The 144179-nt window shown below is 37.2% G+C and overlaps 5 protein-coding genes across 9 annotated transcripts in view; all 5 read right to left on the bottom strand.

The window, feature by feature from the left end:
• Positions 1–6327: 6327 nt before the first annotated feature.
• On the bottom strand, positions 6328–12210 carry LOC137010557 (immunoglobulin-like and fibronectin type III domain-containing protein 1). The gene is made up of 17 exons (XM_067372627.1): positions 12182–12210; positions 11898–12087; positions 11542–11655; positions 11277–11445; positions 10932–11204; positions 10424–10822; positions 10177–10301; positions 9957–10098; positions 9551–9844; positions 9167–9466; positions 8900–9079; positions 8593–8721; positions 8437–8516; positions 8161–8353; positions 7482–7775; positions 7071–7391; positions 6328–6332 (listed from the first exon to the last, which is right to left on the bottom strand). Exons 1-17 carry the CDS (start codon positions 12196–12198, stop codon positions 6328–6330), a joined length of 3225 nt encoding a protein of 1074 aa, XP_067228728.1. The 5' UTR covers positions 12199–12210.
• A 749-nt stretch (positions 12211–12959) lies between these two features.
• Positions 12960–36005, bottom strand: LOC137010559 (immunoglobulin-like and fibronectin type III domain-containing protein 1). The gene is made up of 23 exons (XM_067372628.1): positions 35960–36005; positions 35548–35670; positions 35252–35391; positions 35061–35160; positions 34952–34987; positions 34812–34857; positions 34330–34516; positions 34142–34255; positions 33871–34039; positions 33517–33789; positions 31597–31977; positions 29147–29259; positions 29025–29053; positions 27185–27522; positions 26759–27058; positions 26433–26612; positions 22522–22650; positions 22330–22409; positions 21700–21892; positions 19833–20126; positions 18843–19163; positions 13072–13194; positions 12960–12967 (listed from the first exon to the last, which is right to left on the bottom strand). The coding sequence occupies exons 1-23, from the start codon at positions 36003–36005 to the stop codon at positions 12960–12962; spliced, it is 3723 nt and encodes a 1240-aa protein (XP_067228729.1).
• A 15439-nt stretch (positions 36006–51444) lies between these two features.
• igfn1.3 (immunoglobulin like and fibronectin type III domain containing 1, tandem duplicate 3) lies at positions 51445–61664 on the bottom strand. Its single transcript, XM_067372629.1, is given in 22 exon segments — positions 51445–51449; positions 51851–52177; positions 52287–52583; positions 52899–53091; positions 53186–53271; positions 54130–54438; positions 54609–54737; positions 54861–55040; positions 55682–55978; positions 56523–56816; positions 56931–57072; positions 57216–57340; positions 58105–58536; positions 59035–59307; positions 59648–59810; positions 59892–60005; positions 60253–60435; positions 60641–60729; positions 60826–60925; positions 61163–61302; positions 61401–61523; positions 61616–61664. Coding segments are annotated over 22 exon segments (4050 nt in total).
• A 4551-nt stretch (positions 61665–66215) lies between these two features.
• Positions 66216–105606, bottom strand: LOC137011566 (immunoglobulin-like and fibronectin type III domain-containing protein 1). 5 transcript variants are annotated; one of them, XM_067374500.1, is made up of 27 exons: positions 105508–105606; positions 97099–97186; positions 95200–95229; positions 93936–94055; positions 92928–93067; positions 92468–92567; positions 89957–89998; positions 89758–89803; positions 89379–89559; positions 89143–89256; positions 87899–88067; positions 87099–87371; positions 85443–86408; positions 84674–84793; positions 82407–82763; positions 79967–80091; positions 77773–77917; positions 77389–77682; positions 76942–77238; positions 76662–76841; positions 76452–76580; positions 75896–76204; positions 75702–75787; positions 73687–73879; positions 72420–72716; positions 68976–69302; positions 66216–66764 (listed from the first exon to the last, which is right to left on the bottom strand). In XM_067374500.1, exons 2-27 carry the CDS (start codon positions 97145–97147, stop codon positions 66760–66762), a joined length of 5094 nt encoding a protein of 1697 aa, XP_067230601.1. In that variant the 5' UTR covers positions 97148–97186; positions 105508–105606; the 3' UTR covers positions 66216–66759. The 5 variants fall into 5 exon arrangements, with proteins under 5 accessions (XP_067230601.1, XP_067230602.1, XP_067230603.1 ...); XM_067374501.1 differs by lacking the exon at positions 95200–95229; XM_067374502.1 differs by lacking the exon at positions 82407–82763 and having other exon boundaries at positions 66217–66764.
• Positions 105607–129996: 24390 nt separating this feature from the next.
• Positions 129997–144179, bottom strand: part of grm4 (glutamate receptor, metabotropic 4) — a 142808-nt gene continuing 128625 nt past the window's right edge. The window contains exon 10 of the mRNA XM_067373053.1: positions 129997–130160. Coding sequence (XP_067229154.1) covers positions 130111–130160 — 50 coding nt within the window. The 3' untranslated portion in view covers positions 129997–130110. The remainder of the gene's footprint in view (positions 130161–144179) is intronic.

A 144179-nucleotide genomic window follows, 5' to 3' on the forward strand; every position in this document is an offset into this window, starting at 1 on the left:
GGTGTGGAACGGCATGAGGGTAAGCAATAAATGACATAATTTTCATTTATGCTTCCTTTAACAGAAGAAAGAAACACATAGCCTACAGGTTTGAAACAACTTGAAACAACTTTAAATTGTATTATCAATTCAAATGCTCCATGCTAAAAGTAAAAGAAAAGTAAAGAAAACTATTACCTTCTTGTATCGTTAAGGCTATGGGTTTTCTGATGAAATCAGGAGTAGTGAATCCAGGTGGCAGTTCCTCAACATACTGTGTGATCATAACACCAGGCACTCTGGATCTCTTCCTAATTGCCACTGAAATATCAGAACAGTATTTTCAAAAACAATTCCTTGATGTTTAATTTGGTAAAACAGTGGAACATGTTTTCTTGGAACTATACAGAGTTAAGGTCATCAAACTTGAAATTGCATAGCTATTTATGTGAATGAATTCAGGAAAGTGTTGGAGGATCTTTGAAGCTGCGGATTTGTTGTTGACCACATGATGGCGATGTTTTATCACAGCTTTAATGATGAATACTTCCTGACATCTACTAAAACTGCTCGATTAACAATAAGGTCATGGGTGATGGAACAAAGCAAATCTACCATAAATGATTTAGATGGTTCAAATAATTTTGTCATTTGGCATGTCTCATATCATGATTTTTACTTACCGCCCGTTCCTCCTGCTGGCTTTGACATCTTCAAAATGCAAGATTTGCCTTTAAAATCAGAATTCGGTACAGTAATGGTTGCAGTGTCTCATAAAAAGAGAAAACAGAGGGCAAAAAACATTAAATTGCACATGTAGCCCTAATCATTACTATTATTGTCATTACAACAATTTATAGGGTAAATAAAGGTTGATGTAGGACACTTAAGCTTAATTATCTTTATTCTTCCATCACTAAAATCAGAATTAGATTAATCCTGAACTAAAATGCGATGACACAAAAGGGCTTCTTTGTTCTGACATCATTTCAGGGGGCATGTCATACAATATTTGGACAGAAGTGAGTAACTGAAGCTCTGTTCCAGTTTGCCAATAGCATATTAGAAAAGTTTGTAAAATTTAATTGTATATGTCAACTGAAAATGATTAGAAATTATCCCACTTTATATTCTCCCTAGCAAATAGATATTAATAATTCTACCAGCAGCTCTTATTTTACTGAGGGACTGTTATTGTCATTAAGAACCCTATTATAAGGTCTTAGTACTGATGAAGGCCTGATTTGTGTTAATAAGTAATATGAAACACTATCTGACAGCTATATGTCTCTAAGTACCTTGTGGATGTCAGTCTGTGTGCCATGAATGCACCCTTTACAAGATAGTAAAATTGAAGCCATATGCCCTCTGTAAAAAACATTATTGAACTTTTTGTAAACCATACATATATGTTTCATAGCCCCATGGGAATGCTATATATATATATATATATATATATATATATATATATATATATATATATATATATATATATGTATATATATATGTATATATATATATATATATATATATATATATATATATATGTAAATAATAACTTTTTACTGTTTTGATGCATGCTGTCTTGCCAAAACCCCAAAACTAGGCCATTAACTGAACCAGTGAAACAATAAAGATATATTAGGAAGTGATATTAAACATTTTGCATGTAAAAGTAACACAAGACATGTTAAGGTTGACAGGATCCTTTCCAATGATTTCATGAGCACAGGGCTAGTCTTTACCCCTTAGCTTTTGATAGGTCACATACCTATTAAACTTATCTGAGATGTGTACAAGAGCAATTAGCTTTAGCTTATTTATTGTATTTAAAATACTAATAAAATAATACAATTATATAATATTAACTCCCCAAAGTGTTCAAGAATATGAGGAGAGCTATGTAACTATGTACAAGGTAATGAGTTTTTATTCACTGAATACCCACTTTACATAACTACTATGGCTTTAGTAAAGCGATACAGACCCTTTGCTACATTAAACTCTTATGAGACCATTTTATTCAGTCTGACTTTTGCAATTATGTATATGTAAGAAAGCACTTTAACATTGTTCGCTGGCTTCTAAAACACTTTAGAGCATTCTAGGCATCACAACATGAGTACCATCTGGAATCTGATGTATTTACTATGCATCACTACTTCGGATCAGATCTGTTGTAGGGTATCTTCCCATTTATAAGTTAAACCTGAAACCTGAGATTTTTTAAAAATGCTTTATTTTGCATATTATTTATTAATACATAATGATGTTTAATATTGAATATTTTCATGTTCTCATCTGGAAAAAAGAAAGTAAAAGAAGAAAGAAAGAGAAGCAACTCACCTTCATGTGTTGCTAACTTGCTCTGTCAACACAACCCTGTTCGACTCCCACAATTTATTGCAGTCTCTCTATTTTGTTCTGCAATAAAACAGTAGTGGGCCAAATTGAAACCTCTCAAGCACTGCAGTCATATTAGCTGTCACATTAAATCTGTTATTTGAGTGAGGTTTACAACAGCAAAGGGATGGAGGTCCTGTCTGTAGTTCATGGTCATACTTATTCTGTAAATAGTGAGGGTGACATTCAAGTTGCTTTTGTGGTGACTGTTCTTTTGCCATTGCCAGGGACAAGATGTAACCTCATCTTTGCCTGAAAACATAAGGATCTCATTTACACCTTATCACACTGTTTGATCTAGTAGTTAGTTAAACCATCTAACACCATCTCTATGTAATGACTATTTAAAAGAAATAAGCTAAGTGATGTTGGAAGGCACCACAATAACAGCACTCATCTCAGTAATTCAACATTTTTTTCAATAGCAATGTCCTTTCAGATATGAGAGACTATGTTAAATTCTTGTGTTAATGGGACATGCTATTTATAGTACAATGATGCAATAAATAAATTGATATTATGTCTTATGTGTTGGGTATGTAGCCTCAAAAGGCATGTGCCATTTCACATGCACAGGAGCTGGCCGCACTTTACATGCCCAGACAGCTTAGCAGCTCTCGCAAGCTACTGGTCACATTATTTGGGCACAATAAAACACATAATAACCTTATGACTTGAAACTTTGTCCTGATACGAATAGAGTGCAGCAGGGATGACATATGTTGGCCAAATTCTGGAAATTAGTTAGCACTTTAGGCTTCTATCGAACTTAAGTTAAATGCCTGAAATAATTTAACGTTTTATTCTAAAACAAAAATACATCAGCTCTACCCACATTTATGATTTCTGAAGCTTTTACTTGTCTTGAAAAATGTGATTGCTAAATCATAAAATCAAAATTCACTTTTTTTTTTTTTTTTGATGAAATATTGTATTTCTATAAATTATTTATTCATGGACATATTTTTCTTTTTAATTAATGTGCCCTTATAATATTTAAAAAAAACATCCATGTATATTCTGTGTTTGGTTTGGCTCTGTTTCTGTTCCCTATATGTATATGTTGACCTAGTTTCCTTGTGTGTGCCAGTTAATATCAAAACATTGCCCTCATTTTTTTTTTCGTTTTTCGAAAAGTTGTTTCAGTTGGATATATCACGATAGGGAAGAAAAGATTATCGCAACTTCCATCTCATACTTTAAACATCATCAGGCCGAACAGCAAAACTCATCTACTCAAAGCTATGCTTTCACAGCCGTGTTTTGTTTAAATAATGCAAACTATTCTAAGTCAAACTTTCAGGAAAAATGTTGTTCTTGTCATTTTTAAATCAAGACTGAAAGAGTTGTTGGAAGCTTAGTAATGTTGATGTTAAATGTTAAAGTACATTTAGCTTTTTTACCTCTGATGATTTATTTAGGGTTCAAAATTCATAAAAGTTGCATTCATTTGTGAAGATTATCAAGAACAAATAAGTTTCACAGGCAAGGCTTAATCCTAGTCCCAGACTAAAATGTTTTGAGCTGTTTTAACTGAAAGCAACTTGCACTGACATATCTTAAAATATGTCAGTGCCATTTTTTTTTTTTTTTTTGTATCAAGATGCACACCAGGAATGTTTTTTTTGTTTGTTGTTGTCCTAACTGAACTAAGCCCTAATCCTGACTGAAACCAGGCCATGAAGTATTGTCACAGAGCTTATTTCCTGCAACTTTCCAAAAGCCAGTGGAAAAAACTTATTGGGGTTTGTGAGGGAACCAGTGATGCTACTTCCAGGTTGGCCTACAAAAATCACTGCAGTGCTCTGACTCTATCAATATGAGTGAGCCAGTAGCTATAAAAGTTTATGATGAGGAGTGCAGCTAGTAGTAGCTGAATTAATTGTCATGGTAAAAAATGAGTGTTACATCTCTCTTTTGACAATTATCATTAATCTTCCACAGACATAAATTCTCCACCTTGCCTTTTTTATGTGTAGGCTACTGCTGACTATCTTTAGATGAGCAAAAATTTGCTCATTATTTTCTTTCTTTCTTTTCTTTATTATTATTCCAATTTCAGCATATATAAAGAAAAAGGAACATACAAACAATTCTTCCTATCTTACATTCGCCTCGTTTTCCTCAAGTTACCTCAGGTTAGAAAATGAGCGACCAAAGCGCAGCAGCAAATGCTCATGCGCGATACTTGAAATACCATTGGTGTGGTGGAAGGTCACAGAAGTGTGGTAAATCCAAAATTGCACGTGGGCGCTGGTCACTGGATTACAAGAACACTCCGTTTATGCATGAGGAATACCTGTAACTAGTAGGGAATATGTGACGTGTTGTTGCTTTTATTGGAGCGATGACATTTGTCACAAGCTGTCAGTAGCAACAGACATCTGTTCTAGACACATTTAATGACCATTCCTTAAAGTGACAGTTCACTCAAAATGAAAATCATCATACTAATTTATTTGCTCATGTTGTTCCAAACTAGTATGTCTTTCTTTTTTTCTGTGAAACAAGCAAAAAATTGATTTTTGAAGAATATTATGACCAATGTTATTAACGATAGGGAAGGAGTTCTGGCAAGTTCTAGGGCAGGGATGGACAACTCCGGTCCTGGAGGGCCAGTGTCCTGCAGAGTTTATCTCCATCCCTGATAAAAACTCACTTGCCTATAACTTTCTACTAATCCTAAAGACCTTGATTAGCTGGTTCAGGTGTGTTTGATTAGGGTTGTAGCTAAACTCTGCTGTACACTGGCCCTCCAGGACCGGAGTTGTCCATCCCTGTTCTAGGGTCTGGTTTGAGAGTATAACAGCCCCATTCCTCATTCACTTACTTTATGTTGAAAAGAGTCCAGATATTCTTCAAAATACTCCTAAAGAACACCAGTCCTTGAACAGTCATCTACAAATTTGAGTCATACAGTAGGCCTAAATATAAAACAGACTGTTGTGTTACTTATTGTACAAATATTGCAGTGTTTTTTTGTATTGATTGAATTATATTTGAAAAATCTCTGAAATTAAAAGGCTATATTTTTGATTTGGTTAAACTCATATTCTGGATTATGCACTACATACTTGCTTTTGATAGTGGTTTCAGTTTCAACTGCTAGGAAGTCAGGGATGCCTACTGACATTGGAGTTGTTTATGTAAGGAACCATGCTGAGACTGGAACTATTCATGTTGCAATTTGAAACAATTCTATCCATGTTCTCACTCTATCACATATTTGAATGTCACTGAGTGTTGGTTCATTCCGTTTCAACTCAACCAGAGGTCCCCGGCTCAAATTTTTAATTTTGTTAATATTTTTCTGGTGAAAGACATACATTAATGAAGAAAAAAGCCAACATAAATGTCATGGATGAATATTTATTAAGTAATCCACTATTTTGTACAGGGGGTTCAAAATAACAATTTCCACTTAAGATTTGGAGCCAAATTACAGGGGGCTAAAAATTACTTTAGTAAGATAGCAGCATCATTATTTTATTTTTACACAGAGATTGGTAGGTTTATTAGTAAAATCTGTTTACTTTCATTATTGTTGCATTATATGCCAAATTTGGTTGATTTGACACCTGAACGATAATGCTGGGTTAGGGGAAAGTGTGTGTGGAACTTTTTCCAACCATGTTCAAAATTAATGCCCGGTATAGTTCACTGGTTCATTCTGGACTTTATTGGAGATGATCACAATTTCAAATATGGTAGAAAGTATGCTTGTCAGAAAATGTATTTGCAAAAGTCTATACTTAAATACATTCAGATTGCTTATATTTTTAGTAGTACACATCACAGTATAGTTGCAAATTGTATGTGTTCTCAATTGCAATCCACTGCAGCTATGTTCATTTATATGCATGCACTGCCCTAGCTTAAAATGTATGCATGAAATTAGTTGTGGCAGAAGCATAGAAAAAATGGCCATGTCCAGCAGAGTGAAGATCAATCTGAAATAGAGAAGAGAAAAGGAGAAAATAAAACGAATGACTACCTATTCTATGCAAACAAGATTTGTTGATTTAAGATTTTTTGTTTTTGTGTTAAACCTTGATTTCTTTTGTAAAAGCTGAATAGAAAATTGCATCTGTAAAAGTAATTTGATTTACATGTGTAATGCATTGACCTGGGCTCTTCATATACTTTTTTCAGAGAGTCAAATTATCCAAAAGATTTTTTTAGATTTAATTTTTAGATTGGAGCACTCTCATTTTTGAAACATAGTTTATGCAAGTATAGTTACTCAAGCTTTTTTTTTTTTTTTTTTTTGCATTTCAAAATAAGTCATAACACAGCTTTCTCAGTTTTGTTCAAAGGGACAGTGTTTTGGACATTAGTGTAATCTGTCTTCTATGATTTTTTTTTTTTTTTAATTGCCGTCCACTGAGTGCTTCTGAACTCACCATAGAGATTTAAACAAAGCGTTCTAATGCATCAAGCAGTGCAGCTAATTTGTCTAAATCAATCTGTGACTGCATAAAAATGATTGACGGCCCATATTTGCCCCTCAGGTCACATTTTGATGGGCTCTGGCATAGGCTATAGACCAATCTGCCCATTTGCATTACGTAACCATGTTCTAAATGATTAGCAACGTGACTCATTCACAAAGGACAAACCAGTATGTAAATCAGGTGACTCTGGTAAACACTTCTCAAACCTCTAAATGACCACTGCAGCTGTCATACCTTTCACTTTTAATGTAGAAGAACATTCTGCCCTGCCAAATGAGTTGACTGCCACCACTTTGTACTCGCCACTATCTTCGGGCCGAACTCTGAGGATGGACATGGAGCAGACACCAAATGCATTTCTGATGTAGTAGTTTTTGTCAGAGTCGATGCAAATCCCGTTATGGTACCATGCAATATATGGGCTGGGGCAGCCGCGGACAGCGCAGGTCATGTAGCATTGGTATCCTGTTGGTGGAGTGTGGAGTTTCAGTGGAACCAGGATGGAAGGTGGCCTTTCTAAAGTGATTATGGGTGGCACAGTTGAGGCTGCCACAGCTAGTTGGTAGGAAGGAAAGAAAGAAAAGGTCCAAGTATTTAGCATTGTGAAATACAATAAGTTACATTGGTAGTGGTCCTGCTACCCACCTTTATTGCTGTTTACGCCCCATGTTGGTGAATCTGAAGGATCGGAAAGTCCCATATCATTTTTTGCATAGACTCTGAAGTGATATTCTCGACCTGGTTGAATACTGGTAGTGTAGGTAGTGCAGAGAAGGTGGTCGGCTATTGTACGCCAATTGCGTGTGTTGGAGTTATGTTCTTCCACCATGTAGTGCAGTCGGTCATCTCTCTTGTGGTCTGGAGACGGACCCCACATGATAATGACTTTACCATGAACCAATTGCTCTATCTCCACTGGGCCTGGAGCCTTGGGTTCATCTGTAGCCACATAAAGAAGGATAATTTTGTAGTGGGAAATTTATGCAATAATTATTTTCACTTATGAGTAACTTGGTAAGTTATTTTCGAGACTGAAGGTGTGGTCTCATCTAAGCATAAAGCATGCCAAATTTCTTTGGACCCTTGCAATGAATGCTTGCAACTGGAGACAAAGCTACACTATAGGACTTCTGTATTTGATGAATTATAACAAATAATATACATTTCAGTTCTCTTGCTGATTTTCTAGACTGTGAAGTTTAGATCCAACCCACAGAGTTCAACTTGAATTTGAACATATGAATGAAAGTGAATAAAGTAAAAAAAAAATATCTAGTGTGATCACACTTTTTTGTAATTTACATCAAATGTGGCATGACTTTACCTGTTACTCTGACCTCTATGTCAAAGCTGGCTTGCCCCATTGAGTTTTTAGCCACAATGGTGTAGACACCAGAATCGTCATACTTTGAGGAGGGTATGACAAGTGTGCACGTGCCATCAGAATGAATGATCTTGTTCCAGGGAGATACAGGTTCACCATTCTTAAGCCAGGTAATGTCTGGCGGTGGAGAAGCCTGTGTGTGAATATCAAATGATTATTTTGAAGAAGATGATTGACTACATAGAGGCAAGGAGTGTGTTAGATGTGCACTTTTACCTCATAATTAATTTTGATTCTGATTGAATTTCCTGATCTCACAACCATGAAGTCTTCAGGATCTTTGAAATGGGGCTTCACTGGAAATTGGTCAAAATCAGTAAACATGTTTGAAATTGTCTTAAATATTTTCCTGATAATGTGACTGTGACTTACTGTTGGGGTTTTTAGCACAGACCATTATAGAGGGAGCACTGGGTTCTCCAGCCCCAGACATGTTAATGGCTGTTACTCTGAACTCATACTCTGACCCCTCAGACACATCCTTCACTGCATACTTCAGACCTGTAAGAAGTGGAGACCACTTATTGTATTTTGTATTTTGAGGTCTTTGAACTTCATGTAAAGTGCTTGCTAATGGTTATTTATTGATTCACCCTAGCAATTGTTTTCCAGACTCAACATTTTTACAGTGTAGAACTGGAAGTCAGTGCTTTTCATTGAAGGTGGAACTTTGAAATACCTTGAATAGGTTGACTAACTGGGTTCAGAGTCACCCACATGTTTGTATCTTTCTTGCGTTTTTCTAGTTGGTAGCCCAAGATTTTAGTCCCTCCATCTTTCTCTGGTGGAGTCCATGTGAGATTAATACAGTTCTTGAATGCACTGACCACCGTCGGTGGGGCTAGAGGACCAGGGAACACTGCCAACACATAGTTAATATAAATATTAGATGATTTAAGTACTTCTCAATATGTAAAATACACCAGTAAAGACTTAAGGAGTATACTTAATGATCCAGCCATGATTTTTTCAGTCTCCATTGCCTCACTGATGCCTTCAAGATTCTCAGCATAGATGCGATAGATGTACCTCTTGCCAAGGGACACACTTTTATCTCTGAAGGTTAGATGGTTAGCTGAAATATCCCCAACCTTTTTCCAGGTACCCTGCCCAACCTGTTGACGTTCAATTATGTAGTTGGTCACTGCTGAGCCACCATCATCCTTCGGAGGATTCCATTTCAATTCAAGGCCTGAGGATATGCTTTCATTCACTTCCAGTGGTCCTCTTGGTGGACCTGGCTTGTCTGTCAGGGGCACAGATATGTGTTACTTAAAACATAGTAAGAGAATACCTTAAGTAACAGTTAAATTGCAAATATCGTTCTCACCTAGTACTATTAGACTTGATAAAGCCTCAATAGAACCAAAAGGGTTTTTTAGCTGGATTTTGATTTGACCAGTATCCGATCGCAGGCAGTCTTTCATTTGAAGACGACTGTGGTTTGATTCCTTCACTACTTTCACTGAACCACCATCAAGAAGCTCAGAGCCTTTTTTAAACCATTTAATCTCCAGTGAGGCTTGTGGAGGAAATGACATCTTAAAAGATGCACTCTGGCCTGCTTTCACGATCACGGTGTTTGAGAACTTTTGCAAAGCATCTTGGTCGAATTCTGGAAGATCTGGGAAATACAGAAGCAATATACAGCAGAAAACATTATTGTAATTTCCAACTGACAGTAACTTCTTAATGCTTTAGCCAAATGTAAAAAAAGAAAATTGAATTGTAATTACCTCCAACTTTCACAATGGCCTCTGTCTTGCAACCATTAACCTCAAAATGATATTGACCTGCATCAGAATCCTTGCAATTCTGTATAATGAGCTTATGTGTACAGCCATCTTTAGAGATGACTACTCCATCTTTGGAAGTCAGCTGATGAAAAAAGATTTACATGAATGTCAAACTCTGTAATGGACGTCACTGGTGTACTGCAACGATACACAAACTTACCTTCTTTCCATCTTTATACCACACACCATCAATTTTGTCAGTATTTAGTTTACACACTAGCTCTGCAGGTTTGCCGCGGAGGGCATTTTTGTCTGATAATCCGCTTGCGAAGTGCACTTTATCATCTGGAATGAATGCATTTGAATGAATTATAATAACTTGACTAAGACTAAGTGGTAATTTGTTAATGGAAATAGAAGAAAAAGCAATGTAAAAGAGTTTTTGGACATTTTTGCCATGAACATACCTGTACCATCTCCATCAGATCCAACCCCAGCTGATTGGCCTCCCAGTCCATCTGCTCCCAAACCCATTCCAGAACCCTTTCCACTTTTCCCACTTCCTTCTGTACCCTCTCTTCCTTGTCCGTACTTTCCTGTTGCATCTCTTCCACTTCCGTCTCCCAAGCCAAGTCCTCCACGGCCATCCGCTCCATCACCACGACCATCTGCTGCGTCACCACGGCCATCCGCTCCATCACCTCGGCCATCCGCTCCATCACTTCTCCCATCCGTACCCTTGCTTCTCCTAGCTGCTTCATCTTTTCCTCTCTGCAGTCTGGCCTGTTCTTCTGCCAGACGTCTTGCAATATCATCTGCTCCTTCACTTGCACCACCTCGACCTTTCCCCCTGGCGTTAGGATCCTCTGATGTGGCATAGAGCAATAATAGAACATTATCCTGATTGATATACATTGCAGTGCAGAGGTATACTGATGATGTTAGTTTGTTTCTTTTTTCCTCTTGAAGACTTACCATCAACAGCAAGGGTGGCCCTGGATGATTTAATCCCAGCAATAGCCGTGTACACGCCCTTGTCCTCTTTGTTACAGTTCTTTACTACTAATCTGTGTCTGAGCTTGTCTTCAGAGACTGTGATATTGTACTTGTCTCCATGCTCAAGAGAGATGTCATTGGCGCACCAGGTGATTTGTGTTACAGGACCAGAAAAAACACCCTCAAACACTGCGTCCTGCCCCTCAACCACTTTAGCATCTTTTAGCATGCCATTGAATTCCACATCAGGAACTGTGGGGAAATGATTAATGAAGCAGATGTACGCTGAACATGCTAAAATTTAAAAATTAAAAGCCTTCTTACTTGCTAAGGTGGTTGAGAAAATGTTGACATCTTCAACATCCACTTGGTATAGTCCACTATCATTTAAATCAAGATTGTTGATGCTAAATGAGTACTTATCACCAGTTTTCTTCATATTATGTTTAGAGGAATCATCAGTGCCATCACCATAATCAAGCATTTCACCGTTCTGGAAAGAGTAAAGAGTTTTTTTTTTTTTTTTTTTGGTTTTTTTTTTGTGATAGATGACATTGTTTGTTATCAAAGTAAAATCATTTGCACTTACTTTGTACAGAAAAATTTTACTGTTTGTGTCCTTAAGCTTCATATTAAATTCAAATTCAGCTCTACCACTTGTATTCACTTCAATCTGCTTTATGTTGTCAATGTTTTCAACCACCTGTAAGACATAAAAGAAATGAGATTTAAGAAGTAAATGTATGACTTGCTGCATATTGTTTTTTTTTTCTTCCTTTTTTTTAAGCAAACAAACTAGAAATTATTATAAAAATTGACTAAAGCACTGTTGCAATTACAGAAGTTTCTCAAAGCAAATTTTCACCAGCCAAATTGAAATGACCAAAAATTGACTGACAAATCAGCATCAGCATCTCATGATTAGCCTAAATTCCTGACCGATACCTTTGCTTGTTCATCTTCCTTCTCCTTTTTCTTCAGGTTGAGCTGTTTTAGCATCCAGCGAAAGTCAGTGACTCCAAATTCATGACAGATGCGCTCATAATCTGACTTTTTGGCACTTAGCATGACTTCCCAGAATTTTGGATCAATCTCTCCCTCTTTCTTGGGTTTTTCTTTTCTCTTCTTGACAATTCTGGATGGAAGATTGTTTCATTTTGATGAGAGAAAAATAATCAGCTGTGATATTAAAACAGACATTTCTGAAACACTTGAAGAAAAACATTTACTTGGTTTTCTTAAGCATTTTCCTGAAGTCCTCAGGATCATTGCTTTGTCCATCTTAAACAAAACAGAAGAAAATATCAAACATTATCAATACATGTAAATAAAACACCCTCTTTACATTAATTTATCATTTTTTGGATGATTATTTCCACCTTTGTTTGAGGATGTATCGGTTTGCTTTTTCTTGAGTCCAACTAAATGGCAGAAAGCAATTATGCACATTAAATGTGGTAATATTCTTGAATATAGTCTTCTGTTAAATTAAAACGTTACCTACCTGAAAATACACTCAATGTAGCTGTGCACACTGCTTTTCCAAAAGGATTTGTAGCTAAACATTTGTACGTATCTCCTTGGTCTACTTGCACATTTAGTATCTGTTATTTTCAACAGAACAAATTAAACAAGAATTTGCTTTAGAAGGTCTATATGATAATCTCTGTATGATGTGTAATTTCACATCCAAATTTTTGGTGTTTGGTACAATATGTTACCTCTAGAGAATGTTCTCTAGTCCTTTCATCATATCTTGTTTTATATTTGTCTGGATCGGAAGTGTCACCCTTGTTGCGAGTCCATGTTACAGTTGGTACTGGATCTCCACTCACCATTGCTTTGAAAATGGCCACTTTGCCTGCAGTTGAAAAATGGCATCCCATTAATCATTTCTGAGTTTTATGCTTATGAAGGATCTACTACCCGAAGCTACTACTTTTTCATTATAGCTAAATGACTGCTCAAATAACACATAAATGTTTAATCTAATTCACAGAATATAGTCTATTGGACTATATAAAAATGATAGCAGAGAGAAGGAGTATTAAAAATCTGTGTGCTTTTTAACAATAGTTGTGATGATGATGATGATAATAATTGTAATTATTATTGATACCTTCTTGAACTGTCAAGGCGATTGGTTTCCTGTTGAAATCAGGTAGAGTTTTTCCGCGTGGTAGTTCCTTGACGTACTGGGTGATCATAACACCAGGCACTCTAGATCTCTTCTTGATCTCCACTTGAAAGATGTGGGCATTAATCATTAAATTATATGCTTTATTAAACACTGAATATTTTGTATTTGTAAATAAGCCACCCACATATAAATATGCACATGTCATTCAAAATAGAACTGCCATGCCATACACTGCCTTAACAATCACAATTGATATTCATTTAACCACATGAGGGCAATGTTTCCTTTAAAGTCTGGACTAAAAATGAATAAAAGGGCATCAAAATGCAGGATAAGCTAACAGTTTGAACCTACCATAAATGTTTTAGACTTGAGGGTGCATTTATTATATGTGTGTAAAAAGTCAAATTCAGAGTGTTCTCTTGGCAATTGACTTGAAACTGCTACTAAAATTGGTTGTTAACTTGCAGTAGCAGCTGTTGAGGTTTTGTAGTACTAAAAACTTTCAGACACATGCAATGTAGGCCTAGGGCAACAATTTTCATTATTAACAATCATTCCATGTAAATAATTGCAATGTTTTGATTCAAATATATCTTACCCTGACCAACAGGAATCTCTTCTGGAGGCTGTGACATCTCCAGAATGTTTTACCCTTGTTCCAGTATTGTTCCAGTAGTCACTCTATGGATTTAGGCTATATATGAAAAACAAATATTTTATACATTCATGGCATTACAAAAAAGGTTGGCTTTTATTTTGTAAAATAGCTAAGTTAAAAATGCAGCCAGGGATTGTCCTTTAATCACCGTGATACAGAGTCTAGAACAAAGTAACATCAAAGTGACATGGCCGAGAACAGCAAATGTTAATGTTTGTTTCTTCTGAATAAATTAAATTCTAGAGTTCAGGTAGTAATAATTATGTGCTGATGCACCAAATGACTTCTTTGTTTGGTAAATTCTGTATCATTTAAATACATTCTCCAATCATTTTTCATTTAATTATTATTATCATTATTATTTCGCTAGTTTCCTCAGCGACCTATTCCTGTTGTGATCATAACAGTAATATTATGATTTTGTTTATTTCTAAATTGGCTTATTTTTACTCTCATAACTTTATGACTTTGTTCTCAAAATCTTACTTAAATTTTTATTTGGTATTAAAATACTGTCAAAAATATCAGTATTTTCTTGCTGTTAGTGACTATTATTGATAAAACTGTACACGTGCCTTCCATTATTTAGTAATAAAATGTACTACATTTCTCAAATAATCATGTGTTTTAATTAGGATAGATTAAGTATTGAAACTGCCAAGTCTTAAACCCCAGACTGAGAGTTTGCACCTTACTGAAGATTTTTTCCTGTACTCTATCCTTTTTTTTCTTTTTTCTTTTTTTCTTTTTTTTTTTGCTTCTAATGGCCCTCAAGAAGATGCTTCATGCTGTGACCTTAAAAAAGTTAACCAATAAAGATATATTAAGAATTTGATTTGATGCATATCATGTTGCGTAATTCTAGACTGGTAGTAAAAAACTTATTGGCATTCCAAGATTCACAGGATCCCCTGCAATTCTTTTACAAGGCCAAAGGGGAAAGAAACAGTTATCCGACATTTGACAGATCACACATGAACAAAACAGAATTATGTGAGTGAGCCTTAAAACTAGTCTGTCTGCCTAGCTCAAAACCAAAAAATCTGACACAATCTTCCTGTGCTTGGTGAGGGAAAATAAGTACATTTGAAATGACTTTCTTCAGCAGCTGAAGCAATGGCCCTCCACCATAAGGCTGGGATGAAGAGAATCTGGGGTCCTAACCTTAACCCTTCATTCAGATTGCTCATCTTTTCTGAACATTTGTCAGTCGTTCTTGAGAGTTCTGTCGTCAAGCTGTACAGTCTATCCAAAAGCCTTGCCTTTTCACTTTATCTGTCTCATTTTTTTCTTTCCAGTACACAAACACATCCAAACAAGATAAACAATTTTGCCTCTTAAGTGCATCTAAGATAATATGTCTATATTTTTTTAAGAGATTTTTTTTTTTTTTGAATAAAGCACCATTGGCAAATTGCAAAACGACAGCCTCATTCACCATTCCCTTTCATTGTATGTAAATTGTATGTTATGTAAATTGTATGTTCTGCCTAATTTATGTCTTCCACAGAAGAAAGTTAATCATAGAGGTTTGGAATGACATGAGGGTGAGTTTTTTTTTTTTTTTTTTTGGTTGAGCTATATGCAATATTGTTAGATGTATGTTTAAATCAAGAAAAACATTATTAAGATATATTCCTTGGAAACTATTCATTTCATCTTGATTTGCTTTACAAGTAGATGTGTTTTGCTTCCACGTTGTTAGGATATTTTGATAAAATATGAAAACATCTTTGACCAAAAATATTGATTATTACAATATGTTTAGTGCAAATGTGAATTTAAAAAAAGGGCATACATTTCAAAATAAAAAAGGGCATACATTTAATTTCTAATTAAAGGCACAGTATGTACGTTTTGCCGCTAGAGGTCACTTATTCAAAAAAATAACAAATGCATAGCTTGATGACGCCGTGAATGAGCGTGGAATCATGGGAGTTTTCGTCTTCACCTCCACAGGAAGGCAATCCAACAGGAATCAGGCAGAAATCAAGTTCATGGGGCATATGTATTAAAGTTTTATTAACGTTACTGTGGTATGAATCAGGGCGGGGCCAAAAGCCTGGGACATTATGCATATATACCGCAGTTGTATATACTGTCTGTACGTTTACATTTAAAGTTATGTTTAACATCCACCTCCTTTCCTTGGAATTGAGAATTGTTACAGTTACACTTAAATTCACATTATTTTATTTCATTCTAATGAAACAGCCACAAGTGCTGAATTACTACTCATACAGGTCACTTAATTTGACAGTAAAATTGTAGGGTAGCGCAGCGCTGTTTTACTGCATCAAAACAATCATGCTAAAAACTTTTGAGTGTGTTCAAACTTATATTAACGTTACTCCTTGTGTTCGATCGGTGCCTGGTATAGAGACACTTGTTGCACATTAAGCTAGATCTAGATCTAGATCTAGATATTAATAAATGCTTGATGACTTGTGTTGCTAAATGGCATGCAGACAGTTTATTTTAAAATATATTGTATGGTGGAGAAAATGTTTTTTTATTGTTACTATAAAGCTCTTTCTGATTATGCTATGTTAAGACACTTGACAAAATAGTGTTGTCTCTGAGGCATGGTACAAACATGTTACTCAAAGTAAATTAAGAAAATGTCTCGGTTACGTGTGTAACGCCGCTCCCTTTCAGTCGGAGATGTACGTCAGAAGTGAACCGACGAATTGGGATATCGCATGAGAGCCCAATTCGTTGGTTCACTTCTGACGTACGTCGAACGTGATCGGCTGAAAGGGAACAAGAGATTCAAACAATAGGACTAACTCGATAAAGGTATCCAAACAGTTGCTCACCTGTCTACACATAATATATTAAAGCGTCTTTGGCGTTTCCATGTTTTCTACTGAAGTAAAACTGGAAATCGAGGGGAAAAGCGGGATATGATATCATTGACAGCTGACTCAATGACACGGGCTGTTACACACTGGTTAAAATGGCTCTAGATTTAAATGATTGGAAACATTTGGGATTTTGTAAGTACACAAGTCAACAAAATATTTAACATTGTTCTAGTGGTTTTTGGATATTTTAATCCAAAAATCTTACATATTGTGCATTTAATTCTGTGTAACAGAGCCTCAAACATAATGATCTAAGTTCAGTCAAGAGGACGGGAGCAATTCTCATAGCAGTAATTAATGATGTATGCCAGTAGATGACGATTACATATTTGTCTATCCTAACTCTTGCTTTGTGTGATGTAGCAAATCGCCCTTAGAGGTTTTTCCTCTTTGTTAAATGTGCATCTGACTTCCCATTGTGGTAATAACATCATGTGCTCAAGTTTGCTCACACTGAATGAAAACCATTATTTATGGCCAAATTTGTTTCCATTATTTAAATAATAGTTCAATGACTGATGAAATTCATAACTATAAGTAAGCTGTGAATTTCTGTTAGGAATGGTTCATTATTCCTCATGGTTCCCTGTGTTGCATGTCAAAGAAAATGGAAACTCACCTTTAAAATCCCGCTGCTCCTTCAGCTTCTGCGTCAGTGGTGCTTGTTCAGTCAAGAACATTTGGTGGACCGAATGGAAGACTTCCATGCAGTTGAATCAATCAGCTGTCACATTAAAGCTTTTATTTGAGAAGTGGAGGTGGGGGGATGCCCAGCCCATGAAGCAGATAGTCATATTCATATATCATTCTATGATCCTGACAGAATGTAAAGCTAACTTTTATTGTTTTGTTGGATGTCATTCATTGCAAAAAGGTTGTTTACCATCTTATTTTGATGCTTATCTTTTGAATTGAAGCTTATCTCTAAGTCTTGCTGTAGAAAGTAAGACATACTGTCATTGTTTAATCAAACTGATAATTAACTCCATCCCAGCAACGCACTTGTTTTACATAGCTGATATTTTAGAAATATGATTTCAGTTGAAGAGCTACAGAGAGAGTATTTAGCATTAAAGTCATACATGTGTCCTAAATGTAGACGCTTGCCCTATACAGGCCTTGCCATTTACAGTGGATGATGATCTCTTGTAACATGACCGAACATATTGCATGTTTATTGGACAATTAAAGTGTATCTTAAATGGCTCTTAAACTTAAGGCATTAGTTGCTGGTTAAAGTGTTATTTGAACGCAGATATTACAAGTGATTTTCGACTACTTCATTGCGATATATCTAAATATAAAGATTTTACAGATATGATTAAAATATTCAGGGGCTGTACTGATATGAATGTTGGGTCTTGTAAAAAAATATATATTCATGTGGCAGCATATTTCCCTCACAGCCCCGAGGGAAGGTTTCATTTTACATTGACAGGGATTTACCAAGCTTGACGTGCCCAGACAGCTTGTCTCAAAGTCTGGAGCCAAGCAAATCGCAAGGACCTGTGCTTGAGTTAGCCTGGAGACATCTCTGGACTTCAGGAAACTGAGTAAACACAAAGGTCACCCTATGACCTGAAACCCCTCCCAATGACACACGATGTGCAGCAAAATGAGTTTATTCTTCAGCAAAGTCATTGATAACTTGCATCATTTTTGTACAAAATCTATTGCACTAGGCCCAGGGCAGGTGATCTTTGTGGCGGTATAGTAATGTACTTGAACCTTTTTTGGTATATAAAATGCATTGTGTTTCACATCTAAAAGCTTTTGTTAAATAAGGGAAAACTATAGTGACCTATGCTCAGATTATCTTTTTTGAAAATCACCATCCAGAGAAGTTGTCAGAAAGTGTTTTATTTGCATTTCATTAAACACAGTTCACATTTGAGTCTTATAGCTATCACAGCGCTAATATACTGTTAATAAATATATTCTGATTTTATCTAATAAAATATCACAAAGAGTGATAGATCTATATATCTTCCAGGCTGATACTGTATTGCTTTTCACAATGCATATTGCTTATTCAAAGTATCTTTACATAAAATAATTCACTATTGGTTTGCAGTACACAAGCTAGCTAGTTGTCAGCACTCTGAATTTCAATCTGTGAATAAATCGAAAAGAATGCAATCAGAACAAAATATAATTTATGATGGCACTTCATAGTTGCAAAAACATGTCAAATGTGGAAATAATCATTACATGTAACATACCTTTCACTCTTAGTTTGGTGGAACATTCTGCTCTGCCAAATGAATTGACCGCCACCACTCTGTACTCGCCACTATGTTCTGGCCCAACTCGGATGATGTACATACAGCAGACGCCATATGTATTTGTGATGTAGTAGGTGTTGTTGGTGTTGATGCAGTTGCCATTGAGGTACCATGTGACATGTGGTGTGGGGAAGCCACGGACAGCACAGGTCATGTACAGCTGATATCCCTGTGGTGGGCTGTGGACTTTAAGTGGAACCAAGATGGAAGGAGGCCTCTCAAGAGTTATCATAGCCGGTAAGCTTGTGACTAGTGGCACTAGAAATAAGCAAAATTGTACCGAAAATGTAATTGCTCTTATTGTTTGCTAATTCTCTTGTCGTCCCAAACCTGTAAGACTTTATTTTTGTAAAAAATAAATCAAATTGGAGAATTCTACTAGTCCACTGTACTGCTGCGACCAGTCAGTGGTGATTCATTCAGAGAAGTTTTAAAAATTGGGTCAACTGAATAATCTAAAAGATGTATAGTAACCCAGAAGAATGATTCATTCTTGAAGCAGACATTCTGCACCATGATTTTGTTAGTTATTTTGGTCTATTTCTCACTAAGTTATTGTATAGCTTCAGAAGACTTCAGAAGAATATCATGCATGTGTAATATGAACTACTTTATGTACTTCACATTTACTGTATATCCTTCTTTAAACGAGAGAGTTCACATTCATTGTAATTACATCAAAATGAGCAATGAGTACAAATCTTGAACAGTTTCTACTTTTGTGTTCCATGGAAGAAAGAAAATCATTCAGGTTTGGAATGACATGAGAGTGAGTCGATGACAATTTTCATTTTTGGTTAAATTGTTCCTTTCACGCAACAGATTATGATGATAGACTGAGATGATAAAAAAAATGATCAATATGACAATTGAATGAAATGAGTAATTTCATTCTTAGTAATTTGTTTGTGCTAACCAGCAACCCACCTCTCAGCTCGTTAATCCCCCACGTTGGCGATTTGGATGGATCAGAAAATCCCATATCATTTTTTGCATAGACTCTGAAGTGATATTCACGACCGGAGTGGACAGAGGCAGTGTAAGTGTTGCAAAACAGACGGTTGGCTATTGTGCGCCAAACACGTGTGTTGGAATTACGTTCTTCCACCAAGTAATGCAGCCGATCATCTTTCTCCTGCTCTGGAGATGGAGCCCAAGTGATAATGACTTTACCATAAACAACCTGCTCTAGCTCCACTGGGCCTGGAGGCTTTGGTTCATCTGTAGCCAGAAGAAAAGGAAGGGAAGTTTTCATGCTGCAGGGGTTGGCAAACTTGTGAGGCAATGAAAGTAATAAATTGACACATGAGTGATCAGATAAAAACTGTGTACCCCAAAGGACCTTGTAGCCTGTAGTGGTACATATTGGGCACATGTTTTATTTAGTCATTTAAACAGCCTTACAAAAAATAGACTAATATATACGAATTTACAGGGGTACTGTATTTACGGAATTTACTGGACTGCTTGTTGACACGAGGTCATTGGCCCCGCTTAGAGCTGCTTCTGGATGCAGCAAGGCCTAATTATTAGTGTGATAAACTTGACCGTGTATGCACTTTAGTCTGCTTTTTTGTTGCTTTTTGCTCTCAACATAATATATAAATGTCACTTAAGGGCAAGCAAGGTTTTGAACTGTGCATTGTGCATACCGTATATACAAGTGTGGTTGTTGATATGGCATGATTTAAAGGGATATTTCACTCAAAACTGAAAATTCTGTCATTAGTTACTCACCCTCATGTCATTCCAAACCTGTCAGAGTTTTGTTCATCTTTGCAACACAAATGACACATTTTTGAAGAAATCTGAGAGCTTTCTGTCCCTCCATAGACTGCCTTAACAGCTGAAATTATGACGCTTCAAAAGTTTATTGTTCATAATAGTATAAATCCAAATTTTCTGAAGAGACTTGATCGCTTTATATGGTGAAAAGATTTCATTTAGGCTTTTATTTACATATAAACATTGATCAGCGAACATAACAGAAGCTCAAACGAAACAGCTTGACGCACAAGAACAAACCTCTTCTGGAAGCTCAAACATGCTGCGTAACACAAGAATGAACCTCACTGTTCTCACACATCAAGCAAACATACTTGAGCTTCCGTTTACTACAACTGATGTGTGAGTTTATGAATGTAAATAAAAGCCTAAATTATATCTGTTCTTCATATAAAGCGATCATGTCTCTTCTGAAAGTTTGGACTAAACCTCTCAATTCATATGAACTAATCTTACAATCTCTTTATGACCTTTTTGAAGTGTCAAAGTTTCAGTTGCAAAGACAGTCTGATTTCATCTCAGATTTCATCAAAAAGATCTTCATTTGCATTCCAAAGATGAACAAAAGTCTTACGGGTTTGGATAGACATGAGGGTAAGTAATGACAGAATTATCATTTTTGGGTGAACTAACCCTGTAATGTGTAATGTGCTGTAAGGGATTTCTCCAGTGGATATGCATTTGACCTACTCAAGTCCATATCCTCCCTACATTCTTAAACTTCTTGTATATTTGTGGATATCTACATATCTTACAATAATGTTCAAATATATTGTATTATACTTAAAACCAATAACTCTAAATATTGTATATAATTAATACTTTTAATTTTTTTGTTGTTGTTTTAAATCAAAATTGAATTTAGAGCTGGTAGGTTTATTTCATGGTTTAGAGGTCTTTTTTTTTTCCCTTTTGTTTTTTAATTACTCTTAGGGACATTTTTAGAGGTGGCTGACCCATTCGTAAATGTAGTATGTATGTATGTCTAATATTCAGATAACTGACATACCTGCCACTCTGACTTCTATGTCAAAGCTGGACTGTCCACTAGAGTTCTTTGCCATGATGGTATAAACACCGGAGTCTGAATACTTTGACGAGGGGATGACGAGTGTGGATGCGTCCTCAACATTGATGATGTTGACCCAGGGGGACACAGATTCATTATTTTTCAGCCATGTGATATCTGGTTGTGGAGAGCCCTTAACATAAACACAGTTTGAAAGGAAATGATAGACTGAAAATCGTGACTGATTATAGACATTTAGCTGAACTGACCCTGTACTAAGCCTCGCATCTCTTGGCTATTGTTGCCTGCTTGGACAAGCTTTACAGAACATCCTGTAATGTGAATTTGCACATTTCTTTCAGTAAAACAGGCTCAGAGTGGTAAAAAAATGAATGGATATTACTTGTATGTGGGCTGGAATGTAGTTTGACATTGCAAAGCATTTTATCTGCTGTTAAATTATGCGATAGCATAATTAAATAAGGTAGAAACTGCAAACGTTTATCAAGTTATTAACATTAATTTGCATTGGAGCAAATGTACATGTTCTTACTTATGTTAGACATGTTCATTTGGGAATGAGGGCTGACACACAGTTTAATTCACAGAAAGCACAATAAATCAAAGTACCTCATAATCGACTTTGATTCTGATAGAATTTCCTGCTCTCACAACCATGAAGTCTATAGGATCTTTGAAGCGGGGCCTGGCTGAAAATGAATGATTGGAAAGTAGAAAGAAAGACCAAAATGTTCAATTCAGAATTCAAAGTTATACTGTACATTTATAATCTCTTAAGAAACTATTATGGACAGAACTTACTGTTGGGGTTTTTAGCGCAGACCATCACAGAGGGAGCGCTGGGTTCTCCAGCCCCAGACATATTAATGGCTGATACTCTGAACTCATACTCTGACCCCTCAGAGACATCCTTCACTGCATACTTCAGAGCTGTGCGAAGTAGATTAGTTAATTGTCATAGTAACACACCAAGTAAAGCCAGTGACTTGATAACCAACATATCTGGAGATTCATAATTAGTCTACTGTTATCTGCTGGTGGAGTCATGACACACCATTAGGACACGTTTGAATCTTGCCTTTATCGCATAGAGATTATTTTTAGGGGAAATTGTAGGTTTTTATAAAAATGGCATGAAGGATGTGTTAAAGGAGAGCAAAGAGGGTCCTTGAATTATAGGTGAAATTGTGTTCATTCTATTAGCAGACTTGAGCTTTGATATCAGTGTATTCCTGGAATGAATTAAGAGTCTGTACTGCATTTATGTGGTGTAGAAGTGATGAGATCATCAGAACAGGAAGTAATTTGCTTTAATTTAAGGAAAGATTTCATAGAGGTTTATTAGTAAAATGTGTTTGCAGTCGGTTTATGAGAGGTAACAGTTTGGTTTCTGTGGTGATCAAGCCGCTAGATATGATGTGAAGAAATAGAAAGGCTCTTTAAACTGTTTGGAGGATTCTATGAGAATTCATAATGAGATCCCTCAGGTAAAGTGCTAGGCTATTTAGACCCCTACCAGGGGTTATTATAGGATTTCAGTCTTGGGGGGTTAGAGCCTTCTACCTAAACATGAGCTCCTGTGGTTCAGAGAAATATTTCTTGCTTTAAAGGTGCTAAAGAGGATGTTTTGTTTTATACATTTTTGCAATATTACTTGAAACTGTCTTTACTAATTGATTAAAGACTATTTATTAGGTGCACTGAAAGGAATAATATTAATATACATCATCTGTGCACGAGGTAGGGCCTTAAAAACATCAGCCAATCGCGTAAACGATTGCCCCCTCTGGCTTGTCAATCACTGCCGTGACGTTCCTTGTGAGGGACGAGCGCGGCTGCGCACTCCAGTAACTCTCCACACTCCACAGGCGTCGCATGCAATGTTTTTGTACAGAGACAGGAGTAACAAATGCAGATTATGAGTTACCTGCGGTGAGTCCGACATAATGAATCCAAAAAACACAACACAGCGAATGCCGGTGGTAAACACTCGTGTTCCAATACTCGTGCACGAGTTTTGGGAGGCGTTCCTTTGAAGTGAGCTGTGAAGGAGGGGGGTTGTTCTTACGCATGCGCTCATTTCAAAAACTCACTAACAGTCTTTGGATTCTCAGTCGACGAAAAAATCCTCTCTATCACCTTTAAGAGTTGCAAGTTTGAATCTTGATCCATTTTTTATTTTTGTTTTGGATACACAAAGTAAATTAAAGGGTTAGTTCACCCAAAAATGAAAATACTGTAACCATTTACTCATCCTCATGAGGGTTCCAAACCCGTGAGACTTCATCCCTCTATTGACAGAGATCGTAAAATTCTGTCCCTCAATAAAGAGATTGTAAAACTAATCCAAATGAATTGAGCGGTTTAGCCCAAATTTTCTGAAGACTCAATTGCTTTATATGCTGAACAGATTGATATAAACATTGATCAGCGAACATGAACAGAAGCTCAACCGAACTTGCTTGATGCGTGAGAACAAACCTCATTGGTTCCTGGGGAAGCTCAGTCGTGATGCGCAACACACGAGAATGAACCTTATTGGTTCTCGCACGTCAAGTGAACATGCTTGAGCTTCCGTTTACAACAACTGATTTCAAAATATTTGCATTTATGTTCCGAAGATGAACGAAAGTCTTACGGGTTTGGAACAACATGAGGGTGAGTAAATGATGACAGAATTTTTATTTTTGGCTGAACTAACCCTTTAAGGCCCCGTTTATCATATAGTGCATTTTCGTTTTAAAATGCATAACTTTTGCTACTGTTATACCCAGGGTATTTGACCCTTGAAAACTGAGACTTTCGAAAACACTGAACGGCTTGTTTTAGTTTGAAAACGCCGGGGTTGCGTTTCGGTGTAAACGGACCAAAATTTAGAATTTTGAAAACGATGGCGTGGCTGCCCACATTCACTCTGCGTATCCTTGACAACCATGTAAACAATAACATGGAGACTGAACTGCATGCTTTGCTGGCTTTGTTGTCATTTTTAACAGCCATTGTGGAGTTAAACTGCTTTTTTTTTTTTATACAGCAGCTACCTACATGCACAACAGGCAACTGTTTACACTTGTACAGGCATGCCCAGTGTGCATGAATGGTCATGTGACATGCGTTTTTAGACGTGTAGAGTGGAGATGGAGATGGAGAGCCAGTGTAGACAAGGATAGTTTTCATTTTAAAACGCCATTTTAAAACAAAAATGCGCTAGTGTATTAATAACAGTCACATTAGTTTTATTTTTTACTGTGAGGGTGAGTGAGCTGGAGAGATGAAGTGCATGTCTGAGAGCCTTGTGCTTGTGTCTCTCTGTGACAAATGTTGCTATTGGATAGGCCTAATACTTAATGTAAGGTTGTTTTTTTTTTTTTGTTTTTTTTATCTGTGTCTATAATGAGGATTCAGAGTGAAATAACCTCAGATAGTTTACTGCAGCTGCTGTTTTCAGCAAATGTGAAGAGGAATCATAATAATCACATTTTTATGGAGGATTTCATGTCAACTTTCACCTGTGTACAAACGTAATGATGACAAGGTGCAGCTTGGTGTGCTGAAGTGTTTTGGTTAGAAAGTACTCAGGAAACACGTTACGAAATATTGCATATTTATGAGGCCCAGAAGAATATGTAAATCATTAGAATAGTCCAACCTCATGATTATAAACACTGTAAAACTTTTTGTCAGTTAAAATTGATCCTTGGAAAACTTCTAAATGAACTAGTTTCATTTAAATCATAAATATTATTTTATATATTTGTATTACTTTTGGTTGATTTTGGTTTTGTCTAAATTTAGAGGTCATTTAATCATAAAACTATTGTTTTCTAATTACATAGTTTAAAGGTACAGAAAAATCATTTCCATTTACTTTGGAATTTGCATCGGTCTTCAAATGAATGTATTATTTATGGGATTCAAACCCTATAATTCTTGTTTAATTGTAACTTAAAGATAGACAGTAATTACAATCAAGGTTTTCCAGTTCACTTGCTATGCATTCATTGGGTTTATTAGCTGGAAAGTTCATGGCATTTATGTCACTGTAGCTATGTCCACTCTTGATTTTTTTTTTCTTTTCTTTTTTCTTTTTACTTCAACTATATAAAGCTGAATTATAGGGTTTGGGAAGTGACAATTAGCCTGTTATAACCTGTAGTTACACAAAAACCCTTTGAAAATTATATTGCGTTGATTGCTTCTTGCATGTTCTGCAACTCTTCCAAACTGAAATGTCTAGTGAGTAGCACTAAAAAGCGTGTTCAGTTTTATCCAGAACAGATGAACATGAATCTGGCAACACTATTTTGTTGTTTGTTGTACATATCGCAGGCTAACTGTCTGAATTGTCTGAACTGTGCTAAAAGGTTCATGCTCTATCAAATTGGATAACATCCCACCTACAGTAAACCCTACCCTAAACTTGACCAACAGCAAACTTGAGATAAAATACATGTGATTTTAGCTTGCTCCTACAAGTTGTTGAGCTCTTTTATCAAGTGTTGTGATTGTGTTATTGAGCAAGGATGGTATTGTGCAAGGAACTGTGCAGAAAGCCTTTCAAATCGATTATCTGCCCCTCTGATCATTTTATGTGACATTTATTGTTGGTGTTTTACTGTCACTAGTGTTCATATCATCTGAAAACTGAAGTGGTTTGTATGCATCGGTATTGCAGAAATGCTTTTGGCTAGCCAATGTATTCAAAAAGGTACCTTGAATAGGGTCATTAACTTGGTTCAGAGTCACCCACTGGTTTGTATCTTTCTTGCATTTCTCCAGCTGGTAGCCCAGTATTTTGGTTCCTCCATCTTTCTCTGGTGGAGCCCATGTTAGGTTGATACAGTTTTTGAACACACCGACCACCTTAGGAGGGGCAGGTTGACCAGGGAAAACTGTAACATAGAAGTTGCTTGAGAAGTTAAAAAAAATGTTTTCTAATCACAGAACATTTAGAGGTCAATTTTATTTATGTATTTTGTTTATTTATAATATGTATATTTTTTGTCCCTTAATGATAAGCACTCATGCAGTCTCTTACTCAGAGTTTCAGTCATGATGCTTTCCGTCTCCAGAGGATCACTGGTACCCTCAGAGTTCCTGGCGTAGATTCGGTATATGTATTTCTCGCCATGGGACACATTTCTGTCTCGAAAGGACAGGCGGTCGGCTGAACTATCCCACACCTTCTTCCACACACTCTGCCCTACCTGCTGACGCGCAACAAGGTAGTTTGTCACTTCAGAGCCACCGGTGTCACCTGGTGGATTCCATTTAAGTTCAATGACAGAAGATGAGCTGTCAATCACTTCTATTGGCCCTTGTGGTGGACCTGGTTTGTCTGCAGGGGGTACAGAGTTATTTGAAATACTTAATGTGTCAGTTTAATGTCAATGTATGAGTCTGTATGTAAAAGGCGGAATGCTTATAAATATTTATTACAGAATACATTCAATATAAAACTTACCGACCACAATAAGCCTAGAGAAGGCCTCTGCGGTACCAAAAGGGTTTTTAAGCTGGATATTAATTTCCCCAGAGTCAGATCGCAGGCATTCCTTTATCTGAAGGCGGCTCTGGTTTAGTTCCTTTACTACTTTTATTCTGCCTCCATCAAAAAGCTCTGTGCCATCCTTAAACCAGTTGATCTCTGATGAGTCTTGAGGTGGGAATGGCATTTTAAAGGAAGCAGTTTGGCCCACTTTAACCACCACGTTTTTGGAGAATTTGTGCAGGTCATCAGGGTCAAATTTAGGAAAATCTGTAATATTTAGAGATGTTTTCAACACAGATTCAACATAATTACTCATAGATTTTATTTATTAAAGGAACACTCCACTTTTTTTGAAAATAGGCTCATTTTCCAACTCCCCTAGAGTTAAACAGTTGAGATTTACCGTTTTCGAATCCATTCAGCCGAGCTCCGGTTCTGGCGGTACCACTTTTAGCATAACTTAGCATAGTTCATTGAATCTGATTACACCGTTAGCACCGTTAAAAATGACCAAAGAGTTTCGATATTTTTCCTATTTAAAACTTGACTCTTCTGTAGTTAAATCGTGTACTAAGACCGACAGAAAAAAAAAAGTTGTGATTTTCTAGGCCTCTATGGCTAGGAATTATATCAGCCTAGAAAATCGCAACTTTTCATTTTCCGTCGGTCTTAGTACACGATTTAACTACAGAAGAGTCAAGTTGTAAATAGGAAAAATATCGAAACTCTTTGGTGATTTTTAAGCGCGATGCTAAAGGTCTAATCAGATTCAATGAACTATGCTAAGCTATGCTAAAAGTGGTACCGCCAGAACCAGAGATCGGCTGAATGGATTCGAAAACGGTAAAACTCAACTGTTTAACTCTAGGGGAGTTGGAAAATGAGCCTATTTTCAAAAAAAGTGGAGTGTTCCTTTAACATTAAACTACACTGTGAAACCCAATAAGTTCAGAATACTCAAAACATTTGAGGAAATGTATTACCTCAAAACACTGAGGTAAACTTACAAATTTTGTAAAAAAGTTGGTAGAACTTAAAATTTTTGTGACAAGTGGGGTGGGGCTGAGAGCCATGGAAGCGGATCAAGGCCAGTGTGGTGCACAGGTGTCTCTCACTAACAATCCCGTCACCAGCATCCCTTTCCCAACTCATCACAATGTGAATTATACATACAGTTAATTTACATAAACATCACATTCAGATCTTGGTTAAATGTTACATAGCAAATAACACTATTATAACTATCAGAGAGACTGTTATTACATACTTGCATATATGTAATCAAACAACATATGTGGTCTTAAATGTTTTGCTCATCCTCAACCTAACCTAACCACAGGCTCTACTCTTCACCACAGTGGTAACCCTACAAAACTAACATAACAGAACCCCCCTGAATCCTAACATAACACAACATTAAACATTGACTTATATCTCCATATGTTAATCTTGTTCAAAAACACACAAAATAACACTTAATTTCAACAGTTATTTATATGGTCTGACGCAAAGCATGCTGGGAATTAGAAATCTGCTGCAGCTCAACTCAATCATATTAAGTTCAGCTTACTACAATGAAATTTTGAGTTCATGCTACTTTTTTCTATTAAGTTTCATTATTATTTGAGTGAAACATACTCATTTAATTTAATTAATTTCACTGTTCGGTTTTACAGTGTAGTAATATAACTTTGGGAAATAAAAAAGAGAAATAGCTATACCTCCAGCTCTTTCCATTGCGTCAGTCTTGCACTCAATCACTTCAGCCCGATTCTGTCCTGAGGATGAATCTTTGCAGTTTTGTATTACTAACTCTTGTCTATGTCCAACTTTAGAATACAACTATCAAAAGTGAAAGATTAAATATAAAGAGCAATTACAAAATACTTTTTTAGTACAATAATAAATGGATAGTGTGTAGTATCATTAAATCACCTTCTCCCCATCCCTGTTTGCTTTGCTGGTGCTCAGGTTACCAGCAAGTTCTGCTGGTTCGCCTCTGACAATAGGTACATTTGACTCTCCATTGGTGAAGTGTGTTCTATCATCTAGAAAAAAACTATATATTCAGGATATTATAAATAATAATAATAATAATTATATAATGCATATATTGGTTATTAAATGTTTTTCAGTGCCTTTCCCACACTTCATGTTTGCTTCACAAACAAATAGTGTGAACAAACCCAAATTGTAACTGGCATATATAAGAAAAATATTGAAGTACTGACTGCTGAGACTTGTAGAAGTTAACAGAACCTTGTAGTGAATAATTCCAATGCCGTTTCCGAAGTATAAGGGAGATGTGGGCAGATGGTTTGGTGTGGGTGACAACATTGCAATGTATCAGGGATTTTAGCAAGCACACCAATTAAGAACAGAAACAGTTAAGGAAAGAAGGTATGAAGGCATAGACATGAGATTTAATGTCTTGAGCTTAGATGTGGGAGGAGAAATGCAATATTGTGAAGGTGGAAGAACACATACACGTTTATCAAGTAAGTTAATGTGGTCTTGAAATGTTTATCTTGCATCAACAATAGTTATAGTGTTCATTATTGTATTAAAACAACATGCTGCAGCTGTACTTTCAGGCAAAAACTTAAAGGGATAGTTCACCTAAAATTAAAATGATCCCATGATTTACTCACCACATCTTATTTCAGATGAACACAATTGGAGTTATATTAAAATATTTCTTGGCTCTTACAAACTTGATAATGGTAATGAGCTATAGCTCATATAGCTTAATAAACTATAATAACTAGCTTCCGGCAGATGGCTGAACTCATTGATTCATGCCAAAAGAGTAACCTCTGATGCAATATAGGATCAGGATGTAGGAGTATCGTAAGCTTCAACAAGTAGGGCTGTGCAAGAAACTCAAGCTCCTCTTCTCTTATATCAAAATCCTCAGACATTTCTCTTTAAAAATTCTTATTTTAGACTTCTAACTCATGAACAGTGTTTTGTTTTGTTCTATCCTTTGTGTTTCCGCGTTCATCAATATGTCATGTGTCGGGTCAGGGGTTACTCTTTCGCTGTAAATCGATGCGTAGGCCGTCAGCCAGAAGCTAGTTATTATATTTCATAAAGTTTTAAATCTATTTTCTTTACAAAAACCCATCACTTCACTTTATGGACTTTTATGATGGATGGATGCACTTTTTTGGGCTTCAAAATCTCTTGGTAGAGCCAGGATATATTTTAATATAACTCTGATTATATATGACCATATTCTGAAAGATAGTCACAGTCACCCATTTTTGGGTGAACTAAATACATATTTCCTGATACCAGTATGTCATATCAGATCAAGTCAAGTAATTATGCCTCATTTATTTTATATGATCATTACTTTTTCAGCGACTGAAAAGTGATGCATTTTTAAAAGAAAAGTTGTTAGCAACATCAACAACACGTACTTACTCTAGGGTTAAGGATCTGGTTTAGGGATAGTTGCTTGTAATTATGCATAATTTACTTTGATCACTATAGTAATGTAAGTACATGTAAGAAGTGTAACAAGGGGACTGTAAAATAGTGTTACCGAAAAGGTGAGTCCTGTTGCTTTTATATGTGAAGTATTGTATAATAATGGATGTAAATGAATATACATGATTATACAATAAACAGAAAATGAAAAAAAAGCATATACAAAAGCTCTTTAAGAAAAACGAATAAAAAGAGAACAATAAAAAATATGCAAGTTTGCAGGATTACCAACCATAACCAAATGGAAACTTATTAATACAGTTGGATAGATCAATTATACTTGAGTTATAAATCACTTGCCTAAACTGCCTAAATTACATCCCTTCCCCAGTAAGGATCATTAATCTTGTCAGTTGAATGTGTAGTGAATAATTGCTTCAAACTGTTCGCCTCAGTCTGATCATGTGCTGATCATTCATACAGTGCCACACTGTGGCTAAGCGTGAATAAGGCACTGAAATAATGTCAGAGCTACACTTGCTCATATTAAATTATGTTAATGCATTAATGAGGACATTAATGACTTTTGTAGTTTAAAACATTTATAATATCTCATGTAGTATTAAGTACACCATTAAATCTGATACCGTTTGAGTCTCCAGACAGCAGGCCTTCATCAGAACCTGTACTCACTTCTCCACTTTTTGACAGTTTTTCACCTGAAAATTCTGACAGTCATTATAAAATAATCAGTGTGTCAGGGTTTCTTACAACTTTTATTTTTAAGAGTGTATGCACAAATGTGGATATTCACCTTGATGTTAATTCTGTTTTTTGACACTAAAAATGTATGAATGTCTGTATATGGTAAACAAATCAATGCAATTGTGGTGTCTTTGTGGCAAAAGACAAAATTTCCCTTATTGAAATTACTTGTGTGGTTCTCCTACCTTCTCCTTTGTCCTTTCCACTAGTGTCTGGTACACTCCTCACCAGCCCAGTGTCGACAGAGTCATTTCTCTTGACCTCTTTCTCAGCACTAGAACTATCTGTTGAAGAAGATGCAGAAGCTCTGCTGTCCACCACATCTGCTACCTCTTTCTCAGCACTAGAACTATCTGCAGAAGATGATGAAGAAGCACTGTTGTCCACCGCACCTGCTGCCTCTTTCTCAACACTGGCTGTTTTGACAGCCGCAATTCTCTCATCTCTTTCCTTCTGTAGTTTGACCTGCTGCTCTGCAGCGATCTTTGCCAAGTCAGCTCCTGCCCCTCCGGCTTGGGTTGTTTTTCGGGGTTTCTTTTTGCCCTTAGAATCCAGATTGTCATCGGCTGGTTCATGACATTAGACAAATGACAAATAGGATGTGACACAACAAAACAACACAACACAAGAAAGCAGAATAAAAAGAATATATAATAAGTCTTTTTAGATGCATTGCTGTCTTGTGAACAACAGTGTGTTGGGGAAACTGTAGCTCACTAAGTTTCAAGCTATATTTAAGACAGACAGAGAGGGGATGGTTTCTGTGGTTTTTGCCTTCTCTCAACTGGCCGTAATACTGTGCAATACTATATATGACATAAAAACTTTGTTAATTTTTGGAAAATAGCCTACTGGACATGCTATATCAGTGTTTCACAACCGGTGGGTCACAAAGAAACAACAACTAAAAACTTGATTCTCAATGTTTTTCTGATACGAGACTTTTATTTTGAAAGACATGTGCGAAAGCTGTTGACTCTTCTGTCAAACGCAGTTTATGTAAAGTAAAGTGTTATAGACGTAACAAAAGCCAAAGCCACTAGATGACAAGCCTGCAACCATTAGCCAAAAAAGCGTAATGGCTAATGCTAATGCTAATGCTGCGGTAAAGACAGGAGACCAGAGGCCATTACACGATAGGCTGAGAGGTGCGGCACGTGATTAAGTTAGCCGTTACACCATCTCCAATGGTAAGAGACACAGACCCTCTCATCTCCCTATAATATGCAATCTCTGGTAAAGCATGCCTGACTAGAGCATGTTGTCTTGATTCAGTATCTGCGTCAGGCTATATGTCAGTGTCATTTTTCTAACATTTTTTTCATAACTTGTTATGAAATAAAAAGTCTCTCTCTATGTGAAAAACAATGTAATAGTCTTGCCTATACTGTTTATTCATCAGTATTAGTCATATTCTTACAATTTATGTTAAAAGGGTTAGGGATATTTTTGATATTTTGATGAAATCCTAGAGCTTTCTGTCCTTCTGTTGACAGTCTACCACAAATAAAGATCTTTTTGATGAAATCTGAGAGCTTTCTATCACTCTATTGACAGCTACGCAACTACCACTTTGACGCTTCAAAAAGTTCATTAAGAGACCATAAAATTAATCCATACGAATTGAGTGGTTTAATCCAAATTTTCTGAAGAGACACGATCACTTTATACGATGAACAGAATTTAGTTTGCTTTATGTGCGAGAACCAATGAGGTTCATTCTCTTGTGTTATGCAGGTTTGAGCCTAAAAAATTTGGAATAAACCACTCAATCCAGAAAAATTAATCACAAAAGATGAATGAAAGTCTTATAGGTTTGGATCGACATGAGGGTGACATTTGCTTGGTTTAAATTCCTAAAAAATTGGGTCACAGCTTAATGACCAGGAAACTGAGGGTCCTAATGCCAAACCAGTTGAGAACTACCAAGCTATACCATCTTGAAAACATCTGGACCCTGTAACTTTACAGCTTTAAAAAATGTAGTTCAGTTAGCAATGTTGATGAATTTAACCAGTTACTCCTTAACACTGATCTTAGTCACTTACTGCAGTCACATCCGAAGATGATTTGAAAAAAAACAAATAAAAATGTTGAGCTCATACCTTCCACTATCAGCCAGGCGTTACAAGATTTGATTCCAACCACAGCCGCATAGATGCCTTTATCCACCTGCATACAGTCCTTCACCACCAGCCTGTGGATCAGTTTGTCTTCGGACACAGTGATGTCATATTTCTCTCCTTGTTCTAATCGATTGTTCTTTCCAACCCACATGATTTTAGATAAAGGTTTGGAGAGGACACACTCAAAAATAGCATCCTCCCTCTCCATGGCTTTCACATCCTTCAACTTGACCAGAAAGTCCACCATTGGAACTATGAGAAAGTACTCTTGGTTACTTAGTAATCCCTTAATTATTCTGCATTATAAACAAGGTAAGGTTAAATGTAACTCACTCTTAAATTCAGTGGAGAACACATTGACATCCTCTATGTCCAACTGGTAAAGGCCAGCATCATCTGGTACAAGGTCCCTAATTGTGAAGATGTATTTCTTGCCTACTTGATTCAGGTTGTGTTTCATTTCTATATCAATATCTTGAGAATATGGAATCATCTCACCATCCTGAGGGACAAACCAGAAGCTCACAGAGATGTCCAGCATCGCTTGTACTGAAACCTTGCGGAGATATGAGCTCAGATGTGTTATAATAACCAGTCAATTTACCTTGTAGATGAAAATCTTACTGCTGGGGTCTAGAAGGTTAAAATCAAGTTCAAAAGAAGCAGTTCCATCAGGATTCACATCAATGTGTTTGAGGGTGGAAATGCTTTTGATGAACTGTGAGTAGAAATATCATTACAATATAATTTAGCATAAAAATGTATCTCCAAAAAAACAAATTGAAAGCGCACCTCTGCTTGCTCTTGTTCTCTCTCCTTTTTCATCTCATTCAGTTTCTTCAACATCCAGCGGAAGTCAGTCACCCCATATTCTGCACAGATGCGCTCATAATCTTTCTTATCGGAGCTCAGCAAAATCTCCCAGAACTTTGGGTCAATTTCACCATCTTTCCTTACTTCGGTTTTTGGACGAACCTTACTGCAGGGTTAGAAGGTATTTCACAGTTGATTAAAGGAAAGGTATAGCTATATAGGATAGGGGATATATTTTAGGAAAGGGTCGAGAAGGATATCAAACTTTTAAACCTAATTTCTTACAATATTTTTTTTCAACCACTGAACTTTATTAAAGCTTTGGGGGACCATGTCTCCCTACCTCTCCACAGCAGTTCATATGTTAGAATGAAAACAAACATGCAGTATTGTTAATCCATTAGTCACAGAGATCGCCTAAAATAGCTTTCTCTGTAATAACATCATAAGATTTACAACACCTTTTCCTTTTCAGGACAGCCTTGAGCTCTTTCGGATCAGTTGCAACTGAAAAATGCATGAGTGAAAAAATCAAATCACTGATTTATGTTATAAAGTTTCTTACAGTACATAAGGTATCACACTTATTATTAATACTCACTGGACTCCTGGTTTGCTTTGTTTTTCTTGAAACCCACTAAACAGAAAATGACACACATTTGGGGTGATGAATTGCTGTGCTGAGAATAGAAAGTTCCCAATTTTCATACCTTCAATGACGTTCAGGATAACAGTGACCGTAGCCTTTCCAAATTCGTTAGTAGCAAAACATTTATAGGTGTCTGCTTGTTCTGGAGAAACGTTTGGCATCTAGAAAAAGCACATGGAGAAGAGTCTAACTAGGAATGCACATTTCGGAATATCCTTTTACATTGTGAGATGAAATGAAAACTTATCTCACCTCAATAGTGTGTTCACGAGAAGTTGGGTCAAATTTGGTTTGATATTTTTTTGGATCTGAAATATCACCATTGTTTCTTGCCCATGTTACAGTAGGAGTGGGATCACCTAGTACAATGGCCTTGAAAATAGCCAATTTACCTGCAAGTTTCCGAAAATACCTCAATTTTGAAAAAAATGTATGTGGCAGGTACTATATGCAAATAACTTGATTAATTAGTTGAGATCGCATGCTATTAATAATAATAAAAATGGTGTTTGTTGAAATATTTGTAAGCAAGGAAAAGAGTAGCATACCTTCTTGGATGGTGAGAGCAATAGGTTTGCGGATAAAATCTGGATGGCTCTGTCCCTCAGGAAGTTCTTCTATGAACTGTGTGATCATGACTCCCGGAACTTTGGATTTCTTTTTGATGCCGACTAATGTTATGGAATGTGTGTGTGTGTGTGTGTGTGTGTGTGTGTGTGTGTGTGTGTATGTATATGTATATGTATATGTATATATATATATATATATATATATATATATATATATATATATATATATATATATATATATATATATATATATATATGAGAGAGAGAGAGAGAAAATAAATTCAGCCTAAATCATTAACAAAATTTAAGTATCAACCTAAGACGAATTTATTAAAAAGGAAAAAAAAAAAAAAAAGAAAGAAAAAAAAGAATGGAAACATTGAAGCTTTACCTTGCCCAGTTGCGGTCTGATCAGATACTTTTGATTTCTTCCACATTTTGATTATGATATTTCCTCTGGATTTGGATTTAATGCAGTTTTGTCTACAAACAGAAATAGTAAAGCTGAAAGGTTTACTACAGAAATAATTACAATCTAGACATTAGACATTTAGGCTACTATAAATTTGATAGTTTGTTTGATTGTGTGAATAATCTGTAGTGGATGATGGTAATTTAAAGGACTGGTTCACTTCTGAATTAAAATTTCCTGATAATTTACTCGCCTCCATGTCATCCAAGATGTTCATGTCTTTCTTTCTTCAGTCAAAAAGAAATTAAGGTTTTTGATGAAAACATTCCAGGATTTTTCTCCATATAGTGGACTTCAGCGAGGTTCACCAGGTGGTAGGTACAAATATACTATATACTTTTTAACCATGAATGCTCAACTTGCACTAGCTCTGCGATCTGCCACGCATGACGTAATCACGTTAGTAAGGTCACGCGTGTCATAGGTATAGTACAGATTCAGTGTCTACAAAGCAAAAGTGCAGAGATTAAACCAAATGCCCTTTACAAAAAAAAGTAAAACAATGATATCGGACGATTTTGAAGTTGGAGGAGAAGATGAGATGTTGAGATGGAGTTTTCGGCCTACCGCGGTACTTTTGAATTACGTCATGCTTGGCGGATTGCAGAGCAGTGCAAGACGAGCAATTGTGGTTAAAAAGTATATGAATTGTATTTTTTTTTTTAGAAAATGACCAATCATTTTGCTAGATAAGACCCTTATTCCTCGTCTGGGATCATGTAGAGCACTTTGAAGCTGCATTGAAACTGCAATTTGGACCTTCAAACCGTTGTACCCCAATGAGTTCCATTATATGGAGAATATGTTTTCCTCGAAATTTTTTTCGACTGAAGAAAGAAAGACATGAACATCTTGGATGACATGGAGGTGAGTAAATTATCAGGAAATTTTAATTCTCAAGTGAACTAATACTTTAATGAGGAAAAAGGCAATTGAATCTTTTTAAATAAGTTCTGGTGTTAAAGCTTTTACATTTTTATCATGCTTGTAAAAATAGAACATTATAATAACCTGTTTGGGTGATCACCAGGGCTGGCACTGCTAATTGTAGGGTCATTTATCAAACTATAGAGCAGTGAAAGATTTGCACTATTGTTTATTTGCCAAGCAAATAAACCATTTCTGATGACAGATGATAAATTGTTTTTAAATTTGCATTTCCAAATAACCACCATATTCATACTGACCATTGATGGATAGGAATCTTCCTGGTGACAAGAAAAAAATTGGTCTCTACACTGAAAGTATGACCTGTAATTTCTGAAACAGTGCCACTGTCACACCAGAAATTGCCTTGCGGGATAATAGCAAGGCTTTGCTGAAGAAATTGTTGTGGAAGAGTCAACATAAAGGTTGATGGAAGGTTTTTTCGGAAGCCATCAGTTCACAGAATAAGACCATTTGTGGTTACAGGAAATATTATTATAAAACTTGTCATGTTGCACTCAGGCCTCAAGAATATGAATGCTTTATCTCCTTTTTGAATCCACAATATGATTTGATTAATTTGATAAACTTCCAGGTTGGACCTTTTATTCATTTATTTATGAGAGACTATTTAAAAGAATATTTTAAATACTTATTATAATTATAAATACATTATGAGTAGTTGCAATCCTTGATTTTATTTTTCTGTCCAGCAGTACTTGTGAAATCTATTAATGCAAAGTGCTCTCTGTAAGTGTTTTTATGCATTTCAAACGTGTCCATGTTCATCAAGCTGTTACGGGTGGCTGGTAGAGAGATGAGGCAGATACGGATTTCCACGATAATAGAGACTTTACTTCAAACAATGGCAATGAACAACAGACAGACACCTTAACAAAACAGAGAACGGACCAGGAGTGCAGGGAGTGAGTGCATTATATAGGAGTGCTAACAATAGAGTCCAGGTGCAGGTGATCTGTGATGATGAGGAGCTGACGAGGGAAGTGAGTGCAGGTGTGGAGAACAGGAGGAACATGGGAATTGAAGTCCAGGGAAACAAGGGTTCTGTGACATTACCCCCCCCTCCCGGTAGGCGCGTCCTCGCGCCGTAGATGTAACAACCGGGAGGGGGGCGGGCGCCCTGGAGACCTCAAGCTGGTGCAGGGGGAGGAGCAAACTGGAGTGGAGGTCTCCAGGGCAGGTTCAAAAGCCATGGCAGGTCAGGGGCTGAAGGCAGCCATGGCGGGTCAGGGGCTGAAGGCAGCCATGGCGGGTCAGGGGCTGAAGGCAGCCATGGCGGGTCAGGGGCTGAAGGCAGCCATGGCGGGTCAGGGGCTGAAGGCAGCCATGGCGGGTCAGGGGCTGAAGGCAGCCATGGCGGGTCAGGTGCAGCGGGCAGCCATGGCGGGTCAGGTGCAGCGGGCAGACATGCAGCAGGCATACATGGCGGGTCAGGTGCAGCGGGCAGCCATGGCGGGTCAGGTGCAGCGGGCAGCCATGGCGGGTCAGGAGCCGAAGCCTTCGAGGCGTTGAGCCCAGGCGTCGCTGAAGGACTGGCGGGTGATGGCGGAACCGAAGGCTCCGCCGACCGAAGCGCAGCCGGGGCTCCAGAAGGCCGCAGTGAAAGCAGAAGGACAGCCAACAAAACGAACACCGGGGGGAGTGAGGAGGCCAACTGAATCCGAGGGACGGAGTGACGGAGCGGAGACGGAGGAGTGAAGTCCAGAGGGGAGGGCAGGCTGATGAATGACCAAGGTGTGAGTGGAGGCAGGATGGAGACTGGTGAAGCTGGAGGACTGATGGGCAACGATGGAGCAGAGGGAGGTTGGAGCCGGGGTGTAGGTAATCGCCCAGAGGTCCGAGGTGGAGATCTGGGCGAGGGGGCTTGAGGTGGAGGTGCAGTATAGACATGACTTGGAGGAGGCGGGAGAGGGAGGCAGGGAGGGAAAACAGTCTTTGGACTGGAGAGTTCAATCACAGAGACCATACTAGGAGCGGCTGGCTCGGCGGCGGCGGCTGGAGCGGCAGGCTCGGCGGCGGCGGCTGGAGCGGCAGGCTCGGCGGCGGCGGCTGGAGCGGCTGGCTCGGCGGCGGCGGCTGGAGCGGCTGGCTCGGCGGCGGCGGCTGGAGCTGAGGGCTCGTAGGCGGCGGCTGGAGCTGAGGGCTCGTAGGCGGCGGCTGGCGCTGAGGGCTCGTAGGCGTCGGAGACTGGAGAACTTTGCTTGGCGGCGGAGACTGGAGAACTTTGCTCGGCGGCGGAGACTGGAGAACTTTGCTCGGCGGCGGAGACTGGAGAACTTTGCTCGGCGGCGGAGACTGGAGAACTTTGCTCGGCGGCGGAGACTGGAGAACTTTGCTCGGCGGCGGAGACTGGAGAACTTTGCTCGGCGGCGGAGACTGGAGAACTTTGCTCGGCGGCGGAGACTGGAGAACTTTGCTCGGCGGCGGAGACTGGAGAACTTTGCTCGGCGGCGGAGACTGGAGAACTTTGCTCGGCGGCGGAGACTGGAGAACTTGGCTCGGAGGAGACTGGAGAACTTGGCTCGGAGGAGACTGGGGTTGAGGGCCATTTCATCCCCTCAAATACAATTAAAATCCCCACAGGCACTGGAGCTGGCTCTGTGGGGACTGGAGCTGGCTCTGGAGATACTGGAGCTGGCTCTGGAGATACTGGAGCGGGCTCTGGAGATACTGGAGCGGGCTCTGGAGATACTGGAGCGGGCTCTGGAGATACTGGAGCGGGCTCTGGAGATACTGGAGCGGGCTCTGGAGACACTGGAGCGGGCTCTGGAGATACTGGAGCGGGCTCTGGAGATACTGGAGCGGGTTCTGGAGATACTGGAGCGGGCGCTGGAGATACTGGAGCGGGCTCTGGAGATACTGGAGCGGGCTCTGGAGATACTGGAGCGGGCTCTGGAGATACTGGAGCGGGCTCCGGAGATACTGGAGCGGGCTCTGGAGATACTGGAGCGGGCTCTGGAGATACTGGAGCGGGCTCTGGAGATACTGGAGCGGGCTCTGGAGATACTGGAGCGGGCTCTGGAGACATTGGGGCCGCTTTCTTCCTCCTCCTCCGCTTACTGGGCCCAGTAGCGGAATATGGGTCCAGCCTGGGGCAGGCAGGGAGTTCGCTGGAGCGGTATGCGGAGGAAGCCGGAGGTTGACTGACTGGCCCGGCCAACCGTGTTTCTGGATGGACCGGACGACAACACTGATCCTGAACCTCTTCTACTAAGAAATTGGAGCCATTCAACCACAAAATTAAATTGATAGTGTCGCTTAAGGAGAAACAAAAAACAGGTTCATCAAAACGGATAGTGTCGTCATCCAATCCATCCAAAAACAGGGAGATCAACTGAGCGTCGGGCCAGTTAGACAAGTAAGCAAGCTCAACGAACTCCTCCACATACCTCTCCAGCGAACGTCCTACCTGCAGGAGCCCGATAATGCGTTCGCTGGCTGTTAGGGTGAGAGGCGATGGAGGAGCTGGATCCAGGGAGCTGGGGAAAGTCTCCATTTTTTTTTTCGTGGAAAATCCGGTCGGTTTGGGTCCGTTCTTCTGTTACGGGTGGCTGGTAGAGAGATGAGGCAGATACGGATTTCCACGATAATAGAGACTTTACTTCAAACAATGGCAATGAACAACAGACAGACACCTTAACAAAACAGAGAACGGACCAGGAGTGCAGGGAGTGAGTGCATTATATAGGAGTGCTAACAATAGAGTCCAGGTGCAGGTGATCTGTGATGATGAGGAGCTGACGAGGGAAGTGAGTGCAGGTGTGGAGAACAGGAGGAACATGGGAATTGAAGTCCAGGGAAACAAGGGTTCTGTGACACAAGCAGGTAAACAGGGTGCTAATCTTAATCTCATAACCTCAAAACATGCCCACTGCCCTCTGTGACTCCGCTAATCAAACGTTCTCAGTCTGTAAATCATTCACCTTGCGTTTCTAGAGCCTCTTAAGATCACTTGATCACTAAGGCCCCAGAATTTACTTTGAAGAATTACAGCTGATGACAATGTTTTCCTGGCAACTTCAAAGTAGTTAAAACCCCTGCTGCGCAGATGATTCATTGAAATATCATTCGTCTCTTGAACAGGTTCCAAATGCTGTCCGACGGGGCCAATCTTAGAAAGACTCAAGTGCGGTCATAAGTTTGGTCAGACAGTGTATGGTATGTACTTTTAACAGTCTTCTCAAAGGGAATGTAAACTATGCTTGCTGGTGTCAGACCTTTTTTTTAAACAAGTGTTTTAGCCAGGTGACACAAAGTGACATTGAGTTAAAGAGGAGCCTTTTTTTCTGTCTCCAATCATTTGCCTTGTTGTGTATGATGGGAGAAGTCAGCAGGTGTCACTCATATTTTGGCCTCAAGCATTAAATGGACATCAACACATATCACTGCGGCATGCAATGCTGACATGTTCTGAGTGATCTCCGGACTCGGGTTCTTCCTCTGAAACATAGGTTAGGAGATGTTGCCAGTGGAACATTTTAAGCCAGGTGGAAATTTCATTTCAGTCCTGAGAAGTGTAATTTCCTCTCAGAAGAATGCAGTTGAAAAATTTATGAAAAAGCCATCATTTTTTTTGGCTTACGGGTTCCTGCGGTGATGGAAATGTATTTTGATGTGTTTCTGTATTATTGACTATGAGATATTGACTACAATTCTTCATATTGACTATAAGATATCTCTCAAAAATTATTTTTTGTTTTCTACACTTTAATTTTCTAAGTTGTAAATAAAGATTATTGGAGTATGTTCAAAGTTTTAAATTAAAACACATTGTCGGTTCTCTGTAAAAAATTGTGAAATTAACTACTAATTTCTGAGAGAAAAATGGTTCAAAGTAAATCCTAAACCACTTATTGTCAGTGTATGTAAGACATTGGCAAAAATAGTTACATAAAACATTGTTCTGCTGTATTTCAATATGTTGAACTGTCACATATACAGTCATGCAAACACGGTGTGCCTTTGACCTATCAGGAATATCTAATAAAGATATATTAGGATTTTGATTTATGCATCTGAAGTAATCTAAAATGGCCTGCTGTACATGTGTGTGACATTATAGAGCACCCCAGGCTGGCCTTTTTAGGCTTGTAGCAGGTTACACTTGTCACTTGATAGGTCACATGTCACATATAAACAAGATCACATCATCTTAAATGTCATGATGTTCTCATGAGTGACTAAGGACATTTTACATTTCCTCGACTGTTCAAAAAATAATTTACAGATGCCCTTCTTAAAAGAAAAGACATAGAAAGGCATTGGTGAGTCTCAAAAATCTGTCAATTCATCCCTGAAAAAATCAAAGTTGTAAATAAAAATATTTCTCTTGCTGATCTTGTTAATAAAGTGCTAATCTTTGGTTTGTCAAACATACATGGACAGACATTTAGCCCCTAAATCCACTGGGAGCTGCTCTTTTCTTGGCTCAGGAAGTGTGGCTGAAAATGAGCCTGCGGTTCACTGACAGAACACCATTGAGATCAGATGCCTGATGCAAAGTGGGGTTAGTTTTTATGGGCCACGTGGACTGCCAGGCACGCTAATGTTAAACCCGGACACCTGTCACGCATGTTCTTGGCTTTGACAGAATCATTAAATCATTTAAAGCAAAGCTCACTTTATAGAGACCAAAGCACCAAAGCTGCTAGAGCACGGCAATGGCTCCGTTCCAAAATGTTTCAAAGAATAGCTATGCTGTCTAAGATACTTTTGGATCCTTTTTGTTTGGCTAAATTCTAAGGCAGCATCACATGGGCAATCCCACTGTGCACTGCGCAAGAGTTAATTTAATAGCAAAGAGTATAAAAAATAGTCTAATAATTAAATATTGATTGTTTTACTTAATGTAGTGTATTTTTATGGTATTCAACAGTATTATGGTGTTCAATTGTGAGAGAGTCTCCCATGCAAATTGTAAAAAAATGCTATTTGTACACTACTGCCAATGTAAAGCTTTCCAAAATGGTCACTTTTGAGGTTCCATTTCAGTTAGGATGCTGCCTGAAGAGACAGGAAGATGGCTCACTGGGTTTGGGATCAGAGCCAACATGTCTCTGCTGATTTTGTGTGGATCAAATAGGACTAAGACTTTAAAATGCCTTGGAGGAGGGGACAAATATCTAACGACTTTGAACTCCAAAATGAGTCGGTTTGGATCCTCTTAGCAACTGAATCCCCTGTCCTATTTCTGGATAATACAGAAAGTTTTTTTTTTTTTTTTATTAAACACAAGTCATTTAGCAAGGACACCAAATAATCAATGTACAAACTGTAGCAAGTAGTTTTTTTTTTTTAAATGGGACACATGGAAATTTGTTAAAGGTATAACTTTTTTGTTTAAAATTAACAAAATTTTAATTAATAAGTCAATATATCATTAATACTTCATCCAAAACATGTTTTTGCTTGTCCCTGATTCACTATAATCCCTCTCTTTTTTTTAGTTCTGAGAAAGAACCATATTCATCCACAATCACACAGAAGCACAACAGAAAAATGTTCTTCTGCAAAATGCATGCAGTTTTGTTTTTTTAACTGCTAGAGGGACACAAATTACATTGTACCTTTAAAATTGTTATCATGAGGGCCAAAAATTACATAGTGTACCTTTTAAAATTGTTATCATGATAATTAGGGCTGTAAACTGAATTAATTTTAATCGAGCTGATTGCATAATTGCATGCTAATTAAGTATATAAGTATTTGACCCCAAACAGAGAATATTATTGTGGCAGATAAGTACATAAATAAATTATTAAATAACATTGCAAAAAGTGATATACTTCGAAATTATTCAAAATCATTGAGCCATCCATATGTTTAAAACAACACGCACAAGATGGATAGATCTTACCATTGCGATGCGTCACTTAGACAAGACACTGTTTGATTAAGGGTACGTTTTTTCACGACATCTATGTATTAAAAAACTGAAAAGTTTTTCCTTTGCATTTTTCCACAAAAATGATTAAAAACGCTGTATTATGCATGCCAGGCCAGTAGTTGGCGATATTACTTTGTAAAGAAACTACGTGCTTATAGACTGAACACGTTATACGCATACTCATGACGTCTTTCAAAAGCACTTTAAAACCCGTTTTCAAAAGTTTGCATTTTCAAAACGCCTATTTTTTTTATTTTATTTTTTTTTTAATTGAAAATGGTGTTGTGTAAATGGCACATAAAAAGCAGGCTTAAAAAGCAATTATGGGTCAGTGGGCATGAATTTTTTTTTAATAATTAACTTTACTAAATTAACATTAAAATGACAGTTCTAATAGTATTTATTTATTTTATTAAATGCATTGACCTTGGTGTTTTACATTGACTTCAGACATGAAACAACGGCCATTTGAAGAGTTTGTATTTAAAGGTGCCCTCGAATGAAAAATTGAATTTATCTTGGCATAGTTAAATAACAAGAGTTCAGTACATGGAAATGACATACAGTGAGTCTCAAACTCCATTGTTTCCTCCTTCTTATATAAATCTCATTTGTTTAAAAGACCTCCGAAGAACAGGCGAATCTCAACATAACACTGACTGTTACGTAACAGTCGGGATCATTAATATGTACGCCCCCAATATTTGCATATGCCAGCCCATGTTCAAGCCATTAAACAAGGGCAGGACGTCTGGATCTGTGCACAGCAGAATCATCAGACTAGGTAAGCAAGCAAGAACAACAGCGAAAAATGGCAGATGGAGCAATAATAACTGACATGATCCATGATAACACGATATTTTTAGTGATATTTGTAAACTGTCTTTCTAAATGTTTTTTTAGCATGTTGCTAATGTACTGTTAAATGTGCTCAAAGTTACCATCGTTTCTTACTGTATTCACGGAGACAAGAGCTGTCCCTATTTTCATTTTTAAACACTTGCAGTTTGTATAATTCATAAACACAACTTCATTCTTTACAAATCTCTTCAACAGTGTAGCATTAGCCACAGAGCACAGCCTCAAATTCATTCAGTATCAAATGTAAACAATATAACAGTATACAATACTCACATAATCCGACGCATGCATGACGAACACTTTGTAAAGATCCATTTGAGGGTTATATTAACCGTGTAAACTTTGTTTATGCACTTTTTAAGGCAAGCGCGAGCTCCGTGGGCGGGGAGCGTCAGCATTTAAAGGGGCCGCACAGCGTAAATCGGCTCATATTTAATGATGCCCCAAAATAGGCAGTTAAAAAAATTTATAAAAAAAAATCTATGGGGTATTTTGAGCTGAAACTTCACAGACACATTCAGGGGACACCTTAGACTTATATTACATGTTTTAAAAAAACGTTCGATGGCACCTTTAATGTTACAACAATCCTAACAATCCAAAATCGAAGAACGTACCAGAGTGTGTTGATGAAAATGTTTTAGAGCTTAGTAAAAGGTTAAATACACATAAAGGTGTCTCAGGAGGAAATATGTCTATGTTTTGTCTGAACAGTATAGTGTGAGTCATCTCTGAGCTAGCAAATCAAACATTAGTACCAACCAAATATTTGACACATAAACAGTTGATTAAAATAAACAAATCCAGCGTCTGCAAAATAAAATAAATCTACTACTGTGCAAATCCACTTCATACACAGAGGTGATACACTTTTACTCGATCATGTTTAGATTTAATGTTTTGTATTACTTTGTGATGAAGTTAAAAAGTTTACTTGTATGCTGTTGACTGAGAAGGCAAATGAAAAACAAACAAACTGTAATTTGACAGTAAAAACAAAGTTGTTTCTTGAGTCCAAAGACCAGAGCAGATTAAGATATTGACCAGATGTCAAAAACATAATTATTTTCCAATGTCCAGGGCAGCAGTAGATTGGTAATTAACTTACCAACAGCCAAATGAACTCCTCTCTCTAAGCTCTGCTTAACAGTGTGATAGTCCGTTACGGTGCCTCATAAAGCTAATAAAATCCTTAAAAGAATTTAATAGCAATGTCGCTCTATCACAATCTTAACTACCCAGTAACTGCCAGGGAGGGCCCTCACTCTTGGTGAGATGCTTCCCCCAGACAGTATGTCTGTCTGTCTGTATGTAGTATATGGTTTCACAATGCAGAAAATTCCTTCATATTAACACTGTATATTGTGCCGTATTTTTACAGACATGTTTTTAGAGTGTTACTGTTTGTACCATCACTTGATGTTACATAATTTATAACAGGTGTTTAAATGAAGTTATATCACTTGTCTGCTATAACACGGAATATTTATCACCTAAATTGAATTTTTTGCTCATTTGATACAATAAACAATGACTCAGCAATGAGTCAACAGTGATTAAAATAAAGTGTAAACTGTTTCCAGACATGGCAGGATGGCATAGATGTTTTTCTTCAAACAAGCTTCAGTCACATCCTTCAATCACACACGGCTCGATTTAACCAGTCGGTGGTTTCGTCACGGCAGGGTTGGCCGATGTTTTGTGCCCCTCAAGGTCATTGCCAACAGACTCTTGCTTTTAAGTTTGTTTTTAACTGCCACTTTGGAGTCTCTCGGTGCCGGCAATTATAATGGCTGACATCCAAAAGGTTCATTTTATAATTTCATGGGAAGGGAGAGATGCAATAAGTTCTTCTTAAAGTACCTGCAATAAATCAGATTTGCTGATGTCCAAGTTTCAGCAGAGTAGATTATGGTTTACATTTGGATGTAGCACATCAATCACTGAAGGAAATCCGATATATTAATTTCATTAAGCTGCCTGTAAGATGCCAAGCACAGGGTTCGCACGAGGACACGTGGGATTGGCTGGAAACTCTTCTTAGTGAAACTGAATTTATTTGATTCTTACCACAGGCTAGAGGCAATGAGAAGTAATGACAAGTGTTTTTAAGGTCCCTAGCAAGAACACCAATACATTCTGACCGCTGTCAGGCGGGGATGAACATCGCTTTTGATAAAGGACACCTTGGGGGCCAAAACTGAGTCCTCAGTAGGATCATAAGACATTTTTGCACATCTATATGTGGTGCGACACACAGCACAAGGGATGAGAATACAGAAACGACCAGGGAAATGGAAGTGTTAAGTATAAAGTATATACAAGGAAGGTTATTGTGACATTTTTACACTTAAAACAAGAAGAAAGTGGACTGCAGACCTGAATAATTGCAGAAATAAGTGGACAGGCTAGGGTGATTACAAAGTCTTGTGCCATTATGCGTTGATTAAAATGTCAAGCGTGTTTGCATAATATAAAATTCCCTAAATCCTCATGTAGAAGTAATAGATTTCTCTGGGACGGTGTTACAAGTTGGTGAGATGTACACTCATAAGGATACAAGGATAATGATGTTTCACTAAATATTAATGTCATCAACTCATCATATATTTTTATTTAGAGCTTAAAAAGAGGAGCTATCTCCTTAAAACCATGAACTCAAACTGGTTTATTAATAAATTATATTATGGCAGCCGTGGACACTGCTGAGGACAGTGTGACAACTATTATGTAAATTACAGCTGACCTCTCTATGATTAGGGGTCTAAATTAGTCATTTCCTAAATAAAGAGGCAAGCAGTCTGAGCCTCTGATGTTGTGTATTATTCAGTAATATGTTTTGGGAAATTATTCCTCGTCCTAGAAATAGAACTCAATGGATAAATTCAACTACGAGCCCAAAAAATGGAGCTGCAGTTAAACAGTATTATCACACTTAAAAATCTGGTCCTTCGCACTAAATCTGGAACCGGTTGAGATTCATAAGAGGTTCCTATCATATTTGAACTCTTGACCATGGCAGTTAACCCAGGTTGCCTCAAGAATTTCCCATTTAATATCATATTACCTCATTACAGCAAAGCTCAGAATGTATGTCATTGCTAAATTTTGTCCATAGGTTTTTTTTTTTTTTTTTTGATAGAACCTGGCTTTGGTAATAATACAGCAAAATTTGAGAGAATATTAGTGTTTAAACATTTTAGTTCGCAATGCATTATGGGTTAAACAACGTTTGAAAGTTGTTAACAGTATTTGGCAACTGTAATTCATGCGATCTGCCAAAAAAAGGGGGGGAAGAAGAAGAACTGTAATTCATTTACAAGAAGGAGGGTATTGGCATTACGGGATTGCGCGGGTTTCAATCAAATTTGAAATTCAGTTGACTGGAGCAGTCTGGTGTAGCAGGCATCTTTTGCACACTTGAATCTTTTTCAAAGGTAACATGCTTCACTTGAGTAATTTCATTTGTGATAAAGGTTACTTAAATAGTGGTAAATTTAAATGTGTATACTGTATGTTAGAACTATGTCATACATTAGTGCATCAAATTCTGATTTTATTGTATAAGTGGCATAGTTTCATTTAATTCTGAACATTATTCTAAAGCTTCTGCTTTTATTTTTGTGCAGATGTTGTCTATCTATCTATCTATCTATCTATCTATCTATCTATCTATCTATCAATTTTATTTGTTTTTGAAAAGTATTTTATTCTCATCAAGGCTGCGTTTATTTGATCAAAAATACAGTAAAAAGTGTGTTTACGCATGTGTGTGTGTGTGTGTGTGTGTATATATATATATATATATATATATATATATATATATATATATATATATATATATATATATATATATATATATATATATATATATATATATATATATATATATACAGTACAGTCCAAAAGTTTGGAACCACTAAGATTTTTAATGTTTTTAAAAGAAGTTTCGTCTGCTCACCAAGGCTACATTTATTTAATTAAAAATACAGTAAAAAACAGTAATATTGTGAAATATTATTACAATTTAAAATAACTGTGGACTATTTAAATATATTTGACAAAGTAATTTATTCCTGTGATGCAAAGCTGAATTTTCAGCATCGTTACTCCAGTCTTCAGTGTCACATGATCCTTCAAAAATCATTCTAATATGCTGATTTGCTGCTCAATAAACATTTATGATTATTTTCAATGTTGAAAACAGTTGTGTACTTTTTTTTTCAGGATTCCTTGATGAATAGAAAGTTCAAAAGAACAGCATTTATCTGAAATACAAAGCTTCTGTAGCATTATACACTACCGTTCAAAAGTTTGGGGTCAGTAAGAATTTTTATTTTTATTTTTTTGAAAAGAAATTAAAGAAATGAATACTTTTATTCAGCAAGGATGCATTAAATCAATCAAAAGTGGCAGTAAAGACATTTATAATGTTACAAAAGATTAGATTTCAGATAAACACTGTTCTTTTGAACTTTCTATTCATCAAATAATCCTGAAAAAAAAATTGTACACAAATATTTTGTACAATTGTACACATTAAATGTTTCTTGAGCAGCAGATCAGCATATTAGAATGATTTCTGAAGGATCATGTGACACTGAAGACTGGAGTAATGATGCTGAAAATTCAGCTTTGCATCACAGGAATAAATTACTTTGTGAAATATATTCAAATAGAAAACAGTTATTTTAAATTGTAATAATATTTCACAATATTACTGTTTTTACTGTATTTTTAATTAAATAAATGTAGCCTTGGTGAGCAGACGAAACTTATTTTAAAAACATTAAAAATCTTAGTGGTTCCAAACTTTTGGACTATACTGTATTGTGTATATATATATATATATATATATATATATATATATATATATATATATATATATATATATATATATATATATATATATATATATATATATATATATATACACACACACACAGTATAATTTTATATATTAAAAAAATTATATAAATATTTTTGACACTAACCTGTATAATTGTCCCTACATGACTGTGCTAGTTTCATGTCTTTCATATCACCGTGCAGTCTCTTGCTTCTCACATTAATAATTTCTTTCTCACATTAATGATTTAAACTCAAGTCAATATTTAATGTTGGTTTATTAATGTATTTAGTAAGTAGCCTTATAATTATTGGGATAATGTTCAGTCAGCCGATCATTATGCTACAATAAACACACAAACCCATGCACATTTTCCCTCATATGTTTTATAATCCAAATAATTTTAGTTCATACTCTTTGATTCTCCAATGCAGAATTAAACTTGATTTTTTTAATTTACAGTAGTTGCTTTTGTCAAAGCATTTAAAGCAAGTTAAAATTCATTTGTAAAATGTGTGTGCTTTTAATGTTTTACTTTGTAAATCAAGGCCATTTTAAGTTCATTATAAACGGCTCAACTTGTGTTAAAATATATGATGTACTTAACCAGGCAAACAACTCTAAGGGTCAATAAAGCACACTTTAGATTCAGTCTTCATTGCTTTGGTCAGTTCTCTGGCCCATTGTCTACAGTTCTTTGTTGTGTGTGGTTTATCCATATACAAATTATAGCTATGACGAAATGCATTTGTCCTGCGTTAAGTTTGAAGATTTATTTCCATTTGTTTTCGTTTTTATACGTACATACTGTGCATACGCAGTTGGAGGGACAGATATTTTAAGAAGGGTAGTATAAGTTTTAGTGCTTGGTCAGGCCTAGTATGCCATTGAAAGCATTTATTACCATGTCAAGCTCCAGATTCACTAGGAAATCATGTTTGGGGCAGGTAATACTGACATAATAGCACTAGATTGTGTCTACTTTCTTCTTGTTGTCTACTGACAGATTTTCAGATATGTTCACTTAGTGTTCTGCAAACTACTAGATGCCTCTCTATGTCTGCAGAGGCACTGCCAGCTGTCCACTTGACTTAGTCCCTCTCTGACCCCGCTACACGCTAACCCATCTGCCACCAGGTTTATATGCATTTCCCTATTTACTACTAGCATGCACTCTTGTCCCTGCAGGGGAAAGTTAATAATGGAAAGCTATAAAGCAAGAACCAAGGGCAGTTCTATGAAAAATAAAACACTTTTCTTCCATTTGGTGACATTTATTTGAAAATGCCTCAGAGTAAAATATTTTGCACTGATTTTGGAAATGCTTCTATCCATAGGGGAGACTTCAACATTCCTTACTGGTAGAAGGGATCTTTATGATGAGAGTTTATGGCCAACTTCAAATATTTACAAGGAGCGTTATTGCCCAACACTGACATTTGCAAGCAGGTTTACTAGCTATTAAGAGAAAATGTTACTTGTTTTCACTTTTAAGTGTTTATAACCTTTGCCCTAGTGGGGTCACGTAAAACTAAATAGTATAAGATCATTTTGGAGACTAATATGTCATAATTATGGCTTTATACAGTTTTGTCAAAAGTAAGTTTGAGGCACTACATATGTGTAATTCATTCCTTTTAATTATTGATGGAAGTAATTGATGGCAAATTACAGACACAGAAATACAATGATCAAATGGCAGAAACGTTGCAGTGAGATAAACAAAATATTATACTTGATTGGACTAATGAAACCAAACATTAGCATTTGACATTAATTCTCTAAATATTTGGATTTCAGTTATTTTTTAATTGAAAATTGAAGATGGGTCACCACAGTCTTTGAAGTGTCACAAATAGTTCACTCTGAAAAATAAAAAAGCAGAAATGATTACTTATAAGGACACAATACTTTCCCCAAAGTTTATAGTAATATACAATAAAGCATTATATATTCACACTATCGTTCAAAAAATTGTGGTCATATATCTTACTCTTGAATAAGTTAACTTTTATTTAGAATCAAAAGTGGCAGTAAAGATCTTTTGAACTTTCTATTCCTCAGAGTTTCCATAAAAATATTAGGCTAAGCAGCACAACTGCACAACTTTGATAATAAGAAATGTTACTTGAGCACCAAATCAGCATTTTGAACGGTAGTGTGTAAATACATTGAGCATGTGCGCAAATGTAAATGTAGCTCAAACACTTATATAAGACCGAGTCAAACTACAGCTGGTATTTTCACACAGATTCTGACAACATACCTAAGATCGTCAGCTGTGTGCTGCACTCAGCACGGCCTAAAGAGTTTTCTGCCACTACTTTGTATTCTCCGTTGTCTTTGGCACCAACTCTCAAGATAAGCATGGAACAGACGCCACAGGTGTTTGAAATGTAGTAGTTGGTGTTAGTGTTGAGGCTGACGTTGTTGCGGTACCAGGTAACGTGGGGTGTGGGGTCTCCTCTCACCGCACAGCTCATGTAGCACTCATACTTTTCCGGGGTAGTGTGCATCTTCAGTGGAACCGTGAAAATGGGAGCGGAGTCAAAGTTGCAAGGTTTGGATGGGGCTAAGTTGAGGATGAACTTTTCTGCAGGAGACAGGAAAGCATACTAAATAGAACAAAGAATCTGAAGGAGTAGTTTTAATATTCTTTTTCGAGAGCAGACCAGAAGAGCTAGAAGCACCAGCCAGCTCACCTTTCTTCCTTATAATGCCCCATGTCTGGGACTCAGATGGTTCTGAGAGGCCTATGTCATTTTTGGCGTACACACGGAAGTTATATTCCCTTCCTGGCATGATGTTAACTGCTGTGAAGTTGTTGTTGAACAAGCGGTCAGCGACTATCTGCCAGGTACGTTTGATGGAGTCCCGTTTCATCACCATATAGTGCAAGTGATTATCTCGTTTCTCATCAGGAGAAGGATCCCAAGAAACTGTCAATGTGCCAGGGACATTTTCTTCCAACTCCACTGGACCAGGAGGCTTGGGATCATCTGCAAACATGCCAGGTATCCACAAAATCCATAATATTCCTCATTATTATCTTACAAATTTTGCCAAGAAGAATGTGTTCCTTGATAAACATGTTTTTTGGATGTAGAATGTCTAATAACAATAATGTAAACAGTCAGAGATAAATTATTGATAAATTGTTGAATCCTGGGCACTAAATCTAACCCTAAATTCTGATTGGCTGATGTTGTTCCAGGATGAACAAGTACCGTATGTTTATCCATAGATGTGCATAATCACAGTAAGCAAATTAGATTTCAGTCCTGATGCACTTAGCTTTTCATATTATCTCTCACCCGTCACTCTGATCTCAACACTGAACGTCTCCTGACCCACTATGTTCTTGACAATGATGCTGTAGATCCCAGAATCAGAACGCTCAGCAGATGGAATCATGAGCTGGGATGACCCATCTGTATTGCTCACGGTTACACGTTTGGACACAGGCATTCCATCTTTCAACCAGATTATAGTTGGCATTGGGGATGCCTGCAAGTGAGATTTAATATTTAATTACATTAAGACATCTGAGGATAGGAAAATTTCTGCTTAGTAAGTACCACCATGTTGTTCTGTAGCATACCTCAAAGTTTATGTTGACCCGAACAGAATTTTCAGCTCTTACAACCATAAAGCTCTTCATTTTGCGATCTGTGAAATTTGGCCTTACTGAAAAAGAGATTTGGAGAGTATCAAATGAGAGAGTATCTAGGCAGGTGGAGGTTTTGAGAGAAACTCTGCAGGACTGTCTTACAGCAAACAAAGAACAAGAAGATTTTGCAAAGACTATTTAAATGTTGAGCAAGCAATCTCACTGGCTGCAGGATCAGCAGAGGCCAATTAGTTTGTGACATGCAGTAATGATGTGAATGCTTGCAGACTGCTTGTAGACCTATCAACCTGCACCCTCTAGAGTTTCATGACAGATTGTATTACTATTATTACTGTTTTTCAAATTTTAGATTAATAGTAAAGTCATCAAACCTATGAAACTCTGGGCATCCCTAAACCAACTTCCGGTCTATCCGGTCAAAATCATCCATTTATAAATAACTCATTAAATAAATATACAATTTTAGAAAATGCTGGCACAATTTCTACTTATTTTTAAGTGTTCTTTGAATTGCTTTGTAATTTACATTTTTAACAAGAACAAGAACTGTCAACCCGATCTCACGGCAATTCGTACGTATTTTACGAGGTGGCTAAATCGTATGAATTCATACGACCTCACTCGTACTAATTCATACGTTTTTTGCTAAATCGTATGTATTTTACGAGTTGACAAATTCGTATGAATTCATACGAATGACCTACCCCAAACCCCGCCCCTAAACCTAACCGTCACTGGGGTTTAGACAAATCGTACGAATTCGCACGAGTGAGGTCGTATGAATTTATACGAAATAACCACCTCGTAGAATAAGTACGAATTGGTCGTGAGATAGCGTTGGAACTGTAAATTCAGTGATAAGCATCCAACCTTTTTACTGTACACATTATAAAAATAAACTCATAATATTATACCAGGTGGGGGCATGGCAATGATGTAGTTGTCCAGATCTCGGGGTTCCCCGTCTCCTCCTTCATTGGTTGCAACCACTCTGACCCAGTACATAGCCATAGACTTGAGGCCAAGAATTGTATAGGAAGTTGAAATGAGTGGGTTGGAGTTGCAGCGACCCCACTCTGTGTTCTCAGCTGGCCTTAATTCCACAAAATAACCTTTAGCTTCATCCTGGACACCTTTCTCTTCCTTTGGTTTAGTCCAACTCAAAGACAAAGAGGTATAGGTGGAATCTGTGACCTTCAGGTCAATGACTTTACCAGGGGGTTCTGAAATCCCAAATTGAAGTACAAAAAGGTCATTGTAGGTCAGTTGTAGAATTATTTTTATTTTACGTGGTTTTTTGTGGTTTTATTCCAGCAGATTTTGAACATTTTATTTTGAACTATAGAAATACTTATAACGTGTTAATATGATAATTATTTGAGTGTCGACTTACTTTTAGGATCTCTGGCGATCACAAATTCAGAGGGTGTGCTTGGTTCTCCAGCACCAGAGAAGTTAATCGCTGACACACGGAATTCATATTCCATTCCTTCAACAACATCTTTCACATCGTACTGTTTGCCTTAGGGAGGAAAATGAGTGAAACAATTAAAAGTAAAAGTCTAGCATGTTTTATAGAACCTTATGGCAGCACAAAAATATATTAGAACTTTGAGAGCAAAAAAACAAACAAACAAAAAAAAACCTTTGATTGGCTGATCAGGGGGGTTCACTTGACCCCATAAGTTGCTGCCCCTTTTGCGTTTCTCCATATTGTAGCCAACAATATTGGTTCCACCAGTGTTGGTAGGAGGTGACCATGCCAAAGTGATGCAGTTCTTGAAAGCACTGACCACTTTGGGTGTAGATGGTGGTCCAGGATATGCTGTAACAAATGAGTCCTTTTAATATATAACAGTTCTGTAGAGCTGCATGATTTGGGGGAAAAATCAAATTGCGATTTTGTCTGATAAAAGTGTGATTGTGATTTAAAATGTGTTCTAAAAAAAATACAGGTTTGCTGTGCTTGTGTTTAGAGCTGAACAATTTGGACAGAAAGTTTGATTACATATCAATATGTCTTTAAAATACAACAATAATAATAATGATAATAATAATAATTATTAGTATTATAATTACCAATAAATAAAAATCTTAAACAATAAGAAATATTACTGTTTTAAAATATAACTGTAAAATAGAGTATTTAAGAAAAAATAATTTACCAGTATGTATTGCTACGTTTTATTTTGTCGAAAAAACACAAGAACTTCAACATCCTTTTTTTGCTTAAAAAAGTTATATATAAGCACTTCTCTTTACAAGTTTGGTAAGATGATTGGTGCATGTTATGTTCTTTGTAAGTGACCCAAACTCGATGGATCATGAGCTGCTTGTAAACAGCTTCACTCTGAAACACACAGCATATAAATATCATCGCCTTTGCGATTTCAGTTTTATTTTAAGTTTCTGTGATAATGGGTGATCTTAATGCTGTATTTAAGATACAAACATATGAAATCTCACCTTTTGTACCAGCCTGGATATCATTTGTCTCAAAAACATCACTGGTGCCATCTGCAGTCACGGCCCTGATGCGATAGCAGTACTTCCTTCCGTGGTCCACATCAGTGTCCTTGTAATGAGGCTCTCCGGGTATGTTTCCAATCTTCATCCAGGTGTTGCGTCCAATTTGGTTACGCTCCAAATAGTAGTTAATTATACGAGAACCACCATCGTCTTTTGGAGGCCTCCACTTGAAGTCCACACAGGATGCTGAGGCTTCTAATACTTCAACAGGTCCCATTGGGTTGGTGGGTTTATCTGAAGTACAGGAAAGAAAAACTGGGTTCCCTTTCGAGGAAACGTTCCCATAGTGCCCCCTTCGGGACACAGTGCCTTGTTCCCTCTCTTAGGAAACTATGGTTATAGTCATAACTTGAGACATTCCCTTTCGAGGGAACTCGCACTGCGTCCGGAAGGGGGCGCTATGGGAATGCCCCCTTCGGGACGCAGTGTCTCGTTCCCTCTCTCAGGGAACTATGGTTATAGTCATAACCTGAGACGTTCTTGTCTGTCTGTTTTTTAAAACAAATGTGTGAATTATGAATTGCTTTCTCTGAACATTCTGAAACAAGTAGTAACATTTAAAGTATGTTAGATGAACGTCCAGCTAAAACATATTAGAAAAAAATGTTCCATGAACTATGTACTTCTATTAACGTTACTTGAAGAATGTTTGTTCATAACTTTGAGAAAACTTTACCAGAATGTTAGCTTCATGAGAACGTTCCCTGTTAGCTGGGCAAACACAGCATTCTTCTTAATTACATTTTATATGATACTACACGGCCCTTCATTTACCAACCTAGAACGATGAGTCTTGAAAAGGCTTCAATGGTTCCAAACTCATTTTTGAGCTTCAGCTTTATTTCTCCACTGTCTTTGCGTTGACACTTCACAAGTAGAAGGCGACTGTGAATGGCTGATTTCTCAATCCTGATGTGATTATCCTCAAGCATCTCCTCACCCTCATTGTACCACTGCACTTTCATTGGCTCACGACCCACAAAGTCCAGTTTGAAAGTTGCATTTTGGCCAGCCTTGATTATCACAGGCTCTGAGAATTTAGCCAAATCATCTTGATTCATCCTTGGTGGATCTGAAACACAATATACAATAGATTTTTATTGTAAAGTTTCTGACTTGTTTATCAAAAAATGCACCTCCACAATTTACATTTATCAGTCAAGGATTAATAACAAATGTTAATTACCTTCCACGACCAATATGGCCTCAGTTTTCCGTCCATCTGCCTCAAAGCGGTACTTTCCATTGTCGTCCTCTGTGCAGTTCAATACAACTAATTTATGGACTGCTCCATCTTTGCTCATCTTCAGATCATCTGTGGCAGTTATCTATACAGATATTTCAAAAGAATTTTTGCTTACTGATAAAATCACTGCTCTAGATCATGTCTAAATGAATTAAATTGATTTGTGTATTGGTAAGGTAGATAACTATTACACTGGAACTTTGGGCATTATAAACCTGTTCTTACCTCTTTTCCATCCTTATACCAAATGCCATCACACTTCTCACTGCTGAGCTTGCACACCATTTCAGCCGACTGACCAATGATGGCATGAACATCTGACAGCCCACTGATGAAGTGAACTCCCGGGTCTGTTTGATGATAAATATTTCTGCTTATATTGTAAGAAAAATGGTGCATTTTCCAGATCTACAGAACACTAGCTTGGGACAATTAAAAAAATCTCATAACTAAATGAATTTTATTCCATTTGGTTGTTACATGTGCATTTTTCTGCTGATGCGCACAGAACACTATCCTAAAATACTCTGAAAGTGTTTCCAGCATTACTATTCATTTGTGAATCAAAAACATAATCAACGTCCAATTCCCGAGTTAATGACTCTTATGAGACGGCTCTTTTTAGTGAATCAAAAACATAAAGCCCAACCAGTGAAGTCTGATTCTTGAGTGAATGACTATTATGAGGAGCCTTTTCTATTTAGTGGATTAAAAACATACAGCATGGATAGAAGCCTGAATCCCGAGCTAATGATGATTCATTTGAGCTGTTTTTTTTAGTGAGTCATAAATATACAGTGCAACCCGTATGTCCAGGTCTCAAGTGAATAACTCTTTTGAGCTCTTTCTATTTAGTGAATTAAAAGCATACACCATGGTTATGTCCGAAAGTGCATAATCTCTTGAGTATAGGTACTTATTTTGAATAAGTAAAAGGGAAAGTGTGTAATCTTGGATGCAGCCTGTGACTATTAAAGCCCGAAACTTTAGAATCAACAACATTTTTGTATCGAAATGATTCAAGAATTTGGCAACAACATTTCTGTTTTTTGTAATACTTTCTTCCCCCAAATTCAAAAGAATCTGTATTGGAAATGGTAAATGAGTATCTTACCGATAATGGTGTCTTGGATTAAGGGCCCAGTCCTCACTCTCTTCCTTGGCTCTTCGCTGGGTGTCTCTCCCTCTGCTGGAGGTGGAGCAACTTCCTCTGGTTTTGGTTGTTTCTCCTCCACCTCTGGTTCAGGTTCTGGCTCAGGTTCTGGCTCTAGCTCTAGCTCTTCTGCTACACCTTCAGAGTCTGGCTTGGGTTCTGGTTTGGGTTTAGCCTTTGGTTTTGGCTCGTCCGGCACTGCTGGTTTCTCTTCCTCTTTGGCAGCGGCGGCCTCAGCTTGAATCTGTTTCAGCTGCTCCATCCTCTCCTCACGCTCCTTCTGCAGTTTCTCCTGCTGCTCCGCTGCAATCTTGATCAGGTCTGCGCCTCCGCCTCCTGCTTGAGTGGTTTTGCGTGCTGCCTTCTTGCCCCTCTGGTTTGGATCAGGGTCAGCTGTTCCAAGGACAGACCAACATAGCAAGAAGGTGTTAATATTCTGGTCATTGAGTGGAAAACTTGCTGGATGTCTACATGACAGTACACACGTCCAGCTCTCACTGATATAATGTACATAAATGGTCATTTGAACAATGCAAGCAATCAGGTTTGTTTTTTTGCTCATTATTAATTTAGATTTGAAACATTTTATTTAAATGATCAATTTTGCTTTTTCAGAATGAATTATTTATTAGTGCTTGTCAAGTCGGTCCAATCAATTAATAAACTATTGTGCAACTTAATCATTCACTCATTAGAATCTTTTGGCTATAATGTGAACAGAAGAACAATATCAAATCAATGAAGTTTATTTTAACTGGGAGTTAAATGTGCCAATTGCAAAGCATATTTCTAAAATAGCTCTTTATATATGCAAGGATCTGCACACGTTTTAACACATATATCAATTAATCTGATAAATGTAATACGGTTGATATCTGAATTTGATCTTACCATCCACTATCAGCCAGGCATTACAGGACTTCATTCCAGCCACAGCTGCATAGATACCTTTGTCCAATTGCATACAGTCCTTTACCACCAGTGTATGGATTAGCATGTCCTCAGAGACAGAGATGTCATACTTTTCACCATTTTCCAGTGGAACGTTCTTGCCTAACCAAGAGATCTTAGAGAGCGGAGCAGATAAGACACATTGAAACACGGCATCTTCTCTTTCCATAGCCTTCACTTCCTGAATCTTTACCAAGAAGTCCACCATTGGAACTGCAAAGGTAAAGACATAAAAACAAGTATTGGAAAAAGCAAATGAGATTTGAAAGCTACTGTGGTGATTTTAGTGTATAATGACTTAAATTTCAGGTTGTTTAGCATATAAATCATGTCTTTTGTCATGTTATATCACTAAGATTCACTTTCATTGTATATGAAAAAGAGCAGTTTAGGCATTCTTCAAAAATATTGTTTCACAGAAGAAATTCCTAAACATAATGAAAAAATATGAGGGTTAGTAAATGATGTCAGAATGTTAAACACATTAAAACATCTTTTTAATGTTAAACACTATATATCTATAGCTATATCTTTATAAATAATTAAAGCTCACTTTTAAAGTCAGTGGAGAAGACATTGACTCCCTCAATATCGACTTGATACAATCCAGAATCTTCTGGATTCAAACCATTTACACTAAAGATGAATTTTCTGCCGACTTGGCGCAGACTATGCTTCTCATCTGTTTCAGTGTTAAATGGAACCATAACACCATCCTGTGAAACAAAATGCAGATGTTTTTTTCTTTCTTTCTTTCTGAAAATCTGTAAAATGAACTAAGATGTGTGTTATTTAACCTTGAAGAGGAAGATTCTGGCATTGGGATCTTTGAGAGCCATCTCAAATTCAAATTCGGCACATCCAGGCGTCTTGATTTCAATATGTCTCAGGTTGCTCAGGTTTTCAATGTACTGTTGGAGGAAAAGCAAGTTAAAAATATACTTACAAAACTTTCAAAAGATAACTCAGAGGCTAGACTTACAGAGGCATTTAGCACATGCACTTCTTGGGCAAAAATAGTCATAGAGACCGGTGAGGTATTTCACAAGACGCGTTCATTTTTATGCGATTTGTGAAAATTTGTTATCTTTTTTAAAGAGGTGTGTGAGAATACTTTAACGATACATAATGAAATTTCACTGTCCATTTGTAATGCACCTGCGACTGCTGCTCCTCTATTTCCCTTTTCTTCTCATTCAGTTTCCTCAACATCCAGCGGAAGTCAGTCACCCCATATTCAGCGCAGATGCGCTCGTAGTCTTTCTTATCAGCGCTCAACAACAGCTCCCAAAATTTCTCGTCTACTTCTCCATCTTTTCTCTTCTCCATTTTTTCAGCTCTGTGGAAAAAAACCCCCAGACCATTGAAAAAAACAAACAAAAAATAAAACAAAAGTTGTGCTAGAATCATCATTGGTATTATCAGCGAGAACTTACCGAGTCCTCAGGGTCTTTTTTAAATCAGCTGCTGCTTTTTGTTGTTGTTCTGAAAATAAATAGTTGCACAATTCATCTTTATTCTTTAGGAGAGGTTATATTTAAAATATTTGTATTTTGCTTCAGGGATTCACTCAAGATTTGAATGCAAACATACCTATGCGTTGTTCCTGCATTGCTTTGCTCTTCTTGAACCCAACTGAAAAAAAAAAAAAAAAAAAAAAAAGATTCACTTGTTTTATTTGTGCTTTCCACGAATTTCTCAGGTACAATTGGAAAATGTTTTTCTACTGACCTTCAATCACATTGAGTGTGACTGTGACCACAGCACGTCCATACTCATTATTTGCGAAACATTTGTATGTGTCTGCTTGATCAACTCCGACATTGGGCATCTATTAGACACAATTTTTTTATTAATAATACTGCATTTCTATTGGGTTTGATTAACAATGTCACAAAAGCAAATGCAAGTAAAAGCTGTTCTTTTAATACTCTAAGATTAAGTTAGAATTAGATACACTACATGGCTAAAAGTTTAACTTTTTTTTTTGTCTATCTAGTGTATTTTTATGAAGATTTTTAAATGCAAATGATTAATGCCATTGTACATGTTGCAGACAAATCGGCACCTGTAACTGATGTTCTCCTAAGATTGGATCATACAAAACTGTATATCTTTCAGGATCAGAAATATCTCCATTGTTTCGAGCCCATGTCACAGTTGGTGTTGGATCTCCAGTGACGATGGCTTTGAAAAATGCAAACTTTCCTGTGAGAGGGTTTAACAAAGTTGAGTACTTCTTAAAAAAAAAAGTCATTATGCAGTTTCTTTTAGCATTAAAGATACTTTGAGCTGCTGTACTACACCTTCTTGAATAGTCAAGGCAATGGGTTTGCGGGAGAAATCAGGATGACTTTTTCCTGCTGGTATTTCCTGCACAAACTGTGTGATCATTACTCCTGGGACTTTAGAGCGCTTCTTAATGGCCACTGAGGAATCAAAAGAGAACAAAAAGTTAAATCAATGGGTTTTGAAAAGGTTCTCAGTGAATTTTTTTATTTTTTTTTTTTTTTTAATCTACCTTGCCCAGGAGCAGTGGGTTCCTCTTCCTTACTTTTTGCAAACTTCATCTTGACACGTGGGATTCAGAGAACTCCTGTGGGATGAGTAACATTAGTGATATAAAAAATAAATCATTAGATCCATGAACTTGAAACTGTTTTAAAGGAATAGTTCATCCAAATTCACAAAATGAAAAAAAAAAAAAAAAAAAAAAATATATATATATATATATATATATATATATATATATATATATATATATATATATATATATATATATATATATATATATATATAATATTTTTTTTTTCAAACCCACACACATTCTTTGTTTTTTTTTTTGTTTTTTTACTGTTCCTTATATTCTTTCAAACCTGACTTTCTTTATTCTGTAAGGGGGAAAAAATAAGAAATTTTGAAGTGTCTTTACAAAAATAATCTTTTACTCAAAGAACTGCTGTGACTGGACCATTAAGTCAGTGGTTGAACTCAAGAATTGGATCACAGAGCAAATTGTTCTTTTGAGCTGGTTCTTTTCAATGAACCATTTGATTCGGTTCACAAATCAGTCTGAATTATTTGTTCACAGATGGACTGATTTGTGAAATAATAGAACCATTAAACCTTGCTACATCAATGGTTCACATGTTCAGCTTATTGGGGTTGAAAACTAAAAACTAAATTCAGTTTTGGTCACTTCAGATGTAGTCTCTATGAATTGTATGGATATTTTTTGTGAAAAAAAATGGGTTCGAAACAATGTAAATAATGACAGAATTTTCATTTTTCCTTTGTTCTTTACGTGTGCTGGATGAGGTTGACTCAGTATAATCTTTGAAGTTTGTGATTTGTTGTGAAATTAGGGCAAATTTCAAGAATTTGTTGCATTTGAAAAAAGTGCTATGCTGTTCTGATGAGAAATTGTGATGAATATTTGACTCCGATCATGTCTGTTTCCTGAGGTAGGGAGCATGGAGCTTAGCGGCAGGGTTAAGCTAAGAGCTTCTGTCAGCTTTTCTCTACAGCAACATGAACACTCCAGCTGTCTAGAATGTAATTCATGGGCCAGTCACAGGGAAAAGAAGCTGGCAACAGTGTCACTTACACCAATCCGCAACCTCAGGATTTAAGCAATATGTCTACTACAGGAATGTAATGCTGACACATTTTGAGTAAACTTCACATCTCCTTATGTCTCTATTAGATGGGTTTCTCGGAATGAAAGTAGAGACAATAATTGTGTCTGGAGGTGGTGGCTGTAAATTAGTGAGAGATGTGGCAATTGTATCTTCCTTGGATTACAACTTGACTTTTTATCGACACAGGGTTTCTAGAGCTTCTATTTGCCAGAAAGCCTTGTTAGTTTTATTTCTGGTGAACTGAATAGGTGTTTGGGGCATGTATATTGTATGAAAACCTAAACTGACATACTTGAAACTAGATTCAGAGATTTCAAAAGTGTCTGTATTTAAATTCATCAAATGCAATACTGTAGCTACACTGAACAGTGTTATTGAAAACAGCATGAGATGCATCGAAATTGCTGCTTTCTATAGAGTAGTAATTTAAAGCGACAGTAAATTGAGGACTTCACTTCTCAATTAACACTATATGTGCCCACTGGTGAGTCAAGTAGCCCTGCGTGTTTTTGTCTGTTATAGGTCACATAGCTCATAAAACTATCCATCAAAACAACTCTGACGCACATTCTCATCTTAAATGCAGAGTGCTTACATTTTTCTAGAGCTCTATTTCTCCTCAATCTCATGCAATAGTAATACTTTTCCAAGATGTGTTTCATAACTGCTAGATTGAAAGGAAATGTTTCATAAATGATATGATTGGTTTTCCTTTAATATTTATGTGTAGAATATTTGTATATATGTATATGTATGTGTATATATGTGTGTATATATATATATATATATATATATATATATATATATATATATATAGAGGCCGACAGAATACATTATAATCAAACTACTATAAATTATGTGTTGATATATAGTGTAAGCAGTACATCAAGATAAGTTTATCTGCAGACAGCTTCTTATCAGGGATAACCATATTTGTAGAGATGAAAAATAGCCATGCCTAGCAACTGAGACATATGATTGATTTATAAATATGCCCAAGGGAGGCCTAGAAAGGGTCTCGAGTCCTAAGACGTCAACCCCCAGCTAATGGAAGCAAGGCTCCTCTTACTGCTCTGACAATTTTTTATGTCAGATTTTATGACTTATTGAATTATCTTTTCCCCTACCCTGCTCTTAAGATTGCTTGTGGTATTTTTACAGGGATAAACCTATGCATAAACAACATATTATATAACAGACATACATATTTATTTTTTTATCACATACAGTATGCAATTATTAATTAATTTATAGTCTATATTATGAAGATATTGTGGGTTGTTATTTGTTTTCTCAATAATCCATAAATTCTGATCTATTTTCAGCATTTATTTTCCCTAACTCATTAAAAGTAATTGCACTCCAGTGTAATTGTCCAGCAATCTCACTGTAGTAAAAATAAAATAATGGCATAAAATAAAGATTGTTTACATTTACAGATCAATATAAGAGCTGCATGTCATACACGTTGCTCCAAACTGGAAAACAGATGGTGTAGCATCCTCTCATCATAAACTGATAATAGGAAACCACTTTGAAGGGAATACAGACCATCATGACAAAGTGTTTTGGCCGAACAGATGTCTCTCTTCATCTAACAAATTCTTCGATCTCAAGTGGGAATCTAACATTTTGCATCTCTACTTGTGTTTAGAAATAACAATCACATTGTGAAATGATGAAAAAAAAAGATATAGAAAATATATATATATATATATGTATATATATATATATATATATATATATATATATATATATATATATATATATATATATATATATATATACACATTTTACTTAAATCTTTTATGTTTTATAACATTCATTATTAAAATGTTTATTTTAATAATGAATGTTATAATACATTATATCTTTTCATAAATAATTGTAAAAAGTTCAAGATTCCTTGTTACATCTGAAATTGGTTATCATGTCTTTTAAAGCATTATACTTTCTTAAGGTGTTCAATGAATAGATGCATATTATAATGTATTATAACTGTGGTTACATTTATGAGACTATACAATGCATTATAAGGTGCATTACAAGGCTTAATTAATGCATTAAAATACTTTTATAATGCATTATAAACGCTTTAAGTGAAGTTATTTACCCATTGGCTATAACAATCAATACCCAGTAATGTACATGATGGTTTTTTTTTTCCCCATTCAGTGAAGATGCTTTCCAAAAAAGCAAAAAATCAATTCATAGTTATGGTCACAGCAGGTTGTTATCCAATGATATGCAGTAATCCAGGACTTAACACTTTAGGCAAGCCCAACCTGTACTGATTGGCCAGGTGCATTACACTTTGTGTATAATCCTGGTATAATATAGCATAATAGTATAAATATTAAAGATCGCATTGGCTACTTACTTTGTGACTTGTGCCCAGTGCTCTTTGTTCAGCTTTGAGTGTTGACTTCACCTTTGCTACCCAACTTGAGATGGTCCTCAAAGGTGTCCTGTTGCTCCTTAGGGGTGTTGGCTAAGGGATAGGCTTACCCTTGAGTACTGATCAAAGACACGAGTGTGATGATCTGTGACTCCTCCCTTAGATATAGGATCAGGCTGGAGAATGAAGCTTAGAGGGTCTTATAAACTGTCCGCTGAAAAAGAAACTCCAGGAGCAAATGTGTGGTGCAGCAGTGACAGCGGAGGAAACAGCTTCCACATGATGTAAGAAAGGTAAGCTTGTGCTTCTCAGAATGATGTGTAGGAGCCTCGAACCTACTGATTTAATTCTAAAAATTGTGTATCATTTGGCATTATAATTGTGTACCATATTAACATATGCTGCATACAATATAGGACAGTAGAACTAAAGCTAGTTTATATTGACAAAATAAATTAGATCTCATTTGAAGTTTTAGATGAAAAAGCCACTGTTTTTGGAGAAAAATGATTCCTAATGATATAAATGGGTTGCATTAACTTTTAATTGGCCAAGACTGAAAATCCTGTGCTTGTTGGATAGGAGTTTAATGTTACAATGGTATGGTCAGGCCAGGGCGTTATGGCCCATATATGGATCAGAAGAGACAGAGAGGTCATAACTCATCATGATGTAGTGACCCTTAAGTGTGACATATGCACATGAGCACATACATAACTACGCCACAGGAGCACTGTACTGGTGTTACATTTGCTCGACACTGTCAGGCCATTTACAAAATTTAGTGGCAGTAAAATACTCCAAATATAACGAGGACAGCATGTTCAGGCTTTACTTTTTTAAGTGAGACTTTATGGTGTCATCGGCATGCATTTATCTGGCTCTTCTGTATAGTATTTCTCTCTTTTTGTCTCTTTCTGATAGATCAGAAAAACACGGCTCTTGAGAATTTTAAGAGCATACGATCATGGAATAATAATAAAATTCTTGTGCTTTATGAATTCATATGCACCGTAATGGATTTATAATGATAAGTCACTTTGCAGGTACAATAACAGTCTGTACACAAGCGCACTGTTCAAAGAACCTGAATATTTTATTTATTTACACCAAACCATTTTTGTTGATAGAGCATATCTGAGAAGCAAAAGCTTCTTTTACATTTTAGCATTTCCATAGCATTTTTTTTTTTTTTTACTGTAACACAGTGTAATTGAATTTGTGAAAGAGCAGGGAACATACACAAAAGAAAAGAATAAATTAATTAATAAATTAAATAGCGTACAAGAAAAATAAAACCCCCAAACCTGAGCTAAGCTGAAGTAAAATCATTGTCAAACAGGACTAGGACAGTGGAGTATTAAGCATCAGCCATCCAAGAAGCACAACACATAGAGTTTTAGGTTTTTGTGCTATTAAACACAATAAGACTATATGTAGTTTTACCACATGCATTTGATTCTATCATTATTTGTCTAATAAGAACACGCAGGGCATAGCATTTCCACAAGCCACATCTTTCTCCAAAAATATTCAATGCTGTTGTTCTACAAAGGGCCTAAAATCCAGAAAACAACATGATGATTTGCAAGATGTAAGTTTTGACATCCTCCACTCGCCATAGTTTTATTCTGAAAAACAAAGAAAATATTGTTAAGGTGTTATAGTAGATTCAATTTATTTATGTGTTATGTTTTGAAATGTTCTAAACTTACTGAATTTACTTTATGGGTAACTTATATAAGTAAACATACTTACACATTTGAAATAGAAGTGTTAAAGTTATTCTTTTGTTTTCCAAAGATATATTTAGAATTATATTTACAAACATTATACTGCATGTGGATAGTTAATGGTGCATTGATAGGATGTTTTGTAAAATTGGATTCAGAAGCAATTAGATGTTTTCATTTTGCCATTTAGTAACTTTTCTGACTGGCATATTCTGGGTCTTCCAAGAATGTTGCAGATCATGCAAGATCATTTATCATGTAGGATGGATCAACATCTGTTTCCCAAACCAGCACAAAGATTTCTTGTTTTTAAGTAATAAGTAAGTGCATTGTTATCAGAGTGTGTCTTCAGGAGTTTGTCTCCCCCAACGTGAAATTAGTTTGAAAATTCTGCTGAATATGTAAAGTTGGACAAGATAACATAACAAAGTTATTAAAGGGTTAGTTCACCCCAAAATGAAAATTATTACTCACCCTCATGTCGTTCTAAACCTGTAAGACTTTCGTACATCTTTAGAACGCAAATTAAGATCATTTTAATGAGCTAAACATTCACAGCATCCAAAAATCTAATTAGAACCGGCTAAAATGTTTTGAAATCACTTGTCCCATACCTGATTGAGAGAAAAAAAGCGATCTGCCTGTGTCCGTTTGAATCTTTTCAAATAGTGCGCTAGTCAACTCATTAATGTTGGCCGGCAGAAAATGTGCGGCAGTGTTTGTCGTTCTGGTAGAACGTGAGCTTTTGGCACAACTTGCATCTTACGTTTTTGTTTTTTTTTTGGATCATCTTTTACCATTTCAAAGTGCATCCAATTCTACACTTTAGATTTTCTTATCCCAGACATTGTTAAAGATTTAATCCCTGCCACCAAGATGCTCCTCTGTCGATCATGGATCATGGAAGTGAAACTTAAACCTGTCATAGGGGTGGTTGGATTTATTCACGCTCATTAAAAAGATTTATTAAAAGCTTCTTTCTTTTCACATTTTTATTTACAACATTATCATAATAGGCTGTATATTAACCTATTGGGAGAGAACCGGTACATCTATTTTAAAATCAGATATCGAGCGCCCCCATATCTCGTTTCATAACAACTCTGAAAAGATTTGACTGTGAGATTGCTAGTCGAATCAGGCTCCTCCTATCAAAGCATCGAATCGTTGACTATTCCACTACAGTCTATACAACTGCAACTGAATTTAGACTTTTATTCAAATTTATCAAAAACCTTGATTAGCGAACATAAACAGAAGCTCAGCTGAACCTGAATGACTCGCTAGAACAAACCTCAAACATGCTGCGTAACCAATGAGGTTCATTCTCGTGTGTTATGTAGCACATTTGAGTTTCTGCAAGAGGTTTGTTCTTGCGTGTTATTCAGGTTTGGTTGAGCTTTTATGTTTTGCCATTAAAAATATCTTCATTTGTGTTCTGAAAATGAACAAAATGATATTTTATTAACAAAGTTCGGGAGGAGCACGTTCAGATAATTAACACGAGAGGAGCACATTCGGTTAATCAACTCAATTAATGATAAGAGGTATATATAAGGCAGACATACCCCATGAACAGTTTATCAACATCTCTCCACCACCCCATCTCCTCACTTCTAGTAATCTATTCTTATCACAACCGGGGGGAGTACTCTGAGTTCGGGCCAAAATTTCGAGCTCGAAGCCCTCCCCCTGGACAGCACGCCAAATACGCATAACCTTTACTTAATTATATGTAAGTGTGAACTTGTGAAAGTCTTATGGGTTTGGAACGGCATGAGGGTGAGTAATTAATGACAGGATTTTGACTTTTGGGTGAACTAACCTTTTAAACATTACTAAATATACATGTAGAAAAAAACGATGCTTTTGTAAGGCAAAGTTTAATAAAAGTTAACAGTTTTTAATACTAAAAATCATTACAAGATCTGAGGATTTAGAGCACATGGTACTTAAGAAGGTAATGATGCTTTTGGGAAACTTGTCTAGAGATAAAGTACGACTTCTACAATTGTACAGTTTGTACTGAGCTTTGGGAAACCCAGCTGTCATCTGGTGCTTAATGGTGTAACTTTCATCCAGTGAGGCGTTCTTCATGTAGACCCTTACCTCTCACTGTGAGATTGGTAGAGCACTCTGCTCTTCCCAGCGGGTTCTCGGCGATGATTTTATACTCTCCCATGTCTTTGGGTCCAACCCTGAGAATGAGCAGGGAGCACACTCCGCAGGTGTTAGTTATTAAGTAATTGGTGTTAGTGTTGAGGCTGACGTTGTCGCGGTACCAGGTGATGTGGGGAGCAGGATCGCCCCTCACGGCACAGCTCATGTAGCACTCGTAGCCTTGTGGGGCTGTGTGGATTTTCAGGGGGACCATAAACTTCGGAGGCCTCTCTAAGTTGCAGGTCTTGGACTCTGGGATGTTCAGCTTGAATTTTTCTGCAAGAGATCAAGGAGCAGGATTTAAAATCAATTCATAAAGGCTGTGACCTTCACATGTCAGTGGGTGGGTGCAGGGGCGATTCTAGGATTTTGATTTTAGGGGGGCTCAGCCCCCAATAAGGGTATGATTAAAAAAATATTATTTGACTGACTGTTGCTCATTTGCAGACGTACTCCCGCACGACAAGAAAAAATGTTGTATATCCATCTACAATGAAATATAAATTATTTTAGTTTTTTAGCCTTTTAGCCTTTATAATCAACAATACGGTTGGATATTCATAAAGTCACCCCATGAAAATTGATTTCATTTTAAGTATTTTAACTAACCAGCTAATAATCATTAAGAATATAGACAAACCATGTATTAATGTAATTGTCTATTGGCAATATGATTAATCTGTTCTATATTTATTTCTATTTATTAAAAATAACAACATGAATTATCAATTTGCCACTTCTATAAATCAAGTACAAATCTAGTATAAATAGTATAAATCAAGAAAATCAAAAATCCCTTTACACTCCTCCTGATTCATTATTACTTAATACAAAACTATATTTAATAATACAAAACAAAATAACTCCACATTCTCTCTCTGGGCCATCTAGTGCTTTCAGACAATGATGTGTGTCATTTCTGTGCATGGCTGCATAATGTAATGTCAAAATGCATTATAATATGTCTGTAATTGTAAAAAGTAAATTAAAATAAATCATGATCGTTTTCTGAATCTAAAGTCAGTGGTGGACGAAGTACACAAATCAAGTACTTGAGTAAAAGTACAGATACGTATAATAAAATATTACTCAAGTGAAAGTATTTAGTACTCGTTTTCAATTTAACTTGAGTGAAAGTACAAAAGTACTTGATTTTTAATGTACTTAAGTAAAAAAGTAATTGATGAATGTTTATTTTGTAATTTTATATAGGCCACTTATATAATTTAATTTAATATTATATTATATATTTTATATAATCCTATTGCTCAAAATAATTATGAATGATTATGAATTGTCAAAGATACATATGGCTAAATACATAACATTTTAAAAAATTGCAGCAAGGGGGAAGATGAATGTGCATGTGTTATTTTTATTTGTGTTAGAGTTGCACGATTCTTGATAAAATGAGAATAAAGGTTTCTTTTTGTTTCTTTTTTGTTGTTGTTGTTGTTTGTTTGTTTCAAATAGAAATCATGCTTCTCCCACGATTCTGAATAGACAATTTAACAAAATAGCCTATAATTATTTACTAGAGGACAAAATATTAATTGCTGCAGACAAATTAATTTAATTATTTAAAAAATGGGTTTGAATGAATGATTCAATGACTCACTCATAACTACTTCACTTTTATCATTAGTGGATTAAACAAACAAATCTTTTGAATGAATCATTCATTGTCAAATACATTTTAACAGTCACTTGTCGCCTCCTAGTGCCATAACGATGTAATTGACAAAACCGTTATTTGAAGCACCAAGTTAGTTTTAAAATGTGATTTGATCTGTTTGAATCGAAATCGCGATCTGTAGACATTGATGTGGACTTGTCAGTGGGCTTAAACAGATCGCCCTTTACAGCAGATTTAGTTCAAAAACAACTGAAAGTTGTGACCTAAATATGATTTTCAGTTACAATAATTAATCCTAAAATTCAACATTAGTAGGCTGACTTACTTTTCACCATCAGACATGTACGCACTCAGAGGATCCCCCAGTTCTTGGCTAATTTTCAGATTTTTAAATTCATTTACTGGAGAGTCGCTTTGAACGGATCATTGAATCAGTAACTTGTTGACTCGATAACAGCTGCAATACGATCAGTCCAATTCGCGAATGAATTGTTGATGTGATTTGTGAACCGATTTAACAGGATGATTGAAAAGAATCAGTTCGTGCACGAAACGTCTCTGAGCATGTCATAATTTCTTCCATTTAAAATAATGAGTAACGACATGTTTTATGAAATGTAGTGGAGTAAAAAGTACGATCTTATGCTTTGGAATGTAGTGAAGTAAAAGTAAAAGTTGCTAAAAATAAAAAATACTGAAGTAAAGTACAGATACTTGAAAAATGTACTTAAGTACTGTAACGAAGTAAAAATACTTAGTTACTGTCCACCACTGTCTAAAGTATGTTTTCATGGGTGTTAATCACTTCATTTTTGTAGGAATAAAAAACAACTATCACACAAGGGCTGAAGGTGAACGCAGCGAAACGTATTTGTATTGGATGAACCGTCCCGTGTGCTCCCAATGCTCCAGTAACATTACATTATGTAAACTGCAATGCATTTATGACAAAGAACTGCACCGATGCAGATGTAATATCATAGCATAATAGCAATCTATCAATAAATGCACGCACACGCGACACACACCTTGTGCTCTCTGATGTTCGCTCTGCTCGGCGCCCCTGCAGATTGAAAAATGCGCTAAATCCAAGCAGACTCAGATAAGAGGAGGAGCCGAAACTTGACGCAGCTTGCCGCCGTTTCAAATGAGTTTTTTTTAAAGGGGACTGAAGCGATCAAATATTTATTAATCAAATATTTTTTTAGGGGGGCTGGGCAGAAGTTTAGGGGGGCTGAAGCCCCCCTAAAAAGGGCCTAGTGACGCCCCTGGGTGGGTGAAGGGTCACATTGTAGTGTATCTGCAGGCAGAGTGTCTACAGTAAACAGACACCCCCTAGTGGTAGAACTTGCATAAGAACAAAAAACGCATATTCTCAACGGGTGGTGGCAATCCAAAAACAGGTTACAGGTCTGATATGGTTGCGAGAGGGGGAAAACAATGCTAACAACAAATAATAGAATGCAACTAACCATATAGTGTAACCATGTAGAGTTAGGGTAGCAAAATAAATAGACTTTAAAAAAAAAAATTAAAGGGAGGAGAAATCAGCTATTTTGGTACTGTGTTGAGAATTTTACAGATGCCCAAATCTGTAAAATCTGGGTGTTGAAGCAAAAAACAGTTAAAAACCACTCAGCCAACTCTATCGTCCATCACTTTGTGTTATATTTATCTATCATTATTTGCATTTAGGAAAAATATAATCTACTTTTTATAAAATGACTGCATGAATAATCACTCCCCACATCACAAACCTTTCTTGCACGTGATTAGCCATTTTGGTGACTCCGAATGGACAGACAGGCCAATGTCATTTTTGGAGTACACACGGAACTGGTATTCTCTCCCTGGCATGATGTTACAGGCTGTGAAACGGTTGTTGAAGATACGGTCTGCTACAGTGTGCCAGGTCCTCTTGCTGGAGTCTCTCTTGCTCACCGTGTAATGCAGGCGATCATCGCGTTTCTCATCTGGGGATGGTTCCCAGGAAACTGTCACTGTGCCTGGAACATTCTCATCCAACTCTACGGGACCTGGGGGCTTTGGCTCGTCTACACCAAAACAATCAGTAGTTCATCAGGACTGGCAGATCAAGGCTATTATACGTACATTCCTCTACAGAGCAAGCGTGGTTGAGCATATAATTTTTATAACTATCTACAAATCTACACTGCCATTCAAACTTTTGAGTTCAGTATTTTTTTAGGAAATGACATTTTTTATTCAGCAAGGATGCAATAAATTGATCAAAAGTGACAGTAAAGATTTTTGCATTTCTATTTTAAATACGTGCTGTTCTTTTCTTTTCTATATATCAAAGAATGATAAAAGTATCTCATGTTTCCATAAAAATATTAAGCATTAGTTTTCCACATAATAATAAGAGATGTTACTTGAGCAACAAATCAGCATATTACAATGATTTCTGAAGGATCATGTGACAATGAAGACTGGAGTAATGATGCTGAAAATTCAGCTTTGCCATCTCAGAAATAAATTGTTTTTATTATATTAAAATAGAAAAGTTATTTTTATTATAAAAATATTACTGTTTTTACCGTATTTTTTGATCAAATACATGCAGCCTTGGTGAGCATAAGAAACTTTTGAATGGTAGTGTACATTTTTCTTTTTTGTTGATTGAATTTTTGTTGTTAAAATATTTTCTACTGGCCCTGCTTAATATGTAGGGACTATCAGTCACTAATAAGATGATTTCCCGGAAAAGTATAAGCACTCTGTGATTACAGTACTTACAAAACATTGCTCTACTTGCTTAAGATTTCTGACCATCCCAAAATAGCAACATGGCTTAATCAATGGTGTGAATTGGGGGCATGGCTCTTTTTCAACCAGTGACAGACTGGTACCATTTAGGAACACATATTTTTAAAGTTCTGTATGTTTGGTGATGCTACAGTAGTGGCACAGAAATCACATACTATGTATAAATGATTTAAGATGGTATCTTAAAGATGATACAAACAGGTTCACAGACATACACCGGTTCCCTCATTTTACCTGTAACTCTAATCTCAATACTGAAGGTCTCTTGCCCCACAATGTTCTTGACTACGATGGTATAGATTCCTGTATCGGAACGCTCTGCAGATGGGATCAGGATCTGAGAGCCTCCCTCAGCATTACTAATAGTGACACGTTTGGACACAGGAACACCATCTTTAAGCCAGATGACATCGGGCCAAGGGGAAGCCTGTAAAAAAAAGTAATATAGAAAATGTATCAGACATGTGGCAAATGCACTTCTACTGAGGGGAGTAGGAAAGATCTGAAAAGTATGGAGAGGGAGCACATTATAGCCTAGCTCATGGATATTAATTAGGCTACATAACATTCAGCCTGTAGTCCCAATTGATTTGCTGATGCAAGTCAACAGTACATTTTTGATCAAGGAATCAAGGATGTGTGACTGGATTCTGCATTACAGCACTTAATTTTTTTCCCTTCACACCACAGGCAGTATATAATGATTGTCTCTCAAAAAGTGACTTATAAGACAAACTTATTTATCATATAGTGATAAAGGTTGCTACACCCCTGGTTTGGTCTCTAAGGGGCTTTTTACACAATACCATTTTCAACTAAAAATGGAAAACTTTTAAAAACATGTTTCAAAGTGCAAGTTTTTGAAAACTATATTATTATAATCTCTGTGAAAACAAAAACCTGGATCTGTGAAAACAGTGATGGCATGCACATGAGTATTACGTTTAGTTTACAGGAAGTTTACGCGTTTGGCGTGAGTGCTCTGTAAAAGAATGTGTATGTACGCAGGCATGTAGTCTTTCTTACAAAGTGACATCGCCAACTACTAACCTGGCATGCATAATATAACGTTTTAGCCGTTTTTGCAGATCTGTGTGAATGGGGATCGTTTTGACAGCGTTGTCTTCAATACATTTTACTGTACATCGTTGTCGTGTAAACTAGGGATGGGCATTGTTCAAAAATATTGTATTCAAATATTTGGGCTCATAAAAACCAAATATTTAAATATTCATTTATTTAAAGGTACAATTTGTGATATTTTTTTTCCGCTAGAGGTCGCTAGAAGCCTATTCAAAACAAAGGCGTAGTTTGATGATGCCAAGTTTTAGAGCGGAAACTTGGGACATGTGGTCTCCATCTCAACGGACGGTGCAAAAGAATAGGGATTGGAGTCTGGAAGAACTCATGTTCGTAGATGCGATTATTAACGTTACTGTAGTATGAAGCAGAGCAGTACCGAGTGTTGCGGGAGCTGAACGAGGAGCTGGAGCGATTGATCAACACACGCCTCACGAGCAGCGGGACTTTTATTATGACTCAGTCGCCGGCGCCGGCGCCGCTTCCGCTTTTCCGGTCATGAGTTTACGGGAGCTGTCCTTGTCGACAGAACCAGCGGCAGATGGTAAACAGTAATTATGTTCCATAAATAAGTAACACAATCCACCATAAAACGTGCAAGAAGTAAATAAGGAACTGCTTGAAGCAAGCTAGTGGTTTACTGGACGCTAGACACTACTTCCGCATTTGTCCACGGCACTGTTGTCATGTGGTTTCCACGTCAGTAGGCGGTAACAAAGGTAACTGACGTCATTGACAGGCGACTGCACTGCCCCGTGTCACTGTTTAGAATGGGAATTTTCTCATGATTTACAAGTAGTTGAACACATTAGAGATATTGTTTGTAATCAGCTGGACAAAATATATAACACTAGCCTAGTGGTTTTTGGATATTTTACTGCAAAAATTTTACATATTGTACCTTTAAATGACGTAAGTAATTCCAAAGTTCACGAGGCAGACGACAATGTCCTGTGATCAAATACAATCAACTTGTTAACGCTGCACAGTGACACCCAGTGCATTTAGTTATAACTGTGAGTTTTATGCTTGGGATTTATCATTGATTCACTGCATTTATGGCCAGCAAAGCAACAGAGTCAAATTCGAATAGTAATTATAGATTGAATATTTGAATTTTCGACTACTATAAACGTACCCTAAAGTATGCTTTTTGTATTGCCCATTACCTCAAAGTTGATGTTGAATCGTGCAGAATTTCCAGCTCTGACCACCATGAAACTCTTGATCTTAGTATCTGTGAATCTTGGTCTCACTAAGAAAAAAAACATTACGTTAGTGATGTGATATATCCAGTACAGTGATGGAAAATGAGGTTATCTCAATTTGCCTTGCTGACCATAGATGAGGTGATGCTACTCACCTGGAGGAGGCATAGCCAAAATGTAGTTGTCCAGCTCTTGTGGCTCTCCCTCTCCACCTTCATTGACGGCGATCACTCTAACCCAATACATGGCCATTGATTTCATTCCCTTTACAGTGTAGGAGTTCATGATGATGGCATTTGAGTTGCATCGATCCCACTCTGGGTTCTCAGCAGGCCTGATATCAATAAAGTACCCCTTAGCCTCATCCTGAACCCCAGGGTTTTCCTTTGGTTTAGTCCAAGACAAGGACAAAGTAGTGTAGGAGGAGTCAGTCACTTTAAGGTCAATGACTTTACCAGGAGGTTCTGATAGGAAATTGAGACAAAAGTATTTGTATGAGAAAATGTTGAAAGATTATAAGAGAAAATAGGGAGGAGTGCAAGAGGAGTTCAAATTAGCTTATTTTGGAGTCCAAAAATTCCGACCTAAATACACAATTTTTGCATATCTTTGATGGGAGAACATGGTTAATTTTTTGAAATGCACAGCCTTGAGAATACTGAATTCCTCTTCTCTTTTTGAAGATAATGAGCTACCTGAGAAATTACTTACTTTTTGGATCTCTTGCAAACACAAATTCTGAGGGGTGACTTGGTTCACCAGCTCCAGATATGTTGATGGCAGACACACGGAACTCGTACTCCATTCCTTCAACTACATCTTTTACAGCATATTTCTTTGCTGTGGAGGGTAATTGAGAAGTAAAACATTACTATCAGACAGTAGTTCATTGCAACTTGTGTAAAAGTTTGAGAAACAAACCTTGTATTGGCTCCTCTGGTGGATTGACTTGGCCCCACAAGTTGCTGCCCTTCTTGCGTTTCTCTAAGTTATAACCCAAAATATTGGTTCCTCCAGTGGTGGTTGGGGGAGTCCATGTCAGGTTGATGCAGTTTTTGAAGGCACTGGCTACTTTAGGAGCAGACGGCGGACCAGGATATGCTGGAAAGGAAGACAGTTGACAGGTTTTGACCTTCTGAAATAGCCTGGATGGTGACTGAATAGCACAAAAGTTCTCTCAGAGATTATTTTAGTAAGTCACCTTTAGTGCCAGCCTGCACATCCTCCGTCTCCATCAGTTCACTGGTGCCTTCTTCAGTCTGGGCTCTGATACGGTAGCAGTATCTCCTTCCATGGTCAACATCAGTGTCTTTATAGTGGGCTTCACCTGGGATCTGGCCTAATTTTTTCCATGTGTTGCGTCCAATTTGGTTGCGCTCAAGTATGTAATTTTTAATAGGGCAACCACCGTCATCTTTTGGTGGTCTCCACTTGACCTCGATGCAGTTGGAAGTTGCTTCAACAATCTCCAGAGGTCCAAGTGGGGGGGTAGGCTTATCTAAATGAGGTAAATAGTTGAACTTTGGTATGTTTTACAATATATGTTGGTATATGTTGAACAAAATGGTATACAAACTTGTTACCAATGTGTGCTACATTATTATTAAAAATACAGCCTGTTTTATTAGTGAGGTTTTTTTTTACTTACCAAGCACAACTAGGTTAGAAATGGCTTCCACTGTGCCAAACTCATTTTTGATTTTGATTTTGATCTCCCCAGTGTCTTTACGCTGTAATTTGGTGAGAAGCAGACGACTTTCACCCTCTGAAATCTCAATCTTGCAGTGAGAATCTGGCATGAGCTCTTCACCATCTTTATACCACTGAACTTTGCATGGCTCACGGCCAATAAATGGAATTTTAAAGGTGGCTTTCTGATTGTGTTTGACCACAATCGGTTTTGCAAATACTTCAATTTCCTTGGCATTGAATCTTGGTGGATCTTAACACAAATAGAATTTTAAAAAGTATAAACGTGAAATTTAGAACATGCGCATATGAAATACAAATTAGAAAATGTTAGAAAACAAACCTTCAACTGCAATCACACATTCGGTTTTACGCCCATCAGCCTCAAATCGATATTTTCCAGCAAATTCTTCCGATACTTTGGCAATTTTCAGTTTGTGAGTGACTCCGTCTTTACTGATGGTTATACCCTCAGTGGTGCCAGTAATCTACAGTGAAATGTAAAAAAACAAAACAAAACAAAAACAGTGTGTATGTGTTCTATTAATGACTACAGACAGACACACATACCATAAATCATATTATTAGGGATGCTCTGATCGTTCGGTATCGGCCTAACAGTCTCTCATTGCTCTTACCTAAATCTAGGAGTTGCAGTGTTCCTATTTGTTTTTGTCCTCAGTCACATTTTGGACAATGTTTAAAGGTGCCGTAGAACATGTTTTCAAAAGATGTAATATAAGTCTAAGGTGTCCACTGAATGTGTCTGTGAAGTTTCAACTCAAAATACCCCATAGATTTTTTTTAATTAATTTTTTTAACTGCCTATTTTGGGGCATCATTAAATATGCACCGATTCAGGTTGTGGCCCCTTTAAATTCTCGTGCTCCCCGCCCCCGAGCTCACGACTGCCTTAAACAGCATAAACAAAGTTCATACAGCTAATATAACCCTCAAAATGGATCTTTACAAAGTGTTCGTCATGCAGCATGTCTAATCGCGTAAGTATGATATTTATTTGGATGTTTACATTTGATTCTGAATGAGTTTGATAGTCCTCTGTGGCTAAAGCTAACATTACACACTGTTGGAGAGATTTATAAAGAATGAAGTTGTGTTTATGAATTATACAGACTGCAAGTGTTTAAACAATGAAAATAACGACAGTCTTGTCTCCGTGAATATAGTAAGAAACGATGGTAACTTTAACCACACATAACAGTACATTAGCAACATGCTAACGAAACATTTAGAAAGAATTTACAAATATCACTAAAAATATCATGTTATCATGGATCATGTCAGTTATTATTGCTCCATCTGCCATTTTTCACTGTTGTTCTTGCTTGCTTACCTAGTCTGATGATTCACCTGTGCAGATCCAGACGTTCTGCCCTTGTCTAATGCTTGAACATGAGCTGGCATATGCAAATATTGGGGGCGTACATATTAATGATCCCGACTGTTACGTAACAGTCGGTGTTATGTTGAGATTCGCCTGTTCTTCTGAGGTCTTTTAAACAAATGAGATTTATATAAGAAGGAGGAAACAATGGAGTTTGAGACTCACAGTATGTCATTTCCATGTACTGAACTCTTGTTATTCAACTATGCTGAGGTAAATTCAATTTTTAATTCTAGGGCACCTTTAAATATACCTTATGTGTTGTAATTATGTTCGCTTTGACATTAAGGGCCTATCATACACCCGGCGCAGTGCGGCGACTTGCGACGCAAGTGTTTTTTGCTAGTTTCAGCCTGACGCAGTTATCATTTTCACGTCCTGCTCCACGTTGGGCGTGCTGGTCTGAAAATGAGGTGTGTTCAGGCACTTTGTTGGCGTGTTACTATTTTGAGGCAATTGAAATAGACTTTGTCACTGAACCACTGAAACCTGGTCTAAAGTCAATGGTGCAGTATTTGCTTTTTTATTTAAAGAGCATGTTAGTAATACGCGCCTATGCGGGTGCACAATGCATGTACACTCTGCTTATTACTTGCGTAGCAGAACACAAACATGCCACATATTAAAAATAAAAGGATTACAATGTAAAAGATTATTATTGTGTGCATAAAAATAAAAAATGCTTTGGTGGAATCTGGCTTTTCCTGTAGATGGTCTGCTTGTGAGCGAGGTTAAAGCTAGAGCTAGTTCCCCTGCTAGAGAAGCGTAACTGGCTTTTAAAAGGAATGGGAGATGAGACTCTGATTGGTTTATTGCACGTTATGCCCAAAACACACCCATTACTCTTTAAGAGAATAGGGACAACACTTTTAGACCATTTTTCCCGGCCTTAAACTAGCAAAAGTGGATTCGGACATGCCCTAAGTGTACCGTGCGTTTTAGACCATGCACTTAGATTGTTAAAATAGGGTCCTAAGTCTTGTAGGCTCTTTAATAAGCCAGAACATCCTAATATGGATAGCTTTTTTCATAAGCCTTGTTTGTTAAAATGTTCATTGGTATCAGCTGCAAAAATCTTGATCAGAGCATCCCTACATATTATTTATACATATATAACATGGCATCTTTATACCTCGTTGCCATCTTTGGACCAGACACCCTTACATTCAGCATTGCTGAGTTTGCAGACCAGTTCAGCTGCCTCTCCCACAATAGCTTTGCAGTCTTCCAGCCCAGCAGCAAAGTGAACACCAGGATCTGCAGGCGATTTGGGGTTGGGGGTAATTTAGATGCATGGGAATTAATTACTGTTCAAGCATAGTTATCATTTTGCTGCATTGCTAGGTAAATTGTAGTCTACACATTAATTGAGGCCTGCTGTAGCAATTCTACAACAGTTAAATGTTATATTTTGTAAGTACTGACATACATATTTTATAACATGTGTTAAAATGAAATAACTGTCATTCAAATGTGAATGAAAGTTAACAGAAGTTTGTGAGAAGAAAAAATCAGGTGATCATTGTCTTGACATATCTTCAGTGCTGACTTCTTAGAATCCGTGTCTTCTTAGAACTCATGTCATGATGATAAAAAAAAAGCAATTATGAAGCATTTCTGAAGGGCCACTACACATTTCAACTGACTTATTGTACAGTCATTCTTTTCATTCCAAAAGTGTATAATTATTACTCTTAGGTGAAGTTGTTTAGTTCACATAATTCTCTGAACTATTCGTCAGCTTCACCAATACGGAGCAAATATTTGAATGCTTTTGGTTGTATTATCAGTAACACTTTACAATAAGGTTCATTAGTTAACATTAGTTAATGTATTAACTAACATAAAAAAAACCATGAGCAATACATTTGTTACTGTATTTACTAATCTTTATTAACGTTAGTTAATAAAAAATACAGTTGTTTATTGTTTGTTCATGTTAGTTCACAGTGCATAATTAACTAATGATAACAAGATTTTAATAATGTATTAATAAATGTTGAAATTATCATTAACAAAGATTAAGTGTAGTTCATTATTAGTTCATGTTAACTAATGTAGTTAACCAATGTTAACTAATGAACCTTATTGTGAAGTGTTACTGTATTATCAAATATTGTTGCTTTTCTAATAACAATTAGAATACTTTCCAGTTCTTTTTCCATTTAGTATTGTTTATTCTCTGGACACCATCCATATATAATGTACTTTTGTGCTGAATTTGCTCTACAGTCTCCACGTAAATGATTGAGTCACTTTCGTGTGAAGAATGCCAACTGTTTTGGCAATTAATAATCTTGCAGGTATTCTGTTTGAATCTGTTTGACTCTTCAGGTCTTCTAATTTGTCTTCTCATAATTAATGTTTGTGAGGTCATATTTGTTTGCATTTACTAAGATCTTATCATGTCTCGGTTGCTCTGATTAGTGAGCGAGGTGATTTGCCTTTAGCATGACAAGCAAGCGTGGTGAAGACAATACAAGCGCAAACAGCAGACACACAAACAGTGCATAAGAAATATCTGGCACATTGCAGACTGGGAGGGATACTATTTTTTAACCAATTTATTATTGAATCTTACAAGAAAACAAACATTTTTTTCACTTAGGTGGTCCCCCTCCAATTATATAAAGATTATTTTTTTCATTTAATTTATTTAAAGGAACAGTTCACTCAGAGATGTCACTCCAAACCTGTATTTTTTTGGGTATACACAAAAATTCTATTTTATAAAGAATTTTCACATAGATCTTCCATGACAGTGCACATTGACCACTGGCTGTCAAACTCCAAAACAAGCAACTAACCAACTAACTAACTAAATAAAAGACAGTACAAAAATGACAGCATACAGGTTTGGAACGGCATGAGTATGAGTAAATAATGACAGAATTTTAATTTATGAGTTTAATAAACAAAGTTATCCAACACCCACTGGCATTACGTAAAAAAATTAATAAATAAATAAATTCTCCTGCCTACTCAAATCAACTAAGCTTGCTCATCAGATATGCCTTCACAAAGTTTCAACAAGCACATTATGCCGCAGAACTGCTGATATGAATATGCATATGCTTAAAAAGCCAGTTTTACAGCTATATGGAACCTAAGGGTATAATCGTTAAATGAAGAGCATGTGGGACAGTGAATCTGACAAAGTTTCTCAGTGGAAAGTTATCTAGAAATCCACAAAGTTTGTGGTGAGATCTTTTGTCCTCTAAATAAGACCCAAAACACAAAGCATGTTTAGAATAGTTGAAGCTAAATTAAGTAAAATAGGGATGCTGTGATAGAGCAACAATTAAATGTTTGATAACCACCCCCTCAATTAAAGAAGTTTTCAGATGAACAATGTGCAAAAATTTCTCCATAATGATGGGAAAGACTTGTGTTTGGATAACTTTGTTATTTATTTATTTTTTTTGGAGAGGAGGGCTTTGGCTCAGATGATGTGATTGAATTAGACCCACAACTCCTACAGGAGATTGCAGTTATTCCTGATTGCTCTGAATGATTTTGAATAATGACATTGCTTCTATGCAACTGTCACTGCAACTTCAAACATCTCTTACCAACAACTTTCTCCGGAACCTGTAGGCCATGTTTTTTACGGCCTGAACGCTTTCCAGCTTTAGCTGACTCATCCTTTTCATCTTCAGCACCTTTTTCTTCCTCTGCAGCTTCAGTGCTGCCCCCTGTTGGGCCTCCAGGACCTGGTGGCTTCCCGGGTCCTGGTGGGTCCCCAGAACCTGATGCGCTACCAGACCCGGATGGGTTCTCGGAACCTGAAGGGTTGTCAGAACCTGACGGGTTTCCTGAACCTGACGGGTTTCCTGAACCTGATGGGTTACCGGAACCTGATGGATTACTGGAACCTGATGGATTGCCAGACCCTGATGGGGTTTCTTTATCTGATGGGTTACCTCCACCTTTACTCATGCCATTTGGTCAGTCGTGAAGCATTTTGAAGATTGACATTAATATAATAAAGAGGGTTGAAAAGAGCATTTAGGATAAAAAGAAGAACACTTACAACAAACAAGAACATTTAAGAGAACAGTGACAATAACCACCACAAACATGCAAACAATTAACATTTTCAGAGGTCCAGCCTCTAAACGTGCTGTATGAGTGAGTGTATGTAGTTTTGTTTCTGTTGTGTCATACCCACGATGAAATCTCATTGGTCATTGGTCATAATCCTGCTACACATAAATGTGTGTTAAACATATTTACAAATTATAAATCATTTTATAAAGATCAAGATTTGTATGCCATAGTACTTACATAGATTGTCTGCCCACACTGAGAACAAAAATGCTGCATGACTCTGCTGCACAACCAATCAGAACATGATGTTTAATATATGCGGAGATATATGGCCAGTGAGATTTCACAGTGGGCGGGGCTACCCAGTGTGGCACCACAAATATAGAAACCAAACCAGAATATAGTTTCTGAAACATTACACACTGACACTGAAAACACTGACACAACAACACACAATACAGGTACATGAACAACAAATAAATGAAACAAACAAACAAAAAAACAAAAAAAGACAGAGTAGCACATTTAGCTTAATGATTTGGGAATTTGTGTGGTAGAATGTACATTTTGTAAAATTTAAATTTCATTGAACATTCAATGATAAAGGAAATACAAAAGATTTATTATTTGATGTAGTGTTTTTAGTTTGATCTCATTTTACTGATTCATATAGAAAATTGCATTAGTTGTGATCATTTTTTAAAAGCACTCCCATTTCTCCTATGTTAAAAGTAGTATTACTTAAATACACACATCATTCTTAAAGGAACACTCCACTTTTTTTGAAAATAGGCTCATTTTCCAACTCCCCTAGAGTTAAACAGTTGAGTTTTACCGTTTTCGAATCCATTCAGCCGATCTGCGGTTCTGGCGGTACCACTTTTAGCATAGCTTAGCATAGTTCATTGAATCTGATTAGACCTTTAGCATCGCACTTAAAAATGACCAAAGAGTTTTGATATTTTTCCTATTTAAAACTTGACTCTTCTGTAGTTAAATCGTGTACTAAGACCGACGGAAAATAAAAAGTTGCGATTTTCTAGGCTGATATGGCTAGGAACTATACTCTCATTCAGGCGTAATAATCAAGGAACTTTGCTGCCGTTCCATGGCTGCAGCAGTGCAATGATATTACGCAGCGCCCGTGAGCCCCTGCTTGCACAGGGAACGTGCCTTGCAACCATGGAGACGTTTGTGAGAGACGCTGCGTAATATCATTGCACTGCTGCAGCCATGATGCGGCAGCAAAGTTCCTTGATTATTACGCCTGAATGAGAGTATAGTTCCTAGCCATATCAGCCTAGAAAATCGCAACTTTTCATTTTCTGTCGGTCTTAGTACACGATTTAACTACAGAAGAGTCAAGTTTTAAATAGGAAAAATATCAAAACTCTTTGGTCATTTTTAAGTGAGATGTTATTGGTCTAATCAGATTCAAAGAACTATGCTAAGCTATGCTAAAAGTGGTACCGCCAGAACCGGAGATCGGCTGAATGGATTCGAAAACGGTAAAACTCAACTGTTTAACTCTAGGGGAGTTGGAAAATGAGCCTATTTTCAAAAAAAGTGGCGTGTTCCTTTAATCAAATAATGTTAATAATCATACTTAATCAGTCTTATTATTATTATTTAAAAAAAAAAAATTCTCATGATATTAAAATATTCTGTTAAGATCTGTTTGTGTTACTACTTGGATTGGAAAAGAAACTTTTTAGTTAAAAAAAACACCATTTAGTTTGTGTAATCATTCATATGAGCTGGATTTAGTGTGTTCAACCCACACTCTTACCAATCACTGTGTCTGGTATCAGTGGGCCTTTTCTTACACGGGTACGGCCCGCAGCTTCCACTTCCTGCTTACAATGCTCCCTGCTCACATCTGGAACTGGGCTGGATGTGTTTGAGTTTCCTATCATGATTTTTGATGTAAACTATAAATTAATCAGCATAGTGCAATGCTTTGATTGTGTTGTGTGTTTATATGACCTGCAGGATGTAGGTGTTTTGTGATGATAATTGCTTATGTTTGTGCAGAGTAACATCAGCTTATAAGCAAAAAGAAAGTTTAACAGGCTTTTAACGAAAAGCCTGTTAAATGAAGTCACAAGCAATAGCAATGACACAAATGTATTTTCAGCATTTCAGCATCAAAAAATTCTAAAGATGGCTGCACGTTTCTCTGGCGCATAGGTCTAGCTTTGTTTTAAATTACATAACATTAAATAATATATATGGCAGTATTATACTTCAATTAAATGCTGTTTTTTAACTTTCTATTCATGATTATAATTCATCAAAGTGATTTCTGAAGGATCATGTGACACTGAAGAATAAATGTATTTAACATGTATTTTAATTTAATTGAAAACTTCTTAAAGGGTAACAGTATTTTACAATATTGCTGTTTTTCCTGTATTTTTGGTCAACCCCTGGCTGAAAGTTTGGCCTGCCCTATTTTCTGTAAGAACCAACCACTTTTGCAATGTTACAGTACATTTTTATAAAATAATAATCTATATAGTGTAGATATATTTTGTGTCTCCTTGTATATTTCTTACCTACGACAGTCTCCGGTACAAGAGGTCCTGCTCGCTGACGCTTTTTTCCATCTTTGTCACCTCCTCCCTCACCACCGCTTCCTCCAGAGCCATCAGCGCCACCGGCTCCACCAGCAGCTCCAGCCCCTCCAGCTCCATCAGCTCCTCCAGCCCCTCCAGCTCCTCCAGCTCCATCAGCTCCTCCAGCCCCTCCAGCTCCTCCAGCTCCATCAGCTCCTCCAGCCCCTCCGGCTCCTCCAGCCCCTCCAGCTCCTCCAGCTCCATCAGCTCCTCCAGCCCCTCCGGCTCCTCCAGCCCCTCCAGCTCCTCCGGCTCCTCCAGCCCCTCCAGCTCCTCCGGCTCCTCCAGCCCCTCCAGCTCCTCCGCCTTCTCCAGTACCAGTAGCTCCTACAGCCCACACCGCTCCTACCGCCGCTGCAGCACTACCTCCAACTCCACCTCCAGCCTTCTGAAGCCTTGCTGCCTCAGCAGCTGCCTGTGCGGCCATTGCAGCAGCTGCCGCAGCGCCCGCTGCAGCAGATTGCTCAGCACTCAGGCCTTCACTTAAAGCCTTGAGTTCAGCCTGCTTCCTGACCTCTTCCTCTGCTTTAGCTTTGGCTTTAGCTGCTGCAGTCTGCGCTGCTGCATTTGCTGCGGCTTTAGCTTCGGCCTCAGACATACCTTTGGCTTTAGCTGCAGCAAGAGCATCCTCTGCAGCTTTAGCAGCAGCTGCGGCCGTAGTAGCTGCAGCCGCCTGTGCAGCAGCTTTTGCTGCTTCGGCTTGAGCTGCAGCTTTGGCTTTGGCTTCTGCTTCTGCTGCCTCTCGTTCAGCCTGGAGTTTCTTAGCAGCCTCCAAAGCTTCTGCCATCTCTTTCTTGTTCCTCTCGGCCTGCTCAGCAGCAATCTTCTGCAATTCATCTCCACCACCGCCTGCCTGAGTGGTTTTACGGGCTTTCTTCTTGCCCTTTGATGCAGAATCTTTGTCGGCTGGTGTGGAAACAGTATTACCAACAGATTTAGATAGTGCTTATTGAATTTATTGAGGATTTATATCATGTTAATTTAACGCAAAAAATAATGCATTATAGATATAAAACAAATGATATATTGACTTTAAAGCCAAAGTCTGCAATATCTTTATTTAGGGGCTTTTTATTTTATTAACAGAGTCTTTATTTGTGGACAAATTTTGCAAATATTGACATATGCTATTATTTGTGATTTATTTGAATTCTTAATCAACAAATCATAATCAGATTTGATTTTTTAAATAATTGCACACATATGTTCTAATAAAAGGGCTGTGATAATTTGTGATTAAATAATTACATGATATGCAGATTAATTATTTAATCACAAATTATCACAGCCCTTTTATTAGAACATATGTGTGCAATTATTTAAAAAATCAAATCTGAATTCATTGACAGCCTAATAGAAGTGCCGTCAATTTGACATTTAAATTTAGCACAATTAATTGTATTAGAAATAATGAAATAAAAACTATTTATAGACTTAAAGACACTTTATAATTTGGGGTCTTGCAAATGATATATGTGATAATTTACAGTTTAATTAATCAGCATGACGATGCATTTAATTTGATTACATTTTTATTATTGGACAGAACGTATTTCTAATAATTGGGGGGGGGAAAGAAAAAAAAGTTGCACTTACCTTCTACAATCAGCCAAGCACTGCAAGACTTAATGCCTGCTAGAGCAGCATAGATTCCAGCATCCAAAGGCATACAATCAATGATTCTCAGACGGTGGATCAGTTTATCCTCTGAACAAGTAATCTCATATTTTTCATTGTTTGAGAGAGGTGTACTTTTTAGGGTCCAAACAATCTCATTAATTGGCTGAGTTAAGACACACTCAAAGATGGCATCCTCTCTCTCTTGGGCCGTCACCTCCTTTATCTTCAGGGCAAAGTCCACAGGGGGAACTGTGTGGTAAATATGGACAAACACACCTCAGTCAACCCATGATGACATTATGCATTCTGCTGAAAAAACGGCAAAGCTGTTCACCACAGTATGTACCTGTAGTGTTTTGGATGTTGGTGGCTCCTCTAAGCCTTTTTTTGAATGGAAATACACTAGTAAAAAAAACTGACTTATGGTATATTACTATATCATTAGTGTTGCTACTAACACTACTGTTGCTACTATAGCTGCATATACACATGGCAAAAGAAGCAAAAACACAATTTATATTAGCAGACCAGAGACTAGAAACATCACATGCTGAATTTATTGTAACTGTCAGAAGTGTGACCAAACAGATGTTTAGACCACTTTATTGATTATAATGGAATCGATATAGTTTTGACGCATCAAAGCACACAGCTCACATCCGGTGTAGACGTGTTTTTATGTTGGTTAACCAGCACCAAAGCAGCATGGGAATTCAAGCTGGTCTTTTCAGCAGAGAGTCTAATGACAAATAAACAATTGTTTTGTGAAAACCTACTCTTGAAATCCGTTGAAAAGATATTGACACCCTCAACATCCACTTGATAGATTCCGGCATCTTCTTGACTGAGGTTTTTAACAGTGAAGATATACTTCTTGCCAACTTGTTTTAGAGCGTGTTTCATTTCTCCTTCAGCTTCTTTGCTGAATGGAATCATGACACCATTCTAAACAAAAGGGAAAAAGTTATTTATTTATTTATTTTTTACCTGATGCATGTTCATGATGCATATAAAAAACAAAAATGTAAGGCTGGTGCTCATAGTGGTGCTGGCTGAATGGATACCACTAGTATAGCATATTTTGCCTATATAAAACAGGCTTTCAGAAAAAGCAATGATAAAATCAATTTTCATAGCCATGCAAAAAAAGTTTTTGAATTATACATGTCATAATAATTCAATTAACTTCCAGTTGGGTGAATTCAGTACAATGGTAGTACGCCACCTACTGGACTGAAGTGTGAAGCACTGGATGGAGCACTGGAGGGCAAACACCACGATTATACTGTTAAAATTCTTAAATTACCGTTGTTGTTTTGTTCAGATATTATTGTATATGAACCAATTCATAGTTTTTATGTGACGTCACACCCTTGGGCAAGGACACGCCCACCTGGAGGGCAAAACAAGGCTTTCCTCCATTGCCTTGCCACTCATTTTTACCCGGTTTGTGATAACTACTAATATAGCAAGACAGTGATATTAAAAGACCAAAGTCAGTATACACTTTATTAATGATGCATACTATGTACCCAAGCAGATGAACCCAGAATATAAACAATGGGCAGTTTCTCATTAAGCATTTTTCCAAAGAAACCATTATAAAGAAACGGTTAACCAGTTGGCGTATTGCGTTCCTATTCTGGGCTCATCTGCTTTCATGTACAAAGTGTGCATCATCAATAATGTGTATAAAAGGACTTTAACTGTTTTTCATGTTAAGAGTTTTAGAACGTCCCACTGTTTTGAGTAGCTGAAATACTGCAGCAGGTGTTGTATATGAATCACAAGCACCCAAAACTTGCATTTTGTTCACATGTTTTTGATTTTCTTCTTTTGATGCATGCTCGCAGGTCTCCGTGGCATCACGTGACTGAAAACTATGAATAGTAAGTGGCTGTCTGTCGATTGTCAGGGATAATTTCAATGTGTCTCTTCATATGCTCAATGTCATGCATTGATTGTTTGCAACTAGCATTGATCTTCTGTATGCATCGCACCTTTTTAACACAGTTCTCACCTTGTACAGAAAGATGCGACTGTTGGGGTCTTTGAGCTCCATTTCCAATTCAAAGGTAGCAGCATCCTCACCCTTCACCTCAATTGGTTTGAGATTACTGAGATGTTGGATGAACTAAATCAGTGAAACAAACAGAACAGAACAGTTTGTCTCCTCATGCAGTTGTACATCAAGTCATGAATTGTGAAAGCAATTCTTTGAGAAACCTTCTGTCATCCTGGCAGCTCTTTCTTTACCTGTGCCTGCTCCTCTTCTCTTTCCTTTTTCATCTCGACCAGTCTCTTCAGCATGCCGCGGAAATCAGTGATGCCATACTCGGAGCAAATGCGTTCGTAGTCTTTCTTTTCAGCACTCAGCAGCAATTCCCAAACTGACTCGTCAATGTCACCTTCCTTTTTCACCTCTTTTTTGCCAGCACTTTAAGAAGATTGTGATGACAAATATGAACTTCAAGGCAAACGCTAGCACTTAACTGGGTTAGCGTAACTGATTTTATAATATGAGATGGGCTAATTAACTATGGCAAGAATCAGACGTATGAATAGAGCCTAATGTGAAACTGCACAGCTCATGACATGGCATTAATGTGTAATGTAATGGAAACAAATGTCTCACCTTTTCCTGAGCCTCTTTCTAAACTCTATTGGGTCATCTGTTACAGCTTCAAAATGCAATCAATAAACAGAAGGAAAAGAATGCTTATGTGTGCCATATTCAATGTCAAACGTATCCCATTAAATCATTTTTGGTATAAAGAACTGCTGTCCTAAGCTGAAGAAAATCCACTACCACAATTTCATCACAACTGTCTTACCTGCTTCAGCCTTTTGCATTTCTTTGCTTTTTTTGAATCCAACTGAAAATAGAAAGAAAATACTGTGTTTTCAGCTTTTTTTTTTTCTAGTAATAGCTCTACTTTTTTTTTGTGAATAGAATAAGAAATGACTAACATTTACACTGTTAAAGAGTTGCTACACATGCTAAGACATGCTAAACATGGCCAAAGTTTCAAAACATGTGTTGGACGTATGACGGAGTATTTCTGTGCCAAAAATACTCTTCCAAATTGTTTGGGCACTTCTCCCCGAAGAGCAGGCGTACACACGTCGACCAAAGCGAGAGAGCAAGAGCATGCCCATTAATGCACATTCAGCTTTACAGAAGTCATCGGAAACGCTGCACAGGTCACAGTGCTCCACGAATTCAAGAATGTCACCAAAGAAGTGTTTTTTTGGTTGTGAGGGAAAGATAACCTTGCGTCCCAAAGAACCCAGCTTTAAAGGAACACTCCACTTTTTTTGAAAATAGGCTCATTTTCCAACTCCCCTAGAGTTAAACAGTTGAGTTTTACCGTTTTCGAATCCATTCAGCCGATCTCCGGTTCTGGCGGTACCACTTTTAGCATAGCTTAGCATAGTTCACTGAATCTGATTAGACCGTTAGCATCGCGCTTAAAAATGACCAAAGAGTTTTGATATTTTTCCTATTTAAAACTTGACTCTTCTGTAGTTAAATTGTGTACTAAGACCGACGGAAAATAAAAAGTTGTGATTTTTTAGGCTGATATGGTTAGGAACTATACTCTCATTCTGGCGTAATAATCAAGGAACTTTGCTGCCGTTCCATGGCTGCAGCAGTGCAATGATATTACGCAGCGCCCGTGAGCCCCTGCTTGCACAGGGAACGTGCCTTGCAACCATGGAGACGTTTGTGAGAGACGCTGGATAATATCATTGCACTGCTGCAGCCATGGAACGGCAGCAAAGTTCCTTGATTATTACGCCTGAATGAGAGTATAGTTCCTAGCCATATCAGCCTAGAAAATCACAACTTTTTATTTTCTGTCGGTCTTAGTACACGATTTAACTACAGAAGAGTCAAGTTTTAAATAGGAAAAATATCAAAACTCTTTGGTCATTTTTAAGCGCGATGCTAACGGTCTAATCAGATTCAATGAACTATGCTAAGCTATGCTAAAAGTGGTACCGCCAGAACCGGAGATCGGCTGAATGGATTCGAAAACGGTAAAACTCAACTGTTTAACTCTAGGGGAGTTGGAAAATGAGCCTATTTTCAAAAAAAGTGTAGTGTTCCTTTAAGTGGAGTTTTGTGCTCACACATTACATTAATGCGCTCTCGATATTTGTTATTAAAATAACCATAGAATCTGATGGTTACAATCACTTTTTTATTGGTTAAAATTAAGGGGAGGCACTACAGGCAAAAACACTGTTTTTTCAGGCACCTGTCAATTTTGAGATTTTGCGCTTTTTGGCTTTTCATAAAGTGTTTTTTCAGACTGGTGGAAAGAAAACATCCAAAATGCACTTTTAAGTGTACATTTTATAGCACTTTATCTATTTGCGTCTATAGACTTCAATTGTAAATATCTTTAAAGGCCATTTTCTCAAAATGAGTTTTTTTCTCCTGCTCTGAGTCACAAATCTCCACTTCTGCAGAACTTACATACACCAAACTTTACAGTTTTATTCCTATCTATATTCTGAAGGTTTTTACAGAGGGATTTGTTGATATATAATTTGCCTGATTTTATAAAACATTTTATTCCTAAAAAAATGGTGAAAATATATTTTTTTCTGGCTGTTGATAGTATTTTCTGATTTATGGAGTGATAAAAAATTCTGTAAAAACCTTTAAATTTAATATGTCCAAAACATTAAACGAGAATTTTGAACCTGACGTCATCCAATATTTCAAATTTCAGATTTTTCTAGATATTTATGCAAATTAGCACACATTTAATTAGATAACATTTTAGAAAACTTGTAATACAAAAAATGTTTGCAATTTTTAATGCAATCAACCAGCTGGGGAAGTATGTCTATTAGTTAATTTTTTTACCCTATTCACCTGGGGTGTCTCGCCTTAAAGGAGAATATCTCGTGTTTTTTCCGTGGCTGCTTGAGCCCTCAGGGTCGGCGCTTATGGTTTCATAAACAAGGCCCAGTTTGACGCTAAATTTACAGAGTCGGAACTGCAGGTGGTGAGTAAAACTGCTTCAAATGTCTGTTTTGTTGGCAATAAGCGCCTAAGTACATATAATGTAAACAACACAAACGTATTGAATTCATAAATTCATTATTCATCATTCACTATATGCTATATTCATTATAGTGATTCAAAAGTTATCCATGGACAATGCGATGGTGTATTGTGTGTGTTTAAATACATTTGTGCAGCTGACCATTGACAGCTTGCAGATGATTGCTACGCTACTGTGCTTGCTTGGCAGAAAACTGTGTGTGATACCTCCCCTTTAATAATAAAAGTAACAAACTTGGGTTCTTTAAGAAGTGTGTCTTACCTTCAATGACATTAAGGACAACGGTGCAAACAGCCTTCCCATATTCATTTGAGGCGTAGCATTTGTAAGTGTCAGCTTCTTCGCCAGTGACTTTAGGCATCTGCAAGTTAATGATCAGAGGGTTTGTAGTTTTGATTAATATTTCGTACTAATTGGATGACAATGATAATGAAATGATCATTTAAAGGTAAAGTGTGTAATGTTTGAGCCACGAAAAGATGTCCGCCACAAAGTTGTGCCATTGGTTGTGACAATGTTGATGTGTTGGGCTGCTCAAACAACAGAAGCAAACAGTGGCACAGAGCAACTGAATTTACACTATCTGGGGGAATGAACAAATGGCTACAAATATGGCTTGTTTACAGTTTCTTTTCAATGCATTTGAGAAATTAAAACATTGCACACTTCACCTTAAATATTGAGTAGTAGTTTAAAAGTAAGGCTAAAAGCCTGTGCATACCTCCAAAGTGTGTTCACTGGTTGTGGGGTCATATTTGTTCTGAAACTTTTGGGGATCCTTCATTTCTCCTTTAGCTCTACGCCAGGTTACAACAGGTGTTGGGTTTCCAGACACTTTGGCTTTAAAAATGGCCAGCTTTCCTGTTTTATGAAAATTGCAATTTGAATTCTTTATTAGGTCAATATTAAAGGCTTTCAAATACAAACTGTGAAAAATATTTTGACTTTTTTCATAAGCCAACATAGCTCTTGTGCCTTGACAACATTGTTCTTGTTATCAAACATGCGTTGGTTGTAAATTGCAGATTTTACAGCAATCTTCTTTTTTTCCAATTATGTGTACATTTATTGGAGAATTTGTTCAGGTACACTTCTAGTCAAAAGTCTGGACTCACTTGTCTCAATTTATGTATATCCATTATGAAAAAATGTTTGAAGTTTAGTTTTGTAGACAAATATAAATTAAGCCTGTGTGAATTTCTGTACAAAACATACATTTTAATAACAAGTCAATACCCAGCATACTGTAGATTATATAAAATGCATCCCAGTTGGTTGAGTGGATATCCAGAGTGTGCAGAACTCGCAGTATTTCATAGTTTCAATGACTTTAGTATTCTTATGAAAAGGGGAAAATAGTAATAATAAAGAATGAAAGAAATAATAAATGAAATGTGTTACACATTTGTGGTCTTGCTCTGTGCATTTCAAACTAGCATGAAATGGGATATATGCTATTCAGTTTCCTTTCCTCTGTGCATATATAGCTGTGGTCACATGTTAAAGCTGGAGGACAAGCAGCGAACTTGATAAATCACTCATCTACTGTGCAAGTTAAATCTGTGTAACTGCAGAGCTTAGACATTTAGGGCAGTAAATCTGTGTGGTAATCCTCTGTACGTGCTCATAGCTTGTTAATTTCACATCCAGGATCGTTTAGCTCTCAACTGTCACTTCTAATCATATTTGCATTCGCTTTTGTAGTGTCTTCTTTTTTTAATGTGCTTACCTTCTTGAATGGTTAAAGCGATGGGTTTACGCGTGAAGTCGGGAGTTGTCATCCCCTCAGGAAGTTCCTCAATGTACTGTGTAATCATAACACCGGGAACCTTAGATCTCCTTTTGATGCCTGAGAGAATCCACATTGAGGGTACAATGTCAGAAAATAAGGGGGACACAAAAACACAGCAGGTGCACAGTGACATAACATATGCTGAAAAATCATCCGCATGAATGTCTATGTGTTGAACTTGAAAAACAATTTACAAAACCGTACAAAAAATTATATATTTGAAGGTAGAAATGTTTCCAGAGGTGATCATATCTAAGACATCCAATGATATTTTAACCATGAAAATGTAAAACAAACACAACAGATCTATATAAAGGCTATTCACACAAGCACATTTCAATCAAAGGATTTATACTTTCATTAATTTGATACGTTACTCCACATAGGAAGAACAGACATGCCAACTAGTCACTGACCTGACTAATATATACATAGCTAAAGCAGATTTCTATCATTTTTGGTCTGGAATGAGGTTTACTTAAACATGAAAATAAGCAGGGCAGTCTGAAATCTGCCCCAAATGGCTCTAAAATGGAGCTCGCTGCAGTTCCATTTTTCACCACAGATTTACATTGGAAAGCTGTGGGGTGCTGTAGAGCTACTCCGCTTAGTATCATTATACATGCCTGTCAAAGCTATGCATTTTAACATATCCTACTCAATTTATGACTTAAAATAGTCTAGAAAATCCAAAAAAAGTATTTGTTGCAGAATGCTGAACACATTTGCAATTTATTATTGATTTGGTTTATATAGAAGGTCTTTGTTTTGGATGAATATTTTGGTTGGGCACGGCCCTATACCTGCCCTTAAAGATGAACCACAGCTGCCTTTGCCTAACGACAGCCATGAACTTTACACATTTTTATTTATTTATTTATTTTTTAACTCTAGCGTTGCTGCAGAATTGAAACCTTTAAACATGGTTTTGTTTCCTGGAGGCCGTTAAAGATCGCCACCCATAGGCTCCCAGATAAACTGTAGAAGTCAGATTCAGAATGACAGCAATCTGAACATTCATATGCACATTATAAAGTTTGACTGGATATCATGATATATTGGATATGATATGATATGATATGATATGATATGATATGATATGATATGATATGATATGATATGATATGATATGATATGATATGATATACTGGATATCATGACATGCATGCAGATTCAGGTTGCTGTCATTCAATTACCTTACCTTGTCTCTTGAGAGGTAGAATTTCCAGTCCTGGTACAGTATAGCCACAACATACAGTACAACAGCAACAAATGAAGGGGAAACAAAGAAGGAGAGCACAAAATTGTGAATCCTGGCTCTTTTTTTTCTTTGAGAGGATTATGGACAAACACAAATTTACTCACAAATACAACCAAAAACACAGGACAAGGGAGAAGACGGGGAGATTAAAGCAATAAAACATAATTATTCAATCCACTAAGGGGTTGAATGTGAGATTACAATAGACGAGACTAGAGAAAGTGCAGACAAACTGGGAAGGGAATAAAAGTGTAAGACCTGTTTCACACAGCATACATTAGCAGCAGTTTTTATTCTTGTTACAGTATTCACACTGCTGCCTAGCGGAAGTATAGCTGTGAGTTCTAAGCGTATTTCGGCTTGAAAATATACTATAAACCAAAATGTCTGTTCTTTTCAAATATGGGATTTTTGATGTAATATACAGTAAATTACATGAGTGAACATCTAATCACTTAACAGTTAAATTTAGTAAATCTAACATGATTTAACGGTGCTTTAATACCCGATTGGTCAATGACAGGTTTCAGCGGTGCTCTGTCGTCCATGGCAACACTGAAACTGGCTCTACTTTCATGTCTCATGTCACATAGCAGTTATCAATTGTAGTAAACATCGACCCAAAGGTCTTCACATATTAATACTACTGCAGTGTTTGTTTGCTACACTAAATGGAAATAGTACTATTTTTTTATAGGGGCAGTTTTAATATTATATACATGCACTTCTTTGTTTGCATTTGCAGTGTGAAACAGGCCTGTTTTTAATGTCCTGCAATTTATATATCATCACCCATCATCATAAAAAAGGAGGGTTTATAAATAACATAAGAGGAAAAAAAAGGAATAAAAAATGTCTGTTTTAATAAGGTAAAATAAATCCCCTCCTCAAAGCAAATGAAATAAATAAAGCAAATGGAAAAAAAATAAATAAAATAATCAAAGGAAATAACTAAGTGGGTGGATTTTTTAGAAAAAATTTAATGATGTAAACTGGTTTGTTGAAACATAAGAGCTGTGAGTTGTGCATACAAATTTGAGTCCAGCCTGGTCCAGTTCTTCCGCTTTTCTTTTCTGGCTCTATGTGCTGTCCTTCACAACACAGACACTTCACATTCTGGTTGGTTGATGGTCGTTCCTCGCATCCATGGTTACACGATTCAAAGAAACCCATGCTGAATAACAGCATATGCTCACAGGGTTGTTTAGTGAGCTTCCAGATGAAGGACTTGCTAGGCACTGATGAAGACTCTGATTGCATAACACATTCACAGCCTCTTCTTCATTTGCATCTTGGCTAGTTTCCAAACCCACAACCTATGACTTTAACCAGCTGTTTGATCATTGATGTGTTTAAATAAATTTGTGTAGTTAGGTTAGATTTAACATTGGCTTTTATCTCGATATCTTGCTCTTCTAACCCCTCAGGGACCGATATATTATTCATTTTGCAATAGAGAGGAGGTCATTCGATTTTATCTGGAAAATCCGGCATTGCCTTTTAACGTAGCTGCTTACCATGGTAGAACTTTTCTAAATGAGACTCGCGTCCTATCAAGTGTGTCAAATTCCATTGCTATACTCTAGTCATTATGAATACAATGAAAGCTGATTAACTAAATTGCATCCTCTGGGAATAGTTACCATTAAGAAAGAGAAAGAATTACACAACAAAAATTCGATTTTTTTCCACCATCATCTATGTTTCTCTACTGCAAGTCTTCATAGAGAACATGGCTGGATTTGTTGTTTCAGTAATTCGGTAATAGAGCAGTTGGACAAGGTTCGGTGCCGGTGTCAGCCTGCCATATGGGAGAGAGAACAATTATATTGTTCTTACCGCCTTGCCCGGCAGCAGTTGGATCTAAAACCTTGGCTTTTTTCATCATCTTGATGCAGTCCGATGGCTCAAGAATTCAGAAGTATCTCTGGGTAAGAGAAAAGCAATATGAAAGGTCAATTCAATTTCAGTCTTATTACACATTTGGATATATGCTAAAATGTTTGCACGGGATGCAGTTAGAAGTTAATTTTATGATAGTGAGCCAATGTGCTTCTGAAAAAATTGTCCCCATTAATATTAGGTGCAACTAGTATTTGCACATTTAAATAACCTATTAAGTCCACACAGTTTAGGGAAAAGAGCAATTCAGGTGAAATAGGCACAAAGATGGAGCAAAGTAGGACGGCAGTTATCCCATCTGTTGGGATGTGATGCAGTGTGACAGTGCTGTGCATTATGTTCCATTAGAGAGGCTTTGGGCCTAGTCAGCAAAACCTCCACGGCTGAAGTCATTCATCTTTTCAAATCCACTCACATATACAGTTCAGATCCAGTCAGTGTGTCCTCACTACTATACTAGCACTAGTGTAGCACTAATATGGGATTTTGACATGTTTGGATTCAACTGTCTCCAGCAAGGAGACAAATTGGCTTTGAGGAGGAGAGCTGAAAATATTCTTGTGAGCATGTGTTCGAGATTTTAAGCTTTGTTTCAAAACCTAGTGTGCTGTCTACTGCCTTCATAGGGGGTGTCACACAGGATGTATGCACCCATTTGTGCTGTTTTAAATGTGTGCTGTGTTTTCTGCGTGGACACATGGCAGACGAACATCTTTGCCTCGTGCACTGTTTTTTTTTTTTTTTTTTTTTTTGACACAATGACAAGCTAGCTCTTTATGAATAAAAGAACACATCCTTGATTGTGAAGGCAGCATCCTAACTGAAATAAAACCTTGTAAGTGACTGAATTGCAAGCCCGCAAGCCAGAAAAATAGAGTTCAGTGCCAGGCACGACTCAAGTGTTCTTTGCTAGTTTCAGCCCGACGCAGTTATCATGTTCACTTCCTGTACCATGTTGTTTAAATAGAAAATGCATTTGCGCCCATTTGTGCGTTCATGGGTGTGCTGGTCTGAAATCATGGTGTGTTCAGGTGCATTGGCGGTGTGTGTTGCTATTTTGAGGCAACTGATATAGATGGGGCAATATTTTTTTGTTATTTAGAGATTGCGGTAGTAATATACGCCTATAGGCATGTGTACACTTTGGTTATTAGACACACACACGGACGCGCAGCAGCACATGCCAAATATTAAAAATAAAAGGATCACAATGTAAAAGATTATTATTGTGTGCATAAAGATAAAAATGCTTTGGTGGTATCCAGCTTATCCTGTAGATGGTCTGCTTGCGCACTTTAACCTCGCGCACGAACAGATCCATCTCCTCACTAGAGAAGCGTTCAGTTTTTCCGCTTTGCAAGTCCTGCCATGTAAATAACGAATTCACCCTGACATGAGCACAACTGGCTTTTAAAGGGAATGGGAGATGAGACTGATTGGTTTATTGCACGTTAAATCCAAAACACCCCCATTACATTAAGAAAATAGGGACAAACCTTCTAGACCATGCGTCGACCATTTTTCCATCATTAAACTAGCAAAACTGGATTTCGCACTTGTGCCGTGCGCTTTAGACCATACACTGTAAAAAATGACAGTGATTTTAACAGTAAAAGACTGTAAAAATGCTGCGGTGAAAAACTGTCAATTGGTTTACAGAAAGTAAACTATACTATATACGGTGAATAACTGTAATAGATCTAACGGTACATTTAATGTAATTTTACGGTAAAATACCGTTAAATTCACAGTTTTTGGAAGTGAAAAATAACAATTCATTGTAAAATTTACAGTGAAAAAACGTAAATTGACATTCCCACAATTCCCTGCGTGACACTTCACATTTGATATATTTTCGTTGAAACTCAGTTTTTCTAATCAGTTATGTACATTAGGGTTTTATGTTACATCTAATTTTGTTAAATTAATGTTTATTGCATTTTTAAAATTTCATGCATGTTACCATGATGGTGTTTAGTGTGTGTGTGAATGACACTGTGTGCGCCTTTTATATGTTAGTGTTGTCCTTCTCAGCTTGTGGAAAATCTGCTTGTGATGAACTTTGATTCATCATGTGACTCTTATCACCACTGTGTTTGGTGACTGTCAGTGTATTATAAAGGTACAAAACAGATCGTCGCTGTCCGATGAAAACCACGTATGTCCATTTTTTACAGATTTTGAGATTTTTCGATTGATTGAATGTCCAGGTTCATTTCCGTATACAGTATGCTTCACATATCTAAATGGCCAATGAAAAGTTGTGAAATCATGTCATCTGCTTTCACGTATATCCATTTGTTGTCAAAGCTGTCAATCTCGCCGCATATCTCCCGCCCTGTGGAAGCATCTCGCCGGTCTTGTGAAGTTTTCATCGAAGCTCAGCACTGGATAGCCGAATAACACTGCCAAATAAACATAGCCTGGTGAGACAATGACTTTCCTTTATCGAGGTAAACGTTTCCCCCCGACGCCAGACGTACGTCTAGGAGTGACAAAATTACGGTAAGACTGTGCAAACAAAGTATCTGTCTAGCATTACCATGTCAGTGTATTGATTCATTGTCCCTTCATAGTTTGCAAGAGACATTTAATACATTTATAATTAATATTAAATAAACTAAGCGTAAGCCTAAGATGTAGGCTATTTAATAAACTGAGCGTATTCATCTGTCAATATGAAACGTGACTTGGCCATTCTAATTAATGATCGGAAGAACGTGTATCGACCACCGTTATTGTAAAATATGCATGTATGTCCAATTAAACTCAATTTTGGTCAAATGTGGATTATATCATTACACTGGCAAGAATATGGTTACATGTAAAGATGCCGTACCAACTATGACAACGCTACACTCAACTGCTTTTGAAATACAGTGTTTTTTTCACTTCCTGAAAAGTAACCGTTTTGGACATACGTGAGTTTCATCGGGCAGCGACGAGATATTAGTACTTCATTAGGTTGGTAAAATAACATTATATCAGTTAATGAAATATGTTATTTTACCGTAAATTTAGCAGATTTTTTTTTACGTTGCTACTGTATTTTTTACGGTAAAGTTCTGGCAACCACAGCTGCCGTTTTTTTACTGTAAATTTTACTGGGATTTTTTTTTACAGTGTACCCTTAGATCATTAAAATAGGGCCCTGAATGTGATTCAAGGCCCCGATATACTATACTCACGGCAATACTCTTTCATTCTTTGCTTTATATATATATATATATATATATATATATATATATATATACAGTATTAAAAAATTAAATAAACACACAGAAAAACGTACCTTTTACCGATAAAACTTGTTATATCAGAAAAGCGAAACATATGGAGTTGGATAAGTGATGCAAAGTCCAAAATATATTAGTTTACAAATCGTGCACTTTGGTAAAAAGCGTTTTGAAGTCATAACATACTATTGTGCAAGGAGACATGAAAACAAGTCTTTATTAATCCATAATCTGACCGTGTAATCGTAACTGCATGAAAACAATTAAAACCACTTGCTGTTTTACTGAATCTAGTGTTCATTTCAGTTGGAAACTGCAGTGATATGTACGTATTGGTACACATTTTTGCGACTCGCAAAAACGTTCCCACGTGTACGTCTTTCCATGAGACCATGTTGCAAAAATGACAGCTGTGAGAAAGTGGTAGTTTAGAAAGCATCTGATCATAGCGATGTGGATATGTTTGTATCAGCTCTGCAGTTCACCGGCATCATGTCGACAGAAGAGGTAATTAAAATCACACTGTTATGATTGTTTGAATATAAAGCATATTTGAGACTATAGACTATATAGATCTGGCTTTGTAAGACTATAATTTGAATTAATCCCTTTACTTTGGAGGACACATTGACATTACAGTACAGTCCTGAACATTAATTTAATGTGTCCTTGAACGAAAGTGAGACTCTCAGGAGCACGTGTAAACATCACATCCTTTTGATTTTTCCGGCAAAAACATCCTTCACATAAAAATCAGTTACAGGCTTACATAGACAACCTAGGAAGTCAGGGAAGGTCTTGTTTTTTTTTTTTTAAAGTTTCATTACAAGCTGTTTACACATTGCCACTAAAAAAAGCAAATAATACATGAAAATTCTTACATAAAGCCCCTTTAAATGAAACAATTTTCATCAATAGTTTTTAGTACTGAATGATATGTTTAAAATTCTTCACGCAGCTCATCGCAGTGCATTACAGGATTCCCTCAGTGAAAAGTAATTTCTCTGAAAGCTAATTTTGTCCGAACAGGGTGAAATGCTGTCTAGGTAGGCAGTCGACTAGGTTTTGGACAGAGCTTGTTTATTTGGAATGATCTTGTAGTCTAGGGCCCTCAATGACTCTTGTCCCGCTCTTGTCGTTGACTCCTGCTAATGGTAGTCTCAATCTCATTTCAGAAACTGAACAACGCAGGTTGTTTTATGGACAGGCTATCTTTTTTCATAAATAACTCTATGAAATTGCATTCAGTGCTACATCAGTCATCTGACCAAGTGGCATATTCCATACACAATAGTGTGCTGATTGGCCTCTTATAGACACTGCACAGAGCATAATGGAATATAAATGCAAGTGTTTTGTGGATCACAAGCTGCTGAAATCTGACATTTGAGTATCATCCTTCAACATGCATGTGATTCTTTGCACTCATCATTATGCACGATTTGGCTTGTCATTTCTGTTGGCGTAAAACCTGCCAGCTATTATTTCAATTTGTTGCATCATGAATAACACAATGACAGTTACATTACTGCTTCGGATGGTAATACACATTTTTGCTAATAATTATCAGCTTCAGGTTGAACAAGTGAATGCATGTACCATGTACTGAAGTCATGGTAACAATAAAGTTCATAAAATTAATTTGCATTAAGCATCATAAGCATCATCTGAAATTAACAGCATTTATTAATATAGATCAGTGTTAATTTCTGCATATACCAATACATTTATACCATTTAAAGATGCATAAATTAGCATTAGTTCATGATTTATGAATTATTTTGATAACGTTGTCCATTGTTATTTGATGATACCTAATGCATTACAATAAGGTTCAATTCATAACATTAGAATACAATAAAATGTAATGTTTATACTATGGCAAAGCAAAATAAATATCCACATATGTTTCCCATATCTTTTGTTGTTCAACAGCTGTGCGTCCAACCAAATTCGTTATTTTGTTGCAAATTCATCTGTCACTTAGTAGAAGCAACCAAATTAGGTGAATGTCAGCATGCACAGGTTGTGTGATATCACCCATCCTCAAAAAACATGGACAAAATTACATAAGGTAGAACAAACTGGACCTAAACTAAATTAAATATGGATCAATTTAAGCGAGAGTAAACATGGATTGTGCCAACCACATTTTGTTTTGTGCCAAGAGCACGAAACATCAAAATTTAAGAGGTATGTACAAAACAAAATGATCAATTTCCCTTGGATTTGTATGATAAACGTTTTCGGTAAAGTGTCGGTTTACCACTTGAAGTCCAATGTAAAATCTGGGTGCTAAAACAAAACTAGTTCAGAAACACTATTGCCCATTATCTGATTACAGCACAAGGTATTCAGAATGACAAATTATTTGAACACCCATGCCAGTTTTCAGTATATCCTAAGCAGCCCTTGGCTTCAGTTCATTTTGGAAAACGAGCTATCTAACCCTCCTGAGCAAAATATCCCAACACCGAAGCTTGCCAAACTGAGGGTCTTCAGTTTACACGCAACCTGAGCTTCACACCACTCAGCGCAATCGCATGCTTATATGGGGACAAGCACTTCATTTCACTGCCATCTTGGGTATTCTGCTCTTAAATGTAGGTATATTCCCATTTTACTTAGCAAATTAGTGGTTTATTGTGCAAAGTTCTCCTGTGTTTGTATAGCTTCCAGGGTTTTCCACCTGTATCTCAGATTAGAAGAACTGCAGCATAAAAGGAGACATTTTCATCGTGCTGAGAAACCCAAGCCATGTTTCATAACATAATTACATGCCAGAGGCAGGCCGGGTTGTATAGCAGTAATAACAGTGCATGAGTAAACTACCACTTCACACGACTATATGAAAAGCAAGTCTAATGACATGCTCAAGTTTTAAACTATACCACTAACCCTTTTTTCCTCTCTGTGAATTGCCCTGCTGACATGTTTAGTAGGACACAGTCATTTGTCAAATGATGGGTTATCATGCCAGCCTAGCGCAATCCTTGGTTGGCTCTAGTTATTTACATTTCTAGAAACTGGTGAAGTTCAGTAACAGAGTCATTTCGAAGGTAATAGCATGCACATCATTAACGTACAATGCATTAGCAAGGTGACATTTATGCGAACATCAATGGGTAAGTTCTACTTTTGGCTTTGCCAAGGGGCCTTTTCAATATAACCCTGAGGCTGCAATGGATAAAATTACATTCTAAATCCAAAATGGATGCATTTTTTGAGGTATTTAACCACTATGAGGAAAATCTTAATAAAAATAAGTCTAATTTCCAGAATGTTCCAGAACTGTGATTATTTTAGTAATCGCCTAATCACAGCAGTACATAACTCAAACAGAACACTAGCCAGGCATGCACTAAATGCAATATCGATGGGAGCATTAAGAGTTTTCCTCTTAGGGAAAGCTAGCAATGAGCACTTCAGGTCTTAGATTGAAGCAACACGTGTTTTAGGTGAGGAAATGACCATGTTATAAATCAGCCTGCTTGTCAGTACTTTATTTAGAGTACAGAAGATGTAATTCCACAGGGTGTTAAGTGAGCAAAATCACCCTCAGTAATAGGCAAAGCCAATTTTGCTCAGTCTTTCACCCTCCTGTTATTCTGTCTGGCGATAAAATCTCTTCCTCTGTCCTTTCAGCCTTGCACAGTTAAAATGGCTCCTGTGGATAGACTCTCCAGGCATCTGAAATGTCCCCATGCACCTTTTAACTGATGCAGATACAAATTTGTGGCTCCCAGAAGACAACATTTAAAGATAAATTAACGTAAAGCTGCTGTCAGTGACCAGCCTTACTGGTAAGTCATAATTGCTGAGCCAATATGTTTATTTCCTGTTTCTATATTTCAGGAACAGCTTTAACATTTTTTAGATTTGTTTTCAGCACTTCACCACATTGTGGGGGTTTTTGTGGATTCACTTTATAGTCACACTGAATATTTTAGCAACTCCCATAGGTACACATTAAGATTTTATTGTTCCATAAGGTCTTGTTGCTTTTTCATACACAGCTTCTTCATCATCATCATCATCATATGAGGAAAGTGTACTAGAAATGTTGGTTTGCATTTCTGGATATTTTTGTATCTTCTGTATTTTATAATTTATGTGTTTAATATGTTATATTGAGGTTGTGTTTTTGAGATTAACAATTTTAACATTTAGCCACCAGAACGTCGAATCCAGGTAAGAAATAGGCGCAATCTTGGAAAGTGGAATAATATATCCCCAGATTTAAGGTAAGAAAACAGTTCTTTGGTCGCTTTTACAGTATAATCCAAATTGTTCTGTATTAGTATCCCATATTATTGGAAGTTATGCTTCTATTACCCTAACCCCATTACTTGCATGCTTCCTCAGTTTTTTCCTGTTTTGTCTTTAGGATGTTTTGTTAAACACCCTTAAAACTCATCTTATTCACCAAAATGACATATTTAAACATTTTTTCCTGTGAAAATTTTTTTTTATTCTAAATGTGGCACATCTGTCATATAAACATTAGTAAAAAAAAGTACGGACACCCACCCAGTGATTAAAAATCCTTCATGTACATTGGCTTCGTTTGATGTGATACTTGTATCTATAGTTAGAACATCCCTGCAACTGTTCTGATTTGACATCATGCCACCTGACTAGCAGCTATCACAGATTCCAGACTCCGAAACCCAAATAGGGAAGACCAACTCGAAAGATTCTGATGAGTGGCCACCAAATTAATTGTAAAAAACAACATTTAGAACATCTATGTTAAGTCCAATAATGTTATGAGAAAGTATAAAGTAAGTCTATAAACAGGGAGTAAGTCTTTAAACCAGAAGAAGATAATTTTGGAGTTTAGAGGTGTCAGAACTCAAAGTAACATGAGGTTGTCAGCTCTGCATTGTAAAAACTTCACAGGCGCTATAATAAGTCAAAGTACATGCATAGTTCATTACACCCAACAGAGGGAAAAGTTTTTGTCCTGTAGAAAACATACAAGGTACACAAGGTGGCGAGAGAATTTGGCGCAATACAAAGGTATGAAGCTCTTATTGTTTCCTTTTTTTTGTGCATGTCTCTCAGTTCTGTCAAAACTACAACAAAAATGCTACAAAAAAATCCCTACCTGTTCACAGTTCTCTGTGCTCCTCTCTTGCTTCTTTCAAAGTGCTCTGGCCTCTTCTGATATTTGAGTGCTGCCTCCAAGTTGTCCAAGGTAATAAATCCTTTGAGCTGTGTGTGTCTGTGTGTGTGTGTGCTGTTCCCATGTATTTAACCTTGGCTTCCGCCAAAAGCAAGTTCTCCTGGGAACTTTGGGAAGAATCCTCATTCCTGTTGACACCTTACTGTAATGAAATGACTTTTGAAAATTATTTCTTCTTGATCTTACCTAAGAGGTGTATAGTTTTATTTTAGACTGATTGACAGTCAAATACCAGAATTAATTGTTGAAATGGGTTTATTTTAAGCTTTATGACTTTAGCATTAATTGAACTGAATAGTTCTGAAATTACAAAAAATAACAAATAGAACTTTTATGGACATTCAGCAGTGGTGCAAATGGTTGATGTTTTTGCTCTATAATTTCCTGTAAAACAAAGCCATTAAAGAAATAATTTATGGTGCAACTTGGCAAAAACATGATTTTATGTCACTGGTGAGCACAATGAGTACTAAAGAACCTTTTTTTTCCCACTGCATCACTCTTAAAAATTAAGAACCTTTAACATCCATGGAAACTATCAATTAAAAGTTTTTTTTATAGTGGAAAAAGGTTCTTTAGATTATGAAAATGTTCTTTACACTAAGAAAATAATGGTTCTTTTAATAACTGTTCACTGAAAGCTAAAAGGTTCTTCTATGGCATCACTGTGAAAACCTTTATTTTTAAGAGTATAAAGAACCTTTAGTCCAATGAAAAGGGTCTATGGATGTTAAAGGGATAGTTCACCCAAAAATTAAATTACCCCATGATTTACTCACCCTCAAGCCATCCTATAGGTGTATATGACTATCTTCTTTCAGATGAAAACAATCGGAGATATATTTAAAAAATATCCTGGCTCTTCCAAGCTTTATAATGATAGTTAACGGGGGCGTTTTGCAGAGGATAGAGCAAAACAAAACACCAGTCACGAATTAGAAGTCTAAAACGAGAAATTTTAAAGAGAATTGTCACATGATTTCGATATAAGAGAAGAGGAGCTTGAGTTTGTTGCCCAGCCATATTTGTTTAAACCGCAAGAGACATCTGAGCTTACCATACTCCTACATCCTACGTCATACATCACCTCAGGGGTTACTCATTTGATGTAAGTCGACTTGCGCTGTATGGTAATCTGGCGAAAGACAGTTATTTTAATTTATAAGGTTTTAAATATGGAGATTTTTCTTACAAAAACCCATACATTAACCCACTGGAGCCGTATGGATTATACTTTTGATGTAAAAAAATCTCCCAGATAGTTTGGTCTCAGAATTTTGGCCTTTATGCATGCATCTTATACATGTTACATTACATTATGAAACAGCCTTGAGAAAATAGCCAATCATAAAATACATGACATTATTATTTTACATAATTATTTTCATTCTGTAAACAATCCCCTGGGCAATTATGTTTGAGAGTTTATCATTTAGATTACAATCATGGAGTGGAGCACAGATTTCATTTAGGTGTTAGGCAAGATACACTCCTCTCATTTCAGCCAGATAAAATAGGCATTTGTGTTAGAACGTAAATATAATCTCCTCCATAATTATCAGCATGTGTTTATGGCCACATTTTAGATGTAAAAAGTGTAATGTGCATTAGTATATCCATGTTAGTTTGTTGATACTCATGTTTCATTGCAATCTCCTTGACATTCTCTGTGTTCAGCTCCTGTGTATTTGGAATTGAACCCAACACATAAACCACTGAATTACGAGTGAAACGACTTGGATGTTCTGAGCAGCAGAATATCATTCTCCTGTCTGCATTAAGGCTGACCTGGAGTACTCTACTCACAGTAAGATGTGGGAAAAGATGGCTAATCCTCTTGGAGTCATGAATGACAAAGGTCACCAGGTCACCAGTTTTTATTACCGTCTCATTAAACTGCACCATGGCCTTGCTGCTAAGTCTACAAATGGAAGCAGGACGAATAGGTGACATTGTGCACTGATCAAAGTTACTTAAGGAAGGCCTACAGTGAAGGAGGGGTTTTTTCTTTTGATGAGGGATTGATTGTTATTAGGCACTCAGTTACAAACTTACATATGGTTTACACAAAATAAATGTTATTAATTAATTAATTAATTTATTTATTCACAGAGCCAGTGCCAGAGGAGCACTGAAGAAGAGGCGTCTGAAGTAATGAAAGGGAGCGATGATGTAATCCCCAGCTAGACAAACAAATGTGTCCCTTTCACGTATTTGTTGGACCATAGTTTGCATAGCTAGACCTTCAGACTGACTGCAGAAGGTCTGGACTCATATCAGATTTCATTGACCAAGGACTGCCCAAGAGGACGTGTAAATCCACCAATCACAGTTCATTTTGTTTAGCGTCATGTTTAGAGCCGATGTCCCTACAATAACAGACTGGTATACATTAATTCAAGAAAGTCATGCAAGTGTACTGCAAAAATGTAAACTTCACATACTTTTTTAAAATCCAGGATCTAGTTGATCCTAAATAGATAGCTTTCTTCCATGAGGGGGTTTGGCATCGCAATGGCTTTGTTTCTAGGTGGACTGTTAAATAACGCAACACAGATCTCTCGGAAATCCTGGAGAATTCAACCAATCAAATAACGAAATTCCCAACAGTCCGTGTGCATGACGTCTGAGGCGGAGACTCTTCCAACTCTAAAAAACAAACCTGTCTGTGACAAAGTGACTTGTTCCTTTTGGTTAACGCAGCACTGACGTCATTTCGAACAAAATCAGGCCAAAACGAAGTTCGTTTTGTGTTCTTTTTGGAAGTTCGAAACGGCTTGCCCAAAGCGAACTTTCAGGAAAAGTTCGCTCCAGCTGCAAAACACCTTCGTACTACCATTGGTCCGTGGCGATAACGCAACAGGAGGTGTGCGCCGAGGCTCTGCCTTCACTCGCGACGAACGCGTCTCTGACTCAATTCGTGTGTTTGAGTTTGTTGAGGTAAGAGCGCCGCGGGTGATAACACATACACACTGGATATCCACTTTATAGTACAAAATGAAGTTGTGCTTGTAAAAAAAATGAAGTGCCATATGAAGATGTGACGTGACTGGAGTGCTAATTTGCAGAGCTCGTGCTAACATACCCATGCTGTTATGATCAAATGCTTTTATTATGCTTTCTATAATAAATGCTTGCTGTTTTCTCATTTTCGTTGTATTTATTTTGTTACTGAGAAGTGCACAGCACATGTTTTACATATTCATCTAACCGTCGCTCTCAGCAGTGTGGGCGGTGTCAGATGTTCGATTACAGTATGGTCACACATTTCGAACTTCGTTTTACCCCTAAACGAAGAATGAAAAAGAAGTATACCGGGGCCTTAAGTGGTTATTTCTTCATTTAGATTTATTTTATTTTATTGTGTGTGTGTATGTATGTATGTATGTATGTATATATATATATATAATATAATTTTTTTTTTTATTTTTTTTTTTTTATACATGTTCTTTTGTTTCTGTTTGCCATTTTTTTATCTGGGTTGCTTTTGTATATACCTTTGGTTATTTTTCTACTGGGACTGTTATCACCTCTCAAGCATTATAAATAAACCACTTTACACCTTATATCACTTTGAGTATTGCCATCATTTTTGAGGGGTATTTTTTTAGTGCAAATCCAGTTTCGCCTGACAGCAGGCCTGCGAAGACCCATTGCCTCACACTGTCTCTACTACAACTATTAAACTTAAAGCTACTGAGCAAATACAGATGGCAGAGCATTGAACAATATTTTATAAAGTAAAAAGGAAATTTACGTAGGCCAAAATATTTGGAAATTTGACTCATCGATATCCATGAAATAAACATGTTTTAGACCACCAGATATAAATACATCTTAGATACACAATTTAAGCCATTTTATTATCAATACAGACAAGTTACCCTGATACCACCATCACCGTCAAAAGAAATGAATTGTGTCTGCTTTACTATAAAACACACAAATTGTTCATATCATATTTATATCACATATAAATGACATTCACAAAAATTCACAGTATACAAGCAGGTAAAAATCAGGTGGACTGAAAATTAGTCCTCTTAGAGCTCTTCATAGAATATTTGCACCTCCAGTGATGCTTTACACTTTACAAGTTTCCATTTATATTTGACAATCTCTAACAAGTGAACACAGCTGGTGGCCCTGGTAGTAAATGAACAATGTTCAGAGAATTACTGCATTGCCATACACACTGAATGCCAGTTTCACGACTATAATGTTACTCTGCACTGCTCTGTTGTATTCTGGTCAAAAGGAAGTAGTAAACCGTATGCTGCAAGAAGTCAGATATGATTTTTAATTAATATATACATTAGTTGGAAGATCAAATAGAATATGTAGATTTTTGCATTAAATGACTCATGCTTATAGCATTGAGAATATATCTTAAGACATTTTTGTTACATACTATGTCAAACTGTATTGTTTTAATAAAAAATGGGCTTTTCTGCATTAATTAATGGAAACCATGACCCCAACTTAATATTCAACTTGTAATTGTCTTGATCCGTCATTATTTTCTATCTTAAGCTGCCTCACTTGTTAATTAATTACAACATCTGTAGGAAATGAAAAAGTCAATTATTTTTCCCAGGGTGTTAATTTTGTGGTGCATGTGCAAACGAGGATGGAAGTGGAAAAAGTCTGATTTCAAGGTGTTAACCGATATGCAAATTAAGTGATTAGCCATGCACATTTATATCTGGACTAAATGACAAAGATGAGTCATTACAAGCATGCGCCTAAGAAAGTTATTTCAATGCAGACAAATAGTGGTTAACTAATATAGTGGTTGAAAAATAAGTTCCATAAGATGCAATCAGATATAGCAAGCTATGAGACTTACCACTTTTGAGCAGTCCAACATACACTGTATAATTCAACCACCACCGTATATACCTAAATCTTGTGCCATGTTTTCATTTGCCTTGTGATCCTTTTTCAAAGTAAATTAAATGACAGAAAAGAAATATTAGAGTCAAAAGATAAATGTATGTTTTTTTCAAGAAAGAAAGGTCAGGCATATACTGAGACCAGTAGAGAAGCCGACATGTTGATTTGGTGGTGGTGACCAAGACTTTATGAGAACCACATTTTCCTCAACTACAAATCCAGCATGTGGATTTTATATACCCTCCTCCATCACATGCTCTCACTCATCATTACCACTTTTCCCAATTTGACAACCTGTCAGCACTGTCACTTCAGTAATTTCCCTTATTTGTTTATTTTTGATCATCCACACCCCCTCTTGTCCTATAAAAATAGATGATATAAGCCTCATTATGCACCATCATCTGAGCTGTAACTGCGATATGGCATGATTTTTTTCTCGCTAGTCTTCATAACTGAAGTTGCGAACATATTTAAACAAAATTATGCAGCACTCATGAGGCTTTCTGTTGTGTTTTATGTTTGCTCCAATGGCCCAGAAAATCAAAATTTTGTTGCGAACAACTATACATAAACCTTTATTTTACAGCTAATGTCTGCACGGTTAATGCCTCACAGGAAGCAATTGTTTTTTAGTTAGCCCTTGTCTAGAGTGCTGATTGTAAGCAACTGTGGATGAGTTGTAAGCAACTGTTAGGGTGACATCACTCTCAAACACTTCAAGTGGCAAAAGGTCACCCACTGAAGCCCTAACACAGGACTCCTGATTTACAGCACCTTCTGGGCAGCCATTCCAGCGCAGCTTGCACAGAACACAACTCCAGACAGCATGTAAATCAGCTGTTATTTTTAGGGAAGACCTCATTAAATGACTGGCTATGGAGAGGTTACTGGAAGGTGGGAAAAGTTTGTCACTTACACATTGCGTGAAGCTAATCTGGATCTATTGACACCCCATGATGCTGTCGTTGAAGGAACATTTATATAATTGCAGTCCATTTATGGAAATTACTGGCGGATAAAATTTTTCATTTTCATATAAAAAACACTTTAATCATTGCAATAACAGAGCAATTATAATAAATCGTGTTTATCCTAATGTGCTGATATTGTATCTCAAAATCATTTCGATGTCGCTCTATTTCCAGGTTGAAGTTGGCAGTTCAGTAAGCACCAGCAGGGGTCAAATTGAGCCGAAATGTTCCCAGAACAGCATTCTGGCACCTCTAATGCAAAAAAATAGGCTACATTTTTGGCTGTTTGTTTATAAATCTAATGTATGCTCCAGGCCTGTTTTTGTCTGATCCAGTACACACTTTCTGTCTCCATTTAGCAAGTGTACTGACTCAAACAACATTTTGGTCTATTAAGAGATGTCTGGATTTTAATGTTACCTCACCTCCAAAATTGCAATAACTATCATATCTCATATAGATATTACTGGACAACGTTTTGGAGTGACCAAGAAACCCTTCCTATAAAAAAATCATTAATGCGATGCGAGATGACTGAGAATATTACAGAAAAAGTTTGTTCTTTGGGTCCCTTTGGGAAGAAACAACAGCATTCTAAATGTATGCTTTAACACAGAGGACATGCTAAAGTAGTTTTTTTAAGCTAATTCACAGTGTTTGGGGAGAAAATAGCATATGTGTGTAATGAAATGTCAACAGCTTATCTGTGAATTTCAGCTCGCGAGGATACATTTTTAGAGCTGCACCAAAGTTAATCAGTTGGAATTGCTGCATCTTGCAGTTATAAATATGTCATGCCACGCATGCAAATATTCATTTCCAAATAAGATGATTCATCATGATAATCTGTAAATACCAATGCTGTCTGTCTCTGGCTGTAACAGTTTGAATGATGATCGTATAACCAACTGATGATTTTGATCAGAAACGCGATACCATATATACCAATTTAGAGGTAATTCAGGCACCAATTAATATTAAAAGCTGAAATCTTATTCTGGTCTTTCAGACTGGATGAAATGCATGTTTGTTCAAACCACTGCACATGGAAGTGTTAGATGGCTGAGCAGTTGTTTGGGTGGCTCGCCAATGTATTAGATTTCTCTAATAGCCTACATAAAATAAGTACGCTTGACCAGAATTCTTGTGGGTAGAAAAATGTATTGAAGGTAGTAGCACAGTTCTTCAGCAGCGATGTTAGCATGTCGGCCTTCAAGAATCTCAACCCAAAGTTCTCTCTAGGGCTTTTCACACTGCGCTTAACCCCGGGTTATTATCATTCTAAACACCGCTTTTAACCCCAGGTAAAGGAGCGTTTCACACCTATAATTTAGATGCAGGATTAGCACTGCTTTTTACCTGGGGTTATCTTGTACAGTGTGAAACAATGCGGTGTTAGAATGTTTCAGGTAGATGCTTAGCAACTGACAACCAATCGAGTGCCTTATATCAAAGTCCCTTTAAGACAAGTCATTTCACTCGGCGGCCATCTTTGAAACGCATCTCGGGCATCCTGGGCATCATGCAGATCTCTTTGAATGGGGAAACATCAAATTCTCCAAAACTGTTCGTCAACCTTACAATTAAATTTCATATTTGGAATCACCAATGAAATCTTACAACAACTGTCTCATAATTTGTTTTCCAAATGCTCGAATCATGACAAAAAAACTGTATTTTTCAGGTTGGATCAAGCTAATGCGCATGCGCAGACGTAAATGCGCGTCTGCTGTGCCTCATTTCGGAGGCGCGCGTCTGACTGTTTCTATAGAAACCGGTGCTTCAAACCATAGACATACCCTGCGTTCCAATGTCCATACTATCCATCCTAAATAGTATGTGAGATTAAAATAAGTGTGTCCCAAAGCATAGTATGTTGAAAAGAGTATGCCAAAAGTCCCCGGATGGTCTACTATTTCCGGTAGATTTTCGAAGTGTGGATCCGTGCACACTATAAAGGCTAATATTGCCCACAACCCATTGCGCATTGGACGAGGATTCAGTTCAGAACTACAAACACGAGTAAAAAGTGTTAAAAACTACAAAACATGGCGGATACGCGCGATCGACGCTGAGAGATTTGAGTGACTAATAATCAGTTTAACCTGATAGAAAATATATATTTAATGTTACCCGTGTTATTTTTCATCTGCAAATACCAATGTGGACTTTTATAAAGATCTGATTGGCCATTAACTTTTAAATGCATCATTATGCATAAATATGAGGACAGTTCTCCACATGAAAGACCCGCGACTGCAGATCAACGTGCTGTATTTCTCTCCGATACGGTAGGAAATTAACTAAATGAAATGTGGAGGATGTAAGATGATTGACAGGCCAGTTTACGGTGACAGGATGCGACAGAGAGAATTGACGCGATTGTATGACATGTTAGTATGTCCCAAAGCTTGTCTACTCTTTTACACACTCAAAAGTAAGTACTTTTTGTTCACAGAAAGAGTACATACTTTTAGGGCGTAGTATAAGTAGGCGAATTGGAACGCAGCAATATAATATGTCTATGCTTCTAACGGCCTCTGCAGTGACGCGATGACTTTACCAGTCGGCGATTGGCTCTTATTTAGAAGGCGGGACTTATTCTGCCATATTGCGCGTTTCACTTTCTCCCATTCAAAACAATACGAGTGACACGTCTTGCGTTATTCTATAGTCTTTGCTTATATTTACTATCTTTGGGCAGTCAAGGAAACACCGCACGATGTATAAACAGTTGTTTTTGCCTATGATAGGCAAAATGTGAAACAGCGATGGAAAATGCAACAATTGGAGTGAAGAAGAGGAGTTTGAAAAGTTCACTCAGAAAAAAAATTCTCATTGTCAGCAATGTGTAATATGAGGGCATGCAATGCTAGAGATTATATAAGCAGGTCATGTGCTGCGTTTGTCCAGTCAGTGACATTGACACCGCAAATATGCAGATAAGGACTTTATTCCAGGGTTTAGGAATGTGCAGTGTGAAATGGTAGCTTATGAAAACCCAGGATTAACTGTTAACCCCGAGTATAGTATAAGCAGTGTGAAAAATGAATAAAGATAACCCGGGGTTTAGAATGACCCAGGATAACCAATTTCAAGTGTGAAAAGCCCTTCTGTGGGACAGAACTTTATACATGAAGACAAAGGGGCTACAAACAATAGAAAACTGTTAGGACCTCCCACAGGAGATCGATCTACCCTGCAATCTACTCTGAGCAATGCTCTTTCTTTGTCACAACACATCAGTTTCTGTGGGCCATACGTCTGTATGGGCCATTTGGTTCACACCTTTACAGACACAGATAGAGTTGATTGCATCTGAGGCACAGTCACAATGAAAATGCATCTGACTAAAGATGACTGAAAATGCACAGAATCATTCAAAAGGCTGCAATTTATTGTTGAGCAAGAAGCTGTATTGCAGAGAAAATTGTTTTTACATTTTTGTACTCAGGCCTGTCTTAACTTCTCAGTGGTATGTTTATGTTGGAAATCTGGTTCAAGAGTCTATTATCCAGCTCTCCCGTGGCTAAATGATAACCAGTGCAGGGTATTAGAAGGCTTCCAGCAGGTCAAAGCCTGATTCATTTTAAGTCACTGTGTGTGAGAAAATGAATTGCTTCCAAAAATCAATCACACGGCTTACTACTGTTTTACATTCTTCAACATTCACATAATTTGACAAGGCCAGGTGCACTTGCGGTAAACTTATAAAACTGCAATAAATATTTGAAAGCAGACCAGCAAAAGTAACACTAAGCTAAGCCCTGCCAATACTGACCAATCACACAGTAACTTTCCATTCATATCAAGTGTTTTTACCAGAAAAAGGTGATAAAACAAAGCATTCTGGGGAATTAGGCTGATGTATACTGTATTGTACCAATGCTGCAGTCTCTTTTGTGTTTGTGCTTATAGTTCTTAAACAGCCAAAGTGCTAGGTGGCGTGTCGACTACAGGAGGAAAGCATAAGCAGAAGGAGATGTTTGTTTACTTCTGTGTATAAAGTGCAACAGTTGGCTTCCGGAAGTTAAAGACTCATTCATTATCTCCACAGAATGGAGTTTTAATGACAAAAAACAATGAACCACAAGACTAGTAATGTTGATTAGTACTAAAGACTAGTAATGTTCGCTAACAAAGTAAATAGGGTTAATATTGATTTAGGGCTGGACGATTAATCGAAAAGTAACCAAAACCGAAATTCAGAACCTCTAATCGACGTAATTTTCCCATGTCGGTTATTTCGGTTTTTTAATCCTGTTAATACTTTCCCCTTAAAAACGTTACCGCGTGTGTGTAGCCACGACTTCGCCCCGTCCAGTCAGTGGCATAAAAGCAAAACACGGAGATAAACGCCGGTTCAACACAGTGATGGCGCGTGAGCGGTGAGCTTTGCCTCTTCACTAAACTTTGTCAGTTGTGTTTGTTTTAAGGTTTGTACATTCAAGCGATTAGACGAGATGTATTATTATTCCGAGCTACCGTGCTCGCGCAGCTGCATAGTGGCAGGAACACTCATACAAATAGTAGCTGCGCAAAACGTGAAGATCGCGCGCACAGAGAGGAACACAGAAACTAGTCAGCGCTGTCCTGTGATTTATCACTAAAGGAGCTTAGAAACTCAACTTCTTATAGCATATATTTTCTACTTTTGAAGTAACCATTTACAACCCAAAGCTTCACAATGAACAGAGAGACGGTATGACTAATTCACACGCAATCACTTGTACTGGTACTGTGCTAATTTATCTTTATCTGATTAACAACGAGCAGAAATCTGTAAGAAATGTTACGAGCATAGATAAAATAACTGCTGAAAGTGAGCTGTTATGTAAGATCACATTTTAATAGGAAAAAAATATCCCACCTTTAAAAGTCAGTCATATTTACAGTACAAACCTTGTCAGTGAACTATGAGGGCAAGAAAAAACAAAGAGAAAAAAAAAAAAAAAAACAGAAACAAAATAATCGTTCATTAATTGTAATCGAGGTAAAATGTTCAATTAATCGAGGTTTTGATTTTAGGCCATAATCGTACAGCCCTATATTGATTTCATGCAGACTTGTTAATCAATTGTATATGCTTCTGTTGAAGCCACAAGCCCTCATTATTTCAACTTATTTTTTAAATAATCATTTTTAACAATGGACTTCTTATTGGAAAAGCTACATTAGCCAGGATTAAAAAAAAATAATAATAATCAAAATAAATAATCAAAAATTAAAACAAACAAATCATACAAAACAGAACACATTAGCGCCTTTCCACTTCAAGTCAATGTCTCTATAAGCACTCAAAACTACTTAATTTTTGTATGTATAAGCAAATTTGGCAATAAACATAAATTGAATATTGTTTCTATATAATGAACATCTTGGAAGCAAGTTTTATACTTATCCGTCTTTTTTATTTCAGTTCTATATATGTGTGTGTGAATATTTTGCAATAAATAAAATATATTTTTTCTGTATCTTTATTTCTACCTTTTTAATATTTCAATATTTTATTCTTTATTTATGTGCCAACATCTTTAAATCAATTGTTTTATTTATCAATTGTTCTTTCTCTCATTAATTCTTTTGAGTACACAATCTTGTACCTGTCTTTTTTTGTCTATTTTTCAACTACATTTTTTGCTTCAAATCAAAGTTCATGTTGTGATTAAGTTTGTATCTGGTTGGTTTAGTTCATGGCTTAAAATTCTTTAATGAAGAATACACTTTATATATTGCATAAGCGTCAACAGACGAGGGAACCACTTCTTTTGCAAGTCGAGTTTGTTGCAATTCCATTTAGTGGAATTATCTTTTAAGTCTAGTATTGTTGTTCTATGGATAAATAAATATATTTTATGATCACCAGTTATGGTTTATGACCTTTTCTGTCCAACCAAGGTCTTTTACATTCATTCCCAATGGATGTGAAGCTCATCCCACACTGGACACATGTGTATTCAGAACAGAAGCTACACACACCCATTGTGCTTCTAGCTTGCAACTGAACCTGATTATCAAGTTCTACATCACATTTTTGCCAATTTATAAAAGAATACATTTTACTGTTTGCATACTGTAAAAGCATTTCTGAGTGACTTGCAGTGATCAAGGTGGGTGGAGCATAGCTTTGAATCAATCGTATAATCCAAATAAACATTACCCTGATCTTTGAAAGCAGACACCAGAACAATCCCAACCTTGAACACTGCCCAAAAAGCCTGACATATTACAAACAGGAAGGGCATATCACGAGTACAATATAAATGACTGTTCGCATGTATTAGGTACTAGTTATATTAAGCCTGCAGTGCTGCAGTTTCCAGTCACTCCAAATCCACCTGGAGGTACTATCAGAGGAGTCTTCATCAGAGAGAGGAGTGTGAGTGGGTGGCCTGCATGGTATTTTCTGTACATCATGTGATCTGTGAGGGCAGGCTGAGCTGGGGTGGGGGTGGGGCGCTGAAAACCGAGATGTCTCTATTTACAGCTGCAGTCGATATATGCTTCAATTTCACTCCTATCCAACAGCTAATTGGCAAGCTATTTGCCTCCCGTTCTGTGTTTTTTCGTACATTCTCGTGTTACCCAGTAGGCAACAGTTTCCCCGTCTTTCTTGTTGTTGTCTTTTTGTAATTTTTCTCTCTCTAGGGGGTTACACAAATAGCTTGTCGTTTCCCACCTGTCGACTGTGAATTCTTTAGGTCTTTAGCCAGAATCTTGCAAACACCGTCTTCTCTGTTGACTTGACCCCACAGCCACTGGTGCACTCGTGACATATTCAATTAATGGCACTTGATCCTGTGTTACGACGTGAATAAATACTTTTAAAAGGTGAAAGTTTACTGGGACCTGCCTTGGCTGCGTGTCAGAGGTGTATCAACACGGTCTTGTGATAAAGCAGACAGCCTGGGAGTATTATATGCCTGGAATGCTTTGAGTCAAAGCTCTAGTCTGCGAGGCTGTAAACCAGTGGACAACCTCGAGGGGCTTAATATTCAACTTTGATATATACGCTTAGAATTACTTAGATGACAAATAGAATATATGATCAATGCACGCTAAATACTGTATTGTAACAAGATAAATATACTGTGCAAAATGACAACAAAAAGAATTGCATAACAGTGATACATAAGCTGTTATGAAATACATGTATTATCTGAGTCAGTGTACGTAACGTAACACTTTTTTTTTTTAATAATAAGACATTAATGATCGGCAAAGCATTATTTAAATACATTCAAACTAGTAATGTAATTAAACTAATTTTTAAAGCTTAAAAGGTCATTATGAATTTTTGTTGTATGGAAAAGAGCTGAGATTATGACAGAATTTTTTTAACCTAAAATTGTATGCCTAATTATATTCAAATTTAAGAGCTATACATACTATACTAAAATGGACAAACCCAGTAACTGGGTTGTTTTAAAGGAACACTCCACTTTTTTTGAAAATAGACTCATTTTCCAACTCCCCTAGAGCTAAACAGTTGAGTTTTACCGTTTTCGAATCCATTCAGACGATCTCTGGGTCTGGCGGTACCACTTTTAGCATAGCTTAGCATAGTTCATTGAATCTGATTAGACCGTTAGCATCTTGCTCAAAAATGACCAAAGAGATTCAATATTTTTCCTATTTAAAACTTGACTCTTCTGTAGTTACATCGTGTACTAAGACCGAAAGAAAATGAAAAGTTGCGAAAATGAGCCTATTTTCAAAAAAAGTGGAGTGTTCCTTTAACTCAGCGGTTGGGTTAAATGTTTGCCCAACCTGCTGGGTAGTTTTATTTAACTCAACTATTGTTTAAAAATTACTGCATTGCTTGCTTAAAATGAACCCAAAGTATGTTGGAAATTAACATATATTAATATGTTTAATAAATGAACATCTAGATTATTCATATCATATTAGATTATTATTGTTGCACTCTAAAAAATGCTGGGTTAAAAACAACCCAAGTTGGGTTGAAAATGGACAAACCCAGCAATTGGGTTGTTTTAACCCAGTGGTTGGGTTAAATGTTTGCCCAAGCTGCTGGGTAGTTTTATTTAACTCAACTTGCTTAAAATTAACCCAAAATATGCTGGAAGTTAACATTTATTAATATGTTTAATAAATGAGCATTTATTAAAAAATGTACACCTTTTGATTATTATTGTTGCCTCTAGTAATTATGTGTCTGATTTTTAATTTCTCACCTATTTTGAATTCATTTAAAGCCAGACATATAGTCATTTTTAATCAGTAGTTGGGTTAAATAAAACTACCCAGCAGGTTGGGCAAACATTTAACCCAACCACTGGGTTAAAACAACCCAATTGCTGGGTTTGTCCATTTTCAACCCAATTTGGGTTGTTTTTAACCAAACATTTTTTAGAGTAAATATGAACAAACCCAAGGATTGGGTTGTTTTCACCCCAGCCATTTTTTTCAACCAATTTTGGATTTATTTTTTTAGCCAGCAATATATTAATATAGTAAAAGGCATGTTTTTGCTCACCCCCAAATAGGGGCAAATTTGTGGGGTATTTTAAGCTGAAACTTGACCAGACCAGAGACTTATATTACATCTTGTGAAAGAGGGCATAATAGGTGCCCTTTAACCCAACCTGCTGGGTTTGTCCATATTTTACCCAACTTGGGTTGTTTTTAACCCAGCATTTTTTAGAGTGTGACTCTAGTAAAATGCTGGGTTATTTTGGGTTCATTTTAAGCCAGCCATATAGTAATTGTTATACAGTAGTTGGGTTTAAAAAAACTGCCCAGCACGTTGGGCTCATATTTAACCCAACCGCTGGGTTTGTCCATTTTCAACCCAACTTGTGTTGTTTTTAAACCAGCATTTTTTAGAGTGCTATAATAATTTGTTAGTTTTTTTAATAACTTTTTGATTTCTAGTCCTTATGGCTTACACTGATGTCTTACAGAATAACTTAATTGAGTTGTAATTTGAACTTATATGATCTTTTGGAATTCAGTGTGAACATGATTCAGATTGATTCAGATCTTTTGACATTTTGCACGTTGTACCCAACTGTGAGGCATCAACGGTCTGTGAAAAACAAATGTTTTTAATTACACTAGTAATTTGTTCGCTTGCTGGCCTGTATCTTGCATTTTGCACATTACTCAGACATCCTATTTCCATCTTTCAACTTGTGTAAATTAACACTGTCACAACACCAACATGGAGTAATTTGCAGTGTACAGCTCCCTAATCGAGATGTGATTACCGCTTATATCCCCTTGAGATTAGTGACAAGTGCACTGGTCAAAATTACACACTCACAAACTGCTGACAAATAAAAAGCAAGAAATTACTCCAGATACTTCAGTGACAAGCTGGAGACTGGCTGTTAATCAAAGCAACTGTGGTTCATTCGTAATCAATCAAACAGCTGTGCAGCACGTTTACCCAGAGGCACTGAGTGGAGAACACACTGGCCTCCCAGGGCTTTGACACAGCAGTATGCACTGGATTCCCCACAAGGTAAAACATATGATATTGACAGTGCTTATTGCTTCATCAAGCCCACCGAATTTGGCATTAGATGAAAAATAAAGTTGCATCAGATATTACATCTAAGACGTGTGCTGCAAACTGAAAAACATGGCTATTGGATTTTTCTTTTTTCTTTTTTTTTTAAATTGCACATATTTGTTATAGACAAATAATATGCCTACACACATATTGGTTTCCATGTGTTATGGGGACTTCCTGTAGACATAATGATTTTTATACTGTACAAACTGTATATTATACTATAAATCTACCTATCACCGAGATTTTTAAATTTTCAGAACATAATTTTGTTTGATGAAGTCATTTTCCTAATGGGGACCAAAAAATGTCCCCATAAGGTAAAAATCTACTGGTATTACTATTCTTGAAGGGACATTTGGTCCCCATAATGTAAGGAATATCAAGTACACACATAAACTTTAGGATCAGTATGTATATATATATATATATATATATATATATATATATATATATATATATATATATATATATATATATATATATATATATGCCTCTTTTGCTCAGTCTCTTATGTTCACAAGGCTGCATTTATTTGATCAGAAATACAGTCAAATCAGTAATATTGTGCCTTATTATTACAATCGAAAATAACCATTTTCTATATTAATGTTTTAAAATGTAATTTATTCCTGTGATGCAAAGCTAAATTTTCAGTCTTCAGTGTCACATGATCCTTCAGAAATCATTCTAATATGCTGATTCTTTTCTAAAAAAATGATCATAAATGTTGAAAACTGTTGCTGCTTAATGTTTTTGTGGAAACTGGTAGGTCAAAATAAAATAGGAAGATCAAAAGAACAGCATTAAATTAAAATATAAATCTTTTGTAACATTCTAAATGTCCCTTTTGATCAATTTAATGTATCCTTGCTGAATTTACGTATTACTTTCTTTAAAAACAAAAATAAATCTGGCTCCAAACTGACATGATGGTGACTTCAAATAAAACAATCTGAAATTTGTAAACACAATTAATTATCAATAAGTATTTGCAATCTTCATAAGCCCCTCATAAGCCCCCGTTTCTTGCCCATGGCCTTCATAATTAATAAAAGAGCTTATGGCAACACTCCACAAACACAAGGCCTCTAGTGAAACTTCTCAAAAAGCTACATTTACTAAGGACCACTTTATTTTACTTTAAGTGCAGCTATCTTAGGCAGTCACTGGATGAGACCATCAATTAGATTCAAAGGAATTAGTAAGTGGACACTTCTGTGCAGTTATTGTGTTGAGACTGCAGGGGAATTCCCACTGGAGCAGCACAGCAAGTTAGGGTTAAATGACTTCCTCAAGAGTACAATAATAATAAAGCAGAACGTGATGTGACTAACACTTGTGAGACCACATCCACAGTTCAGCGGCGCTGGGATATGCTCAGCTGCTAAGCCTGTGGTTTAGTATGCATAACTAAGGGGAGATTTTGAGTGAATTTATGCTTTGGGAGAATGGGACAATTCAGCAAATACACTTGACCTATTTTCTTATTTTATGATCGTGTAGAATTCTATGACCATTGTTTAAGTGACTGGTCTTCAAATTTCACCAGATGTGTTAGACTTAGATGTTCTAGACACCATTCCACATTAACCATGGAATATAATCCAGGTTATTTATCAGAATGTCCAGGCTGCTCTTTTTCATTTAAACAATGAAGGACAAAGGTGACCCGTGGCTTTCAAGGTCCAACAAGACAAAAAGTATCATAAAGGTAACACATATGACATTTGCGTTTATTTTCTCAAAATATTCAAGCCATAAATAGCTTAATGTGAGGAGAAGATCACAATTGACCCTTTGCTGGGAGTTTGATTGACAGGCGATCTAACCAATCATAACGCCGAATCCGCCATTTTGTCCGACAAAGCAGTCAGGGGAGTTAGTAGATTAATGTCGGAATGTCGTTTAAAAAATGCTGTATACTGACATCTTTCAACGGCTGAAATAACATCCCTTCTGATGTTCATTCATGTTTATTTGATGCTATAAATTCGCTAGTAGGAAGAGATGGTCGGTTCAGGAGCCTCTTGAGCTGAGGCGCTACAGCTATCTGTCCAGTGGCGTGCGTGCAGTGGTGCTCTGAAATGAGGAAGCACATTTTTTTTTTTTTTTATGAATCATTGTAAATTCATGTGCATTACTCTTAAAATTGACAAATCTTCCTTGTTAAATGAACATTACAGTACATAAAAAAAAAACAAAAAAAACAAACAAATACAACTCTATTTTGTAATTTTACATTAACAATGTAATGTTCTATTTATCAAAACCAAGTCAATCTCATCAAGCATCAAGTGTTTTAAGCATTTCTACATTCATTCCAAAATAATGACTAAAGGCAATAATAATTTAAACAATATATTTTATTTGTTTATTGCGTTTTTTCTTTTTAAATTGTCAACCTAGAATATTTTGGATCATCAGTCATGCTCCATTAACACTGAATTGCATTTTTAATTTCACCAAGCTGATTGCACTAAAAAAACCCGCAGTAATCATGCTTTCAGTCCATTTCAAGTTTTATTTTGACGTAACATAAAGCAGTGATATATCTAACTGGGTGATCTGTTTACTTACTTTTCGATTAGTCTTCTGATTGACGCCATCATTTGTTCAGTCAAACCTATGCGCGGAACGCGCACGTCAACGAGAGGCGGAATTTATCGCACAAACCAATCATATCCAATCATAACCAATTACATCCAATCATAGCGCGATGGAGACATTGCCTCCTCTCACGTGACTTTCCCCCATTCATTCTCAATTACCCCCCACAAAACCCACCGCACGCCGGGGTTCTGATGATTTTCTATAGATTCCTATGAGAGGAAAGGGAGGCATGACTCCTCTGTGTAACTTCACCTGCGGGTGTCGCTGTTGGGAAGTGTTCCTTAAGAAATACGCGTGACTTGCGCTCTTTTTAATGTCATAATTTGTAATATTTGTGTTGTTTTATATGTAATATGGATTATTTTCTCATCCTATTTTTTGAGGAGGCACTGCCTCCCTTGCCTACTCGGAGGAAACGCCCCTGTATCTGTCACGACACATTAAAGAGCCACAAAACAGTATTTATTGTTTAAATTTCTTTAAAAATGACAACATTTGAAATTTAAGACTTTGTTTTATATTAAAAGTAACCTGCTCTGTCTTGTCTGTCGACGCGTTGTCAGTGTCCTCTTTGCTCCGTGATGTATTTTCACTGCATGAGAAAATGATGTGTGGCGAGAGATTGGCATGGCTTGTCATATGTAGCAACAGTAACTAAAGGGGGCGGGTCTTTGTGAACGGTCAATTCAAGTTGTCATATTCTCCAAATCTGGCTTTAAAGGGTTAGTTCACCCAAAAATAAAAAAATCTGCCATTAATTACTCACCCTCATGTCGTTCCAAACCCGTACGATTTTCATTCATCTTCAGAAGTCCCTCCATGGACAGCTACACAAATGAAACGTTGATGCTTTAAAAAAGTTTATAAAGAGAACAGATGAACAGATTTAATTTAGGCTTTTATTCACAAACAGAAGCTCAAGCATGTTTGCTTGACGTGCGAGAACCAATAAGGTTCATTCGCATGTGTTAGGTGTCAAGCAGGTTCAGTTGAGCTTCGCTAGTTTATGTTCACTGATCAATGTTTCTATGTGAATAAAAGCCCAAGATAAATCTAACTCAATTCATATGGATTAGTTTTACAATCCCTTTATGAACTTTTTGAAGAGTCAAGGTGATAGTCGTGTAACTGTCCATGGAGGGACAGAAAGCTCTCAGATTTGATTAAAAATATCTTCATTTGAGTTCCGAAGCTGAACGAAAGTCTTACAGGTTTGGAACGACATGAGGGTGAGTAATTAATGACTGAATTTTCATTTTTAGGTGAAATAACCCTTTAATACCTCTTTGATTGTTTAAATCTAGTCTCAGGGAGCCGTACAGTAATTCCGACTGTCGATATGAAGCCTTTACTTTTTATTCTGGCCACGATCACCTACTTTGAAAAGAAGTAGACTGTCTAGCTAACATGTAAAGTGACCAACATGGCAAACTTGGCTAAATCCAGTGATTGCATCAACCTGATACTACAGTAAACACAACTTTGTTTCCAGACAGATCTGCGGCACTCAGACATTGTATAAAGCCAACCAATCAAAGTGGAACTAAATGGCAATTTTGTGTGTAATATAGAATCTCTATTGCACACAAAATTGTCATTTAGGAAACATGGTTGAGGAATGCTAGAGGAGAGTTCAACCTGCAAAGGCTGCTGACACAATCTTTTATTTTTTGACATTTTAATCATAAGACACAGTAAACTAAATAAAGAGAACAAATAAAGCATACTTTCTTCAGGAGAAGTCTCTACGGACCTGCTGCACCAGCTGCCATTTTGACAGATTGAGGCTCGGTGCAAATTGCTTGGCCCGACTATAACTTGACACCTCTGTAACCGTAAACAAAGCCGCTTTTCATCACGGCATATTCCCAACACATGTATGCTTGCAAATACACATTTACACAACCTAATCCGTTATCCTTAAGTGTTTGTGAATCCCTCTTTCAGGCAGAAGGAAGAGTTAGCGCTGCGAAATTAGTCTGAGTCAGGGAATTTAAATAGCTTTAGTGTCTATTTTGTGTGATGACAAGCTACAGGGTTGTTCTTACAGCATTTACGCAGCTTGCCGCACGCGTGCCAGAATGTGATATATGAGACCACGGTGCATATGGTAAACACACATCCACAAATTACCACTATGAGGTGCTGTTTAACTGAAATCAACCTGAGCTGAGCTGTTTGTTTCAATTTCTTTGTTTAGCTCCAATGTGTTCAAAAAGATCTGCATGCAGCTGATTTGAAATGGTAGTTGAGATGCAATGTGCATACTGAGATAAAAGAATCATCCATATGTTCAACAATAACCCAACTAAAACATTACCTCAGTAAGTATGCACAATTTGTATTTAAATGAAAAAATAATTTGTCGGCTACATTTGTTAGTATATAAAAGCAATGTGCTATGATTAGTCTGCAAGCAAAACAGACAAACATATTAACATGATTATGTAACATCTGCAAGTATCAAATGTATAAAAATAAAGATTGCATATATAAATTGAACATGAGGTCCAAAATTCTGAGACCAAAATTTTGGATACCTGGAAAAAGCAGAATGTTTTTGATTTTGAAAGGTAACGAATAATGTATATTTAAGATTCTCCCGCCTGAGAATACTGGGTAAAAAGAGCTGATCTAGAATCATTATTACATGGCTCTGTGGAATATTTGATTCTGGTTGGACAGTTGCAACATTCTGTGGTTGTATAAGCTAAACTGTACATTTGACTGTTGTCCCTGGCAACCACTGTCCTACATTGTTTCATGTCTCGTATAGCACTCTGTGAACTGTCTTCTCATATATAAAATTCATTTCAACATTAATATTTAATGTTTCCATTTATTTGTATTTTTATTATTTGTTAGGTAGCCGTGTAATGATCAGGATGATGTAGCCTACAGTTCAGGGGTCTGTTCGCTTTATACATCTGAGATGATTTGACAGATCTTCTGATCATAGTCATTGATCTCTGGCTAATTTGGTTCTTCAAACGAATTAGTGGATTTGATTAAAATATCTGAATCAAAGGGTTAGTTCACCCAAAAATAAAAATTCTGTCATCATTTACTCACGCTCAGGTTGTTCCAAACCTGTATGAGTTTCTTTGTTCTATTGAACACGAAGAAGATATTTTTAAGAATGTTGGTAACCATACAGTTGATGTTAGCCATATATATATATATATTTTTTTTTTTTTTCTATCATTTGTCTATTTATTATAGACTACACAACATACTTTTTTTTTTTCAAATTAATTTTAAAATTATTATTTATTATCTATATAATCACATATATACAATTACATTTTTAATCATTAATTTCCCTGGTTCAACAGGGTGCTCTTTTGAGAAAATATGACTGGGACAGACTTTCGCCTTTAAAAAGATGCAGTCTAATCTTGTTTATGTGAAATAAGCTGCCCCTGAGCAGGTTTGAAGATGCAGACTATGACAGCAACTCCAGGATGAGCTTTGAAGAACCGAACAATCCTGAATCATGTCAAATCATCAACAGTAAAATCCAGATAGCTGAGCAATCCACGTATGAAAAACATGGATACGTTTTAATTTTGAAATAAAAACAGCTAATTACCTATTTTTGGGATGGATAGATGGATGGGGAAAAAATGCTACGTTTAAAAACAATCCAAGTTGGGTGGAAAAACCCAGCGTTTGGGTTGTTTTGACCCAAGCTGCTGGGCAGTTTTATTTAACTCAACTATTAAAAATGACTGTATGGCTGTCTTAAAATGAACCCAAAATAGGTTGGAAATTAAAAATCAGACACATAATTACTAGAGGCAACAATAATAATCAAAAGGTGATCATTTATTAATAAGCAAATTAGTAAATGTGTATTATTTAATTACTATTTATTAAACTTATTGTTCATTTTTTAAACATTAATACATTTTAATTTCCAACCTATTTTCCAACCCATCCATCCATCCATCCATGAAATATGTAGTTAGCAGTTTTTATTGCACTTGGGTTTTTTTTAACCCAGCATTTTTTAGAGTGATGGATGTTTTTTAAAATACATTTTTAATAAAATATTATATTTCTTATAAATGAATCTAAAACCCTTAACAAAAACTTCCTTCAGCTTACAATGTTACACACACACACACACACACACACACACACACACACACACACACACACACACACACACACACACACACACACACACACACACACAATGTATTGATCTTAGAGTACATGACCTCCTTTGCACAGCATCCTGATCCACCCTTCACCGTTCGCTCTTTCCATCAGTTTCTAAGCACTGTCAGAGAGATGGAGTAGCATTCCAATCAAGTCCCTGTTTTATGTCCTGTATTCGAGACAGACCTAAATAAGCCTAACATGGGCTATAATTTATGTCTGCTAGCTATGCCGTTATACATCACAAAACCAAAGCACTGGCGCTTTTCTTTATAGCACCTGTCTTCTTCAACGCTGTTACCGCTGATGGCAGATACATCTCACACTTAATAATGGGGCCTTCAAAAATGTGCATTATGATAGACGGCTGCCTGTTGTAAAAGAAATATATCTCAGAAAATGACATTTCTTCTCATTTCCACTGTGCTTTTGTGCCAGGTTGACTCTGAATCTTCAGGACTTCTTGAGGAAATTTTAAATGCACAAAAGAGGATATTTTCATTTAGTTGTGAGAATAACCAGTTTGTGTTTTTGATCAAAATTATATCTAAAAATAAATGCAATAGAGTATTAGTGCATTACAAGGAAATGCAACTCTCAAAACGAATTAAAGCTTGTAATTTTAAATAATGCATGTTTCAGGCTGTCATGTTAGTTTTGATGCAAAAAGCATTATTAAATAAACAAACAACATTACACTTGAGTCTACTTATTAAGATTAGGGTGTCTATTATTACCATGCTTGTATAACTATTACTGTTTGTCATATTATTCTAGCCACAAAAGCTTGTGCCTCATATCTGAATCATCACTGAAATTCTGAGGCTATCACTTTTTTAAGCAATCCTACTTTCGGGTTTTACCTGACAGAGGTAAAATGAGTGAAAAAAAATTCAATAGATTTACAACCTACACCTTAGTAACCGCCAAGCAATGCCCTAGAAACCACCCAGAACGCGATGGACCCAGCCATATCTGACACACACAAACATGTGACATCCCAAACATTGCATAGATGATCTTTTGCCAGAAAACAATGAGTTTTGAAAAATTTCTTTATTAGAAATTATTTATGTATAAAAATTAACATGCTTCACATACCTCATATGTCTTATTTTACAAATACTTTAATTCAGGCACTGTTTCTGACGTTTTTTTTTTTTCTCTTTTAGGATGAAAAGCAAACATTAGCAATCGGGAACACACATTAAGTTGCCATTTATCACGGTCAACATAGACATTTTATTCTGCAGCACAAACAGTGCAAAAACAAAGAAGAGAGAAGAAATCATAAGAACTGAATCTTAAATTCACAAACATCTAAAGAGACAAATCAGCTTGTCTCTCTATCACCTGACATTTCCGGATACAAATACAGAATCCTGTCATCTACTCCCTGCGAGCTTCTCAGAACCGTTCTTTTACATGAGATTGGTGATGCTTTGAGTTTCTTTAAAAGAGTCTCCGGTACCTGTAATCTTATGAAAGCGACTTGCTCGCAATCCCCTGGTTCAGTGGATGTTGGTTCCAATATCTCGAGCGTTCCTTTCTGAGTGGACGTCACGCCATTTCTAAATTGTGATTTTTCGATTTTGCACAGGTGACTGTGACAGCTATAGCACATTTTGACAACAGGGCAAATTTGAGTTCCTCAAAAGGTGTGTACTTATGCACAAGCAAACATTACTCCAAAGAGCACTTCGTACATCTTCAACAGTTTCACAAGGCCCATGGTGAGGTAACAATACAGCAACATAGTTCAACAGCATTCCATAAGGTTCTTTTTTTTTTGTTGAAAAAACAAAAATAAATAAAGAAAGAAAAAAAACAACACAGCACAGGATGTCAAAACCAGCATGCTCAACATCTGTAAACAATGGCCACTGTCTTTGCTGTTGTCATCACCAAGGAGAAAACAAGAAGAAAAAGCTCCAGATGATTTTTTTTTTTTAATTTTTCTTTTAAATTTTCTTTTCTTTTTTTTTAGCCACCACATAGTGTTAGCGTCAATGAAACAGCGGACACTGACATGTTGTCCTTAATTAGTGTGTATCACTTTAACAATGACATCTGGAATAGATAGAGCAAGCTGTAATGGAATAGTCTGGGTGACAGACCGTCATTCCAACATCACCGTCGCAACAGTCACGGCCTCCCCAGATGCTCCCTATGTGACTTCACATAAGCTTCATTAATGAAAACATGTCTGTGGGGGTCCTCCAAACATCCGCTATCTCACTTCCATACGTGACATAACGTGAGAGTGATTTATCTTGAGATGCTGTCTTCCAGGGGTCACTTCTGGGATTTCGGTAGTGGCCTTTTATCACTTACCTAGATTGCATGGTTGCTGTAGCTGATGTACGTTTGTTTAGGGCTGAGTCCTGCAAGGGAAGAGAGAGTGTTATAAAAATATAAATCATTTGAGTCTTGAAGTGCTTGAACATGAATGCCGCTGCTTTATTGGAATTTTGAGAAGGGAAATGTGGGAGGTAATTCGGTAACACTTTATTTCGATAGTCCACTTTAGACATTCCACTAACTTTGTGTCTTTGCAACTACATGTCAACAACCGGTCATTCAAGTATAAGTAGACTTAATATCTGATAACACTATTTCGATAGTCCACTTTAGACCTTCTATACTATATGTCAACTTGTCAACAGTTTGAACCGCGCCACCATTTATCCTCTCGGTTCAAAGTTCAAACGGCAGCGCAGCACGAGTTTACTCGCTGATCGGTCACGCGGCCACTGAACAGCGCTGTGAGATACAGTGAAAAGCTCTTGAATTCAGCAAAGAACACACATGTCTCAGTGATTTAAACTAGTTTAAAGCCAGATGAAACAGTGTTGACAAAATGGAGAAACACTATGCGCAACGAAACAGTCAGAAGGCTTTTCAATCTACAAATCACCATCATTTATCATGGATTTACTGTAGTAACACTAACTGCACCATGGTATTGTAGCAGGATATTCATTTAGAATTGTATTAATTATTAATGCACACATGTATTAAGTGTATTAAAGGAGTAATGGAATATGATTACAATTTTATATTTGTGATTAAGCTATAGCATTTGTGCATAAATGTTTTTAGGCCACTGTTTTTCATACAAATACCATAGAAACCATATAGTTACATTTTACCATGGTAGTGAGGTGATATATATGTGGTTTTAACTGTGGTTAATATGATCTAAATATATGATACTATGGAAGACCAATGGTTAATTTGAATAAAACAGTCTGAATATTTAAATTTTACCATATAAAAATGAGGTTGTTACAAGATGTTAAAGATCTGTTTTTGTTAATGAACATTAATTTACAACTGCATCCTAACTCAAGCTACTACTACTGTCAACTCAAGCTACTGTCAAATTTCTAAGAGACAAAATATGTAATATTATCAATATTGCAGCCTGCACTGCAAACTGTGCCGAAGATATGCGTCAAAGTCAGGAAACACAAACCTGTTTCATGACTTGGAACAATACCACCTGTTCGAATAAATTTTCTATTAAGATATTTAATTTATTAAAGAAAAATGACTGGAAAAGCGTAAAGAATTTATGTCATGTCAAAACCACAATTAATGGACTGGTTTCTACAGCTTTCACTGAGAAACAATAAAGATTTTTCATTTATTGTGATAATTATCGATATCGACTGATATGACAAATTTTATCGTGATCATTTCTTGGCCATATCGCCCAGCCCTAACTGTATCTTTGCAACTACATGTCATCTTGTTCTACTAACCCTAACCTAACAGTCTACTAATACTGTAATGAGAGTTAGTTGACATGTAGCTGCAGAATTACTTATAGTTAACAAGTTCGTTTGCCCATATAATCTTTAGGGTATTAGGTTAGCTAATTTGGCTTGCTGTCCACTGAGGAGGGGCTCGATGAAGCATCTTCAACTCGAGCTCTGATACACCCCCCCAGTGAATAAATATAGGATGTGATTACATAGGGCAAGATACCTGAAATGAAGGTGGAGTTTAGGGAGGTGGAGGGATGCTGAAACAGCTGAGACTGAAGAGAGGTAAGCAGCTGCTTATATAGTCTGGCTGTTGATTGGAAGATTGGCTCGATCCTCCCTAAATTATGTTTAGGAACTTCACTTAGTAGAATGTCTACAGTGGGTTAAATAAAGTGTCATTTGGTAGGATACGCATTCATGGTAACCATTATCAAAGCGTTTTGACACAGTTTTATTTCTTGTCAGGCCTGGTTGCAATGCGAAGACACCTTCTTTGATGCAGCTATTAATTTGCCAGAAGTCAAGTAGCGTGTCTTTTTTGATATCAGACTCTGTCTTTCTTGATATCAAAGTGCAGATTACTTGACTGAGACGGTTGTCACCTTTTGCACAGGAGGGCCATTTAACACCTTCAAAAAAACATGCCAGTTACCTGTAAACAATTATAAGTCTGCTATTAAAGCATTCCTTCAACAAAAACTCAATCAACAGCCGAATCCTGTCATTCGGCATCCATTTTGCAATAGCTGTGTAGTACAAACAATCACAAAGGGTAGCATGAGTGACATTGCCTTCAGCTATTCATGTAATAACCTTGCCAAAGAAGGAGGGTCAATGGAAATTTCAAGCTCATTGCATCATTATATGGAGATCAAAAGGTTACCTCATGCAATCATGCAGGGCCGTTTGAATAAGGTAGGTGAAGTGACATTTGACCCAACACTATGGTGCGGTTCTCCGTTCTGGATGGACTCTCTCTCTGAGCACTGACCCATAGGTGCAGTCAGATAAATAGCTCCATTTCAGTTTAGAGGGAGGGCCGTTGACACAAAAAGCAAAGTTAAAAGGATAGTTCACCCCAAAATTTAAATTTTGTCATCACCCTCAAGTTGTTCCAAACCTGTATGAGTTTCTTTCTTCTGTTGAACACAAAAGAAGATATTTTAAAGAATGTTGGTAATCAAACAGTTGATGGTAGCCATTGACTTCCATAGTAGGAAAAAAATACTACTGAAGTCAATGGCTACCGTCAACTGTCTGGTTACCAACATTCTTTAAAATATCTTCTTTTGTGTTCAACAGAAGAGAGAAACTCATACAGGTTTGGAACAACTCGAGTATGAGTAAATGATGACAGAATTTTTTTATGAAATGTAATTTTGGGTAAACTCTCCCTTTAAATATTTCTTGCTCTATATAAAATATCATTGGAGGTGCTTGATTTTATCTAGCATAGATTCATACCGTTCTATTTGAGTCTGCTATCCCAATTTGTGTTTGTGTTTATGCAATCTAGGCCATGCACTGTTCTGAAAGTTTTCATACCTACTCTCTGTTGGTTGGAAAATGCATAAAAGCAAATTTGTTGCTATTTTAGGTTTTTTCCCAGTATAGTGTTTGTCACCTACAAAGCTCTGTGCAAACAAGTGATTTGCAAAAACAATGCGGCATGCGTGCTTTTTGTGTCTTTAGCAATTCCAACAAATGTCAGCGTAATTTCAATGCATTGTCTATTATAAACTGATTGGTATGCACAGTTTAAGCATTAAAGCTAAATGGAACATGGTTGAGTTTAACAATTAGGTCTAACAATGAGCCAAGCAATAACCAATAATTAAAGTCTTTACCTGTCTTCACTGTTTAGTTATCATCAACATATCCTGAAACACAGGTTGAGCGGTTACATATATTAGACAGGTTTTATTTACAATAGCTTAGCAGCATTTTTATGTATATGTAATGAAAAAAAAGACAAACAATGGATGCTGCTTCTCAACTTTATGGTTTTGCATTGCAAAATTCAAATGCAACCACTGCAGGTATAACATGTTTGACATCATTACCGTCATATGGCCATGAAAGGGGGGGGGGGGGGGGTATACAGAATACAACCTTGTATACAGAGATGTTTTTGCAGTATGCAAGCTTTGATGTATTTCACAGTGCATCAATCAATGTTGGATTCAAATGATTCTTTTCATATGCATCCTAGTTGAAATGCTCTTCAACCCCCTGAATGCTCTCTTTGAAAGAATGATAAGATTGAGCTGTATACTATGTTCTTTAAAAGTGTTGCATTCATCATGTTTACATCAATTTAAGCATACTCAAGTACCTCAACCTCAAAGATGTACTTTATAGTCACAGCCTGAATAATGATACCTTTACTGTAGGGTTACATTTTTTATCCAGAAAATGTGGTCGTTATTTTAATGATTCACAGGCACAGCACAATTGTGAAGTAATTGTGTCCTCATCAGGACAATTGTTTTCCATCTGTGTAAATTGGGATCGTCTGCAATGCAGGGACAGAATACTTATGCAAAAAGCACATTTCAGCATTTTAACTCTTCTAGGAAGTTTCCTAACACAACAATGCTATATTTCACAAATTTTGAGTTTCAGCGAAGGATTTGCAAAGGTTGTGATTGTGAATACATTTGCAAGGCACAGTAACATGCAACTGCAAATGTCAATCATTCTAAATAATTTAAAGATAAAAGCATACACCAATTTATTAGTAATAATGCAGTCTTATTTAAATATTAAATTATGAAAAATGTATTATTTTGAATACACAAACTCCAATAGTTTTTATATACTACAAGCAAATCTATGCATCACAACATTACATAAAAAAGCATCACTAGCATTGCCACTGGTCGGAAAAACAGTCACTTTTTAGGGAAATCATCCTACAAATGGGCTTATAGCTGTCTTTGCTTGTTAAGCCCTGGGTATACTTCGTTTTTTTATGCGTACGCTAGTGTACGCGCAAAATTGAACGCACAGCCTTGGAAAGTATACTTCACTTGACTCATACGCATACACATGTGTTCGATACATACGCAGTTTTGAGCAATCTCTCGACATGAGTTACAACCCATGTAAACATCTTTGTATTCTTGAGGTGTACAATTGAGGGTACTTTCTAACTTTTTCACACAATCTTTTGTCTATGTAGGCTTCCATTGTCGCTGTAGCTTGCATGCGTTCCGGTCTGTTCTGTTTGTGCAGTTTTTCCTTGACAACCTTGTGAATCGACACCCCCAGGGCACGGTTGCTACCTTGTGGATAAACTAATTACTACAAAAAAATTAAATGCACATATGCGACCTGTGCGTACAAGTACGTTAAAAAACCCAGCGGTGCGCATACAGTATGCAGATACTCTTCTGATGACGAAATTCGCGTCGCGCGCACTGTACACTGATCCTTGCGTACGTTTAAAAAGTGAACTATACTTTGAGCTTTAAGCTGGGATAAGAGAAAGCAACAACAAAAAAAAAAAACAAGTGAAAAATGTAGCTGCTACTTAGAAAGAATTTTTCAGTGACTATCTTTTTTTTCCACTAACCACTCATAAATGTCATTTTCTCAAAAATACACACTTTTAGATATGCTGCTCACATATTATTGCAGTGTTTGGGCTGAATACAGTGTAATCAGACTTTAGCCATGAAAGTGTTATAATTAACAGAAATAACAAAAATGTCAGGGCATGTCAAAACACCTCCGGGCCCAGAAAACACCTCAGACCCCAGAGGGTTAAATACTATTTGCACAAACAGCATCTTGTTTACACTGTGCAATGTAAGTGCAAATAATGATAGATGCTAATCTACAGTGGTGAGAGAGCTCAATGCGCTGAAACTGAAGAAAACCCATGCAAAAAAAAAACCAACCAAACAAAAAAAACCAACAGAAAACCATCAATTTGACAACACATGCTGCAGATACTCACAGCAGAACCAAATACAGAAACACCCTGCAAATACTCAAAACGCACATATGATTAGGATGTTGAAATAAACAAAAAACTCTCCTTTCAGGTCACCGACAACAACACTGACGAGAAGACATTGAACTATAAGCATGTCCCAGCCAGGTCCATCACTTGTTGGGCTCTCCTTGAAACATTTCCATTGTCGCCAGTGATATTTGCTGCACGTGTTGTCAAACTGATGAAGATGTTTTCTTAATTTGCTGGCATTTTTTCTATTTGCATGAGTTTTCCTCAGTTGCAGCACACTGAGCTTTGTGCTATTTGCTATTCTGTATTTGGTTGTGTTATGAACTTTTGCAGTGTGTTTCAGTATTTGCTTGCGTTGTGATTATTTGCAGCTCATGTGTTGTCAAACTGATGATGTTTTCTTCATTTTTTATTTGTATGCGTTTTCTTCAGTTGCAGCACATTGAGCACTCTTGGCCACTGCACTAATCAAACAAAGCATAAATAGAATGTAATATGTTATTAAACATAAAATATCCGGGCAACATTGGGTGGAGTTTGTGAAAATAGTTTTGACCTGTAAATAAAAATGACAGCTATAACTTTGAAATCTGCTATACACTTTATTTTACTCTGAAGTAAGCCATTTTCCGTGAATGTGTGTGAACCAATACCAAAATGCTCTAAATGGCAATGCATAAATAATATACACTTTAAGCCAGTGTGTTTATGATTGCGATAATAAATTAAAAGCGGATGAGACTGGAAGCCTCAACACATTCAAGTGTCCAGCTCACATTAAAAATAAGGTGAATATAATATATATATATATATATATATATATATATATATATATATATATATATATTTGAATTAGGAAAAATTAAGCCCAATGGACGTGGGTCCTCTAGCTAGATAGTACTTAAAAAAAACAGCTTTGAGATTTATAACCCTGGATTTTAATGACGGGTTGGGTATTATACAAAATAGTCTGTGTTTATGTGTTCTGGAACAAAAGTACAGTATTGTGTATAAAAAGAATGATACTGCACATACTACAACTGTAAACATTTGTATCCCAGAGATTAACAGTAATATCATTGCACATCTGTGTTTAAATTACTGATTTAAGGCGTAACAATTTAATATGTGTGCTTTGGCTAAGTCCACAGACGGATAAATGAACAAGCATAATTTGGTGCTGAAATAAGTTTATTTCACAGTAACATTATGAACTCGTGTTTATGCATGAGCGCATGCAGCTCTGGCTCGCTGTCATTACACGCACACGGCAACTCACACTAACACGCTCTTAAAAGGACAGTATGCGTCCTATGATTTGAGGTTTCTTGTATTTTCCATAAGTACAATTTAATGAAACAGCTGAGCAATTAAATGTAAAAATCTAGCAGTCTCATTTACAGTAAGCCAAAGCAATTGAACAAGTCAAGTCCAGCTTAACAGTATAATACAGTCTACAGTGTAAAATCTCTATCTGTATATTTATAACACTATGGGTACCTATTGCAAACACAGATTTATATGTTTCCGTGTTATAATTGAACCTGCTGGGGCCCAATTGGCCTTTAGGCCCATTGAACTTGGATATGCAGAGGTGATTTTTTCCATCTCAATCTGCCCTGAAATTAAACGACCTTGCACAGAAATTGTCAGGAGGCATTAAAAATGTAATTGTCATTAAAAGGTAGCCTGAAGGAATATGCTGCCTACATTAACTAATCCTAACTATTGAAGAGAGAGAGAAAAAAACAAAAATAAAAAACAAAGCCTAACAAAAATATAGTAAGTTTTAGATATGTACATACAATATCTAGAAACATCAAAGTATGCTGTATAATATTTTAACAATTTTGCTTTGTTTATCCACAGAAAAGATATTCTTGATAGTAAATTTATTAAAATTCTACACCTGTAAGACCTTCGTCTTTAGTAGCTTTCTGGCCATCTGAAAGTGTTAATTATCTTGCTGGCAATTAGAGGTCTCACTGAGCCATCATATTTGATCAAAAATATCTGAATTTGTGTTCTGAAGATGAACAAAGGTCTTACGGGTGTGGAACGACATGGGGGTGAGTAATAAATGACTTTTCATTTTTGAGTGAACTAACCCTTAAAGGATTCAATTCACAGTAAATTAAACAAAAACTACATAAAAAAAAAAAAAAAAAAAAAAAAACTTGAAAATGATTAAGCTTTTGCACACTGCAGAAAACTCTCTAACCAAGGCAACAAAATGCGATACTGAATTGAAATCTTCAATTCAAGAAGTCATTCATTAGGATGGTTATATGGTGGCTGGCCATGCATGATCATGATGTCAAGAGACTATTTCAAGGAGACCCACATTGATCTTTTCAGTCATACAAATCCTGACACATAAAACGTCTGATGTAAAGCAGACTCATATCGTTATTGATTATATTTACAACTCACCCAAGAGAAACTCTATTCCTTACAGGACACAAGAGAAAACCTATTGATGTTTATACAGCGTAACTATGAGTTTGATCAACTGACCTTGTCATTCTCATCCTCTCATTCTCATTCTTTGGCAAGTTTCTATGATCTTTGCAGGCAACATCACACACACATTACATTTTGATCTTGTTTGCTTGCATCAGTAAACTAAATACATGTACTGCATTGCAATGCCATCAAAGGTGGGCTGTTACTTCAGGATGCATTGGAAGCAAGGTGTCCTCTATCAGTGATAAAACTGCCAAGTACTGACTTTTGTAGATACACTAATGGAGTGCATCTCCCTATGACTGTGAATAATATGTCACAAATATGCACTGACACTGTAAAAATAGCTATACATCAAACACGTCTTACGTTAATCTTGATTAGTTTCGAGATCTTTTTTTACTACCAGTAGGTGAGATGACAAAAAGTGTGACTTCAGAAGTGTGACTTTAGGAGCTTCCGAGAAGACGGAGAGATCAATGTCACATATGTGGTAAATGTGATACTGTGAAGACTTACTAGTCACCTGGTAGTTAAAAACCGTGAAAAAGCAATGGCTGGGAAATGTGTCATATTCCTTTTGTTAATGGCTTGAAGCCTTAATAGAATGCACTGCTGCCAGGTACACAGTGTTTCTTCTGGGGTTGTGTGCTGCCTTTTTAGGCAGGATAAATAATCAAAACACAATATAATTATGATATTGCCTATTGCACATGCCAAATAAATAAATAAACTAACTACAACCTATCAGTGTTGCATAAAATATATTGTTGTAAACAATAATATTGAATAATAAAATGATTATAATAGTATAATTAGCCAGAAGCAGCTCTAAAAGGTTTTTTTTTTTTTTTTTTTTTTTTTTTTTTCAAAATAATACATTTTTGAACAATAATAGGTATGTATAAGGGGTGTGACAAGACAGTTATCTCATGAGATCAGACGTGAGTTTGGGTTCACAAGAATGAGACGAGACAAGATTTTTACACAGCATTTTGAAGAAATCGTCAATCATCTTGTAATGAATGTCATTTCAGTTCTACTTTCTGAGTATGAATTATCATATAAAAGACAGTAAAAGACAACAATATTCAAGCACTGTAAAAGTTTTTGTCACAAACTCAACTGACTGGCTTCTCTCCTGAATGATTTCATATGAGTCTCTTCAGACCGTAGAACTGTACATGATTTATGAGCTTCTACAAGTTTTGACCTCCTAACTGAACTCCTTTCCACAAACTGATCATAGAAATAAAAACAGTAGAAATAAAAGTGAATAACAGTTTTCTTAGTCTCAACTCTTGCAAACAAAAAGTGCAGTCTCTCAATATTCAAAGTGCAAATATATTAATAATTTTTTTTTTTTTTACACAACCCAGCCTAAGATAGCTTTCATATTGGGAGATTTGCATGCATCAGGGAGCTGCTTTCTAAACGCGGGGGAAATTGAAATTGTGTTTGAACGTGCACTCGCGTTTTACTTTCGATTTCGTGATTGTGCGTTCTCTGTGAATTGGGAGTGGCGGTGATAACCGCGCATTCTACAAGATAGGACATTTGTCAGACGCTTGGGTTCTGTTGTGCAACGAATCCTCTGCCATGGTCTTGACAGTCATCTCGTCACATTTTAATCTCGCGAGATCTCGTGGCACGAGATCTCGTCACACCCATGTATGCTGCCTTCAAGTGTACCTGGGAATTTTTCTACAAATATGAGAATAGTGAAACCAAAATATACATTTAAAAATATGGGGTCAGTAAGATGTTTTAATATATTATTGAAATATTTTGAAAAAAGTCACTAAGACTGCTTTTATTTGATCAAAAATACAGTAAAAACAATAATATTTTGAACAGTTATTACAATTTAAAATATCTATTTCTAATATATCTTAATGTAATTTATGGCAAAGCTGAATTTTCATCATCATTACTCCTGTCTTCAGTGTCACATGATCCTTCAGAAATTATTCGGTCCAACTTTATATTAAGTGGCCTTAACTACTATGTACCTACATTTAAATGAATGATTTGATACAATGCACTTATTGTGTACATACATGTTTTTACATTATACTTATATTTTAAAAACACCTGCATGTAATTACATCTGTAATTCATTTCTGTAATTAAATTTATAATTACACTGTTGACCCATCCCTTAACCCATACCCCTATCCTTAAACCTACCCATACCACCAAAGCGTTCCCTAACCTTACCTGTATCCCAATTCAATAGCAGAAAAAGTGTTTTGCAATTCAATATGAACCCAATAAGTATATTGTACTTATTTTTTGATGCAAGTACATAGTAGTTAAGGCCACTTAATATAAAGTGGGACCAATTATTCTAACATGCTGATTTGATCTTTTTCTAATTTAATTTTTTTCTTAACATTTTTGTTGATGATAATTTTTTTAGGATCATTTTATTACAAGAAAGTTCAAAAAACAATTTATTTGAAATAGAATTTGTAACAATGCAAAATAATTTAATGTCACTTTTGATAACTATATGAATTTCTATATATATATCCTCCGCCATATATATATATATATATATATATATATATTGTAGTACCAGTGAATAAGCATAAGCAAATATTGTTCAATCATTTTTATACAACTGTTATAACAGAGACACCGGAGGCAGGAATAAAAGCAGTTAAGATGTTTATTGAGCAAACAGCAGAGCAAAACGGGTGGTGAATGAAGTGGTGGAAGATCTCAGAGGTGGAATGAGAGATAATACTGTCCTAGTTGTTGTTGCAGATGAATGAAGAGGGAGACGCTGGAGAAGGCAGATGGAAACACTCACACACACTGGTAGGTAGGCACACGAGGAGACTGGAGACAATGGAGACGAAGGAGATGATGAGGCTGGGTAAGTATCGCCTTGGGAGTCCTTGAGGTAAGTTTACAACTGGTGTAACACAAACGAGACCGGACAGTGAGTGTGTGTGAGTGTGGGGTTTAAGTGCTGGTGTTGATGACTGATGTGATGAGCTTCAGGTGGCGGTGATTAGTACGCTGGTGATTGGGTGCGCGGGTACTGAAGTGAGGTGGAACCTGACGTGTCTGTGACAGTACCCCCCCTCCCACGGCCCGCTCCTGAGGGCCGAGGACCCCGACGTCGTGGTGGTCGTCCTCGAGGTCGTGGGGCAGGCCTGTCTGGGTGGTTGGTGTGGAAAGCCTGTAACAGAGCAGGATCAAGGATATCATTCTTGGGGACCCATGAGCGTTCTTCGGGCCGTAGCCTTCCCAGTCCACCAGGTATTCCAAGAGACCACCACGGCGCCGGGAGTCCAGGATCTCTCGTACCACGTAAGCAGTTCCATCGTCCAGGATAAGTGGAAGGGGGGGCTCGACGGCTGCCACGTCAGGTTCTGTGGAGGGAAGAACAGAAGGGTGGTGAGGTTTTAATAGTGACACGTGGAAGGTGGGATGAATTCTTTTGTATTGTGCAGGGAGTTGTAACCGGTAGGTGACGGGGTTGATCTGTCGCAGGATAGTGAATGGGCCAATGAAGCGGGGACTCAGTTTCTTGCAGTGCAGGCGCATCCTGATGTCCCTGGTGGACAGCCAGACCTTCTGCCCCGGTTGGTAGGTTGGAGCGTGGGAGCGCCGAAGGTCGGCTGTCATCTTGCGCCTGCGCAGGGCTCTCTGCAGCTGGTGGTGAGCTGAGTCCCATACCCTCTCGCTCTCCCGAAACCAGTAGTCGACGGCAGGAACGTTGGAGGGTTCCCCGTTCCAGGGGAACAGTGGGGGTTGGAAACCGAGTACGCATTGGAAAGGTGTTAATCCAGTGGTGGCTTGACGGAGGGAGTTCTGGGCGTACTCGGCCCAACCCAGGTACTGGTTCCAGGAGTTCTGGTGGCCGTGACAGAAGGGTACGCAGGAAGCGGCCGATCTCCTGGATCTTCCGTTCCGTCTGCCCGTTCGACTGAGGATGGTATCCAGACGATAGGCTGACGGTCACACCCAGGAGCGAGAAGAAAGCCTTCCAGACTCGGGAGATAAATTGAGGTCCTCTATCAGAGACAATGTCCTCGGGGATTCCATAATGACGGAAGACATGGTTGAACATTAACTCGGCTGTGGTCATGGCTGTGGGTAGACCCTCCAGGGGAATGAGGCGGCAGGCCTTGGAGAAACGGTCTACGACGACTAGAATGCATGTGTTACCCTCAGACTCTGGGAGGTCGGTGACGAAGTCGACCCCCAGGTGTGACCAGGGCCTCTCAGGAACGGGCAGAGGATGGAGCTTGCCGGTGGGAAGATGGCGTGGGCTCTTGGAGATGGCGCACTCCCTGCAGCCCTGCACGTACCTTCTGACGTCGTTGGCCAAGTTTGGCCACCAGAAGCGCTGTTTGAGCAGCGAGAGGGTCTCATTGACCCCCGGGTGACCAGTGCCAAGTGAAGAGTGAACGGAGTGCAGGAGTGGAGTGCGTCGTGTCCGGGTGATGTAACGCAAGCCCTGGGGGCAACTCGGCGGGGTTCGTGAGGAGGCATTGGAGGAGGGGAGTGTCTCTTCTGACCACTCGATGGGGCTCATAAATATGGATTCGGGCAGGATGGTGTCGGGGTTTTCGTTCTTTTCCTCGGGTGCATGGAGACGTGAGAGAGCGTCAGCTTTGAGATTTTTGGAGCCTGGACGGTAGGATATTGTAAAGTTGAATCTTGAAAAGAACATCGCCCATCTGGCTTGGCGAGGGTTGAGTCGTTTGGCAGCCTTTAGGTACTCGAGGTTTTTGTGGTCAGTGAGTACCTGGAACGGATGGTTAGCTCCCCTCCAACCAATGCCTCCACTCTTCAAGGGCGAGCTTGACAGCCAGGAGTTCCCGGTCCCCGATGTCGTAATTGACCTCCGCCGGGTTGAGCTTGCGGGAGAAGAAGGCACATGGATGGAGCCTACTTGGATTCCCCTTCTGCTGTGATAGGACCGCTCCCACTCCGGCAGGAGGCGTCCACCTCAACGACGAATGGCAGGTCTGGATTGGGGTGGACGAGGAGGGGAGCGGTGGTGAAGGCTTTCTTGAGGTGTTCAAAAGCTTCGTTGGCAGGTTGGGACCAGGACAGAGACTTGGGCTGATGACGGAGTAGGTTGGTGAGTGGACTGACGATGGTGCTGTAGTTCTTGATGAAACGGCGGTAAAAGTTGGAGAAACCTAGGAAGCGTTGGAGTTCTTTTATGGTACTTGGGGTTGGCCAGTTCTGGATGGCGGACACCTTCCCCTCGTCCATCCGGATGCCACTGTGATCTATCACGTATCCCAGGAAGTGGACAGAGGGCTGATGGAATGAGCACTTCTCTGCTTTCAGGAATAGATGGAACTGCCGTAAGCGTTGGAGGACCTCCGCAACGTGGTGGCGATGTTCGGCCAGGCTCCGGGAGTAAATAAGGATGTCATCTATATACACTAGGACGGACTTGTGGAGAAACTCCCGGAGCACCTCATGGATGAAGTCCTGGAATACGGAGGGGGCGTTGACCAGGCCATACGGCATAACGAGGTACTCGTAGTGGCCGGTGGGCGTGACGAAGGCGGTCTTCCACTCGTCCCCCTCGCGTATCCGGATGAGGTTATACGCGCTGCGGAGGTCCAGCTTCGTGAACACAGTGGCACCACGGAGGTGTTCCAGGGCCGCTGGGACGAGGGGAAGTGGGTACCTGAACTTGACGGTTATCTTGTTTAAGGAGCGGTAATCGATGCAGGGCCGCAAGCCTCCGTCCTTCTTGGCCACAAAGAAGAAGCTTGAAGCAGCAGGGGAAGTAGACGGGCGGATGTATCCTTGGTTTAGGGCCTCTTTGATATATTCCTCCATGGCCTTCTCCTCCGGTACTGACAGGGGGTATATGCGTCCCCTAGGCACTGGTTCACCCGGCAACAGATCGATGGCGCAGTCCCATGGCCGGTGTGGAGGAAGCTTGAGGCGCGTTGCGGGCAGAAGACGTCACTGAAGTGGGCATAATCGGGTGGAATGTCGACGGAGCGCTTATCCACAGGACTTTCGATGGAGGTTGCGTTAATGGAGATGTCTTTGGAGAGAGGAGATCTTGGAGTAGGAAGGTCTGGGAAGCAGCTGTAGAAGCAGTGGTCGCCCCACTTCAGGACTTCGCCCGTGCGCCAGGAGATGGTGGGGTTGTGTTGTTCCAACCATGGACGCCCTAGAACCACGTCAGCGGTGGA

The sequence above is a fragment of the Chanodichthys erythropterus genome, chromosome 21, assembly GCF_024489055.1.
Source record: "Chanodichthys erythropterus isolate Z2021 chromosome 21, ASM2448905v1, whole genome shotgun sequence".
NCBI lineage: Eukaryota > Metazoa > Chordata > Actinopteri > Cypriniformes > Xenocyprididae > Chanodichthys > Chanodichthys erythropterus.

Coding starts and splice junctions, on each gene's coding strand:
- LOC137010557 (XM_067372627.1), bottom strand. Junction 11,446..11,541: donor GTAAAATTTTTCTGTACAAA/GTAAGTGCAAAT, acceptor TACTCTTTCCAG/AACGGTGAAATGCTTGATTA. Junction 10,302..10,423: donor ATCTGATGGAGATGGTACAG/GTATGTTCATGG, acceptor CATTCATTCCAG/ATGATAAAGTGCACTTCGCA.
- LOC137010559 (XM_067372628.1), bottom strand. CDS start 36,005: ATGTGGAAGAAATCAAAAGTATCTGATCAGACCGCAACTGGGCAAG. Junction 34,256..34,329: donor GAGAACAAGAGCAAGCAGAG/GTGCGCTTTCAA, acceptor TTCTACTCACAG/TTCATCAAAAGCATTTCCAC. Junction 19,164..19,832: donor GGGGATTAACGAGCTGAGAG/GTGGGTTGCTGG, acceptor GCTTATTTCTAG/TGCCACTAGTCACAAGCTTA.
- LOC137011566 (XM_067374500.1), bottom strand. CDS start 97,147: ATGATGAAAAAAGCCAAGGTTTTAGATCCAACTGCTGCCGGGCAAGGC. Junction 73,880..75,701: donor GATTCAACATCAACTTTGAG/GTAATGGGCAAT, acceptor TTTTTTTTACAG/GCTTCCCCTTGGCCCGATGT. Junction 69,303..72,419: donor GCTAATCACGTGCAAGAAAG/GTTTGTGATGTG, acceptor GATCTCTTGCAG/AAAAATTCAAGCTGAACATC.